We start from the raw sequence: 127,028 nt of genomic DNA, 5'->3' as shown, positions 1-127,028 counted from the left end.
AGGGATGTAAGTAGTTAGATAATCTATACGAACCTGGACAGCTACTTTTGTTACTTAATCTAATTAATGACTACAGCAATTTAATACATATGGAAATTTGACAAAGCAAAATTTTGTTGATATTACTGTGAAAAAACATGCAAAAATAACTTCTCAAACAAGAATGCCCAGATAAAACCCCATGATCAGGTAAAACAAACAATTACAAATTTGAACAATTAACTTTAAAATTATTTCACGCCAACGTTAAACGACTAAACTATAAAAAAGATGTAAAAAACTGAGTGGGAAAAATATACCAATATATCAGTTTGGTTTTAAACCAAAACATTCGACTATTCAGCTACTTTTTGCAATGACAAAGAACCAACAAACAACACATCTGAATTGTAGAAGAGTTCATCTATTTAGAGAAATTTCAATCACTCGATTGGAATATTTCCAATTGTATATTTTTTAATTTTATTATCTTTGCATTTTATAAATCATTATTTTTGCATAAATGTAAGAACATTTGCCACAGGAGCAGAAAAACCAAATTTAATTAATTAATTTGGTCCTTTCTAACAATGTTCAAAAACAAGTAAATGTAGATTTTTAGATTTCTACCATTGGACGATGTTTATTTTTTTAATTTTATTGATCGGTAATGGTTATTCCGTAATAGTTAATTTTGAACATAAAAACTGGAAAACCGCATTTTCAGTTCAGCGAATCAAATTCCGGAAAAATCCGAGGTTTCAAAAATTGGAATTTCATATAATGACACAAATTGGATTGGTAGAATCGAACAATCAGCTGTCCTGAATAATGGACATGGAAGGCTAGTTAAAATCAATTTTCCTCCAACGTATTACCCAAATTAAAAAAATATATAATGCCAATGATTCTGTCTTTATAGGATCATTAGATGAAAAATTACTTAGTAAGATTCTTAATAAGAAGGAATTCCTTATGGAGAATCTGATTTAAAGATTCCGCAAAGCGAAGTATCCAGATCCTTCCAGGACTGCCAATTTGCAAAATTAAAAATAGTCGAAGGCCAAGAGCAAGAAATTAAATTTTCTTATTCAAAGCTCTAAGTCTTCATCATTTTAATTAATATTTCCGTGAGACAGATTAGCGGTTAATCCTAAGCTAATCCGTACAAAGTAAAACAGTTATTTGAATTTCATGAATGCGTTGCAACAACTTCATAGGAAACAATTGCTGAGTTTAAATTGAAGTTGTGAGATAACGTGGACATTCTATATTTGGCTCCATTTTGTTAACTTTAATTAGTATGAAATGTAGAAAACTCATTAGTACCATTTCTACATTGTAATTAAGCCAAATAAAGTAGTGATACTATTAATACAAAATTAGAAATTTCCTGCTAAATTCAACCGGCACAAATTTACAAATTTAATTGCAGCTGTAACCGAAATGATGTGTTCATCAATGTGGGGACGAGATGTCTGCATTGTGGATTTTCAGTTAGGACCATAATTGACATGTTTTTGAAAGGACCAATCAGGCAAACAAAACCCAAAGCAAAAGAGGATAAATAAATGTTTGACAACTTCTATCCACAATCGATCTGGATAATGTTTTAATCAATCCATATAGTTTTTCAAGTTGTAAAATAGGACATTTGAGCTATTTTTGCTATGAGATAAATTATTCTAAAATGAACATTCCTCCAAAATGATTAACAACAGTGATGATCTTTGATTCATCTAGATAAAATTTTAAGGTAGTGAATCAAGACCATTTACCTTACCACTTCATGCTCAAGCATTAATTCGGTAAAACATAAAAAAAACAAATCCGGTGGAAAGAATAATCCTCTTAATATACATAGTATTAGCATACGACAATATTGACTTGGAAATTATAATCTAAAAATACGACGTTATGTTTACTTATAGGGAGTCGATATACTAAAATCTCTTTATAAAGTATTTTTGAAAGTTGATTTAAAAATTCGTAGATACGAATTATTCACACTCTTTTAGAACGGCCAATTTGTAGAGTGGTTATAAGAAGTAAAATCTCACCTTTGTCGCTTCCGTTCCTGTTACGTGAGAAAATCATACTAATCACAAGTCAACCGAAGCAAAATATACCAGTTATCTGAGTTTAATGAAAGCAACAATTAAAGAATTTAATTAGAAGCAGTGAAAGGACATGGAAACTCTACAAGCTTTAATTTTATCTTATGTAATTAATACTGTCTCTGGCTTTGACAGAGAAGGTCGCAATATTGGAATTCTGGGTAATGTTTGCAACACATCAGTTAAAGCCTTAAAGATTGACGTGTCGAAATCGATATTTCCAGCATGTTATTTTTGCATCACTATTATTTGTTAAATTTAAAAAGAATTTTCGTGGTAAATATTTGTCTGTTCCTCAATAGGGTTGATGAAGAGTCTCTCTTCCTATCGTTAATGCCAGATTTTGAAATTTCTTCGCTATCTGTTTGCGGTACTTGATTGGTTAGTTTGGTGAAATCTGTAAAAAAATAATACTTAAACGTTTTTGAGTGCTTTCATAAACATTATTTCTGGAATGTATTTACACACTAAACAGTTAACTGTTCAATAGGGTAAGTTCGCCAAATGAGCAGTTAACCCAACTTCCGTGAATCTACCCTACTCTAAGAAATTAACCGTTTAACAACCATGGCAATGCCTAGCTATTATGAAATATGGGTCCTCCAAGTTGGTTAATAATTCAATCCCTATCGAACTATATAATGATTTAGCTCTTGTCTTAAATGCGCTTCACTTAAACCACACCTAAGAGGAAGCCCGAGAGGTAGAACCATTATATTAGCTTCGCAATCTCTTATCTGGCAACTACAATGAGGAATCATGGTAATTTAGATTTTATTAATGGGCTGTTTAAAATGGATATGTCATGTATTCGGGAATATCGAATTTCTAAACCAAAGTCAGAGTACGAGCTACAGCAGTTTCTACTTATTTGCCTGCACAATATGCATTCGCTGAATTGAATTTCGTCATTTAATGCGGGACGAATCTAGAGAGATTTATAACTTTAAATCAATTCTAACCCATTGGGATTCATGTCTACGTAAAATGTCTAATTCTTGTTCTATTAACATAAGAGTGGCTCGTTCAGATAATATCGTTTTGTTTCAGAGCTTGATAAGTAAGTACCTTCAGGTATCGGACATTTTCTCAATTTCCTTTAAAAAAATACTTAAAAAATTACGAAAATTTGATTAAGTCGTTTATAAAAGAAAATTGATCAGTTATAGAATGTTTTAAAATGATGTTTTTACTGGCGTGAAAGTAGTAGCAGTTAATGCTATTAACTGTTAGTATCTTTTTTCTAGTCAGATGTTGTTTTCAGAAGAGACACCAAAATTAAATAAACAAAAACGATTTCTACTTTAAATTTAAACCTCACTTCACATACTTTAAGTCAATTCGCACTACAACCCAAGATTGAAAATCCCTTTCTCGAAAATTCACGTGTCAAGTATAGGGGATGTAATTGCTCGCACGAGAGCAGTCATGATCACGATCGGTCGTATCAAACCAATCACAATGCCCTCAAAATTATGCATTAATAAAGAATCATACGTTAATGGGGGTGATTAATGAATAATTTTGTATACATCAAAATCAGTCGGCGAAAAAGTATAAAAAGTTAAGATCATTTCAGCCGAGGTGCTAACGGACAAAGATCTCAGAAAAGTAGACCTAAAAGTAATTTTTAATTTTGGCAAATAAAGCAATAGTTCTCTTAATCGAAAACGATGATTAAATGGGTTTTATTTCGCATCTAGTTGCATAATAATAGCAGATACCTTCATTTCATAACTCACTTAACAAATAATAGTGGTTGTGCAAATGTCAGATCTGTGACCAAAAACATCCTTCGGTCTTATTCAACCAATATGAAGAAATTAATTGTGACATGTTTCATATCAGTGAACTTGAATTGACATAGTAATTCCATTTATCAAGAAATATATCTACTTGGATCTTATTTCTGAGGTTGAAACACCTTGCATAAATATAAATATATTATTTTTCTGGGCAAATAATATAGGACAGTGCTTTCCTCTCAAAATTTATAGCCAAAAACTTCATTAACGAAACTGGATCAAGTCGTTTATCAAATCCGAGCAAACATGTCTTTTGCAAGCACTCTCCTGTACTATTTGTAAGAAATTCCTTTTCAGCTTTATTTAGATTAATACACAGAGGATAGATAAAAATTAGGTCAATCTTCATATAAAAGCCAAAAAATTATTCACATTTTTTCCCAGCAATCACTTTGCGGCGCGAAAACCAACAAAGTCCCAATCCCACAGCCCACGAAACCGAATTTGCAAACTTTCCCTCGCTTTAATTCTGAGAATCCTAACTGTGAATTTGAGCAAACACCTTAATCCAAACAAAGGGCTTAAATCGTCATCCAACCAAAATCTGCGTCGCAGGGCTCGTGGAACAAGTTTAAAACGCCACCATTCCTGGAAAGTGGAATTCCTTCCTTAATTAGCATGCTTCAATTCAGAGGGATTATTCTGTGTACTAGTAAGCGTTTTCTACGAGCTGTTAGAGTCAAATAGAAACTTCGCACTAGGTGCTTATTAAACTCCTATTTTACACAGGAAATTAGTCGAACTACAATGTGTAACACCAAAAGCCGTAGGCCTCACTAATTCGTCGAACAGTGAAATGCTGGAATTTTAGTTGTGGTGAATGCCTAACCCTTATAAACACCTTTTGGTGCCTAATGAGGCTTCTTCATTGAAGCTAATTTAAGTCTTTGAAGTAAAAGTTTCAAACCTTCATCAGAGGTGTCTCCGGGCTGTTCTAACTTCACTAACTCCTTTTAATTTATTTTCAGGAAAACTTTTTATGCCACATTCAACTCGACTTCATTAAATTTACTAAACTGTTTTTATATTAATAATGAACATGCTATTTCCAGTTCAAATTCTAGGAAATTCTAAAAAAGTTGCGGCACATTGAAATGAAACAAGTTAAAAAAGCATGATTTTGTAGGCCGTTCGAATATGAACGGCAATTCGGAAATTGGTAATTGGATACGCTTTGGAATGAGAAAAATTGAAGGGGCTTTTGTTAGAAGTCTCAACTTTCTGTACAGGACAAAAATGGTGGTTTTTATTAAAAATTTCTATGACTACAGAGAGCGCCATCTAGGATGCAGGGGCTTAAACTGCACTGATATAGAGAACGATTGCTGTGGATTTTTGATATTTAGATGGATGTTCTGAGGATAGAAAATAGATGGAGAAGTTTGAAATCTTTTAAGGTGAGTTGATGTATAAGAGGATTTAAGACTGGTGCTATAAAAATAAAATATTTTAGTATTTAAGTTGACATTAGTGACAACTTAACTTTCTGATCAATATGTACTAACCGCAGGGCTAAACTTATCAAAATATTATAAGCTTTACAATGAACATGAACGCATTGCTTTATGTCAGTAGAATCTCTATAAAGAATTAAATAATTTCATATCACTTTATTTATTCAATTTTTTCTCTCCAATTAAATCCACGTTCTCCAAATTTAATCTTACCTCGCCAAATCTTAATCTCTTTTACATGCTAGGTGATATTTAAAATTCTGACATGTAAGAAGAATAGTAAAAATGATCAGAAACTAGAGAAATCAATAAACATCAGAATGTCGAAATTGTCATTTAAACGTCAACTGAAGAATGTCAACTCAAATCCAATAACTCCTTCAAATACTGTTAAGATTTATTCTATTAATTCTACTAAAGCAAATGTTTCATTACAGAGTAGTTCATAACAGTATGATCTAATTCAAAGTGATGAATTTATGCATAATGTTAGGCAAAAAAGCTCTTATAAATATATGTTCATAACTGCTCCGTTTCGCTGTTTGTATTCGTGGATTTTTTAAGATATCTTGGTCAAATTTTAAATATAGATTATCTATTATGGCCTACATCGTTAGTTAGGCCAGATAATTGTAATGATCTTCTGTATCCATTTTTTCAAGGGTGAGCCTCACCTTTGCGAAAGGCAGGCTACTACCATTACTAAAAATAAAATTAAATATCCAGTTCAGTTTAAAAATCTTTTTACCCCTTGCATTTTTTTTCGTATCTATGCGTTGTTAAGCAAAATTACAAAATTTATGCTTTGATTTTATAAATTTAACTGCCGAATTTTAAAATGGTCTCGTATGAATAATTCGTGTGAATAATTTGTTTTGATTGTTTTCACAATTCGTAATTGATACCTTAACTTGTGTCTGCCTTGGTATGTGAAAATAACGAATAAAGAGATATAGAAAGATTCTTGAAACTTGAACACCCTGTAGATAGATAATTAAGTATTTACTAACCAATGCGCAATGATCGCTGTTTAAATAAAGGTTCAAATCTGTTATTAGTTATTAAATTAGAGTTATAAGAGATGTTTATTTGAAATATTTGTTTAAAATCATATCTATATTCACCCCCTTAAGTAATATATATAATTAGCGTAGTAATAATATAAGTAGCGTTACGGAACACTCTGTTTCTTCTGCAATCCTTATTAACAACCTTAACTCCCTAAAGTCCTTACATTTAAGTAAAAATACAAAATAATTTATACAAATACTTTATTGAATTATTGTCATTTAACGTACAATTTTATTCATTGAGGTAAAGATATATTTATAGTAATATGGTTTTTTGACAATATACATCAATTTTAGTACATAACAAATTTAATAACAGTTATTTATTTAATTTAGGTTCTACGCTAGTTAAACAATGTATGATTGTGTATAGATTAATTCAGACTTTACTGTAGTTTGTTCCTGGCGATTCTAAAAAATCTACAGTTTTCCCAAAACATACAGTAAATATTCACAAGTTTAATATTTGGTTCAAATGAAAATTAATTTTGATTTGAGCATATTTTGAATATAGTTTGGCACAACGATATTGTGTAGTTTCAAAAAATTCATCAATTGTTTCATAATTACAGCACTTACTTTCCTATGACTCTTAAAATACTGAAAATTAACCCTAATAAATCACAAATACAGTGTTTAAACTTGTTTCGGAAGACTTTTCACGATTTATAACTACCAGCAAACAATTTACTAACAATTCATAGGATACACTGAGAAAAGACAATGTAACAAAGTTGCGGTTTCATTCAGTAAATGAAATCTCCCTAAATCCTGTATGCTTTATTGTCAATATTATATTTAAACTGAAAATTTTTATTTACACTATTTATTTTATTGTCACCTATATTGCCTAACTAATAGCCGCTATTATCCAATATATTTGAAGCTTCTTATGGAAAAAACGTTACACGTGTGTCGTTGTAATTGTAATAACGTATGCAATCGTTTGCCACAAGACTGCAAAATTAGTTTGATGAGGGCAAACAATTGCACTAAAACTATAACAAGTATTACAAAGGATTATGAAGAATTGATGTTTATTATTGTCTATGGTATAGGAATTTCAGTACTTACATTTAAATCGTTCTAAAATAGTTCCTCATGGAATGAAATAAGGAAACTTGGAAATTACCCTGTATATTATACTGTGTTAAGAAACTTGTTGGATACTATTCAGGGTAGAAACTTACTTGACGGAGTAGAAAAATATCTGGGCATGTCTGAGTAAATTTGTTTAGCTACCCTAAATAATACTTTGGAATATACAAAATGAAATTCTGAGATGTTTTTTTAAGTATTACCTATTTGTTTAGTTTAGTCGAAAGCTCTCTTTCTGTGTTACTTTAAGAGTGCTTTCGAGAAGGAGAGGTTTCAAGGTGAAAGCCTCAACAAAAGCAAATGTTGGATATTTAATCTTGTTCCAGAAGTGGCACATCATAATTCAAGGAAGCTAATTTTTAAGTACAATACAGGAATATGTATATTGGATATGCATCTTTAAGGTTGATATGCATATTCTATCAAAACTAGAGTTACAATATATAAATAAGTTTGCATAATATCTTTTAGGGTCTCTGTGGCAAATTATTTATCGTAGCTAAGTCAATTTCAAGAAAGTTCAAATGAATCACTTATTTCAGAAACTCCACAAGAGACAATTTGAGAGCATTCAAGATTTCTATCATTCTGACGAATCATTGCAGCTGGCCCTATTGCCTCACTTACTAAAGATATAGAAAATCTCAAAAACTAAATGGAGGATGATCTAGATGAGGGTATTGCTGTTTTTGAAACCATTTATTCTACAGCTAAGAGGTTTCTGCTATACTATTTAAAAAGTCGAATTGTCGAATCTAGATTTTAAGATTGCAGTCTTATTTCTTTGGTATTAAAGTTGCATTTGTTATACCTCAAGTCTAGGCCAAACAATAAAACACAGTGTCCCCGAAACTGCGGCGGGAAAACTCCATTAACAAATCTGGCTCTTGCCGAGTATGCAGGTTCATAACTAAGGGCCATTTATGCCATAAATTATGGAAGTCCTTGTTTTATCCCTATAGATCTTTAGAGGAAGAGAAATTATCGACTTGAACATGAAATGAGAGAGGACGCTATTTAATAATATCTTAGAGGAGAAGTTATTATGAAAATCCCGAGCCTCAGAAAAGCTTCGAGATGGTATTTGCTTTTGTTCGACTTGAGTACTTACCATAGTATATTATATGTACATTTCCTATATAAGTATTATTTATAAACTATTGTCTAAAATCACCAGATGTGTAAAAATACATCCAATAAAAATATAAACGTATAATATCTTTGATAAATTCATTGCGCCATTTCGCTGCTGCGAAATGACAGAGGGTTCCTGTGTCGTAGATGTAGGAATAGAAATCGAGGGCGTCAAAGGCTTTAATTCTGGGTAGAAGGGGTTAGATAACTCCTTTTCTTCCTTTTTATTATCGTGTTCCTTTTTCCTCGGTTTGCCACTTTTCGGTTTTGTCGGTTTCATTAACGGTTTGTGAGGTTTCGTCACTGTGTACCTCGGAGTAGTCGTCGTTGTTGTCGTTTCAATCATAATCATTTCTGAAACAATATTTAAGAATAATCACAATGTAAAATTGAGTTCAAAAATTCTGTAGGGTACATTCTGAGATATGTTCATAGAAAACGAGAATTTATGCTTGTTTTTGAGATTAAAGACTTTTAAAAACGTTTTTTAATTTAATTCTTTACTTGTCCATGACGTGAAAACATTTGCAAAATATACAAATATTTCACATATTTCAAATTCATATATTCATAAATAAAATATAAAACTGTATCACAGAATATGTCCTTGATAACTCGATTTCCCCTACCTCTTGCCTCGCGCATCCGGTGCAAACCGCGAAAGCAGGAACTCTATTTACTTTGGAGTGCTATCGGATGATAAGAGTGAGCCAAAATAAGCCATGGAATTGTGTGTATTCACAATTCCTCACTTTTTTTGGGTTCTATTGGCGCTGCTTTGCCCTAACTAGATCAAGGTGCCGCGGCTGAGTGAACTTTCTGTGATAAATACATGTTCGTTGACTATGCGTTGTAAATCCGCAAGCCTATAGAAGACTACAATCTGTGTTGAGGATGTTAAAAAAATCTGACCCATCGTACATTTTAAGAATGACTGCTCGATTTAAAGTAATAATTATGAACATTTTAATATAGGATTCAAAAGTAACGTTCATTTTTGTACTGACGATATTCTAGGGAAGAATTGCGCTCAAAAATTTTAATAAATTAATGGTCTCAATGAGTTCTATAAATCTTCGATGGTATGATTATGATGCTTCGCCTAGTTTCCTAGATAGGGGGTTACTATTTTCGTTCGTGTTACTTTGGCAATTTTGAATGAGTTTGCAATATTGCCTCACATTTTAATTTAAAAATTTCAAAGTCAATATAGGATCCACATCGGTTTAAGTAAAAAACAGTGTTTTTAAAACATCGAAGTTTTTGACAATATACAAAGAGGATTAAAAAACTAGTTTACGCATGAATCATTCCTTAGCAATATTTCTGTTTAGCCTTCCTTAAATGAAGTTTAAATTTGGGTAGTTTTAGACTATCGTCACGAACTTGGCTATAAAAGTTGTCCTTATTCCACATACATATGCTACGCGTATCAAATTTAAGGATACCACTCAGATTTCAGAAGTCAGATATCTTAAAATTATAAAGTTAAAAATGAGTTTCTTCGTCTAATTTTTCCTTCAAATTATTTTCCATTTGGAGTGCCACTTTGTATTTAACGTGCTGGGGCTGGGTGCCAAACTTTATTGATTTTGAATTCAAACCATGATAAAAATTGCGAAATATTGAGATAAAACTGTGGTCCACAATACTTATCAAAATTGTAAGGTTATTCCAGATTTTTACCCGATATTCGTCTAAAATTAGAAATAAAAATTAAGATTTGGATTATTCTTTTTGTTTTCCATTAAAGTCCTCTGAATTTTTTTTCACGAAATGCGAATTTTGCTATTTTTCTAAACTTGACCGTTGATATTTCGAAAAATTTCAAGAAAGATAGCTAGCCCTCAAAATATAATTAAATTAATCGTTTCGCCAATACCTATAACTTTCTGCACACAGCTTTCATATACCGGGTGACCCAAACTTCACCAGCGTATTGTATGTTTAAAAATATTTAAAAAACTCTATACAAGATTGGTCGAAAATGCTTCGTAAAGAAAATACAGGGTGTTAATTTTTTTCCTCGATGTACCATTCTCGAGTAAGAAAATAAAAACCATTTAAAGTGCATTTTTTATTATTATCTGATAAACAAAGAAAAATAAACAAACATTAAAAAAATTAAGCATTCCAAATATTTCATAAACAAGATAATACTGAACGTATTTTAAACAAGATGAAAAGTAGCATGATTTTGTTCATTTACTTATTTTTCATATTCCTAGCAACCACTTTTAATTGTAAAATATTTGCGGCTAAATAGTTGTAATAGTCAGTTTAAAAATCTAAATCAAAATGCCATTTTCTTCATAGATGAATGATATACAGATATCCATTTTTATTATGGACGTGCAGCTGAAAACAGAAAAATTGTAGGGAGCAATCATTTTAAAGCACTTCCAGTTAATCAATATTTTTTTAATATTTATGTTTATTTTTCTTTGTTTATCAGACAATAATAAAAAATGTACTTTTAACGGTTTTTATTTTCTTACTCGAGAAGAGTGCATCGAGGAAAAAAATTGACACCCTGTATTTTCTTTGCGAAGCATTTTTTGACCAATGTTATATAGAGTTAAAAAAAAAAAATTAATGTACAATACGCTAGTGAAGATTGGCACTTTAAGTTTGGACCATCCTGAATGTTCTAATCTTTTCTTTAAGTTTTAAGAGGTATCTAAATATGTAAATTGATTGAAGTGTTGAAATTGTGAAAAATATTGGCAGCTCGAAAATTGGAAAATGGTACCATCAGGTAGATATTTCAAAAAGAAGATAGAAATGTAAAAATGGGTTTTGCTCGATCTAAAACCGTTAGGAAGTTACGGTTTTCGATTACAAAAACTGTCCTATTTCAAACTTTAATATCTTAAAACTATCGGAACGATAGTTGACAATAACTTATGTACATATTTAAAATATCGAGGAGAGACTATAAATACAATTCTATTTAACATCGGCAAACTGATATCTATTTTCGATATAATCGGAAGTGCCATCATCGTTAAATTATTGTAGGCGTAGTATAGTAAAATGTCACAATTATCAACTTCATGCAGCATATTTTCAAAAATAATATTGACATAGTAACTTTATATCTTTCGGTCATTAAATTCGCATTTTGTGGATAAATCCTCTTTGTAAACATCATAGTCGCTTTGGTATTTTGAAAATTTTGGTTTCTATAGTAATAAACTGCTAATAAACTGAATAACTTATTAGTCATTTTACCCGCACAGCTGGAGGTAGTTTAAAGCCATACAAGTTAGACTTTCAGGGCGGCAACTAAATTTCTATGCTCCCATATCCGAACTTAAACTCGCCAAAGCCAGACTTTCAATTTCGATTAGACGCTGATTAATAACTTTTCCTTAAGCCTCGCAAATTAAAATAATTTTACGGTGATTAGGTTTCAAAGAGAAACTTCCTTTGGATCTTAAGGGTCATTTGAAACACATTTTGTCATTTTTGCCTATTTGTTTTAATACAATTTGCCCTTTCAGCTTACCTTGCAATCTGACGGTCCCCTCGGCCTTTCCGAGGGCGTTGGACGACGTACATATGTACCCACCAATGTCCCTCTTGTCGATGTTTCGTATTCTTAAATTCATTTGAAGAGAATATTCATTTCTGGGAATCTCCTCCATTATATACTTATCGCTGGGTATTATCTTTTCGCCTGAAATAGTACAGAGAGTCAGAGGATATTATTTTCGACCCTTCATCATTTTGCACAGTAGCGTCGTTACATAATATTAAACACAAGGGTTTTTGTTTTCTGTGCAGAGTTTAAAGGAATTTCGGTTAAGTCCCTTAAAGAAAAACGTCTGTAAAGTGTGTCTTTTTCCCTGCAGAAAGAAGTAATATTTCATAATCACTTTTCATATCCATGAAGTTGCAGCTGCAGCCAAGTAAAGCTATTTTTCAAATATTGACACGCAAATTTCTTATTCCTTCAGAGCTTTCAGCTGGTTTTTCGGGAAGATTTAAATAGGGTTAACTATAACATAATCATTAAGCAACGGATCTCCATGAAGAACGAAATTGCGGTTTTCAAACTTTGATGCCTAGAAGGGTGTACTAATTTCTTACCGCCCTCTTACGAGGGGTTGCTAATAATTACTAGTAATTCCTGTTTCAGTTAAGCTCCCACTTCAATCAAAGTACGTACATCCACGCAGGGGGAATCTTTTTTGTGAGTGGCCCTTTGTGTGCCCAGTGTCGGAGACATCTCAACTATAACACTTCGAAGAATAAATAAACTAAACTTAACAAGTCTGTCTTGAAAATGAAAAAGGGCTAATTTGAAATGTGGATATCGGTGCATGATGGTTCACCCGACACATTAGTTGCCTCTCAATTTCTGGACGATAACTACCCTAACTAAAGTACTGGGTAGAAAAAAGTAAAACTGCTTGCATGGCCTCCCAAATCACCCGATATGGATCCTTTAGATTTTTTTTGAGGATATTTGAAGCTGTAAACTTATAAAAAAGGGGTAGTCCAAAATGAAAAATATCTATTATAATAAACAGGATATTTGAATCTATGTTATTATTAAACCTATAAGAGGTATAATCGAAAGAGTTAACCAATAAATGTTAGGGCGACTTGATTCATATATTGTGGATCGCGGTGCTCATTTCCAACAATTATTGTAAATATTATTAGTCCGTTATTAATAATACTATTTGATTTTGTTATTTTGATAGTTCAGTTATTTGCCAGTAATTATATTGATAGTAAAAGTTCAAATCTTCCTAGTAATTCCTGATTTTCGTTAAATTCCCGCTTCAATCAAAGTAGGTACATCTACGTAGGGTGACTCTTCTTTGTGAGCGGCCCTTTGTGCGCCGAGTGTCGGAGACATTTTGACTACGCCACGTCGCAGAAAAAATAGACTAAACTTAACAAGTCTGTCTCGAAAAGGAAAAGGGGGTAATTTGAAATGTGGGTATCGGACTGAGCTGGATAGCGTAATATATATGAGTTCGTGTCGGTTAAGCCCGACTCAAGGGAAAAGTGCTTACCGGTGTCCCGCATCCAATGGTTCATAGCTTTTGGGGATGCTTGAACCTCGCACTGCATTACTACGTCTCGGGCAATCGGCGATGCCAAGAGTTGATTCGTAACGCTTATAAGAGGGTGGACTGAAATATTAAATAGGTTATTAGAGCCATAAAATTTATATGTGAGTCACTTTAAAAAGGTTAAGCGATGGGGACACACATGGGGGATAATTTAATGTCTCCCGTTTTATGTTATACACTTTTACCCCGATTTTCTGCTTTCTGCTTTTATTAAAACACCACTCACTTTTAAACTTATGGGGATTAATGGCTTGAAAGGAAACCTGTCCAGCTTCCAAACTCTTTTATGTATCAGCGAAAGAATATGAATTTACCTTCATCTAATAGCATCTACCGAACAAAAATTTATTGAGAATGATATAGTTTTATCGGAAATAAATAAAACTTGCTGTATAAGACTTAATTTTCCACCACATTTAACGCTGCAATAACTTGCTGCTCCCAAAATACTTTTAGAACAACTTTCCGGCTATAAGCTTTAGACATAAAACACAGGTAAAATTAATAAATTTTCTATTTTATTTATCTTTAAAAATGTTCTTCAACCTTATGAAATCATTTATGTAAGTTAACTTTATAAGACAGAATCCCGCATAAATAATACAGGATGTTTTAAATTGATTGTGGATGTGTTCGAATTTTCGACGCATTAAGACTGTTTAAACGGGCAGAAATGTAGGCAAGTCTGTTAGTAATGACGAAAGCGGAGTGGTTCTATCTATCCAATATTTAAGGAATTTTGAGAATATTAAAATGATGAATTTTCAAAAACCAATTTCAGGTACACTGTATAAGGTGGATCAGATTTAATAATCAAAACTGCAAAAGGGCAAGTTGAACATTTTCTAATTCTAAAATAAAAAGTTCATATTAATATGAGTCAATAACGACTAATTTCTCGAGATACAGGACATGGGGTAAATAATGAAATAATTTTTTATGAACGATAAAAAAACTTATTCTTCCTTCATTTTAGCAAAGCAGTTATTCGAGAAAAACGGGTTTGAAATTTAAGTTCTTGATATCAACATAACAAGATACATTGTATAATTTACCTCGAAAGCGGTAATAAACAAGAATACGATGCATGCAAAGCCAATCCTGGACAATAATACATATGTTTCGATTGTAGCAAAATCAGAAAATTTGTTGATAATAGATTTTAAAATTCTGAAAATGCTTGTCAAAATCTAAATTTTATGGGTATTTTTTAAAATTCATTAACGTGACTTTTTTAGTAATAAATTATGGGTTGTGCTTAAAATCGTCCGATTTAACAACGCAGAAATAGCGGACATGTATTTTACCTACGGAATGACCCCGATAATGCTCAAACTGCAAGACGAATGTATTAAGCGCGACTGCCCCACCGAATGTCTCCAAACGTCCAAACTTTTATTAATATTTACGCAAGACTTCGCGAAACTGGCAGTTTCAAAAGGACAACACAAAACTCAGGAAAGCCTGCAAGAGTCCAAACAGGAGATGTTGAAAGAGCTGTCATAAATAAAATAGAAGAAGACCTAAAAATTAATACACCAAAAATTGCTAGTGAAATGCATATTACATATGTAACTGCGTGGCAAAAAAAAAACTCAACAAATTTATCCTTATTATATACAACATGCAAGCTCTATTACCTAAGCATTTTCTTCTCAGGGCAGATTTCTGCACTTGGTTACACAGTTAATTAGTAAGAACCTTGAATTTTGTAAGATATACAGAGGTGTACAGAATAAGTATGATTTCATAGGAAATCATTAAATAATTTTTTTTTTTTTATTTTGGTTGAAATCATCGGTGATCATCTTATTAAACCTTGCATTTTTCTACAAAACCTTAATGGCGAACCGTACCGAAGGTTGTTGGAGAACAATGCGAAATTTTGTCAACGTGCTGCGTTATTATAAATTATTTTATATAAATATTAGTATATTATAAATGGTTTAATTTAACTTTTGTTTTGAATATCTTGTATCTCGAGAACTTAGCTGTTGTAGACCTGTGTTAATATGAACTTTTAATCTCAGAATTTTTTAAAGATTTACCTTTTAAAATTTATTTAGCTACTTTTATGTGTTTCGTTTATCCAAGAATGAGTTCAAAGGCATATTTTTTGTTTTTAATAGCACAGTGATATTAAAACTCGCGCCCCTCATCGTTCTAAAGTGTTGAGCAGTTTCATTCCTAATAGTAGCTTAAAACATATTTATTACCACGGGTACATTTTATTTTATTTTCGGTAGAAGCAGTTTCAAAAAAACACATTTTCAAATATGACGTGTTAAGATTAAAAAAAACATAATTTGGGCATATAATTTTCTCGTGTATTATAAATAAGATATAAAAAATGTAGCTAGTTTATTGGTGATTATGCGAACTACAGGTTGCACCGACCTCTATGCAATAATTTAGAATTGTATACCTCTTTTAAATATTATAAGATGGTATTAATTTGACGTTCTTTATATTTCAAACGTAAGGTTTCTCCTTGCAAATACATCAAAATATCCAATACACTACATAAAGCCACATTTAGCTTTAGTGACAATTTACGATATGTTCCGAATAGTAAATGGAAAAAGGGTTTGTTTCTCTCTCTTCCTTGTCCATGCCCAGAATCCCTGATTAAATTAAAGTAAATTTGGAGATAACTGGATTTCGGCACAGTTTCTTCTACAGGGGACCGGCAAATAATGCAGATGGAAATTTCGTGTAGCTCTAGAACTTTTGTTCAGGTGGCAGATTTAAGTCGAATAATATACTTACAGTGAACAATAACCTCAAAGCGCTTGCTGACTAGAGGTGGGACCCCATTTTTCGCAATACATAGGTATATGCCCATATCTGTTCTCTGTACGTTTGTGAGGGTTAGGACTTCTCCATCATAGCTCTTGACAACTAAAACAAGCAATTATATTTTAGCATTAAATACTCTATTATCTAGTCAAAATGTGATAATGAAAGGAATTGTTGTAGATGCCTCTTTTCTTAAGATGAATTTTCAAAGAATTCTTATATTTTTCCTAGAGAGTATCTCAGCGGTTTGTACTCGGTCGATATCGCTTAGCTTGCATTAGAGTTAGAGCAAAAGCTTGAATACGAGAAATGCAGAAAGTAATGCTGCTCATAATTTAAAATTATCTTAAAATATACAGGGTATCTCAAAACCCATCTGGTAAAGAATCAGGAACTTTTTAAGTTTTTTAACAGTAAATTAAATTCACGGCACACTTTTAGGGTTAAACTACTATGAGAAAAGTCCCTATCTTTAGGATTTTACTTATAAAACTTTCAGTAAGGGAAAATTTCCATTGTCAATTATCAATCTATAATAGCCTTTCTCCGAGAAGTTCTGGGGGATCGCACCTTTCCTTGTTTCGGGGTCTAATAAAATTCAAAAATGGTTGTTTCTGAAAAAAAAATTAAGGAGCGTGTTCAACAGGGCTGAATATGAGAAATATTCAAAGTTAATTTTATTTCTTGGACGACATTCCCAAATTATGGTTTTTTATTAATACAATTTATTAATACTATTATCTCGTCTTTATATAGCTGTAAATAATGGTTTATGTTCCCTTTTTTTTTCGTTGGTTCTCATTTTTCATACTACAAGGAAGCTACAAGTAATTTGCAAACTTTCTGAGATATGTAATAATTACGATTTGTGGATGCAGACTTTCAAGTAACTAGAATTTAAAAAATATAATTTTTTTTTTTAATCTTGAAAAATGATTTATCTTCATATTACACATAGAGCACATGAGAATTACTGATGTTTTGATATAAAAAATAAAATTAGAAATGTCGAATGCCATATATTTTCACATATGTAATTTTTAACTTGTTGCTAGCACTTTAATGTTAAAAGAGACATAGACCGAATGCACATTATTGAAGTACAGTATATGATCCACAATGAATTACTTTGACGTGGAAGTAAAGGTTTGTTTTCTGTAATTACATATATTTTTTCGATAAAATCTAACTTTTCTATCCAGGAACCTGTTAGTACAGCCATCTGAATCTTGGGACAAATAAATTTCATTTCTTCAAGATTTATCAATTGGCTCGAAATTCCTCAAAGCTTCAATTTCATCGAAATAAAAAGGAGAAGAGTTTCTGTAATAAATAAGCAAATATTTGCAGATTAAAATCCGGTAGGCAACGAGAGTATAATCACGCCGGAAAAAATGAGAATTCTCCCTGCTTTGATTGTTCAACTCATTAAAAAGTAAACAGTTCAAAAATGAAGCCTATTACTGCCAGAATACTGACGCCCAAAATATTAAATTTTTCCAGTGTAAACAAACCGAATAATTCTTCTGAAAAAGCGGACTCTCGATTTGGGCCCTGTAGGGCTTTCGCGACCACAATTCATTCAATTGGAAGAATAAAGACAAATGTTTAGTTGGGTTTCAAGTGCTGTTGGATATAAATGCCAGTCGCAATGCTTGTTCTATTTGATGAAACATGCACCCTCGGACTGGTGAACAATAATTTCTAATAACTTTTTCGACGTTAAATTTCGACGGTCATACGCTTTCCGTAAAAATTGTTTTTTGCAACATTTAATACGCTTACGTGGTTTGGCTTTATTAAGTCCAGACTTCCATTATGTTAGCCTAATGTTAAAAGTATTTCATTATGTAATTTTTTTTTATCGAGTCTGGAGATATTCACAAATAAGTTTCATTCAATTCCATTCGGCGAGATAATACATCATCGGAAAATTATTTTAAAAAGCGTACTTGTGTCAGATGCCTTTGATTAAAGGCTCATATTTTGAAAGGCGTTTTGAAATCTAAATGCACCTGGATCATCTTTTCTATTCTACTAGGTAATAGGCCATTTGAAATTTAAATGAGCTAGATTTGTCTGTCTCGGTTATAAAATGTATTCTCGTCGCGAAAACTATCGAGACGGATTTGTATTTTTTAAATGCCACCTGTTTATATTGCCGCAGCAAAAATTAAGTTTCTAAATGGTTCCTTGAGCAACAACTTTGTTGCCTTAGAAAAAATATAATTAAAATCTCGCTTCATTTCGTCGCTTTCTAAAGCAAAATTCATTGTTAAAATATTTATTTATTAAAATTCTTCTCCATCTGAAAATTTAGGTTTCACTCCTCTCTGTCAATAATCAGAATGCTCTTAAAAGATGCTTTTTCGGTTTGTTGCCAAGCCGAGCCAATAAACAATGGTTTTCTTTAAATTAATATCGAAGTTTATACGGATTTTCGATAGCGAGTAATAGTAATAAAATAGGACTTGCTTCGAACACCATCAGAAATATGGCCTCGGCTTAGGATTCTAAACTAAGTAAAAGGTTATGGGATTGCATTTTAACAACACTATTTTGCACTTACTTCCTCGCGTTTTATAGCGCTCTATATTTAAATAAAGGTCATAAGAACGAATGGTGCACATACCCTTTTCCCTTCCTCCTTCATGTCTTAAGATGATGTTCCTTCCATCTTGCCTCTTCCAACTCACCGTTGGATCTGGGACACCTACAGCTTTACACCTCAGACGGATGGTCCCACCTTCAATAGCCATTCCAGATCCCTCTGACGATTCGTTGTCTGGAAGAATATCGGGAGGTATCACCACGTTTAGAATTCCCATCTGAAAAGAGAGCATGGCAGTGCAATAAAAGAATTCCTGTGACATTCTTTCATTTGTTTAAACAGAAAGCAAACGTTAGAAAAACCTTATGGAATTTCGTATTAAGCTCAAAGCTTTGTGCGATACGCTTCATGCCACCGCAAAAATTAAGCTCTTTCCAAATTCGAGCAAAAATATTTAAAGGATCCGCAACAATGAAATGTGTATAAAACTCGGAAGCATGAGTTTCATTAAATACCTAAATTCATAATTAAATTTGTGTTCATAAGTCCTTTCGGTTATTGCATATTTTTGCTTAGCGAATTATTCAAATTTTCAAGTTTACCTGACTTCTCATGGGGTCAGTATTAATTTGGCACATATACGTCCCTGCGTCCTCCTTTTGGACATTGTGAACGTTCAATTTCCACGTGTTGTGTCCGTTGTGCGTTACTTCAAGTCTGGAATTTTGAGCCACCATGTGGGTGTGGATAGCTAAGATTGCTTTAGTGTCAGATTTAATCCAAGCCACCTGCAACAAATGAATAAAGAAAATGAGGATTATCCACGTTTTGCCCGCTTCAATATCCTTCCAAGTGCTTTTGCTGTTTATCTTTTCGAATAAAGTTAAACTTACAAAGGGCAGAAAGTGGAAGTGAGGGATAATTCAAACGGTTCTGAATTTAAACGGATTTCAAGCCATTCAGGTAAGTTGGAAGACATCCCTAATTTATCAAGACCATTACACACGGCCCTGTATATTATTAAATTTATATCCATCCCAGTGCGTAAGATATATCGTGGTAGATTTACTCGGAGAGAAGACAAGTGATTAACAGCACATGTGAAGTAGACGTGCGGTAAAATATTTTGGTCTCTGGAGACCTAGAAACAATTCCGCAAAGTCTGTTTCATTAAATTTTAATAAATGATTTAATTAAAACTTTCCTGCTTTTAAAGCCGTTTTCAATTCTCACGGATGTTCTATAGGTTTACTTTTCTTTATTTAAAATACTGCAGATGATGCGGAATTGTTTTGTCTTTCTGTATAATGTAAAATTTTGGTATTCAATTAACTGATCATTACACGTATTTATTTAAATTGCTCCTCCCTAATATTCAGTATAATTTATTTTACTTTGAACGATAAATGGATAAATTAGAAGAATTCATTGCAATTTGATTTTGTATTGAACATTTTTCATTTATACATTGCTTCATTGGTACACGGTGTAATTGAATAAAAGTAATATACAGTTAATAAATGAATGTTTACAGCCAAATCATTTTTATTATTAGAAGAATTAGAATTTTTTAAAATTATTTAACACGGCATTTTTTTATTTACTAAAGTGTTTTTTTCATTATCTGTATCATTTACATGTAAGCTGTATGCAATAAATATATAACACCAGTGTGAATTTTTTTATTAATTTTAAGTTTGATTTTGATTTTTGAAGTTGTCTTGAGACATTTTCAAGGATTATCATTGGATTTTAATTCATATTTTTTAGTTTTTAATATTTAGGCCTTTCTATAAAGAAGAAAATTGACTATTTTAGAAATATTCTTAGATTTGGCAATGTTCATGTAGACCTCTGTTAGTTAAACTAATTTAAAGAGATATTCAATAAATTTCAAATTTTGGATAACTTGCTAATACACGGGGCACTCGTGGAACTGAACTTGTTTTAATTAAAAAAATATGCATTCCCTGTAGCAATTAAACGAACAAAATTTAGTGCAAATATCTTACTCGGGTTCGCTGAAACGTAATATTTATTTGATACAAATATGTAGAGTATTGATACTTCGGAAAAGGGGAAAATTCTTCTTTTGTGAAGCCTTAATTGCCGGTTGAAGTATTTGCCAACCTTTCATATCGCCCTGTACTTTATAATTTTATAGACACTTTTAAATATTTCTTAGTTGTCTAAATTTTTTATTGGTATTTTTCAGTGAAGTGTTTTGGTAATGGTAAAAACTTCGATTTTCGTTTTCTACTTTTTTAAAGATTGTTAAATAAGTGCCTTTTCAAAAAATTTCACTCATATATCAAATTTTTAAGGTAAATTTAAATATTAAATCTAAAACAAGTCAAAATTTCAGAACTTCTTAACATCTATAAAATTAACTATTTTTTAAATTTGAAAAAAGAGTTGTTATATAAAAATGAAAACCGTTTCGCGGTATTTTAATATCTTTAGAAATAGTGGGAAAATGATAGAAATGAGTTGTTAAACTTTAAAATATGTGTCAAATTCAAATATCTTGAAAATAGTTTTAACGAAATATGAAACATTACACTAAAGACGTTTAGAATTACAGTTAATAACAGAATAAATGAATAATTATAGAAAATGAGATTGCCACTTAACAAGTATTTACCTTTGTTAAACTTCTTCAAATTAATTTGGATTGAATATCCTCCACTGATATTCTCATAAAGAGTCGATTTTAAGACTTTCGAAATAGCACAAATAAGCAACTGTTCAATAATTTATATATGTATATAAGTACCTATATAATAGTTATTGAATACGAAGTTACGTGAATACGAAAATATTTAATAAAATATTTAGATAATATGTTTTACTATGTTTTGAAGATATTATAAAATATATCCCTCCTTGCTTCAATGCGTGTAAATTCATGTATCGACGTTGGATTTCAATATCAAATAAATCTCTCACAAACGGTAAATAGATTTTGAGGAATTTTCCCGCTAAAAGAGACCGATAATAGACATTGATTCTAAAGAATGGCCACAATTGGTTTTTCGCCTGATTTTATTTACAAGAAACTTCGTTTGCAAGAAGTAAAATCCAATAAGTGTTTGGTGCAGGCTGATTGGACATCTTTGTGTTACCTCCGGCAAACCCACAATGCAATCAGCGCTATATATAGGTGCTATCGGTGATCTCGGCGGCATCTTTGATAAAATCATTTTATACTTTTCTTTTCCGATATTTCAGGAGCGTGAGAAATTGAAGATATCGACGTATATTGGGAAAATAACTTCGTCACAAAGAGTTCATATTTTGTGGAACCCGTTAGTTTTTGTCTTTTATACGAAAATTCTTCAAATAGTTTAGCTTTCGCTCGAGTAAATTCATATTTTAGCTCACACAAATATTGCACGATTATAGGTTGTTATTGGCATACAAATCCAGTTTAAATGCGAAGGCAAATATGAATATTGCTTAAATTGCGTATGTGAAAGCTGTGAATAAACTTACTACCAATATTCCTTTGTGCGAATTTTAATTACGTTGATTAACAAAGTCTGCTAAACATTTGAATTCGTGTCTGGTAAGTTATAAACAAATCTCCATCATAGGCAGGAGAGCAGTGAACTCGAGTATCTTAAATATTTACCTTGTAAGCCGACAAGTGGTTGACAACGCAAGTAAAGACGATATCCCTGCCTTGAGTGACTGTGTGATTCTCCAAAGGAGCCAGAAATTCAGGCTCGGGCTCTGGCATTTGACCTAAAACACAACAAAAAGATAACTGCAAAGGGTGTAGTAACAGAGGTTGCTTTTACCTAGAGATTTTAATTAAAATTACCACCGGAATGCAGTATTTGAATATTTGAGTAGTATTTTATAATTATCCCTCATACAACTTAAACGATCTTTATAAAGGACACGCTCAAGGCTCCTCTAATCAAACCTTTATTATATTCGTGCAGCAAAGGATGTTTTGGGAGAGAGCGGTTCTGCAGCAATTTTGACCCACCTAAATATCCAAACAGTTTGTTTTTGTCCCCAATTTTAGATAATGGAGAAATGTTGGGCTCGCATTTAAATGTCCGCAACCCGCCACCTGAATTCGAGTAAATATTTAATAAGCAACATTCCAATGTAAATCAGTCTCATTTTCAAGAGTGTGACATTTCGACTATTTAAATTCTTATGTTGGCCCGGCTTCGACTTTGTACACGGGACACGTTCCTGCCTGCTTTCAGCAGATTATACTCTTGAATATCTTCAGTTCGCTTTTTTACTTATCTGGTTGCCAAGTCTATGCAGTTAACCAAGGGATATTTCCGCTTTTATTTAATGGAAAAGCTCATTGAATTTTAGTTCATTTTTAAATATATATATTTAATATTAACGCTAAATACACAGAAAGTGTACGTATCACAGGGATTCTTTCTTTTATTCTTAAATTAATGTGTTTTTTTCCACCAGGTTATATTGGAAAAACAATCACTGTTAAACTTAATTTTTTTTTCATTTTCGAATTTACATAAACCTAAAATAAATTGCAATTACTTTAAGCGAGAGAGAAAGAGAGACAAAGAGGGAGAGAGAAAACCCTCTACATTTTCCTTAAAGTTGGTTTAAGCCAGTTAGTATAAATCGTATTTTTGGCGAAAATAAATCCATAATGCTAACTTACAGAACTGACCTTTTCGGATACCGTTCTTTAAATTTAAAGTCGTTAGTTTAGATTAACATCAGTCTAGATTTAAATCCTGTTTTTGAAATCACTGTAAATTTGAAATAAATTGAGAAAATGAATATCCTTTAAATTTTAATATTCGTTAAAGTCGGTTAAAGCCACTTAACATAAATTCCTTCCTCTGAATACCGGAACTTAGTTTTGTGCCCTTGAAAACCAACATAAAGTTTGATAAATTTCGTCGATGTTAAAGTCAGTCTAGTTGAAATTCCATTTTTGAAATGAATGCGAAACTAGACTGATCTAACATTACTTTAAGATAGATACTTTCCCATCGTTTAAAAAGCCAGTTAACTAAAATTTTATTTTTGACGAAAGTCTCTTAAATTAAAGAAAGTATCGTAATCGAAATCTCGGTTTTGTCATCATAGTGTTAACTAATTGGAACTCAATTTTGAGGCATTGATATTATACTACGTGACAAAGAAAGGTAAACACCCATTAAAAACCATTTTATTTTGATAATTTTTTGCATGTTGACTTATCTTAAAAAAAGAAAGAAATGATCAAAGTTTCAAGTTTATCTGTTAATTTTTTTTTAGTTTCCATGGGTCGTTCCTTAGAAAAATAAAATTTTGTTTAAACATTTTTGTTCACATTTGCATCGCAACTTTTGTGAAGTGTGTTGCAATCGGTCATAATTTTTATTCATTATGCCTAGAATGCGTAGAATTGAACAAATCCGTCAGCTTAGTGACTTTGAGAGGGGGCGGATTGTTGGGTTGCGCGAAGCAGGTCTGTCGGTCAGAGAAGTGTCTAGAAGAACTAACAGATCCTTACGAACCATAGTGCGGTGTTACCAGGCGTGGACTCAGGAAGGCCGTGGGCACAGAGCCAGAGGCACTGGGCGACTCAGAGGAACCATAGAGCGCGAAGATCGTCGATTGCGACTTTTGGCTCTTAGACACCGATTTAGCAGCAGTCGAGCTATTGCAAATCAGTGGTTTGAAGAACATGGGAATAGGGTTGGTATGCGTATAGTATATCGCCGAATACGAAGTTTTGGCCTTTTGTCCTATCGTCCGCATTGGGTGCTGCCTCTCACTCGCGAACATCGATCTAATCGCTTACAATGGTGTAGAAAGAGGATTCAGTGGGACCAAGAATGGGCTCAGGTGATCTTTAGTGATGAATCCCGCTTCTGTCTGGGGATGAACGACGGTCGGGCAAGGGTGAGAAGGCGACGGGGTGAAAGGCGAGATCCACAATTTGACAGAGAGCGTCATGTCCACCGTACTGTAGGCGTTATGGTATGGGGTGCTATCGCATATGGTAGCAGGTCACCCCTAGTTTTCATTAGAGGCAACATGACTGCCCAACGCTATATCCAAGAAGTGTTGGAGCCATATGTGATTCCATATTTTCGAACTATCCCGAACGCTATTTTCCAGCAAGACAATGCTAGACCTCATGTTGCTAGGCAAACAATAAGGTTCATGGATCAACATCAAATCAACCGTTTACCCTGGCCACCTCGATCGCCGGATCTGTCTCCTATTGAACATGTCTGGGACATGATTGGCCGCAGACTGTTGAATTTACAGCACCCTCCACAGACTTTAGCAGCCCTTACTCATGAAGTTCAGATTGTCTGGAATGAAATACCTCAAGAAGACATTGACAATCTTATTAGATCCGAGCCCAGGCGTATCAATGAGTGTATAAGGAACCGTGGATGCTCAACACACTATTGAAAAAAAAAATTAAGTTCTTCCTCTGATCTTGCTGAAAATGTAATCATTGAATAAGTATGTGGTATTGAACACGTACAAAAAAAATTATCGAAGTAAAATGATCTTTAATGGGTGTTTACCTTTCTTTGCCACGCAGTATATAATACAGATCGCTAAAATTAAGTATTGAATTTTCCTTTTGAAATGCGAAAATCTTGAAAAATCTCAAAGGAAAAAGTTGCTCAGTCTTAAATTTACAGCACAATTAATTTAATTGCTCATTAATAGATGTATTAGTTAGAATACTTTTCCCCGTTGCATTGCGAAAAATCCAAAAAGTCTTGTGGAAAAGCATCAGTTCAATCTGGATAGATTTATTTTCTTCTCTACTTCAGGTCAACAATTGCTTTGAACATGAGGCGTGCTGATACGCAAAAAAACAAAAATTCGAACATGAAAAATATACCTCTTTCCTCATTTATTACGTCATATTTCATTACTGGAGCTGTGAAGTAAGTTCGATATATTTACAATATAAAGGCCCTGAATGGTAAATACGTTTTCCGTTCCTTAGAAGCGAGAGTTTAACTAGGAAACTTTGAAACTTAATCAAATAAAAGTAACTTTGAAAAATGATTTAACATTCGTTTAAAATTGTACTTCCTGAACTGAATGTCGGGGAAAGTTAAAGCACTGTCGGATGCCCGAAACGAGGCGGAAAAAATTATTGCTTAGTTGAACATTTTAATAGACCAGTATGTATGTAATCCATCTGTTTTAACATTAAAAAGGTTTTTCCACTGGTAGAGTCTAACAATGGGGGATTTATCTTTTTAAACTAGCCAAACTCAGGCAGCTTTTTAACCTATTGCCCTTTATAATAATTAAACAAAGCTGTCTCATGTAACACAATTTTCAAACAAAAAACAGAAAAAAAACTACCCAAAACGCTTTAAGGAAGGAATTCTCATATGGTAGTTCAAGCTCGAACATGAGGTATTTAAGCAACGCACCATGGCAAATTTGTCGTTTACCATGTATGTTTAACATAACTTTAAGCCTGCTTCGAAACATGGCATTTTACTAGTTAACACTTAATAGATAACAGCCATGTATTGCATGTAGGTCTGGCCTTAACCAGATTTTCCCAAACCAAACTATTGACGCGCACTATATTAGGTTTGTAGAATCTACTGCATATTTTATTACTTTTGTTGCCAAAAACTCTTCCATTTCAACGTATTTTCTGGCTTCTGGATGTGAATTATGACCATTAGATATCACATATTGACCAATACTTGAAATGCATACTGATGCCACTATTATATGCGGCTTTTTGATGTATTTGCACAATAATCAGGAGAATATTGATTTGGAGGCAATTAATGGGTGGGGGCAAAGCTTCTACATTATAACTAAAACATGTAGTTTCCACTAATTTAACATAAATACAAGAAAGGTTCCAGCTGTGCCACCTTTTATATAAAAAAATCTGATAAAGTCGAAATTTTCTTTGTTGCCTTTGTGAATGAGTTTAAGGTGATTTTGAAATTTATTAATTTTCAAAATTGCAAAGTTTCGCCTATGCATCAGTACTTAATTTTGCATGCGTTACTTCCAGCTTTGTCGATATACTGTGTATATTATTTACCCTACATGAATTAATACTACAAAATTATTGATGGCGTTGAAGTTTTAATATTGTGCAATAGACTAAGATGTAAATTCAGACACTAATTAGATAATAAATGGACTACTTTATGTGACTACCTACATATGTATTTATCATTCCGTTATTAATTGAAAGCAAGTAATGCATGAGATTTCAATTTCTTGTAATTGTACCTCTCAATTTTATATGGAAAAATACACAACATACTCGTATGTGTATGCACAATTTCTATTAGCCAATTCATTTTTTATCATTTGCCAAGTAGTAGACCATGGAAATTTGGCTTTCCACATATGTTACCCATCTTCCTGACTGGTGCAAAAAGGTGTAGAGAACAAATAAACTCCGTGATCTATCACTTATAATTAATTTTACATAAATGATAGGTATGTAGGTACAATAGAAAACTATTTTAGCTTTTTTCGCAGAGTTTGATCTGCTATCTGATTACCGCATAAAATATTTTAATTTGTAACATTTAATATACCGTTTAATCAAATTTTGATACAATGATAATTGTTATTAATGGTCAATAATAACGATAGAGGATCGCTTAAGTAAACATCCACATTTGGTTAACCATTAGTTTGGGCAGACGTTAGTGTCAGCAGCAAATATTATTCTCTTTGCACACACACACAGTCTCCCACACAGTAAATACTGTACACAAACTAAATTACAATATTAGCAGTTAACTTAAATGCTTGTAATTGACGGAGCGGATGTATATGCATTAAGTATGGTATCATAACCTATTACTGTTAATTTCCACTTAGGACATAAAGAAGAGCTCTTGCATTATGTCAATCCAAAGTTACAGCTAACACCAAACAATTAAAGCTAATTGCCTATTTGATAGAACGCTATTGCACGAAATATATAACCTAAAGAAGGGAAACGGCTAGTATTGATTACCCCAAGGGTTCTCGAAGGGTAAAAGGGATACTTTAAAAAGTTAACCGACCTTGCACTTATCTGAATAAACATATTTATTTATTATGCGGCTTAATTCGCTACTAAAGAGCAAATTAAAAGCTAACTGCAAGGGCCTGATTTTGGGCTCGACGTGTTTTATCGTCGAGATTATAATTTTAAACCTGACATTTATAGATCTTTAGGAGACAAGAGATCGTTTGGGGAGTACAAGTCTGTCGAAAATGGTATAGACGGCTAGAGTCCATTAAACTTCATTTAAAGGAGTGGAGAGTAAAATTCCAATTAGTTTGTATTTGACTTATAAGCCTTAATTGAAAATCCAAATTTTAGTTTAAAAAATCACAATTAATCCCTTCCTAATAAGATTATTCGATCGTAAAGAAATTGCTTTATATAACATTAAAAAAGTTGCAATCTCATGAAGTTGTATTGGTTTTCCTGAGCGAAACATCTTCATTAGAGGTAAAATTGGAATCGTACCTGCATTTCGCGGCAAAAATCTGCTCTAGACTTCGATACATTTCGCAGATTGTTTTTAGCAGGCAATTTATCACTGACATCCGAATGTTCGATACAGAGCGAATCGCAAATTTATTAATTGCCAAGAATCGCAGACAAATTACATGCGATTTAGCCCCATACGCGTACGAATATAAAAATAAGTTTACGTATTCCTCCAATATGGACGTTTTGATTTGATTTCTTGCTATTCCAATGTCAGAACAGATTTACGACGGTTTTAAAGGATATTTTTATATTTGATAAAAATGCTGCTTTAGTTCACACGAGGAGGAATGAGGGTGCCTCCCGTACCGCCTCTTTACCTGAGCGTTCGAATTTGAAGATAAATTGACTTTTATGTCTTTTAAATCTTGTTTGATGGCAGCTCCGCATGGGAAGCAAAGAATAAGATGAGGGGTATCTTTCTTAAAATGGTTTTCATATTTAGATATAAGAATACGTTTAAAATAGACTTCACTCAAGTCAGATAAATAAACTTACAAAGTGGGAAACAAATAAAATGGTTACCAAAGTGTGTGCTTAGCTTAAACGTAGTGTGAGACAAAATAAGATAACACAACACAACAGAACAACCAGAGTTACTCGAGATGAAAATCTTGCACACAAACTTCAGTGTAATTCTAAGCTAAATTAATAGAAATCCCGAAATTTCTTAGTTTACGTTGGTTTCATTTTCAACAGATTCCATTCCGGGGCGAAAATAATTTCACTGTAATTCGCACAACGTTAGAATGCGTTTACTGAATTAAAGGGTGCGCTGGATTACCACGATTCAACACCTATTTCAACAATTTGCTGCATTATTGGCATTTATGCAACTGTTGTGATTCGCTTTTAATATTCTCACAACACTAAAATGCACTTCAAATATTTTAGTATCAAGCTTTAAACAGGGAAAAATTCCATTTTAGTGTGTTTAATTTTATGCCGCAATGTTATTTACTGAAAATACTAAGTCTGGTTTTAGAAAAATATCTATATCACGAAATTGGAACATGACACCTTTTCAGCTTTTCACATCTCATCTTGTTGAAATAAAATTTTCAGATTACCTCTGTAGGTATTCAACATATAACTGTAATTACTTTATAGCGCTCCCAACCAGTTTAATCGGAAATGGCATTAAATAAATGAACTTTAAATGGGGCCCTCTCCAAGTGATATTTCGATTCTAGAGGGTGAGTATTTTTTTATGGTTAGACAAAGGAAACTATTACAAAGTTGCTTAAATGGGGAAAGAATTGCAATTTAGGAGACCAATTAAAGGCAACTTTCGTTTCTTTGAAAAAGTTTATGGCCAACTTTTAATCGACGCTATTATAATTGGTTTTAAATCAATTATGTAAATATGAATGTTGTGGAGAATTTCACCCTAACGACCTAATAAATATATTAAATCAGGTTCATTGTGTCTATTATTATTTTTGATTTTTTAACTTTCACATTTAGATTATTTACTAGACTGTGAACAAAGAAACAGCTTTGTTTTTTTTGTTCATAGTCTAGTTAATCATGAATAAAAAAGACGATACCTGCCTTGAGTGGGTCTCGTCTATCAACTGTCAAATTATCTTCCTATTCCGCAACCATTTCGCAATTCTGATAATTTCTAAGATCCTTTCACTAACCATAAAATTGTAGCTTATTTACTATAGCTGCACACCGAACGATCCATAGGGAATATCAAAGATCCAGTATGGCTAAATTATAGGCAGGGTAAATCTAAATGACTACATTTTTTAGTCAACAGTGTTGTTTTCAATCTAAAGAAATCTATGCCTTTGTTTGTATTACTACTAAACGATAATTACAGGCTTCACGAAATAAATTTGTGGTTGTTGTCCTGTAAAAAATTCATTGGCATTTCAGATTAATTACCATTTAAAATTTATTTATTGAGTTCGACAGTCAGACATTATAATGGCAACTTTTATGAACTAAGTTTAATTAACGTCTTCTATTCCGAATTTCATTGGCATATTAAATGATTTTCTAATTCTATTCAACTTTTTTTTAGAACCAGAGGTAAGTTACGGCCCTGATTTTTCACACTCAGACCCAGTGGTACACTTGTGGTTGAAAAGTCGTTTTAGCTCAATTAGGACTGGTACTTGAACCACCTCGCAAATAAAGATAACTCGAAAGCAATGCTATTGTTGTAAGCTGGTCTAGGTAAATGTCACTTATGATTCAATTCAAGCGATTTTTGGAATCATGATTATATACTAGGTTTCCGCGAAACAAGAGATGCAGTATTTGAAAAATAAACATTTTCTAAAAATTAATTTGAAAAAGAAATAAATAGTCAATATACAGGGTGTCCATTTAACAGTTTCTCGAACTCCTATGAGTTTATTTGTGAGTTCACAAAAAAATCAATTATGGGAATGTATATGAGGCTAATGAAGGTAAATTTTAAATTTAGTGACGACCCTACAGAATGTCCCAAAAAAGTGAGGCGTCATAAACTGCGAATTTTTTAAATAGGATCACCAGCATTTTTTGCACGTAATAGGAATTCACTCTTGATTTTATGTTAGTTTTTAGATTTTTTTTCTCGTGCTATAAAGTGACTTGAAGCTATAACATTTTAAAGGAAATTTTAGACATTTGCAGTGTCTCATAAAAAAATTAATATCGTCGTCAGCTTAAGTTAGTTTTTAATAATTTTAGATTGGATTCTCACCTAACATCATCATAGCAGGCACGAATACTTCTTTAGCCAAAAATACATATAGGGTGCTTATAATAGTAACTTTAATTTTCTCCTTTCCAACTTCAATTTTCTTGATTTTTTTCAAATAGGATGGTATGTTTTTTTATGCCGTAGGGCGAAAGCAAATTCAATTTTCTTCATTCTAGTATAAAATAATGTCTATTTATCTTAAATGTCTATGGAATTATTAAAGATTTCAGAAAAACCTGCATTCATGGTCATGTGCCTGAATGGGTGTTTAGCGTACGTTGCCAAGGTTTCGATATTTTTTTGTTTTAAGCTTTGACAGCTTATTTACTGTTTTCTGATACTTCGAAATCCGCTTATTTTAAAACTGATTATCAAAATGAGGTATACTCAACAAAAACTTATTAGAATGATTTATGTAATTAGTTTTTGTGATGGAAATTATTTATTAACATCTCGGCTCGATTTCTAATAGATAACATTCTAATATAAGGAGCCTAGAAAGGCTAAAGGAGTGTTTTGCATGGACAGAAAGTGTTAATTATGAAAAAAAAGTCGAAAAAAGAGGGTCTTAAGAGAGAAAAATGAATGTCACTTTATCAGTAGTAGAATACCTAAGCATAAGCGTAAGAAAAATTAGTCAGAAGGTCAATAATCTGTCAAAATTTAAAACCAATAACATCGAAACCATGTCAACTTATACTGAACACTCAGGCACATGGCAACGAATGCCGGTTTTCCTGAAATAATTAATAATTCCGCTAACATTTAAGAAAAAATGACATTGTTTTATACCAAAATCAAAAAAATTTATTTGCCTTTGGTTCTACGTTATAAAAAATATACTATGTTATTTGAAAAAACCAAGAAAATTGAACATGAAAAGGCGAAAATTAAAGTTATTATTGTGAACACTTTGGGTATATTTTTGGCTAAATGAGTATTCGTTCCTGCTAAAGTGATCTTATGTGAGAACCTATCCTAAAATTATCAAATCTAACTTAAGCTAACTGTGATTTAATTTTTTATGAGGTACTGTAAATATCTAAAATTTCTCTTAAAACGTCATAGCTTCGAGTCACTGCACCCCAGGGCAAAAAAAAATCCAGGAACTAACACGGGATCAAGAGAAGATTTTATCACATGAAAAAAAATCAGGTGGTCCCATTTAATAATATGACACTTTATAATGCCCCGCTTTTTGGATTAATCTGTAGGGTAGTCACTAATTTTAAAATTTATCTCCATTAGCATAATATGCACCCCATAATTGACTTTTTATAAAATCACAAATCAACTCATAGACGTCCGAGGGGCTGTTAAATGGACACTCTGTATATGATTATTATGCATTCTTATTAGCGTTTCAAATCAGCAGCCATTTTTCAGCCAAAACAAATAATATTTTTTGCATTCAAAGTGAATAAATTTTATCAGAGTGTCCTCAGCTCGAGTGAACAAACGTCTCTAAAACTTCAACTTTCCAAGCGATATTGTTGTATCTAGAATTATATATGTTCTAGCTTAAAACTTTCTTGCCACTGACAGATCCTAGCGAAGAGAGAAACAGCGGCAGGATAATTCAAATCTTTCGCGCGTGTATAAGAAAGTTTCCGGCTTAAATTGTTTTGAATTATCTACGAGGCTCAAACGGTTTCACTTTTCTCCTGAGTGTAAAAAGAGGTATGTGGCAACCTTCGATGTGATGTTGCTGGGATCGTGTGTACAAGGGACCAGCAACGAAACAATAGTTGAAGGGAACAATTGTATCCTTTCGATGTCTGCGCCATTAAAATTAAACCGCAAACCTATCTGTCTCTCCAAACACTCATCACACCCTCATATTCGACACCCTTCACTCGCCTTTGCACGTCATTCAAGGCACAGCGCGTCATTTTTGGTACAATAAATCTGGAAATCGTTCGACTGAAGGGTTTGTGAAAAGCGATGGTTACGTCCCGTTAAAAGTTCGATATGCCACAACAATATGCCAAATACGGCGCTATTTTGTAATTACAAAAATTCGACAACGTGGATGTGTCTGTCTTTTTGCATATGTTTCATTTTTATTGTACCGATCGGGTCTGAAATTACGAAATGTTTATGCGTTGGGATATTTCATGCCAGTAAGAGAGGTGATGGAGTCAGAAAGGGTTTATGAAAATCTGCTTTTGCAAAAAATTAATGCACCACCAAAATTGGTTTTTTGAACTGTTCGTTCGCATTGAATTATAATTGTTTTTAATTGTAGGGCTATTTTCTGATGGTGCGTTAATTTATTGGAGTAGCGAATTTTAGAACATGGTGGTCTCATATAGTTAAGTAATGCGAATGTTTAAATCCATACTTAGAAAGTTTAAAAGGGGCAACTCCAAGTACAATAGAGCGCTCTGTATAACCGTGAAACAAATAAACTGAGAAGGAATTCCTTTACAATTGGCGGAATTCAGAACGGTTGTGTTTCACCGATAAGAGCATTTCATATATTCGTCCTTTAGAAATGCGTTTAGTTTGAGTTAGAACTGGATGGATTTATTTAGGTTGTATAGTGATGTTTAATAAGCCGGACTTTGAAGTCTCGCCATGGTAAACGAGTTGTTATTTGTCATTAAAGTAAAATATAGTTAAACAGCAAACAAAATAATTAAAAGCCTATTCTACACCGCGAGAGGTTGGTGGGGATTAAAAACTTTTCACTTTATTATTAAAATCCATTTATAACAGAAGTGATGGCCGCCAAGTTAGGAAAATGTTAATTATATTGGTTTTATTATAAAACTTTTCTGGGCAGCATCGAACAATTTCGAAATTACGAGGAAACTGTTTAAATGTGTGTAGATGCAGTAAAGTTTCCCGCCTCTATAGATAAAATTAATTTAGGAAAATAGTTTGCCGGTTGCTTTTTTGTTGGAATATGGAAGCCACAAGTTCTCCACACGTCGTAAACTTATGCTAACTGGTTTAATAAACTCTTAGTACAAGCAATAGGGAAGGGAAAGTTTAAGGTGGTTTTAAATGTCATTAAACAATTACAAAATAAACACGACGTGTTTTTGCTCCCAAAAGCGGATTAGGTACGAAATCCCTAACCTTTACTTACACAAGGCTGATTTGGGTGATTTTGCCAAATAAGGTAATTCGAGGCTTATCTTTAAGCAGCCATGTCTAGCAAGTACAATAAGATTTCTTGAAACTTGATATGTTTAGAGTAATTAGGACTGTTGCAGTTCGTGTAATGCCACTATGACAACTGCTCCTAATTTATCAGGCCTGTCGTGCACGTCTTATTTTTAACAAACAAAATTGTCGCCTGAAGTAAGGGAGAGTTCAAACTTGAGGGGGTTTGATATTTCTCCCCTCAAAGACACACACAATATTTCAGAATTTTATGAACGCTCTGCCTCTTGGCGTTGGCTGGGGCTAATACATTAAAATCTGACATGAAATGGCATGCTTCAACGCCCACCCTACGCAAACAAGCATCAAGTAGCAGCAGAAGTGCTGTATTCAGCAAAACTAAAATTTCCGTCTTCTTGTTTCCCTTATATATTTTCAGAATATGTAGGCACAATAATTTTAAGGAAAGATTTGAAAAATAAATTTTACCTCATACACAATGCCTCTTCGTTGAAATGTTTATGTAAATACATAAAAATATATGTACGACGAATTATATGTTTCAAAATAATTATTAAAAATTTTCCTCAAACATGTCAAACTCAAACAAGTCTTAAAAGATCGTAAAAAGGACTAAAGTAGCCCAAATCTGCCTAACCATTGAACGACAAATGTTTTTTTTTTTCATTTAGAGATTCCTTTAGACGATCTGTATTTTCAAAATATATATGTTCAGAAACACGGTATTTGATAAAGTTAATGTAATATAATGTTTATAATGTAATATGTAAGTACATTGTTGCATTATTTATATTGAGTAACTAAAGTATGATCGTTTCTGTGCATTGAGCTGTTATAGATGCGGTATCTTCCAAACGGTTTAAGTCAGAACTAATCCGTTTTTTAATTCCTATTTCACATTTCACTGTCACTGTTTTTCCATAATATACAGTGATATCTAGTGATACATAGTGACTCATTCTTTGAAACGAATATTCTGTAAGGTAGCCTTCAGCCAAATTCTTAAAATGTTGATTGGATTTTGGTTATCAATTTAATCAGGTTTAATTGTCTTGTTAATTAACTTTCTGCAAGATTCAGTAAAGACATTTCGAGATCTTTGCACATTACAAATCTCGTTGCAAAGTTCTTGAAATTTCCGTCTTAAATTTTTATTTAGAAAGATAATTAAACTTGATAAAATGACAACCAAATTGTTTCGATATTTCAAGAATTGGATTGGTTCTACCATTTTCTGTGTAAGGTAACCTTACAAAGTATTCATAAAGAGAGAAGAAAGGAATTAGGCTTACCTTACAAAATATTCGTAGAACAACTAAAATAATTAATAAGTAATAACAAATTACTAATCATTATTTAATTACATCTATTATCAATAGACTTATTGAATTTTCCTCAATTTTTGAAAATGTAATAAAACAATTAAAAATAACGAAAATCGCATCGACAATATAAATAAAACAAATATAATCAAAAATTTGGTACTTTAAAATCGGTGATAAAAAGTGGAATGTATTAAAAGATTTGCGACTTATTCAATTATCGTTATTTGACTAAACATATTGAAAATTGAACTTACACTAAAAATCCATTTTTTTTAAAATACTTCAACGAAATGTATTGATAAACCGACCATCTCCTTATGCCTATTGATTTTAGAGTTGGCTGAAAAGAAATCCCTATTATTTCCTTAACTGTATCATCGTTCTTTCTCAATAGCGGAGCACTCAACTACTTTATTCTTCAGAGTCGACAAGTTGAAAATCTCCAATGAATTTGAATACTACATCAAGTTCTCGCGCATAGGCCATACGGCTGTTTCTGTAATGGAATTAGCAGCGTTAACCTTTTTACAGCAATATTACTCATCACATTCCTGGAATTGTCCACATTAATTGTTCGCAAGATATTACCTAGGCTGAAACCTGTTTGAAAGCATGACCTGAACCTGAGATCATTTGTCTTGGTTTATCACGAAAATAACATACCTTTTAACCCCAATAAAATATCACTTTGTTAGAAAGGACTAAAAGTAAAAAGAATTCAAATTTTGAGGGGCAAATGAGAAAAAAACATTTGTCTCCAAAGTTAGAGATCTCCAATAAATCAAAACACTTTTCCAGACAATAAAAAAAGCAAAACAAGCATTTTTGTGTGGTCTAAAAACATTCTGTCACTTTTGTTAACTAATAATTAAAAGTTGAGCAAGTATCTTTTATAAATGCTTTGTGTATCAGGTTTTAAAAGTTTACAGATTTATAACAAAAAGCAGATTCTACAAAACCGGCTTCAACGATAATTAATCAGAGCGAAATTTTCATTAATTACAAAAAGTTTATTAGCTTTGAATTTATGTAATTATGCCTAACATGCAACTTTTGCAAATGTTCACAATTTTGTAATTATTAAAAAACGTATATTACCTATCAGGTTTATGGTAATCAGTATTAGCTCAACTGCTGGAAATTTGAAGCCCATAACGAACATCTGTAACTAATATGTGAATTAAATATTTACATTTTGTTTTATAGACTGTGTGTATTTTGTATTATGTTGCTGTGAAATGAAACCTTGAAAAAAATAAAGTTTTAAGGCTATGTATCTTAGTTCCTTATCACCTTAAAACAAGATTTTTAATGACCATTCCTGGATTGTTGATATTAAAACCTGATAAAATATGTATAAACCACGGAATAATTTTTTTAACGTCGAAAATTCATTAATGAAGAACAAGGTGTGGTGCACGTAATTTAGTTCAGGTGCTAATTGTTAGTACCTGTTTTACGTTATTAATAATTAGTTCATTATAGGTGTATTATAATCTGGTTGTTGTCATAGGTAGGTCTGGCAAACCACCAATTATTATTATTTTTTAGAGTATTTTGTGAATAGTTACTTTTTGTCAAATTAGTTTATTTAAGTAGTTGTCAAGATTAAAATAAAAGAGTTCCTTACAACATTCGCGATCATTAACATCTTTTAACCACACAAGGACAATTGGTGACCCCGATTCCGAACTCAACGCATCAACCCTCTAGAACACAAGCTATCTCATCCAATCATGCCACGTTCTAGAACCATTCAGCCAGAAGCTAACATCATCGAACCCTCTGTAGACCAAGAAGCTCGAATCTTCATTAAAGCTCCACCATTTAGTAGAACAGATCCAGAATTGTGGTTTTCTCAATTGGAATCACAATTTTTTATCAATGGAGTGACTTCAGACGACTTGAAATTCCACACTACTATCGGAATTATGGACACAGAAAGTTTGATTTGTGTTAGAGATCTAATTATTAAACCTCCCATGAACAACAAGTTCCAAACCCTTCGTCAAAAGGTATTGGATGCCCTCGTAGAATCACAAGAAAAAAAGTATAAGAAACTTTTTTCGCAACTTCAACTTGGAGACAAAAAGCCTTCCATACTTCTATCTGAAATGAACAGTTTGGGAGGCTCTTCACTTCAAGAAGAGATGTTGAAAACCCTTTGGATGCAGAGATTACCTCCTCCTTAACCACACAAGGACAAAGGTATTTTTTTGTCATCGCGGACTGTAATTAAAATTAAAGCGGTGGACTTTTTCTTTAACTTTAATTACTGTCCACTATGACAAAAATACCTTGCCCTTCAGCCTGTCTAAATGTTAAATTAATTAAAAAACATTTAGGTTCTTTAAATTAAAATCTTTAGGCTGATACTGAAGATAAAAAATATAAACGAACAATAAAAGCTCCATAGATTTGGGCTGACTGCTGCGTATCTCAACTGTCGACTCAACACTTTCAAAAAACCATCTGGTAGTTAAAAAGGACTGACCCAAGAATTTTAATTTAAGTATGTATACATTTAATTAGCAATAATGTAATTTTAAACTGCAAGGGTCAAATTAATACATATTTGTAATGAAGTAAACCGAGGCCAGGGACATACATACGTATATAGGTCACGTAATCACGAAGATCATTTATAAGGAATTAGGCAAGACGGTAAATGATTTGGCGGCCACTGGCTTTAATAATCGTTGGATAGTTGAGACCGTCTCCATAGCTGTGGTCTGGACCAAAGCTCTGGCTAATCCCAGATTAGCGATGTTGGCGTAACTACAATACTAATTTGTTGATTCTGCTACAACGACGTTGAGTTATTGCTGGAAGCTCCCACATATGCCATGAACGCATAGTTAACAATATTGAGCATTGAATCAGTCTAGTGTCGAGAAATACGGCTGCCATGTTTGTTGAGCAATGTTTTACAGAATTTTGTTCAAACGCCGCTGATGCTGGTTGAATTTATGGCTCTTGCTTGTTGCTAAATGAGATAATCGATTGTTCGCGACTTTCAGTTAATATTATTTATGTGGTATTTCCTAAAGTGGCGCGTGATAAAGCATTATTAAATATTTAAGTCGTATATGAGCCAACAACACAACGTAGCCATTAAGCCGAGTAAACATAAATAAATATGAAAAATTGATCATTAGAGATGTAATAGCTCGAAAACAGGGGAATTGCGTTAAAGTTATTTATTTGTTCTTTAATGTTCGGTCGGCATCAGCGCTGAGAAATCGATTTTAAATAACCGAGTTTGTGAGTAACTCACCACCAACTAATTACTTACATTGGAAGAACGTATCTTCAAAACTTTACTGAACTGTAACGGACTCCACTTTTACAAACCTACATGGGAAATTCAATTTCAAGCAGCTTTTCGTCAGGTTTATACATATGCATCGAACTATAAAACTGTGTTTTACTACCCCGAAGAAGTTAACTCGGTTCGGTTTGCCCAAACAGCGGTTTTGATTGTACATTTTAGTACCCTTTATTTGTTTAATTCCGCAGTTAGATATTTGTCTAGCAATTCGAGTTAATTCAAAAACAGCTATTATCTGAGCTTTGTAGCTTCTGCGCTCAGCGTTGAAGTTTAATGATGCGAAACAATGACATAGTTTTCGTTTATTAAGAACCGTTACACCGCTTGTTCAAAAGGGGTTACTAAATTTCCGCGAGTGTCTTAATCCTCCACTAAATTGAGTTGGGATTTAGTTTCGGCTACTGATTGAAATATCGTTTGCTGTCCTCCCTCGTCATGACTTTAGAAACCTTACTACCTGATGAATTAAATACATTTCATATGTCTTTCGATAGTTCTTTAAGTACTGAAAATAACTGACAATCAAAAATGTGTATCATATATGATGTTAATGATTATGAACCTGCCTCTTGTTGATTGTTCTGTTTTAATTAAATTTGCCAGATTCAAAATAATTCTGAAGTTACTCGTCATTCTCTTTAGTTGCTCCAAAATAATCGTAATCGCATTACCTTTAACGTAAAATAATATTTCTATTGAGTTTATAATATTACTCTTATTATTTCTACTGTTGTTAATGTTGCTGCTGCTTTTATCTAGTTTCCTCTAATTGGCAATAAGTCATTTTATGACCATTACTTATATCAACATCCTATCAACACTTCAAATTATTTATTTTTTGGGTTGAATAAAGACTACGTAAAAGGAAATGATGAAAATTAGTAAAGCAACTAAATAAGCAAATTTTGCAATTTATGCGACATGTAATTTACAATTACAATAATGCCTGTACCAAAATATAGGTTAGACTAATTTTCAACTGAATTTTTTGGGAGAGAATAGAATAATATCCATCTAGGCAATAAACCAGGTTAAACAAAAAACCACCTATTCTTCTTGAAATATTGAACCCATTAATCCAGAACAGAACACTGAATGTAAGCTGTATATTTATTTCAAATATTGTCTATCTTCGGCACGTTGAATTTGACAAATTGATAACCATTTGCAAGCGAAATAGAAATTTGAGGGAAAGTGATTCCAATGAAGCTTGATGCATTATCCGAAGCTAGAACACCTTCCACCTCTATTTCCACTTAATCAGCATCATATAGCTGTTATTTGAAAGAGAGCAAATAAGCCACTTTCATCACCTGAAGCGAAAATGGACGGAGTATACAGGGTCAAATTTCGGCCCCAAAAAATACACAATTATCGTAAAGGGGCGAGAAATTCGCAAATTTAATCAAATAGCGCTCCCGCTAAGTGTAACCCATCTCCACTAACCAAATTAAAATTCTCCGCTGTGCACTAAAAGCAACTTTACATTGCAGCAGAGCTTTCTTTATTCTAGATCTAGCTTAGTTCCCTTCGGGTGGGATGTTTAAACTTCATAAAAGCATATTCTGTTTTTCATTTCATTCTTTAAATATTCTTTGTGTTTTTAAGGGCACAGTTTATTTGAGACCCATTTTAAAAACACCACAAAAGCCATCGAAGTGTTTTAACAGCAGTTTGCTAAAAGTCGAAAGTTTCATTTATAATGACGAAAGTAAACAGAGAAAAAATATTTCTTGATATTATATTATACAGTGCATATGACACGCCTATGGAATATCTTGAGAACTCCATTTTTCAATTTATGAGCGTTTTTTCGTATTGATAAAAAATTATGACCCATTGAATGACGAGTTCTACATTGTCGTCACGCATTTTTAACAGAATTTATTGCATTTTTTAATTCTTTGACAAACTTTAAACACTTTTCTTTAAAATATGGATCTGGATCCTTAAAAATGGTACTTCCAAAGAATTTTCAGAGGATTTAGTACTCTAAAATTTCTAATAGATTTTTTCTGATCATCAAAAGTCAGATTGTACATTGATTTCACAAGATGGATTCTAAGTTCATGGTTTTTAAGCACTACCAACACGAATTCAACACTCAGACATGGGTATAATGAATATAAAATAAGTAATCAAATTATAAAATGACAAAAACTAAATGAAGAGTGTGAAAATTACAAAATGATCATTTGCACGGAAATGTGCTTGGCGGTCATTCCATTGATTATGATAAAAAAATAGGAAAGAAAAGAATTTGAGTAAACAAACAGAAACAACTATTTTGAGTGCTAATCCCCTACCGACATTGAACTACCTTGTTTGTCTCACAATTTACAAATCAGGCATTATATCTTAAGAGTAGTTAAAAGAAGATATATTTTCTGCCATAAATAGTTTGAGTTGGGAATTTTCAGCGTTTATGCAGAAGTAGCTTTAATGAATATGAAGTAAGTAATAAATATTAATTTTTACTTCCTTCATATTCATTTCTGTCCTATATTTTCTAACATTATTTTTATGACAACTTTGAGAGTTTAAAAGATTAATCCAAATATAATTTAAAAATTTGTTATTCACATTTAGTTAGAGAAATGATATTAAAAAAGCAGGTACATCTAAACACTTTCAGAAATAAATTATGCAATCATTCACTCCAAAAATAGGTAAGTTTTTTATCAATTTATTCCATATGTTGACTTTAAATCAATTTAATCCTCTATCTATATGTAATCATTTTTAAATTTCGAGGCAAATGTACAAGGATATTCAGTAGACAGATTTTTCCCTTTTTTACTTATTGCAGAATATTGTAGTTCAGAGGTCACTCAAACAGGTACTAATTTAATAAAAAGTAACTTAAAACAAATGGAAAAGTTGTCTTTCTAGTGGAATAATTTTAAAACTGCCGCTATTTAAATAAATTCGACATAGTATAATATGTTTCATATTTGCCAGCGGACAGCAAATCTAGTCACGTATTCAGATTTTCCAGAAAATTTTTATTTAGATCAACTGTTTAGATCTTTCAAATTGTAACTGTACTTATAAAATACGGATACTCCGTAAGTATAATAAGTATAGTAACATTTATCAGGTATATTAAATTTTTATAAAATAATTGCTAATGTGTTAAATCGAACTGTCCGCAGTGTATATTATCCATACATTCAAGGAGATTGACCCTTAAACCCAGTAAATCCTGAGTGATAGCTATTAGTTAGATGTGACGTAGCATTTATTAAATAGTTGGATCTCCGGGCAAGAACCAATTCGACTGGACCCTTCCCAGCCCGTCTTCAATATATTAGTTGACCGCAACTATTTTAAAGGTCCTTCTATTTAAGTAAATGAAATTTAATTAAGCCCGGAATGTTTTATATTAATAAAATATCGGCATCTGATGACATATTTTCCAGAGTTAATAGTGAATTCCTGAAATATCGTTCTATAGCCTCGAGAAGGATTTTAACGGGATTTATAATGGTCCGTGTTTTAAAAAAGTTTATAGTTTCGGCTACTCCCGCTTCTGGTACTAATTATGTCATCGATGAAAAGATGGAGCATTCCAGAGGGCTCTCCTTAATTACGTTTTAAATTTTAATAGAAACTGCTCCCTAGCTTGCACGGTGATTTAGAATCAAAATGATTTATATTGGTGCCAGTGTTGTTTCTTAGTAAACCATAATAATTTCCTCAATGCCAGTGAAGGGCTGAACCGAGTTAAGACAAATTAAACTTACATAATCTCAAAGTTTATCTGTCCCCTGTCAAATTATTTCGAAATAAATTTATTTCCTTAATCCGCCATTATAGAAAGATTAAAGTAAGTTGAAAACTTCCTCTATATATTAAATACTTAATAAGAAGCCCGAATAAAACCAATTTTACTGCGATCGATAGTTTTTGATTAACCGTCGAAGTTCAATGCTGATTTCAACAAGTGTTTTAGTGCTCAGTCAATTTAAGCACAATAGAGCGGGAAGTAATAAATCATTTTCCAACAATAGGAAAACACATGTATTAATGAAAGAACCGAATCTGATCTGTATGTTTTTAATATAATCGAAAGTAAGCAGTTTTGGACAAAGGCTTCTTTTCATCACAATCCGCCGAGAAAGCTTATCTTTCCATTATTCACTTTTTACAGATTTCTGGCGAAAGACCCATTGTATAGTTCTAGAAGGGTAGAAAGTAAGGCCACATTCGACCGTCAGACTTTCAACCCCCAGTGAAAATATTTTTGTTTAAAACCTTCTCTAATAAGCAAGTTCGCAGGGCAAATTATTATCCTTTCCCCAACGTCCTTTAATTAGATTAGTCTGTGGTCGTTCAATGAAAATCTATCGAATTACAATAATGTTTATCTAATAAGCCCCCTATCGCGGTTTCGTTAGTGTGCAGTAAACATACGCAGCCTTTATGGCAAACACATTTCATTATAACTTTGTTTTAAGGTCCCTTTTTACTTTTCTACCTTCAACATTCACCTTTAATAAAACTTTAATATCTCCCGAATGTCCAAAATCCCCATGAAAAAAAAAATACGAGTCAGGATCCGTATATTAAAACAGATCATAGTTTTTGGTCAACGAGTAATAATTCCAACATGGTGCACGTTATTCGGCTCGATTTTTTATTGGGATCCCGAAGACAATATCGAAACGAAATCATTCTCAATATGTAGAGGAAACATTTATGAGCTTTACCTTCGGTAAAAATGGGCTGCAATAGAGTGCAAAAAAGGAAGAATGCTTGCGTCGCTGTCATATCGGGGAGCTGAAGGGAACAGTGTCTATTTAAGGCTGCCATCTTTGATTCCGATAAGCGGTGTGCGTCTTTGTACCATTCCTGAAAGAAATAAAATAACTGTTTGTAAAATGCGGAATGTTGGATTAGGTCGCCTTACAGAAACATGAATATGCATTTTAGGTGAGCGGCAACATGGAAAAGTTAAACGACTACATGCGAGCCGTAATGGACAATGCAATTTTGCGTCACTTCGCATCTTCGTGGAGCAATAGCAATAGTAATTTTCACCGAGGAAAAAAAATTAAAACCTAAAATTATCAAATATGACAATATTTTCTTTAATAATTTGTGCTGTAATTTCTCTTACTGGTATTATACACATATTCAGTTTTATATCAAATACACTGACTTTCAAAAAAACCGCAACACCAAGAAGAACACATCGTACACGTTTGAAATTCTGGCATGACGTTGGGTCGGGTAATAGATAAAAACGATCAAAATATCAATAGAAAATTATTGTGAATAAGTGAAAAAAATTAATAATAATTTAATAATGGGTGGTATCTCCTCTTAAATTAATAAATTCCTGTAAGCGACGTGGCATGCTTAAAATTAAATTGTCAATATCTTCCTGTGGTATTGTATCCCAGGCAATCTGCACCTGCTCGCGGAGTTCATCTATGGTCTCTGGAGGGCGAGCTAAACGTTGAAGTCTCCGACCTATTATATCCCATACATGCTCTATTGGGGACAAATCTGGAGACCGAGCTGGCCAAGGCAAAGTATCCAAATTTTCAGCTTTCAAATACCTCAAAGTATCGTTGGCTACATGTGGTCGCGCATTATCCTGTTGAAATGTGCTTCCAGGATGGTCGTGCATATATGGTACAAGAACCGGTTCTAAGACACTATTAATGTACCTCTTAGCATTTAATCTATCATAAATGAAAACAAGAGGAGACCGACTACCATACTGGATGGCACCCCAAACCATGACACCTGGTGTTAAACCAGAATGACGCCTTTCCAAAAAATCCAAATTTAATCGCTCTCCTCTGCGCCTTCTAACACGTAACCGTCCATCAGATCGTCATAAGCAAGATCGGCTCTCATCACTGAACACCATTCTTCTCCACTCATCCACCCATTGCACTTTCAGACGACACCACTCCAGTCGGGCCACCCTGTGGTTTCGTGATAATGGAAGCCGACGCATAGGACGATATGAATTTAGTCCAAAACTTCGAATTCTGCGATACATCGTACTAAGGGAGACCCTTCGATTTAGTGTGGCTACCCAGTTAGCACCAAGAGACGCAATTGTTTCAAACGGGGCGCCTGTCGCTGAACGACGAAGTCGCCGGTCTTCGCGTTGGTTCGTCATTCTTGGACGGCTATTACCACGATGACGATTTACTGACCCTTCGTTAGACCAATCTCTCCAAGCTCTTAGCACTGTTGATGCGTTTCGATCCAATCTATGTGCAATTTCGCGGAAAGGTAAACCTGCCTCATGCATACCAACAGTTCTTCCCCTTTCAAAGGGAGTTAACTTCCGATAAACTGCATTTTGGCGTACACGAGGCATTTTGCACTACCACACATTTAATATGGTACTAACAATAATACCTTTATCGCTATCCGCCTGTAAAAAAATTTGCAAAAAGAACGATCGTCACAGATAAAAAAGTAAAGAAAAACTTCATATCGCATTAAAATACGAACTTGAAATTTTTATCATTTTTTTCTCTTTACAAGTCTACAATCATACCAGAATTTCAAATACATACAATGCGTTCTTCTTGGTGTTGCGGTTTTTTTGAAAGTCAGTGTATATTCATTCATCTAACCTAATAGAGGTTTAATAATATTTATGGCCATAAAATGATAAATTAACACTGAGAAATTACCAGATTTTGAAACACAATGAACTTTTACATCTCCATTTGCATCTAACATAAAATCTACTCGTTCTAAGTGGTGTCTCAAAACTAAAGTGGAGGAAGAAGTAGTAGTGGGGAAACGCAAAGGCAAAGTGATGAAATTAAATGAAATTAAGAAGGAATTATTTCAAGAAAAGTTATAAAAAAATATGCAGATAGTTAAAAAGAGGAAGGACGATAAAAATAATTCAGAACCGTTCAAAATGAGCTTAAGGCATTTGCGATCATTAAAGAATTTGAAGCACCCGAGATTCACCCTGAAAAACCAATGAAATAGTTTTCAGGGGAGAACTTCGTAAAGAAATTTAAACTGAAGCAAACAGGAAACTTGGACTGATAGTTATCGTGGAGGAGTAGCAAAAAAGCTCAGACTTTTGACACTTTCGAATAAATTGATATACCTAAGGATGTTACTGAAAGTATGGTAATCGTATATGTATGTGTAAAAAGAATAGTCCTAGAAAAGTAATAATGCAAGCAGCTAAGAAATTTGTTAAGACAAAAATCGTTAAAAAACGTAGGGAAGTCAAAGAAAACAATCCCTTTTATCTGAAGAAGTAGAAGAATGGACTGTAATGGCACCTCCGGCTTATGAATCTTAGGTAAGCCAGAGTATCTCCTATTTATATTCATAAAGAACCTGAAGTCTTTATGAATATAAATGGCGTCTACAAGCGCATTCCCACTTTTGAAACATTACCACTTTTGAAAAGATAGAAATACCGACCTATTTATCAGTAAAGTATTGCTCGCATATGGAGTTTTATTTTTCATTTTTATTCGTATATTCGACGTTTAGTTTGAGCTTTGCTACTAAAGAGTTCCCGACGACAATCTCAGGCTGCAAAACCCCAGTTAAAGTGAACATTTTTGCAATATACAAGCCGATATTATACGTCCTGAATGTGGGCGTTGTTTTATAACATCAGGCAAACGGAATTTGATCTGATATTTGGGATATTCGGATTATGCGCTTGAGCTTACTCTTATACAAATCCCTCGATATTTTTCGCTTAGATTTCAGTCTTAGAAATTATTGCGTTCCTCGCAAAATACGCGGAATATGCCTTTGAGATCCGCGGTAGGTCATATTTCTGGCATAAAAGGAATGTTTGATTTTGATGAAAAATTTAACCAACCCGATGCTACTGCGAATACCGGGACACCTGCTGACGTAAATTGGAGAATGAAATATGGAAAACATATATTAACATGGACGCATAAAAATATTACATATCGGCTGCAGACGTTTAATATTAATCATTTATTACACAAATATGTGGCGAAAAATCAGCAGTGGGTTTCAAAATACATGATTTGTGTGCACCGCGGATATTTTATTTATAACGTATATTTGGCAACATGTTTTTATTAAAACCAACCACTTGAAATATATTTTTTAATCACCGATTTTAATCGTATATTCAACGAAATAAAATTAAAGGACTAAACTATCACAAATTTCATCCTAAAGCGCAGCAAAAAGAAACAATTTCAATGCGCAGCGCTATAAGCGTGCAGTGAGTGCGTCATACCAACTATATTTACAATTAATTTTGATGGTTACCATAAACATCAAAGTAATTGTTAATTGTGGCGACAACGCGATAAATCAGGTTTTCACATGCTGTTGATGCAGGACCTGTCATTTAGGCCTCCTCATAAATGATGAACAGTAAAACAGATTTATGGTACATTCTCGAAAACATCCGCAAACACAGTATCGTACTGCGCAGAATTATTTCGGTCTGATGTCCATTAAAGTGTGGCGACCTCTACACTGAGGTGACCGAATAAATAAACCTAAATTCGAGGAACGCATTTGAGTGCAAGAGCATGAAAGAACACAATAAGCCGATGATATCGTATGGCCATAACTTATAATGGATATAGACACATACAATGGAAGCTCGAAGAGAACCGATAAAATTATTGATCAAAATAAAGATGTAAATAATGAAGAGGGGAAGGGTCGAAGGTTATTCAAATGATTTTCGGATACTGAAAGTTAATTCAGCGATGGGCAAACAATTTTTATGCCAGATAAAGCGGAAAGATATTGTTTGCAGATCCGGTCTGAATGGAGGACGTTTGGGTCAAGTTGGTTCTTAAGAGACTATACATATACAATGTTCAATAAACAATGGTATAATTGAAATGGTCCAGTTAACGGGCAATAATTAACATATAATGAAACCCTATTCACGGTAGTTTGTATATTGGAAATGTTTGTTGATAATGAAAATATCAAAGTGCAAACTTGTTTTCAAAGTCATTAATTTAAACGGTAAATTATGTCCTGATGTGCTAACATAAACGAACAATGTTCTTCAACAATTTAAAACAACGATAAAAAGACTGAAAGAGATTTATTAATGATTTTTGCCATTTTTTTATGAAGTGAAAATTAGTGCTATCGTAAAATAAATTTGATTTAAAGTCTTCGGAAAGTTTATGATTATCAGTGGTTTACTATTAAATTCCTCGTGAAATGTCCTGAAAAATTTTCTGTTTCCGAAGTTATTTACGTGGTTCCGGCAGCAAAGTTTTGATTAACCCCAAATAGTTTATTGAGTTCGGATATAGTACATAAATGCGAGGCCACTCTGCCAAAGGCTCCACATTCTTAATAATATTCATCTTTGGTATATCACATGTTTAGAACATCTGCTTTGCATTTTTAGTGTTTTAAAAATTTCCCCATTATGGGAGGTAATAACGGTATACACTTTCCGGCGAATATGGAACGTATCATCTCAGTGATCAAATTGTTATATACGCAGCTCTTGCTCTGTAACCCATAAATGCCAAGAGAATGAATTATAGTTGAGATAAAAGACTAAAAAGGCAGTTAATTCAGGCTTAGAGATCGCGTGATAACTTGATGATCGAGTGCATTGTGAAAACGGTGCAAAAATTTACTTACGATATTTTCGCTTTTTGTGCAGCATTCAGAAAGTACCACAAAATACGTAGTTTATAGCCGCAAAAATCGAACAAATCAAAACACAATTTCGCTCAGATATACATCATATTTATCAGTTACAGAACCCTGTATTTCAACGGTTAGATAAAAATGACGCGCTTAATTTTATCACGGCACAGCTGCAATGAGTAGGCAAATGAAATTTGCCACGAAGTGCAAAGCTATAAAATAACCGTAATTCCTGATACGCTGTTCAAATTTACTGGTGCTGCAATTCTGGGAGCGTTTTGTTTTAAATAAACCCCCCGCACATTCGTATTCATATTGCGTAAATTACTAAGAATGTACACCAGAAAGTTTGCAATGTGCCGCGTGGAATATACAGCAAATCTGAATTACGTAAAGCTTTTCTGGATTTACGTTTACGTGTACAACCTTTGATTGAAACACCGCGGCTGCCACCTGGGGCACACGTTCATTGTCAATTCACTGTTAGGGCGGAGCTTTGTACTCCGTTGTGTACAGGGCGGTTGATTATAACTTTCACGAGTTGTCTAGTTCCTTTTAGAGCCCGATTGAGGTAGAAGGTTGCTGCCAGTGATAGTCCATAATGATCACTATTGATTAAGTGCTCATAATCTATAAGTATTGTCTTGCTCATAGTTTAACTCTAAACGTATATAGTGCTTTAATAAAGTAACGTATATAGTCGCGCATTAGATCTACCATATCTCGGAAAAAATTGTTTTTGAGTAAGTGTGCGTCAACCGAAAACAAAATTTTTAATAGACAAGAATGATGATGGAACTGTTTTATTCTCTACACTGATGAGGGGCACGAGTTTTTATATTTTAAATATATTCAGTATATACAAGATATGTAAGTCCATTATGAGGATCTTATAGACAGTAATAGATAGACTTTAGTGAAGTTAAGTCTGTGATTTTCTACAGGTCATGTGTCTTCCTCAACTTCATTGCATTCTTACTTATTTAACTGAATCTCAAGAGCGGACTACACGCGGTTAAAACATTGAAACTTTTCAAAACGTGTTGAATTGTGTCCACTTAATTCTAAGGTATTTCATTCCTGTTTTTACAAGAAATAATGCAAAACTTTAATTGAACAAAATAGGGGACTTCAACTTGTACTGCTCTTCTATTTGCATCTACCACGAATAGGAGTTTTATAATTTACAATATTTGTAAAATGTAATCAAATTAGGAGAAAATGGATTATTTGAGTATAGATCAATAATTAGTGTCTTTAGTATTTAGAGCGATGAAAGAACGCGAGTTCTTTAATTGGAAATTGCAAATTGGATTAAAATAAATTTAGTTTCAACTTTTTAGCTTTATACATTTTTTATATTTAAATTTGAGACAAGAATTTTCGGTCTTCTATCTATCAATATACTGATATAATTAAGGTGTAAACTGAGATTTAAAAGAAACCTTTACGGTAACTTTCCTAGATATACACGCCGTTGCAGGGCCTGGTTAACTGTGTTCAGTCACTGAAAACTAGGAATCAAACATTTTTATAATAGTTCGTTGGAAATATGTATTTTCAAATAATGTACCAGTCAACCGAATTGCTTTTGCTCTCCATTAGTTCTCAACAACCTAGTTTAGCATAAGAACTTCTAAAGAGGAACTAAATTGGAAATTAAGTGGTAGATCCTTGGACTTTGGACGTAGATTTTGTAAGAAACGAAAGGAATATCTCAGTTGCTTCAGATAAGTTTATAGTATAAAAAGAGTGTAAATTATAAGGGTATAGAGTAGCTACCTCGACAGAAAAAAAGGGTGGACTGAAACAGGTTTTTTCAACTAAATTAGATGTTTCTGTCAAATAAAAGGAACTGAAGAAAAAACGTTAGTTAAGTTTAAGTGGAAAGTATTAATTTTCAGAATAAGAATCCCCATGATTCTACGTTGAAAGTTTTTTCCCTGAAATCTAGAAAATAAGTCTAGTTTGTTAATTATTAAAAAGTTATTGAAAAATATTAAAGAAGACTCTGGATTAGCAGAAAACCTCATGATTAGATATTAAATTTACAAAACTTAAATTTTTAAAGCTTTCTGAAACATAAAGTGAAATAAAATTATAAATAGAAACAATAATTTTCTTAAATTTCCTGAAGTTTTCTTTATAAAACTCTACATTTACTTTCTGCTGAGGTTGAAAAATAATTTGAACTGAAACCACTGGTTTTTGAATTCCTCGAAACTCGGTGAAAACTTCATCGCTGGTAAATTCCTTGAAAATTCCAATGAAAGCTATGAAATGATGAAAATCAATATGATGTGAAACGAAACTGCATACAGACTGTTCACAAGTCCATAAGATTCTGAAAATGAGGGCGATCCCCCAACGCGATCGAAGTTCGGATATGGAAGTATTCAGCATATGACACCGTCTCACTTAAACTCATTAAAAATGAAAGACTACTTGATGATAATTGCCTACTTCAAGCTTCCTCATATCTGAAAATTGGTACAACGGATTCACAAACATGTTATGATAAGCTGTACTTCATCCATACTATGATCATTCACATACTGTCTGAAACTGCAGTTTCTTGATCATGAATTATTTAGTGAATTGGATGAATAGCTGTAATTTAGTAAATCCGAAATCATTGGAAAAAAATCTAGATCAACTAGACTCAAATTACAGCCAAACTAGAAGGTCGTTTCTGAATGTGGCCCTTAATTTATATTTACTAGATCGAGAGAGCTTCGATTGGTTTGCTCTTTAGACTAATGAGTAACATAAATTTTTCAACATTGAAGATTTCAAGGATAAGTCCATCTAAATCGCCTTAAACGTAATTTTAAATCGATAAACTTTAATTTCTGGACTGATAGCTATACAAATATTTATCAATTCATATTCAATTCAAATATAATACTTTATATTTTAACATAAATTTTTGATACGCATAGATCTTCCGCCAAATAAAAAGGTTCGTAAGTTCTTTTATTAAAATTTTGATCACGGAACAGTCAAACTGCGAAAATCCCCCATTCCCAAGGGACAAGGCCTGCCTTTTTACCGCGAAAAGTCGAAGAAATTTATTGGATTAACAGACAGGGACTATTTCACTTTACATTCGAAAGAAATTCAATATATACCATTTGCCTGACACATTTTCTATTTTCTTGACAATACAACCTCCATGAATGTTAAAATGAGAGAAAAAGAAATATTCAGGGAAATCCATTAAATTTCATTTCGTCGGTGTCTTTTAGTGAAAATAACAACACACTGCTGTTGATATTAACTCCTTCACTCTTCTGTGAGCAGTTTTTTAAGAGAGAAAGGGAGAGAGCCGGTACACCGTTAAAACTTTATATTACCTATTTAAAGTCGTTTAGCCTTTAAATCGTCTTAAACAGCTCAGTTTGCTTCTTAACTGCAATGTAAGTAGGTGGAGGCAAGTGTTCTTACTTACTGGCGATTATTTCAATGGTTTCTAAAATAGATTTCCGTCTGGAAGTGGTGCTACTGATCGTTTAATAGCTTCCAGACAAGATCCGGAAAAATATTTCCCTCTTATCGATCTAATAATGTTAAAATAAACACACTCCTCAAGCAAAATATAATAAATGTCAGCCGAAAATAAATTGAGCAACATCTTATGTTCGACGTCAAACTCGAAAAATGTTTGTGACATTATTAAGTCAAAAAGCTCGAGTGAGAAAGGCGTTTTTCGTCCGATTTCGTTAACAAGGAAGACCTAAACTTTAAGGTGGTTTAAATTACTTATCCTCTGACATGCCCAAAAATTTATAAAAAGGGTATGCGGAACAACGGAAGCTTACTTTAGAGCGTCTATTATTATCATTCTGCTTTACTCCAGATATTCTCTGATATCGTGATTTCTAGCAAAAACTGAATTTTCGCGCCAGTATCTTTTGCCTCTAGTCTAGACCAATAACTATAATTATGCCGCTCTTTTCAGAAACAACTACGGTATTAATCAATACAAAGGTCGACCTCCACCCCCAACTTTCCAATCTGCTTTATCTCTCTTTGACACATAATATCAGTTATGTTATTGCTAGACTCCCCAATAATTTAACCCGACGTGGAAACCTGTATCTGAACTATTCGCCCCTAAGATATCAAAAGCCGTGGACAGAGCCGATTAAGCTACGTTGTGGCTCCATTAGCCTGATACTATGATTAATGGTTAACAAAGACCGCTTAAGGACCGTCCCTTACAATGAACTGTCTATCAGGTTAGAGCCCCCTTTCCCTTCTTATCTAGTTAATTTTGCATCTATATTTTGACCTACATTGGATATTAATTTGCTTAATGCATACCTGAACTTCAATTATAAGGAGGAGATGCAATTTAATGCAAAATAACATAAAATGAAAATCAATGTTTCTGATACTGCAATAAATGCTACTATTGATAATGATGAGATTAAATACATTTTCGTACTACCGATCGTTTGCGTTAATTTTGTACCCATATCTTTACCTATGTTAGAAACTGTTTTTTTTTTCAGTTACGTGACAAATTTTTACTTTTCAATTATCTTCTAATAATTGCTACAATTCTTAATTTAAAAAATATGCATACATTCACTTTGTTTTATATTTAGACACAACCTAAATGGGCTCTTTTATAATATCTCTTTTGGGTTTTTAATAAAGAGAGTCCTCATGTGCGCCATTGCATGGAGCGAATGAAGCCTCGAAGACAGTAAACAATAAAGGCGTCGTAGAAGATCTGAAAATTGCAATTTCGTCATTGTAGCTGCACCAGACGAATATAGGTATTGGTAAGGTACAGTGCAGTGGAGACAAATCACAGGGATTTTATTCTGGAAAGTTTCGACCAAATTTTGTCTATAAATCCTCCTTTAAAGTGACTTGTAATTTATTCGATTATTTATTTCCTTATTTATCAGCACAAACTTCTGAACAGTTTAGATAGATGAATGATTTTAGGTTCAGCGTAATTAGTCAGTTTAAGCTAAAATTGAAATCGCCTATGAAGGAGTTTAAATGTGTAATTTACGCCGCTACTGAAAGTGCAGAATTTTAAAACCTCGAAAGAGTGGATCGGAGCATTTAAGTAGCTTTTACCTTAGGCCATAATCTTATCACTTTCTTTATTCGACGGAAACCAGAGCATTTAAATGCTCTATTTTAAATATCCTTCTGAATATTTCTGTTCTCGCCCTTATCAGGTTAGCAGCGTCCTTATCGAGAAAAGTAATGCGAGGAGACTAGGATTGTTTTATATTTAACAAGGTTGTATCCTATTTTTGAATTAGCATTTTTATGTCTCTGCCATTTCCATAAAGTACTTAAATATTTAAAACAAATGAATTTAAATCAATTCAATTACAAAATCCGTTGTCGAAAAGTTAATTATTTAAATTGAAAATAATGATGTTGGAAATTAGGCCATGATGTGAACAGTTAAAATTATTCCAACATAACGGATATAAAGCTATTACGCGTTTAACATATTTTCCTTATTATGTTAATAAATTAAATTTTGCAGCTGCCTTACATAGCATGTATAAAAAATATTCGCTACATTGGATACTAATCGACAATAAATTAATTAACTCCATATTACAACTTTAAAGTGAATTTTAACTGCGAACTCTATAGCATCATTCAATTACCATAAACAAGAATTAGAAGTCCTGGAGAGTGGCCCATTTAAGTTTCCGTTAATACGAATTTTTATCGCCCTGAAACTATTTTATCCCAAAAACGGCTGTAACCACAATAAAGTTTTAATTGGCTCCAACTTTAACTATTTTTTAATTGTTCTTCACTAATCAATTCGGCTTATTAATGTCTTAGCTTCCTTAATTTAGTTCGCAATGTGCTGTCTTTTATATTTTTTAAAATAAGTTATTTAATGTTGCTGATGCTGCTGTCGTTTGCGATAAGACACGTGAAAGAGCGCAAAGCGAGGAGATGCTAAAATAGTACGTAATACTATATTTCTTACTTTTACTGTGATGTTGCTCCTGATTGTAATGAGGACAATAATAGTGCGGATGATTATTCAATTGCTCTTTTTGAATTTTTGAGATATTCTAAATATAAATTATAGGATGGAATTATATTATAGAATATATAGCTGCTATTTACTGCTAGGAATAGAATAAATACCAGTGCGGAAAAAAATAGGTTTTATATTTGAAACCCAGCCCATTGGGGTTTATTGGATAATATTAAAATTGTATATATTTTATCAAATTGAACTGTCCATTAAAACTCTGTAATATTTTAAATATCTGCAAATCAAATATTATAAATCAGTATTTAAAAAGTAAAATATACGCATATCTATGTTGTCTCGAACCTCGAAAAAAGAATTCTAGTAGTATGTACTACGTGGAAATTTCAAAAGGTGCCGATATTTCGGAAATCCGTGTAGAAATTTTATCTTAAAAAATGAATCAAATCTATCGTCTTGCCAAGCCGTGTAGGCTTTCACAAACGAGATTTCGATTCTCCTTTATTTTTTACAATTTTTTTTCCAATACCGCCAGCTTCTAATCAAGTTTATCCACTTCTTCCAATGTGGTGTGTCTTATTACCAATCCTACTCCTGATACTATCGTATTATTTAATGATATTCTGTTTTGGCACCAACATTTCGACCTTAATTCTTTAAATACGCATGTTTCATTAGGCTCCTGTTAATAAAAGTATTTCAAGGGAGGTATTAAGCTCGAATTGTTTTTTTTCACTCATATTACGATCCTAATTGCGCAACACTTCCTACAAGCGACATGTCAACATAATTTTTTTAAAATTAAATTTCTTCTACTTATATTGACATACATATATTGACGCTTTTGAATTTGTAGGATAAATCCCATGTTTGTTCCACAGTATTCCATTAGGCGCATGTTGGCACAATTATTCTTTTGAAGAAGAACATTCAATATTTTTTTAAATAATTTCCACCTCGATATTCGGTTTTCTGATTTTTTTCCAATGTTGCGTGCCTCCCATCGGATTATCCCTTCAGAGCCCATTTCGAGCACAGCTTCAAAGCACATTCGATTGGGCGCATGTCGGCAGAACTTTTTTAAAGAGAGATGTTATTTTTCTTCCTTTTTTTTCAAATATTTTGTACTAAAAATAATAGTTTTCTATTTTTATCCAATATTGCGTGCCGTCCATCGTATTGTCCTATTTAACACATACATTATGATTGAGCATATTAGAGTCAAAGCATATTAGATTGGTCTCGTACCGATACAATTTCAGTACCCCATCGGAAGCATTGACTATAAACAATTGTTTTCTCCCACTAAAGATTTTCTGCAGTATTTATGTCTTTTTAGGGATTTTTGTATTTTTGCACGTGCCTTTGGAGTATATTTACAAAACATGTTCCGTTTTGATGCTAAAAACAAAAAGAAGAACACGCTCACAACGGACATTATCAATCTTAAAGTAGACATTATTAACCTAAAGCAGCGAAATTCTACGCCAAATGAGCAGGGTAATAGGAACCCTAAGAAGGCTAACAAAAGATACGCCCAACTATCCTATATGCCTAATAGTTAATAATTTTGTGTCACCTAGTTTTATAGTGATAAAAGGGGTTACGGCGAAGAGTAGAATAAGCAAACTCTCCTATATTTACAACTTTAAATTATGATTCACTCTGTAACCCAAAACTCTCTAAAAGACAAGTTTACGAAAAGTTTTTCTATATAAACTCCACTATCCCAAAACTTTTGAAATAAATAATCTTTCATATAACATAGGACACCCTGTACATAGTTGCAAAATTCTCCCACAATCCAGTCCGATCGTTGATGGATATTCCGGTCCCGGTAATCAGGCCCAAAATTCCTATCTGTTACAGCCGTATTTTTAACTATACAAATATGTGCTGCCATCGAGTTTAATTATGTTCAATGACACATAATTAGAATAGAGTTTTGAGTGCTTTTTGAGTATCGTGAAATATTTATCCACCATATCAGGGCTAAGATGTGCACTATTAATATCAATTTTACGTGAAATGCCTGGTCGTGAAAGTGGGTAATTTCGCTGCAAGCGCACAGCCACCCAGCTAACCGTACGAGGCGAAAATAAAATCAACTGTCAATCCTTTTAATTATATTTCGTCTAAAAGTATATAAACGATGAACCCAAACGTCAGACCAGAAACAGAGGGTTGTCAGTCGGGGCTTGTCGGTCAGCCTCTCTCGCACCAATTCATTTTCGTTGTGTCGTGTTCTATCTCAGTGCCATCTCCAGACAACAGTCAGCATTACACCACAAAAACACCCCAATATGTAGCTTTTAAATTAATGATCCCGGCAATTGCTTCCTGCCTGTCTCGCCTTCCCTCCAACTAATATTCAACGCTACTCGGCCATTTATATTTATTTTGAAATTTGCTTTAAAGTGACCGCAAAACCACGATATGCCCACTGTCACGTCGACTTATCGTTCTATTTTCCTCGCCACGCTATTTATTTAAGCGACCGCTTAAATTTGGCCAGTTTTATTTGAACTAAAAAAGTACGTGCCCTAACAAAAACCATCTGTGTTCGGGGTGAATTTGACTTAATGACCGTCACCGTTTAATCAGTAATTTATTCTCTTTTATCTCAACTTTCCACGGTTTATACATGCAACATCCCAGTCTGGCTACTATATACATTCCAACGTATATAACATAAATAATAAAACATTTCACGCTCACAAAAAATTATTCAGTGGGTCATCAGCTCTACCAATATATGTATGTTACAAGTTGCATAAAAACACCGCTTACGGTAACACAGTCGAAAATTTTCCATTGCAGGGAAGAAGAAATTCAGGCCAAACTTTAAATAAGAGTTCCTAACCTTATGGTAAGGTATAAGACACATATTCAAATTTCAAAAACTCTTCATAACAGAGCAATTGGAGCAAAGAGTTGTCGAATACCACTAAATAGCCAGTAGTACAGTTTGCTCACTTTGTGCCGGGTTGGCTTTCCCATCCAGGAATCATCAACCGACTAAACCCACTATGTAGACTTATGACCTGGACTAACCTGATCTAACCTGAACTATTCGATAAATGAATAATCAAGAATCAACCGATATTTATAAATTTATTTTGAGAGTTAAAAAAAAATCTAAAGACGATATAGGGGGAGATTTAAGCCACAATTTATTTACGACATTATAATGACCCCAGTAAGCTAAAGTTTCGTCGAGTCATCGTTGAACAAACCTGACATATAGGTATAAAATCTAATCGTTTTGGTGTCTCTACATGTGAATTTTTTTCTAAACTTTTAAAGGGGAATTGAAAAATGTTATATTATAGTTGCCATTTGAGGAGAAAAGTGTCCATTGTTGTTAATTGCAATATAATTATTTACTTTCGAGTACATATCAATTTAAACTATTTTGTTTGACTTCTAAATTCTGAAAATCGGGCAAGAAATTGAGTTTTTCATACAGCTTCCGACTCCAAATTCAGAGAGTACCGAAACTAGAGAATTGTAGCGTGGAAATTGCAATTATTCGAGTTAAGCAAAGTAGATTCATTGTGTAAGAAATTTCAGTCCGTGTATGCATATGAAATAAATGTGTTTCCTTGGTAATACCCACAGAGTGTAGCTCCTAAAATTAGTTGCACAATTAAAATGTGCTCTATGAGAGCTCTATGGATATTAATTCCCCTTTCTCAGAAATAATTATTTAGGTAACTGTATATTCATGCTTGGAAAACTTCACTAGAATTGAATTAGATGTTGCAGTTACAGAGCAGAGTCTGTTTTAAATTTCTCTGGAATGGTTAATCCTACTTAGCTGTGGCGCAAAAGATTTTAAGTTATCAATTTTTCTCGGGAGTGATTTCCTGCTACTTCTGGAATTAATATAATTCTGAAGCTGAAAGCCATAAAAGTAGAATTGTGCAGATGCTATCGATGAAAGAAATGAGAAAAGTGTAATAAAACAAAATCAATCAATCAGTCAAATAACAAACCCACTTCCCTGATTTGCGGATGACTGTAGAAAAACGATTATAAATGATGTCTGGCAAAAACTTTAAAGAAATTCGTTTCGATACTTGATCACAATGTATTATTACTAAAATGCCGCATAAATGATAAGATCATTAGTGCTTCTTCCAGTTTTTGTTCTATTGTATTTAAGCAGAGAACTCTGAAAGCCATGAACTAATGAGGAGACTCTGGCTTTATAACAAATTACAGGAAGTTGAATTAATATTTATGCGGAATTCCAAATGTGTGAATCTTAATCGGAACTAGTTCATTCTAGGTCACTGAAACAGATTATTGCGATGGGATCCATTTGTTATCGGATATTGTAATCAATTAAGGGTCAATAATCTTTACACCCTAGTTCTGAGCATCAACAACATTAACAAATTGTGGACAATGTCAACATAGGGATCGTGCTAATGTTGCGGTCGTCGCAAGCCAACATATGAACAATCGTTTCAATCTCCATTGATAAAATCATATTCTCATTGGTTTGCATAATATTAGAACCTTGGGTTATTTCAGCAGTAACAAAACAAAAAAAAATCCCTTTCGTAAAATGGCGACGTTGAAGGTTCGAACTTTAAATCACAATGCCAGGGCAACTTTTTGTCTCCGGATCCAGTTTTCTGAAGTTCTTCAACCACTCCTTCCTTTTTAAAATCGTCCGCGGTCGCGAAAATTGCACAACTAATATCTCGCAAATAAAGTTGGCCTCATAAAATAAAACTTTTGTTTGTTAAAAAGTTTCAAATCCAAAGCTGGCCGAGTATTTGCATTGGGGATTTTATTTTTGATGGAATCGATTTTGATCATCGACAGGTAAACCGCACGTAAAAACTAGTCAACCGTTAAAATACTTGAATTATGTTGGTCCCTTCTAAACTAAAGCAGCAAGGGTAATTATCCATTAACAAGTTTTGGTTACTACAAGTTCTGTCGGTTGACTATTGTGTAGGAAGTTTTATTCATTGTTCATATCGCGAATATATGTACGTGGGGATGCAGAATTCAGGCCGCAAATGTTGTTCCGCAGTTTCGGATTTACAGTTGTAAGCCCTCACTAAACAATCGCCCTTTCAAGGAGCACTTTTTCCGACTTCGCCCTAGCTTTTTATGAAATTAATCCCAAATAATTCGACCCTAAGGCAGCGATATGTATTCAGCATGCCTAGTTAAACTAGCTATGCTCAAGTGGTCGGAAAGAAAGTCGTATTCTCCGCTAAGCATCTTTTTCAGTAGTTCGAACATGGGTTAAGCCCTACTCCCTTTAGAAATCGAGGAGCTCCAGGCATATAAAAGAACCATTGAATCTTTATTACTCCTTGCAGTACATTAGTCCCTAGACATTGAAAAACAAAGCTGGTAGTTACTCCAGGATCGAACTCGAAAGATGTTTTAGTCTTACACATAACTTAGGACTCCACTCTACTCAATATTTGGTATCACTTTACCTAATCTCTTAAAGTGCCTTTAAAATAAACGTGCCTCAAACATTGAACGCCAATATCTTTATCCAAAAGTCAAAAATCGCCACTCGCAGTAAAGGAAAACTCTAGAGACTTAAAATATGCGAAAAGCCTCCTTTCTATTTCGTGTATTTCGCAATCAAGTTGACAGCTTCACCACAATGTTATGACCTCAAGACAGTGTAGAAATGAAGCTCTTGCTGTAACGTCTTTTTGATGTCTTCTCATTGACGTTGCTTAAGCAAATACCAATATAAACCTTTTGCTTAAAAGACGTAGGAACGGAAAATATTGACTCTGTTGGATTCGCTAACTTTATAACGGCGTCTCTTTAATTGATAATTTAGTTATTATTTTTAATTTGCATTTTTAATTTGTATTTTTAATTTATTCGTATTTTCAATTAAATATATCTGGCGTTAACGCCAAATGACGCCTGCTGGACTTTTTCAGCTCAACCTACCTTCGCAATAATGCGTTCAATAAAAATAGAACGAACAGATTAGACAACTCAGTGACATATGTTCTTTCTTATTCGCCTCATCAAGCGTGTATGAGTACAAATTAGTTCCACACACATCATGCGGCGCATGTCCGAGGAAGACCTATGCACATGCATCCTAGCAAAGACCCAACGAAATAAAGTTAGCTAACTTTTCCTTATATTTATGTTCAACCGCACAAAAAATTTCAATTTTTGAAGTTTCCTGGCTAGGAAAACATCTGAACGGCAGATATCCATGACGAAGTTACCGCGAATATCCTGAACTCTTTCCCGAAAGTTGGAAAACTGGATGTCTCCGCAAAAACCTGATCTGATACCTCTCTGTGGTTCCCTTCTTTTTTCCTTCCACCCTATTCAGGCTGGACCCGCATGTGTATATGTCTTGGGACATGCGCAATATGTGTATACCTACTTTATACTCATACATGCCTGTTGTAGTCAGTAATTAAAAACCTATTATTTAAACTTGAGCCCTAGACTTCTGTTGCAGACTTATCAGTAACTTTTCCTTCTACTATGGAGTAAGTTTCAATAAATAAATGGTTGACAAATTCTTACTTCTCCGTTCCTGTAGGTATAACTGGCTGACACAAGGCGTCGCCGAAGTCGAACTTTTATTGGGCTATTAATAAATTATAGCAACAGGCGAACCAAGCCAGAATGCCTATTGTTCATGCATTAACTCAAGTAGCATCTTGGCTTGACATAATAATGAGATTCGGGCTGATATGGCAATAGGATTTGGCTAAATAGAGGTGATCAATCACAGGCACGCCGTGTCACTGCATCGACTGCGGGAGTGCGGATCCGAGAGCCGTTCCGAATCAGCCACAGCACCTGAGCCTTTATTCGAGAAACATTCAAAGAAAAGTTCTTATCTTGCTGTTAAAATTTTTAATCAAACTCTCCCTTGTGGGGCCCACGGAAAGCTAGGCAAACACATAACCCGAGAAATAAAAGGAGTGTTATTCCCCGTATAAATAAGTCGTCTCTGCTTTTCAATAAAATAGGGTCATTAAACAAAGGTTGGAGTGCCCTAAATCACCACAGATAGATTTTCCCTAAAAAATCCCGGGGCTTGCTTTTCTTTATCGTTACTCTTTTTTATTTTATTTTGTCTCCTAACAGAACTTCATTGTGAAAGGATGAGTGTGTACGACTGGATTTGTAAAGAAATTAAAGTCTCTTTATCTTCTTTAATTAATTTCCTTTTTTAATCACATTAATTTTATTACCAGCAGTCTTGCGCACAATTTTATTCTCTTGTCTTTCATTTAATTAGCTTCAGTAAGTTGAGATAAGCCTCGAGTGCTGTACATAAGGCCCTGATCGGGCAACTATAGATTTTTCATCCCTTTTTAATTTCCGGCTTTGTAGTAATTTTACGAAGCTGATTATGTTTTCATTCTCGTTCTAAAAATTAAAGGAATAACCTCTTTGATGTTTTTGGATCTGCCCTAATAGCAGAAACAAGACAAGGCTTTACTCGGAAGAAAGTTATAAATTAATGCCACACAGAGTCAACGAATGTACTATAAAATCCAAAGTAAAAAAAATTAATGTGTTTTCTGTGTATTTAAAGCTTCAATTATTGTGAGATATGAGTGTGCGGCAAAATAGAGCTAGTTTCGCCGCCTAACTAATGGAAAGAGCTTCGAGATGATATAAATTTGAGATTGAAAAATCCGGATAGAGTAATGTCGCAAGTATTCAGTATTAATTAAAGTTCGCTAACGGTTGAGTGGAGAAACCAAGCCGGTAAAAAATTATGTGTTTAGTTGGCATTTGGCTGAAATTCGTGTGATTAAAAGATGGTATTTGTTGAATGATGGCTATTTATCTGTGTCAGCTCGAAGGTTTAGAACTGGTTGCTTCTCGCGCCAGCCTTCCCTCGCCTGTCCGTTGTTATTTGGACGTCATTCATTCAATTCAATTGAATAAAAATATTTAGTCTGACAGGGGATCCCAATTCACGACTCTCACTTTATAATTTAAACGTCGAGGGGATAATAACAACCGAAATATTATTTACAATAATTTCTTATTGTTTCAAAATTGAATATTAAAAAGCAGAGAGTTGAATTTATTGTTAAAAATAAAATATTTCAACAAACAAAATATTAAATTTAGCTAAATTTAGCTATTTATTCATTAAGCCGCCTTATCGGTTCGGCAAGGTAAAACTTAATGAAATATTAAAGCGTGAAGGGCCCCGTGTACCAATTTAATTAAAATTAAGAAGCTCTATAATCAACTCTATAATCAGCATATTAATTGCTTAATATCTCTTTAAAATTCGAAGAAAGAAGGGAAGTAATAGTAAAACCCCAAAAGCGAATTAAAAACTTTTATTCCCCTAACGAGATAAATGTTTTATTGATTTGTGTATTCAATTTATTTTTTTTTTTGGCGGAGAAAGTTATGCCTCGAATTTATTTTCTCTCCGTTATATTCCTGGGTAACATATTTCGTTGTCTCTTTTAGGCGTTTATTACATTTTTAACACCCTTCCTTTCCTCTTGGAATTAGGCCCAATTTACAAAGGGCACATTCGACACGCTTTTCAACAGAAGCTTTCGAAACATGTTCGAGACGTATTACTTGCCGTTTAAAGCTTAAAACATATTTAGGGCACGTTTACTTTGAGACTCAAAATTAATAATATATCATCACAGCTGCTCACTGCCTCAAAAAGGTATTGTATTCAAAGTATACTGCACTCGAGGGAGTCCATTCTGCAAACTGCCCGAATGTTATCATCAAAAGTTTATTTGGTTTTTAGTAGAGAATTTCAATGGGACTGCCGGATAGTTTGTTTATAAATACTTCCAAGTAAGATACTATTCAAATATCCACCAATAGTGAATAGGATACGATGTTTGTGACTTCTTTTATTTGGCTACCTCGTTGTATTTGCTTGAAATTTATTTTCTTAGGGGACAAGTCCATTCTTCGATATTCTCAACACCTGCAAAATCGCGACTCCTGAAAATGTTAATACATTAATTAGAAGGTTTTTAATTAAATGAAGATGGGCGTGATAGTTTCAACAAAATCGCAATATCTACTTCGTAATTTAGACCATCTCTACTACGAGAAGTTAATTTTGTCAACGAATAGACTGAAATCTGCACCTAGAGGCTTGGAATTTATTGATGACGTTATTTATGAAGACTCTGTTGCTCAGCTGTTGGCATTTTAAATATTTTATTTCAGAATTTAAGACCTTAAAATGTTCGTAATTAAATGAATCTCATCTCTAACGGTCTTAGCAACTTTTTACGGATATATAGTTTTTCAGTACATTCGGGAGAAATTTTTTTTTAGAGATTATTGTTATAAAATCCTAAACTGAATATATATTTTAATTATAACTCATTATTATACGTTCTATAATTACGATGAAAATTGACAACGTCAAACATTCTAAGTTTCGATTTATCAAGAAAGATTTTCTTACATTATAATTAACATTTACCTACTTCAACAAAGCAAACTTCATCGATAACGTAATATCATCGGATATCATAATGTACACAAGCGTATGAAATTATACAAACCTAACAGAACGCTTTAATACGGAAAGTTTCGTACGGATGAAAAAAAATATATAGAAAAGTTCGTGAGATGTCAGCAAAACGAATCTAGCGTTCAAGTAGAAAAGGAAGAGGATCTTGGGTCTACTCAGCAAAATGTGTTTCTACTTATTGGCTTCATCAGGTATGTGTGTGTACAAAAAAAGTACACATACATCAAGAAGTGCGTGTCCCAAAACATACACACTAGGCGCATACGGGTGTAATCTAGAAAGGATGGGCGGAAAAAGTGAGACACCTCAAGAAGGTATCACCTGAGTCCTTTCTGGAAGCAACCAACATTTCCCTTACTCACTTTATACATATACATGCCTGATGAAGCCAATAAGTAGAAACACGTTTCGTTGGGTTACCCAACATTGTGTTTCTATTTCTATTTGAACGCTAGATTCCTTTTATGGAGATGCCACGAACTTTTCATTACATTTGTGTTCATCCGCACGAAACTTTCCATGTTACGTTTTTAGCATTCTTGGCTGGGAAAATCACAGCTTCCATGGCCAATCCATAGCAAAGCTGCCGTGTATACTTAGAATGCATCCCCGAAATTGGGGAAATTTTGGATGTTTCCACAAAATGCTCAGTTGATGTCTATTTGTGGTTCTCTTTTTCTTTTTTTTTAAATCTTTCGAGACTACACCCACATAAGTATATGTCTTCATGCACAACATAATGCTTGTGTATGCCATGAACATTTTCTTACAGCATGCTTCAATATTCTAAAATTCAGATGCTTGATAAAACCATTTATCGTTTGCTTGTTCTGAAAATCTTAACTTTGGATGTATCCAAAAAATATATAGAGTCGAATCTTCATAACTCGAACCTCTATAACTCGAAATTTATTATTGTCGTGTATGTTTTGTTTAATTGCCATGTATTTTAATTTTTTTAACTCGAATTTTCCTAACTAGGAACTCTCTGTAACTTGAAGCCTAGGAATCGAAAAAATTATCCAGGAACCACAAATGACCTCGAATATTGAAGATATGTTTAATTGATGTGTAGAATTATGCAACGTAGATCACGCGACATCCATGGATAAGTTTTTGAATGTTAATGATGACCTTATTACCAGCGAGATTTCTACAGATGAAGAAATTGTTGCTAGTATTAGTAACCAAGATGAGCATCAAGAAATATCCGATGAAAGCGACACTGATGATATTCCGAGGAAGAAATCTTTCCGTCACGAAATGTCAAATGCATTTGAAACATTCCAACTTTTTTTAGAATGAATGAAAATACGATAGATGATATATTTCCTTCACTTGGTAAACTATAGAAATTTGATAAGGTAGATTGTGAGGAGAACGCAGTACACCAAAACTTAATAACCGATTACTTTAAAAAGTGATCACATAATGTGTAATTACATATATATGTACATAATACACATTTTTTGTGAACACACATATGAAAATACATATCTATAGATTTACATGTGGGATTCGCTTGTCAGACCGCTTAGTTGTACATAGTTTGTAAATATTATTTTGTAAGTTAAAATTAAGGAATGGGGCACGAGGGCGATTTACCCTTAAGGTACACCCATGGTTGACATTACCCGATACCCTGGGTTTTTTCCACGACGCTTTGTTGGCATGGGAAGTGCAATGCTGGTTCCCTTTGGCGAGGTCTTCGCTAAGGGCTGGGTGCCAGATGTGGACGTAGCGGTTCCATGCGGAGGGCTGTCCTGATGCCTTTAAGTATTGTCTAGACATGCTTTGCCCATGGTTTACGACTATGGATGTTAATACTTAAAGCTAGGGAGAAAGTGGATCGCTCTCTTTTTCCTGACTTCCTTGTGGACTGAAAACTCAGGGGTCATGCCCGCGCTTTTTAAATTTGTGCTAAGTTTTATCTAATATATTCATATCGTTAAGTTAACGCGCCTATCATTGAAAGGCCCCTAACTATCCCTAACATACAATTACCGAAGCTCTCCAATTCATAAACCCCTAGACAACGGAGAAAAATCTATATACATGTTTTATTTAGTGCAATGTGTTATATATTTTTTAAATCACATATTTGCATGTGCAATAAATGTTATCTGTTTTATTATCCACTCTTTTCTCTTTAATTCGAAATCTCCTTAAGTCGAAGTAATTTTGCGATCCCTTAAAATTCGAATAATGGAGGTTCGATTGTAGTTTAAAACTATTATTAACACTAAGACGAATTGTCAATAGGACATTTTACGATCATTACTATACGAGATTAGGTACACCTGCATTTTAGAAAACAGTATCCTAATTGAATATTTAGTAATTTTTTATAGAAAGCATTTTTGAAGTCAGCAGTGAAATATTTAGATCGACGATTCTAAAAAAATTCTTCTAAAAAATGTACCTATATCAGAATGAGCGAAATTAAAAGAACCTAACAGAGTGTTTTAAGTCTGAACCTTCAGTTGCTCAGCAAAGCCGTTGGGTGGTACTAAAATTTACTTATTCAGAAGAAGGTACATATATTTTTAAACTTTTTTTGACAGTACATCTGTTTTTGAAAACAAGATAAAAATATTTTTCCTGTACCTAATAATCTAATTATTAGGTACAGGATATTTCATAGGTTTCTTCTGGTAATTTTTTAAAGTTGAGATATTAGTTAAAAGACAATATATTTTTTAATTAATAAATTCATATTTAAAGTTTGATTTGAAACAGCAAGAGTGAAATGAATGAATTGTGTGATGTCATTATAGTTTCCAATTAAAAGTCAGACGACAAAGTAATAATGACAAAACAACCAAAAGATTTTCGTTAGTTAATAAACTAATTAAAAGATGCTTCATTGCCTGTGAAAGTCGATGATGTAATATGCTAATGCTACGTGTTATTTCTCCGTGAATTTTACGATAAAAGGAAAATGATAATTAAGATAGGTTAAAAGCCGTTCCGTGAGGCTGGCGCAGACAGAAAACGTTTCTCACAAGAAAGACATCGGGTTATTAGTTGTATAGGTATCCAGCCATTGTGTCAAAGTCAATTCGGTTAAGCAAAGTTAATGTACTTCAAGGGCTGCTTTAGAGCAAAAGCCAAGCTACAAAATACGATTAGAGTTCGAGCGCAGGTGTACTTAAATTTATATACTCTATGCAATTGCCTCTGAGGATGAAACCTTTGATGGTTCAGTTTTTAGTTCGATCCATCGGAACAATTGCTCAAAGCTTTGAGAAAATATTAACTTAAATTTGAATTTAGTCGGATATTGAGTTGCAATTAGGGCAATATAAATTGAGGAATAAATATTTCCTCTGGCGGACGATACCTCTAACCACAAATATCTACTAGCGGGAAAGCTGAACACATTTTAATTTAAAACTGGTACAAGTTTATTCCCCCTTTTATTGGTACACGGAATTTTTGTATAAATATTCATAAGAAACGTGCTGCAAAGTTTTACATCCCCTTTAATTATAATACCGGTTATTTTTGCACACGTCTCTCTTGGATTCCGATCGTTATGGAATGAAACTTACATAATACAATACGCCTAAAATCTTTCCGATACATAATATAAAACTATATAAATTTTCATTTTGGTCTATCCTTTCTTGCTAATAGAGTATCTGTTAGATTATATATATATAACATTCTGGGACCCTATAAACGGTAAATGGTAGAGAAACAGGGTCAGTTACTATTTATATTGTAGGTGTCCAAATCAGGCTTGGGGAATTGCGGCAAATCGAATATATAAAACAGATGGTTTTATTTCCTAACAAGGTAAGCCCTCCAAACGTTTAATGTCATTTAGTTTCGCTTTGGATTTATTTACCTCCGTTCGCTGTTCTTGCTGAGTAATTTTTTACTTGATAAATCACTGGCCAATAGGGTTGCCGCTTATTTCCGGAGTTTCAAACCATTTCAGGTCAATTCAGGAAGTTTTGAAAAAGAAGCTTGCAAATAACGTTAACATGCCCGCTGAAAAACTGGGGGAAAGTTTCACTATTTTCCTTTAAGATTAGAAAGTTGAAAAGTTTGTCGGACAGAATTTATCTCTGCTAGACGAGACGAGATTTCCTTCTCAAATTAGGACTATGAAATCCAAAAATTAACTTTCCAGAGTTTTTATTTTTGCGCTAATGAGATTTACAAAAAATGTTTTATCTTGAAATTAACTTATACCTAAGTATTGAAATATCTGAAACGTGTCCTGGATGTGATGTGATGTGTCTTTAAATCTATATGTACACTGTTTTTCATTTTAAAGTCATATTTTTTTCTGGATTCGCATATGCAATATGAGCCAGTTTTTACTAGCAGGATAAACGGTTCATCCTCTGGTATTTAACTGAACCTTTTTTAAGCCCATTATTTCATATTATACGCATATCATACAATGTTAATACACAATTTTCAAATAAATATCAATTTTGAGATTAAAATTTTTCCCCTTTACAATACATCTAATGCAGGTACGATCACGTTGGTTAATTATACTGCACCAACATGGATCGCTGATTTTTTAGATATGAAAAATAACTAGTATTAAAGAAAAAAGTTGCCTGAAACTTGTTTCATAATCCATTAAGGTAAATCTGAGGCTTAAAAATAATAATTTAATGTGTGGGAGCATTTAGGCGGTTAATCGAGTAAGAAAATTATGACAGTCATTACAAAGTGTGTTCTGCGGGCAAGCTAATTAAAAAGAGAATTCGAGATTATAGTAAAGATATAATACATAATTTAGGGAAACTGTGGAATTTCCTTGTGTTTCGCGAATACCGCAAAAATTTCATTTAACTGTGGAGGCCAAATTAGGGAATTACACATTCTTGATTTAGCCGAGCGTGAATTCCATATACATTCCATAATTACCGAGTGACTTAGAGCCTGTGATTTATATTTTTTGGAGCTTTATAACAATTACGTTCGTAATTAAATTTACAGGCTGCGGATAAAACATAATGTCGCTAAAAGCTTTACAAATGCATTCTCTTGCGGAACAAATAAAATTTTTACATTTTTCTCTGTCTATATATACTCCATTTTATGCCCGCGTTAAGAGCGTTTAATGTTCGAAATGAGGAATGTGTATATAGATTTGGAAAATGCTGAAAAGTGAAGTTTTTTCCAGTTGATAGCGACAGCTGTAAATGCTTCCAATAAAAAAATCGTATTACGATCATTAAAGGATTTTTGTCAATTTCGAAAATATTTTGCGGTATTGGGAATTAAAGTGGATACTTTTTAACGCTATTTTTCAGCCGTTTATTTGTTCGCAAACCGACCGAAACCGTTTTCGGTGATCGTTCATTTTTTGATAGATTATTAGTTGTATTGGTCGACTTTGCTTTTAAAATAAGTGAAATGGGCCTCTATTTCGATTTAACCAATGTTTAAATCTGGTTTCAGTTATGAATATTTGAATAGCGCTTGAACGAATTTGTTGCATTGTTTGGCTTTCCCCTGTTAATGCTTCATGTTAGACAGATCTCAAGTGGTGGAAGCCAAACCCTCAAAACTTCCTAACAACCATAGAAGCAAATTAAATAACTAAGGGAACTCATGAGCGAAAAATATTGCGAATATATGTCGTTGGCTACTGATTCCTGTTAGTATATCTGTTGATGGCAGATTTTCATAAATGTAGCCAAAGCTACATGTTCATATACGCAAGTAATTGATTAGAGTAGGCAGGAAATGACGGGGGCTTGTAGGTGATACATCACTAGCATATGTGTGTGGTCAGTGCATGCATATTCATGTGGGGCCACCACGGACGTTCCAACGAGAGACAGCCCGATGCCACGATAGGGCATTCACACGCCTATCTATTTCATATATTGCGGTGCATTTCGTAATATTTTTTAAATTTAGTTTGACCCAACGAGATATATTTTAAAGAAGAAATAGTCCAAATTGAATGTGTCGGGGCTATTGAACCAATTAATTTGCTTTCCAGGCAGTTCGGAGGTAATAGCGCTCTTTCTTTCTTTTAATTTATTGTTCTTAATAACAAACCTACGAAATAGATTTAAAAACAAAGAATCAGGCCCATTTCTCGGATAATATTTACAAAATTATACTTATATCAATATTCCTTTACTTGTTTTGTTTATTTCTTATTTTCAGCTTTTTTAGTAAAACCGCCAATCTTAAATCAGCCAATAAAAAGACAGATCACACAGAAGACGGACAACCCAACAAATTCACGAAACAGTGTTCCTGCAGATAATGGCCTGTTCTATCAGGAATTACTTCACTTTAATTGAGTACAAACCAACATGGAGGTTAACTTTTATTTAGAGAATCAAGAGAAATGATGCGCCATTTATACTTCTTGCTCTAGTTCTAAACTCCAGGCTAAGAAACTGCTTTCAGATAGGGCATTCAAGCGGTAAGTTAGCGATTTTTTCCTTGTCAACGGGTTAGAAATGTTGGAGAGGAGTTGGTCGTGTAGCACAAATAGATTTGCCAATAAAAAACAGCTGCTTGGAAAACTCGTAACCTCAATCCCTGTGCAGGTTGAGTATTTTCTTCAATTACGCTTTCAGATAGTTAACTAGAAATAGTTTGTTTTCGGTACTGTAGAAACGAATGAGATCTGTCAATTAGAAGACAGATTGGTTGTTACAAGCTTGGAAAAATAGAGAGATGACTAAACTAATTACAACAATAGTTCGAGAGCAAAGCGAATTTTACGCCGCTTCTCGGATTCGTACAAAATTCCAAACCAATTTATATCATTTACTCCAGTTCCAGGGCACGGCCCAAGGATTTGCTTTCTGATAGGGCATTCATGCAGTAAGTTGGCGATTTCTTCCTTATCAATGAACACGAGGGCCTCGGACTTAAACTCTACCACGCCAACCGGTGTGGCATTGCATTTTCCCAAAATCATAAGTATGCACATGCAGTTTAATCGGAATAAGTATTAGGGGCCAGTTTTTCGATCGATTTTTAAAGTAACTTCCATAGTAAACTCAAATTTGTAGTATCCTTTAAGCCTAGAAAGGATGATCTAAATAACTACCTTTAGATAGGATCTCAGTGCCCCACAGCAATCATTAGAAGGCGGATTATACAAAATTAGATTGAGAGGACTCACAGCTGAGCCCTTAATTATTCCTTTAAGATTTCTAAAGTACAGGGGATGCAAAAATCTTATCCAGATTTGCATTATAGAAGTTTTGTTCAAATGTATAACGTAGTCTCAGAATTGCAGGTCCAACGTAAATGAAATATGTTAATGTTTTACCTGGAATGGCATCACTATATTTATATTTATTCTAAATCAATATTTTAGCTTGAAATTCTGCAGCATAAAATCTTATAGAATATGAACTAATTAGCAGACTTGATATGAAACATTCGCTCTCAATCTGTTAATTGCAGGATTAAAACAGCTTAACTTGATGGTATATGCCTCAGATTACTTAGGGCTGATGTTTGCACTATTAAAATATAAGCTAAAGTGGAGCTTAAAAATATCCCCATGTAAAATGTGTTCCTGTCAGACAAATTGTCACTGAACGTTTTTTGACATTAAAAGTTTTCTAAGGGAATTTTAAGCTCCACTTTAGCTTGAATTTCAAACCGAAAGGGTGCAATTTTTACCAGATTGAATAAGAAAAAAAGCGCAATTATTAAAATATTAGTAAACTTACAATGCAAATACTTTTCAGGAGAAATTTTCAATAGAGAATTTTTTAAAATCGATACCAACACTTATAAAATTTAAGCAGCTTTTAACAGTACATAAGAACATAAAAGAATTTCTAAAATACTGAAAACAAGTACTGGTATCAAACCAATTCATCTAGTTGAGATCGATTCTATTCAAGACCAGAAATTTGAAGATATCTGAAAATTGCTTCAGATCCTCACATTCTCCCAACCTTAAAACAACTGCATTTTCTAGTACATCCAGATCCTCTGGATACCTTTTCGGCTTAAGAGTACAAACGTTATTCCTTCTAAAATTAATTAAATTGTCTCCAAGCCCATGTTGATTGTATAAGCTTATCACTAACAAGGGTTGAAACTCGCTACATGAGTGCAGGAACCGAAATAAACAAGTTTCTAAAATACTGAAAACAAATCAACATACCAGAAGCTACACTAAAATAATTTTGCTGATTTTCAGATACCTGAATTTTTGATAAAAATATTAAAATTTAAGAATATATTTTCTTCAAAAGTCTCAATTACTTTCAACATTAAAAAAGTCAACAACAGATTTCTCTATAACATTCAAATATTCTGGATATCCTATGCGCGTATGAGCACAATGTATAATTTATTTAAAAGTCAATTTAATTGTCTACAATCTCATTCTGGCAATCAACTAATATATTAGTTATGAGATTAACACTACTGCATGATAACAAAAATTGAAGTTGAAGTATATAATTACAACATCATCTAAGGTCCATCTAAACTAATTCATAAACCTACCTAGATTTTAGGATAATATAACAAGTCCAGGTAAAGTCATAAATAGAATAATTTTCATAGAAGCTGTTAAATAAAGACAGTTAATTCTCTCTTTTTTAAATTTCGCATAAATTGGTTTTCAGCTTCAGTTTGATCTATTGGCTCTTAGAAACTTCATATTTCCTCTATAGCGAGGAATGCAAAACTTTTAGGGCTCTATCTTAGTTCATGTAAGACTGTATTCTTGAATCATCTTAAATTATATGGTGACTAGGTACATGAGTGCTCCAAAGGAATTTCCATTTGAGGTTGGGAGCTCTGCTCTGCAGAGAGATTGAGATTATTACTTTCTGGAGAGTAACTGACTTTCTGGATTTAATATGTAGCTGAATTGCCGGATTCGGTCAATTATCTCCGATCGTTTGTTATTCAGCCAATTGTCTTACAGCCATTTTGCGAAGGTTGAGAGATTAAGTGTGACCGCTGTATCGAAGGGCTTTCTGAAGTTCGAATTGGAATTTGACCTTTTCCTTAATGCTTGATTGTTGAATAATTTGGCTTAATTATAGAGAGTCTGAAGAGAATTCGGTGAGTGTGAGTGTTTAAAACTGCGCAAAGTGTTTAAAAAGTTTCTAGGGGAACAAAACTACAGGCTCGGCGTGTGCTCAAGACACTTATTCTATACACGCTTTATTTATATTTTATAGTGCAACCGTGGTCTTATGCAGTTCAACGTCGATTTGAAAGTTCCCGTACAAACTCAGACAAAAGACTCTATAAAGTTTTGAAAAAGTTCGCAAAACTGCATAGATCCACTCGGAAGGCTTTTAAAAAAGAACAAGCAACTTACCGGCCACTTCTGAAGCAGAATTCTCCAGCACCCACAAACCAAAAAGTTAACCAACAAAAATGTGTTTCCGATACGACAGAGAGAAAGAGAGAGGAAGAGTTTCTACCGAGAGATGTACAGAACTTGGCCGTTCGCGGACTTGCTTGAAAATGTGGCTGTAACGGCTTAACCCGTCGCACAGTCGCGTGCGAATGGTGGCAAGCGTGCGCTTTCTATGACCCCTTCCGACCTTTCAAATCCTGTTGCTTCTTTTCACTTAAGTGTTTCATCTGAAACCCTCCTCTCTAAAATCAAAAGTATTTCTAATAGACTCAATAAAATATTATCTTTAATTACGTTTCCTTTTACCGCCACCCTAACGAATTACTTGAAAAAGTTCATCTGCTACGAATAAATTGCCTATCACATTCTCTGAGATTATGAAAATTTTAACAAAAAATATCTAGCGGGACGATTGAAGAACGAATGATTAACATTTTCCTATTGTATTGCCACTAGTGCATTGTCATTCGGATAAACTCAATGCTGATATTATTTGCTGTATAGATAAATATTGCAAATTTATTTCAGTTAAATTTTAGTATTTGTGTTTAAAAATACCACATGATTAAACTATTTAGTTTCCTCATGTAAAGATGATTCCATCTCGAACGAATTCCTTCTTACCTTACTACAACTTAGGTAGATAGATAATTTTTTTATGGGTGTCTTAACAAAATATTGTTTTACGTAAGTTATCAATATAAGTACATTCTAAAATTCATAAAAAGTAAAATATAAATTAACAATATTGCCCAATAAACATTCAATATAATTTTTCACTTTAATTTAGTGGAAATTTTCATTTCAATTCAGTGACCAAAGCAATCCAAAGTTTGTAAAGTAGCAACCTCAATAGATGTTAATTTAAATTAAATGTGTTGGCTCTCAGATATTATAATTAACAAAATAATAGGCATTTCTCATTAACCATTTTTTAATTCTCAATGTAAATGTCACGAGGGTAGTATCCTCACCAAATGTGGTAACTTGTTATAAAACAGAGGTGCACGAGAATGGAATAGCTCAAAAGAAAAGTGCTTGTGTAAAATTTATGAAAAATGTAAACGGTAAATTAGTACTATAGATAACACTAAAAAATCCTCGATCACTTTATTATTTAAATGCTCGTTACTAAATATCTCCAAAACTACTATTTCAAAGCATAAAAATAGAGGTTTCGTGCACCCTCCTGATTGCCTGGGTTATATGGAATATACACTGAAATATATTTTATCTGTATCCATAACTCAAAGATACGTGTGTATAGTAACGCTACAGCCTAATTATCATAATGTTTTTCTGGCTCTCTGAGACGATTTATGAGAGTTTCTTGAAAGCTAATTTATCAATATTACCGTCTAATATCTTTGCTTTTTTCTTGCTGAAATTTTAATAAGAAAACCGCTCAATTAATTAAAAGGGACACCTTAGACAGCGAAGCCAAAATGTCAATAACAGGATCGGTCAGTCTGGATATGTTCTATAACTGCCTGTTAGAACTTGCAAGCAGAAGGGGAATATTGTTTGTGGTTAACTAGAAAACTTACTGTATAAAGTCAAATATTGGTAGACGTAAACCGGGACAAAGCTAGGTTATATTTGGCCCATGGCACTTAAGGAAACCAAATAGAAACTCTTGTGTGCTCTATGAGCTGGAGGACGAACTCTGACGTCAATATAAAATTAATTTTAACGTTTCATATTTGGGTTTCTTTGAACCACATCAGACGTTTAGATCAACATGCACTAGAAGCAATTTTGCCTCTACTATTTATGACATGCTTCCTACCAACTTTGTATGACTTGATATGATATTCACTTATTTATCTTTGAGGAAGTGTAATGCAATAGTTACTAAATAGCTCCATTAAAATTGGAAATTGTGCCTTAATTTGCAGTACGTTCAATTTCCCAGAAATTCAACAGTTTGGAAGTATAAAATAAAAATTTAGAACACCATAAAACAGTTTTGGACTTTAATATTTTCATCAAGACTTAATAGCCGAATCTCAACCCTGTTGGAACTACATGGAAATACACTGAAACTGAGCAACCAGTAATTAATTATATTGTCGATTCTAGAAAGAACTACCCACCCTTAACTATTTGTAATGTTTACGTTAGAGTAAAGTAGAGCAGTTAATTAAACGAAGACGTAGAATCCCTGATCCAGGCAGTAAATTTTCATTGCTTCTTTTTTAGGATAAAAAATATCAGCGAATTTATATTGGTTAGAGGCCGAAGTGTTGTTTCCCAAGTAATGAGCTCCCCGTACTTAATAGACAACTTCGAAGCTGCAGTAAGTGATTGATGAAGTCCGTAAATGTAGACTTGGCACTGTGTGCCTGCCGGCTAACGGTTTAGAGCCTGCAAAAGTAGACCCCTTCACTGGCTCAACAGGCACTTTGTGCCCTAAAAAACAAAATAAAACTAAGAGAGATTTATTGCTCTTGTATATTTTTATCGTTAGTTTTAATTCTCTCCATACACCAAGCTCACTCCTGGCTTAGATTACTCAAACCCGGTTGTGATATCTCTTTTACGCAGTCACTTTGACACCTATTTTTTCCATATTGAAAAGACCTATCGCGAAATGAATTTAGAGAACTGAGGAAAAGATTAATCCTCATCAATTGCATTAAGAAGAAAATGGTTCGAAAAAAATCGGAATTTACTAGAAAATGCCAAAGTGTAGTCCTAGAATTCTACGATCCTAAAATCATGGGAGATTTTTTAATATTTCGAAAATTTTCCTCCATATTTCTTACTGAGGAAGTACTTTTTTTTTTTTTATTTGGAAAAATTTTAGCTAAGTTATATAAGCTTGTAATTCAAAAATTCAGAAATGCCTGTAATTTATTTTCTGAGTTATTAGCATTCAATTGAAGTATCAGGGGTTCAGATAAAGCTCTAATCGATTGATTTGATCAAAAATCCAGGATTTTTCCTGGAAACTTTCAAAGGAGGAAACCCAATCTAATCTGATTTTCTCCGTTTTTCAAATTTACATAATCGTCCGGACAAACTCTGCAAGCTCTCGCAAACGAGGTTCTGATATCTTTTCTAATTTCCGAGATACTACCCTGAACTCCTAGCCCTTTTTTGAGGATTCCTGGCATCGTTATAAAACCCTAAAAATGTAGATGTGTGTACAGCAAAGAAGAAATGAGAGGAAAAAATCTTCGAAACTTCATTTATCAATATCTCAAGAACCCGTAGAGTATAAGGTTCTCTATTGGGTAAAACAAATTACCAACATTCAAAAGCAAATTTCAAACTATTGCCCTAAGTTAAACTTATTCGACTAATGCCACCCTAACGTAGCCAATTCTTTTATAGGAAAAGGGTGCCAGGTGCAGATTTTAAAGCGAAGAAAATAAATTTCAATGTATTTTACTTCCCTGGGTGTAGTCCGCAAATTTTAAAAACGATTTTGCTAATTTTTTCCTGCATCCCAGTCCTAGTTCCCTGCAATTTTTAGATAACGAGATGGAACGCTAAAGTAACGAATCGGGAATATATGTAAATTAAAATTTTAATCAATTTCAGTCATATGTGAATATTTTATGCAGACCACTAGTGAATAATATGCCTGCAGGAGCCCTCTCCTGCGGAAACAAAGAAGACATTGCGACGAAACAATAGTAAAACCAGATAGCTAATAAAAGTGTTGTTACAAACCCATCTGGAGAAAATGGAATAGCTAACTAAAAGGTATTTCAAAACAGCAGTTACCGCAGGAAATTGGAAAAGCGATCGGATATTGTAAAGGGAAGTTATCGAGATAGATTGATTCAGAACAACCTGTAGCTTAGCACTAAAAGCCTTGAAAAAATCTGTCCTGAGAACGTACCAATGTTCATCGATTCACTAGGTAAGGAAGTGACTAGGACAAATAAAAATGTATTTGATAACAATATCAAACTCATGGCAATTCAATTTCATTACCGTCGGTTATCAATAAATTACGAAACATATTCATAAAATTCCAATAGATGATGAGCCTTAAACTAATGGCAATATTTAAATTTCTCCATGACCGTTCAGGGCTAGTTGATGGATGAAAAAGTAAACAAAACTGGACCTATCCTTCTGCCATTAGGCGGCAAAAGTAAATATGCATATGTTGGCCTTGTGGAACATTACATGTAGCTAGTTTAGTAACCTATATTCTGGGCCTTATGCTGAAATATGTTCACAGATAAGCGATATTCTATGAGCTTATAGCATCCATGTAAAATGTGGGTGACTGGACAGAGCATTTTTTTTTTATTAAAGACTGCTTTTACATCATCGGATACCTATCGAATAGGTAAGCTTATAAAGTATTAACTAGTACTGTCAAAACCATAGGTCAATGTGGAGAATAACCATATAGCAAGGAATATATGTGATTTCTTCATTCCACAAATATCGAACATATGTATATTGAAAATTACACTCGTTTAATTTTTTTAATGAAGCGTGACTCAACAGGTTTTTTCGGCTCAGAAGTTGAACTACAATGAATTTTTTACTCGAATGCGCAGCTTTTTCCCAGGATTATTTGAATTTATGTTATAACATTTTTCTTTTTTGGCCCCTAACTTAAAAAACAAGTATTGAAATTTTTATTTATTATCGCGAATTTTAATCCCATAATTTTGGTTATATCTAGATTTTTTGTTTTGCGTGTTGTTGGCATCAAGTTAGAAGGCCAAAATTTAGAAACTTCTAATATTTCTCCTGAAATGTTTTATATTAAAACAAACCTATTCTTTTAAACCAATATTTTTTGCCTCCAGTTAATTCACGGCGTACCTGCCGTAGGTTTCAAGATGTTAAAATTAGAATTTGAAACACCCTATATACTAGAATATTGCTCCCCATCCATTTTAAGCAAGAACGTGATTCTCACAGGAGCAGATTTAAAGAAGGGCAAAGGGGATGCTTCCCCTCAGCAACTTCCCAAGCGAGCATTGATCAAGGTTTTGGCTTCGCCACAATTTAAATTAAGTTGTTTGTTACCCAGGGATAAATTAGGTGCATTTTCTCAATAGTTCCATATTAAAACATGTCAGGGTTAATTTATTGAACATCAAAGTTTCGCTAATAATAACTCGGGAAAACTTGCAGCAATGCTGCTAGTTGTTTACTGATGAGCCAGGCCATCCTGAGCTGAAGTCTATTAATCTGGCTGACTGAATTTTGCAGGACCTGATGTGAATAATAGATTGTCGCAAACAAAGAATAATTGTAGAGTGGAGTCTTGGAGAGAAAGAAATAGCTGGAATTGTGACGATTACGTCGTAAAAGTATCATCTTCAAGTACGTCTGGGAGTCTGGAAACTCCCAACTTTCACTGTACAGGGGCCATAAAACTTAAAGCAATAGATAAATCCCGCAAAGGGGCATTTTATTGATCAAGTTGAGATTGCTCACCAGGATTTTTTGCTTTGTCAGATTTGTTTTGAATGAGTCCCTTTATCTCATTTCAAGACACACAGGCCGAGAGGTAGCAAAAAAAAGCAAAATAAATAAGTCCTCACATCAAGGAAAGGTCCTTCATTAGAGGAGTAGAGCAACTTAGAAACAAGAGCAATCCAGGACACAAACATTAGCCAAAAGTCATTCCTATTGTTCAATGAAGTGATCTAATCATTTTATTATACGAGAGTAGAGCTGTAGGACTGAGGGATTTCACGTCTAGCGTAAGGATCAGAGAGTGCCATTGGCGCGGACATAGGGATACGGTGGGATTAAGGACCTTAAAGGATCTCGAATGGATTGTTTGTCCTTTGCAGAGGTCAAATATACTTACACATGTGAATGTACCTCTCGATAAAAATGCCTAATACTAAAACTAAACAGCAATAAGCCTTTAAGAGCGCGCCATTGGCGTGCAAAAATATGAAGGGTGTAGTTACAGCCTTGATTTGCTGCCATCAAAAGAGCTTGATTGAGAACTCGACGTAGCGAGCAAATACGACTGGAGTGGGATTTTCCATTCTGAGTCGCTTTTGGTACATTTTAACTTCTTTTCTTCTAGTTTTGCCTAGATGACATCTTTAAGGTCCTTTAAGCTTGTCCAGCTACACGTCAAGACTGAAAGTTGTTGCTGGTAAGTTTAAACCCTCGGCAGGTCTGTCAATAAATTGTCGGATGAGTATATTAACGGGTCACGATTTCTAGCTGTCAGCCTAGTTTTAACTTACTCAGGGGACGCAAATATTGGCTCTATTGTTCCAGAGCTTAATAAATGAGGAGATCAATAAGGTTTTTAACAAAAAAAATTAATCTCGCATCCCCCTCACCAGACTGAAACTAGTTTTTTGAAAGAGTGAAACAATTAAGCCTTGCTTTCTCAATTTTAAGATGATACAAATATCTTATATTAAATGTGAGATATTTAGCAAAGCAAAAAGCTCTTTAAGACGCCGGGTTCTTTATACCAGATTGACTTTCTCGGAAACCCTTTAAAACTCGATAGAGTTTAATTTAGCGCCATAACTTCTGCGACAGATGCGAATTAAAACATTTTGAAAAGGGAATTAATCAGTTATAATAGCACAATAAAACCGAAGCCAAAAGCAAATTATTTTGTTATAAATTTATAGATTGTTTTCTTTGCAGCTTATTAAATTACACTAATTTGTTTTGAGGGTTTAATAAACTAAATTTACCGAACCTCAATCTGGATATTAATAATTTTCAACTTTCTCGGGAATTACGGTCGCCTTTGCCCAAGACTTTACTCTACTTTGACAAATTCCCAAAATTCCAACTTTGACATTGAAAACAACATCCCCTGGCAGTAAGCAATGTAAAAGTAAACTGTGGCATATAGGGATGCTAAGCCTTTAGTGTGGAATACTGTTATGACATTCCGTAGAGTGTGCGGCATTCGAAAACTATGCCTTAAGTTCAGATGAAAAGCATTCCTGGGGGACCATATGATAGATAAATAAGCAGACGGTTCAGGACGAGAAACACTGCCATCAGCTTATCTTACTTTAAAGAGGCTTATACTCCTGCAAAAGTGTATTTTGCTGCAGGGAGGGATTCTAATTGTACAGCCTTCAGTTTTAAAAGGAGTGGATGTCATTTCAAACATTGTTTCTTCCAATAATCCTCGGAGCGTTTGCCTAAATATCCAGTACAAACCAATTGTAATGGGCAAGGGATGACTGTTTTTTCCCGTGCGAACGCCTACGAATTTTCCTATTTTTGTTAAATAATTTACTGTTTTAAATCTAACTTTGAAGAAGGAAAAAAAGTAATTTGCAACAAAATTATGAGGTTTTTTGACTTTGTCCTTTATTTTGCACTGAGTCCCTAGTTAATCTGGAATTTAGGGAAATAAATGAGATGACTGAATCAAAAAGGGCTTTAATAAAATCCCAATAGGGCTTGTACCCATGTGCTCTTCTTGTTTTCAGTGAGCATGAAGGAATTAAAAGGGCATCTAAGATATAATGAGAATATTTGTTTTAGAATCCTAAGACCCTACAGTGTATCCCATTCTCTTGTTCATACCCAAAGTTTTGTTTTTACCGGAGATGAAGCGTTGGTTAAGTAGAAAAGTTTCAGGGAATCATATGAATAATTTAAATTGCTTGGCCATTCTAAAAAATTTTCGAGCTTCAAGTAATTTTCGGCAGAATCGAAGGTGAATAAATTCAGTTTTGATGCTTTTGTGAATATACCAATTACCTACAACATCTGATTAAAACGACTATTTTCCGACGTTTCGGACTTGTCTATCTATCGTCAGGATCAAAGTAAAGCAAAATTTAAACAATTTTTTTTTAATTACGCTTTGGCTTACAACATTACAAATCCCATTTCCGTAAAAATAACCTGACTTGCTAAACAGAAGTAGCGGCCAGAGCATGAAATAACCTGCAAGATAACAGTTTACAACTAAACGCACTCTAAATCACTAATGAGTTTATATGTAAGTGAAACAACCTAGCACGAAACACTTAAATAAAGTTTTGGAAAATTATCTTGATGGCAAAGTTTTAGGAGCTCCAGTTTAGTTCCACCTAAGAGATTTAATGAAACTATACGGACTTGGTGGCGTACAGCTGAGCCCTTGAAACAACAATTCCAGTCGAGGTATATGGCCTGGAAAACATTGATGTTGTCCCTCTTATCTCAGATAATACGTTTCAATTTAATACGTTTCAATTATGGCCAACACTCAACTGATCCAAGTTATTCTCAAGGATAATTGGATTATGTCCTTCCCAATGGAGTTGTCTAATGGCTCTAAAAATCCTTTGGCGATACATCACTCAAATGTATAACACAGCAAATCAAATATATATGTTACTGTCTAGGAGCCAAAGGATTTTTAAAGCCATTAGATAATTCCATCTACTCTGTATGTATATATACCGAGTGAAAGTTTTGGATGGAACAGTCCATATAACTAAGATGTCGAACATATGCAGCTAAAATCTTCGGACACGTCGATTTTTATTTTTTCTTGCGGTTTTTTTAATGGTAAATTCATGTATAGAAGATAATCCAAAAATCAGGTACAATCACCAACTTTGTTTTTCAAATAGAAACATCTATTTTTTATTTCATTTTTGAATTCTATGCAATATTCTAAGTATGTTTCATGTACCATATCCTATACCTAAACACAACACATCTCAAGGAAATAAAAAATAGATGTTTCCATTTGAAAAAACAAAGTTGGAAGTCGTACCTGATTTTTGGACTACCATGTATACGTGAATTTACCATTAAAAAAAACCGCAAAAAAAATAAAAATCGACGTGTCCGAGGATTTTCACCGCATATGTTCGGCATCTTAGTTATATGGACTGTTCCATCCAAAACTTCCACATTGTATATGTGGGATCCGTTAGTCAGATCGCTTTAATTCTTCTGTATATATGTAAAAAACTTCCCTATTTTCCAAGATCGAGGCACGATCGAAAAGTAGCAAAGTTGTACATAGTGACAGCGCTAATATTGTTAGTTAAATATTTAGCGGAATGGTAGTCAAGTTATCTATTAGTTGAAAAGGTAAAAGAAATGTGAGGGGGTTACTGTACCCTTATAGGACGCCCATGTATGTCGCAACCTGATTAGAAGTATTCTCATCAATTAAGAGGGTTTTGCAATCGTTATCTTTATGTAATATTTACATTTGGTGATTGATGTCTAGCCGCCCTTTGTCGGCACTGGTAGGAAAGTGTGGTCGCACTTTGTGGCACCCGCTCTTTGTCGGCATTAATAAGAAAGTACCGACCAAGTACTATCAGAAATACTGTAATGCCGCAAGTGGTATCATAAATCAATAATTTCTCTCTAGCCAGGGTACGACACTATTTTATTACCTTTAAATTTAGTATTTAAGATCACCGCGAACCTGAGAAGTTCTCTTTCTTTTACGTGGCTCATCTGTACCTATTATCCGTGGAGCAGAGATCAAAATAGTGTATCCATCATTGGAACAAAACCCTAGATAACGATAGCAAAAACTTACATATACGTATATACACATATACATATATACACACACATATATATATATATATATGTCCTTGTGTGGTTAAAAGATGTTGATGATCGCGAATGTTGTAAGGAACTGTTTTATTTTAATCTTGACAACTACTTAAATAAACTAATTTGACAAAAAGTAACTATTCACAAAATACTCTAAAAAATAATAATAATTGGTGGTTTGCCAGACCTATCTATGACAACAACCAGATTATAATACACCTATAAATAAACTAATTATTAATAACGTAAAACAGGTACTAACAATTAGCACCTGAACTAAATTACGTGCACCACAATACTCCCCCCCCAATAACGGAGGTATAATGTTAAGGGTATTAATCGTTACAATATAAAAATATAATTTAATTATGATTAATAATTTATACATTAGCAAAACGTACGGTTTTATCTTTCTTTTTTGTATGGTGATGGATGATTGGTTGGTTGATAAGAGAATCGATTTGATTATTAATTTTTGGATCTTGTGAGATTAAAAATGCAGGTTTTAACCTATCCATGGAAATATTCACTTCCTTATCTCTGACAACAATTGTAAAATATTTGTCTTCACGTTTTTTAACAAGAAAGGGACCTTCATACGGAGGTTGAAGAGATCTCTTTATGGTATCATTCCGAAGAAAAACATGTGTACAAGTGTTTAATTCAGGAGTTATAAAAATTTTTCTGTTAGAATGATGAGTAGTTGGAACTGGTTGAAGAGATTGCATTTTTTGTTTGAGGGTTTGTATAAAAGAAGAAGGATGGTCAACGATATTGCTGTCTTGAAAAAATTCACCTGGTAGTCTTAACGTTGTACCGTACAACATTTCAGCAGGAGAAACTCCTATCTCTTCTCGTAAGGTAGAACGTAATCCGAGTAAGATAGTAGGTAAGATTTCTGTCCAGCGTTCAGTTGCATAAGCTTTGATAGCTGCTTTTAATGTTCGATGCCATCTCTCTACTTTGCCATTTGTATTCGGATGGTAAGGAGAAGAACGGGCACGTTTACAGCCTAAAATTTGGGTTAAGGATTGGAAAAGAGAGCTTTCGAATTGACGACCTTGATCTGTAAAAATTTTAATAGGGGTGCCAAAACGACAAATCCAATTGCTATAAAAGCAATTGGCAACGGTTTCTGATGATATATTGGTCATGGGATAAGCCTCTGCCCAACAAGAAAATCTATCAATAATTGTGAGACAATAAGTGAAACCGTTTGAGGGAGGTAAAGGACCTATTATATCAATGTGAATATCATGGAATCTGGAATCCGGAATTTGAATTTGTTTGAATGGGGTAACAGTGTGTTTATGAATTTTGGCTTTTTGACAGTTAATACAACAACGAGTCCATTCTCGGATATTTTTATTCATTGAAGGCCAAACAAAACGGGATGAAATAAGTTTTGTTGTACCTTTAATACCTGGATGAGAAAGATTATGAAATTTATTAAATATAGCTTGTCGAAAATGTTTCGGTATGAATGGGCGAATTCTAGAGTTACTATCGTCGCAGTAAATCAAATTTTGTGTATTAGGAACTTGAAATTGTTTTAAGGTAAGTGATGTAAGTTGAGGATTTCTAAAAATGTGTTGAAATTCTGGGTCTGTTGTTTGAGCTTTTGCTATTTCATCGTAATCTATGGAATTCGGAAAAGAAATGGTTTGAATTCTAGATAGAGTATCTGCTACAATGTTGTTTTTGCCACTTATGTGAAGTATGTTGGTTGAGAATTGTGAAATGAAATCTAAATGTCTCATTTGTCTAGGAGATGCTTTATCAGATTTTTGAATGAATGCATAAATGAGTGGTTTGTGGTCTGTGTAAATTGTGAAAGGTCTTCCTTCAAGAAAATGACGAAAATATTTGATTGCTGAATACAGTGCAAGTAATTCGCGATCGTAAGTACTGTAATTACATTGAGTTTTTGAAAATTTCTTGGAGAAGAAGCTTAAGGGTTTCCATGAGGAATTTACCATTTGTTCTACAACTGCTCCCATAGCAAAATCTGATGCATCCACTGTTAAAGAAAGTGGGGCTGATGAACTGGGGTGATTTAATGTAGCAGCGTTTGCTAAGTCGTGTTTACATTCATTGAAAGCATTCACAGTTTCGTCAGTCCACTTGATTGGTGTTTTGTCATTTTTCTTACAATTTTTGTGTAAGTCATGAAGAACACTTTGGTGATGTGCAGCGTGAGGTAAACATTTACGATAAAAATTGAGCATTCCTAGAAAACGTCTGAGATCTGAAATTGATTTAGGAAGAGGATAGTTTGAAATGGTGGATACCTTTTCGGGAAGAGGAGAAGAACCTTTTTCAGAAACTTGGTATCCGAGAAATTGAACTTGATGTTCGCCAAAAACACATTTGTTTAGGTTTATTGTCAACCCATATTGGTGGAGACGTTCGAAAATTGTTTTGAGATGCTCTTTGTGCTGAGCTTCGTTTGTTGATGCAATTAGGATATCATCTATATAAGAAAAACAAAAATCCAAATCTCCAAGTACTTCATTGATGAAGCGTTGGAATGATTGTGCTGCGTTTTTCAATCCAAATTGCATCCTTGTAAATTCGAACAATCCAAAAGGTGTGATTATGGCTGTTTTTGGAATGGATTCCTCTTCAACTGGGATTTGATGATAAGCTCTGATGAGGTCAATCGTGGAAAAAATTGTTTTTCCTTCGAGAAAATAAGAAAAGTCATGTAAATTGGGGACTGGGTATTTGTCTACCACAGTAATTGAATTGAGTCTGCGATAGTCTCCAACCGGTCGCCAATCGGAAGAGTTTTTCTTGGGAACCATATGTAGAGGGCTGGCCCAAGGACTATTTGAAGGACGACAAATACCTAAGTTAATGAGGTGTTGAATTTCTTGTTTTGCCAATTTAAGCTTTTCTGCTGAAAGGCGTCTAGGTTTGGAAGAAATAGGAAAACCTTCTGTGAAAATAGTGTGAGAGGTGCTATGTTTTAGTGATAAGGGAGTAGATGAGAATTTTGTAATTTCTGGAAATTGAACCAAAATGTCAAAATATTTGCATGAAGAAGGAATTGCATGAACTGATGATGTAGAAAGACAAGAAATTTTACCATTGTTTGTCAGATTAGTTGTGCTGTCGATAATTCGTTTACTGCCCAAATCTAGTATTATGTTAAAATAGTGAAGAAAATCAATTCCAATAATCGCATGATTTGTTTGTGCCACAATAAAATTCCATGTAAACGTTCTTCGGAGACCTAAACTAACTGTAAGAGTCTTGGTTCCGAAGGTGGAAATACATGTGTTGTTGGCCGCAAATAAGGTGTATTGAGATTGATTTTGTTGTATTTGAAAAGATTTGGGTAACAACGAAACATCAGAACCAGTATCTATAAGGAAATGAATACCAGTTAAAGGGTCTTTGATAACTAACCTGTGACTAATTATATTAATGTTTTTTTGTCTATCTTCGTTGGTGTTCGTGGAGATCTTCACTTGGCAGTCCTTTGTACCCGCGCCGTCTGCTGCCCACGACGACGCGATCGTTAGTTTTCCTTCTTGTAGTCACAAGGAGACACACACTTGCGAGCTTTTTCTTGGTAATTTTGATGGTACCAGCACCATGAAGAATTTTGACGATCTCTGCTGGGTGAATTGCGTCGAAATTTAGAAGATCTTAATTTCGAATGGGATCTGATTTGCCTCTCTAATTTATCCAAACGTTTAGTGATGTGTTTGAATTCTTCTGAAGATGTATTTTTGTTGATTTCATTGGGACTGCTTGTGCATACCTCTGACTTGATTTGAGAAACTTGGGAAAACTTTATATCAGCAATTTTATCGGCTATATTCGCCACTTCTGATAATGGCAAGGAACATGCCGTTAAAATGGTCTGCATATTGTGAGGTAATCTCTGCATCCAAAGGGTTTTCAACATCTCTTCTTGAAGTGAAGAGCCTCCCAAACTGTTCATTTCAGATAGAAGTATGGAAGGCTTTTTGTCTCCAAGTTGAAGTTGCGAAAAAAGTTTCTTATACTTTTTTTCTTGTGATTCTACGAGGGCATCCAATACCTTTTGACGAAGGGTTTGGAACTTGTTGTTCATGGGAGGTTTAATAATTAGATCTCTAACACAAATCAAACTTTCTGTGTCCATAATTCCGATAGTAGTGTGGAATTTCAAGTCGTCTGAAGTCACTCCATTGATAAAAAATTGTGATTCCAATTGAGAAAACCACAATTCTGGATCTGTTCTACTAAATGGTGGAGCTTTAATGAAGATTCTAGCTTCTTGATCCATAGAGGGCTCGATGACGTTAGCTTCTGGCTGGATGGTTCTAGAACGTGGCATGATTGGATGAGATAGCTTGTGTTCTAGAGGGTTGATGCGTTGAGTTCGGAATCGGGTTCACCAATTGTCCTTGTGTGGTTAAAAGATGTTGATGATCGCGAATGTTGTAAGGAACTGTTTTATTTTAATCTTGACAACTACTTAAATAAACTAATTTGACAAAAAGTAACTATTCACAAAATACTCTAAAAAATAATAATAATTGGTGGTTTGCCAGACCTATCTATGACAACAACCAGATTATAATACACCTATAAATAAACTAATTATTAATAACGTAAAACAGGTACTAACAATTAGCACCTGAACTAAATTACGTGCACCACATATATATATATATACATATATGAGAAACAGGAGGCCGAGATTGGCTGTCAATAATCACTGAACCGTGTCATTTTCGGATATTTGAAGGATCGAGCCTTCTACTTAAATCTGCTTAAGGATTTCCGAAGGATGAACTGAATCTTTAGGCCGATTCCGAAGGACCCTAGTTCGGTTATAAATTTGTTTAGTTAAGAGTATTTTCATTAAAAATCTTCAATGCTCTCAGTTTATACTCATCCAATACAAAGACCGAATAGATTTATTCACTAATTAAAGTCTAGATAAATTAATACTGCATTATGGAATATCAACAGTGACATCTCTCATAATCATGTACATATATACTTGCCCAATCAATAGGTTAATCTTGGGGGAAATTTATGGATTTTGCTTGTCTGCAGCGACATTTCAAGGATATAGACGATCAATACCCTCGAATTCAGCACCATCTGTGAAGCAATCTATTGAATAAATTGTTGATTTCTTCTAGTAGAATTCGTTTAGTAACTGCCAATGAATTCAACTGAATTTTGTTTATAAATAAATAAACTAGGCTGCTACTACAAATTTATTCCGACCTAAATTTTGCAGATGACTAGATTTGTAACGCATTTTATTAAACTAGTAAGGCAAGTATATCATTTAGCGATAGATTTTGGCTAAAATAAGTCGAATTTAGTCAATTGTATTTTTTTGTTTCAAATGTTTATATAGGGTGGTCCTCGCCTAACAAGCACGCCTTAATTCACATATTCTTTATGAAAAAATGTACAATTTAGAAAAATTTTTATTACACGAAAGTTGAGAGTTTTCGATAAAACAAAAATTAAAATTTCTTTAATTTATAATTTATAAATTAAAATTTCTTTAATTTTTGTCAATTTGGCCTCTAGTTCTAGCAGGTATTAAAATATTTAATTCAAATTTTAATAATTTTGATTCAAGTTCACTCAGTTAGAGGACGTCAATTAGAGGAAGTAATGATTAAACTCTCTTTAACCCCTTGGGATACTCCACACATTTCTTTCTGAACAATCAAACTCACTGTCTAACTCAAAACTTTATCATTCTCTTCACTTTACCGTATAACCTGATACAGTTTCAGAATTATTATTTACAAAAACATGGAACGGAACACCCTGTTTTTACTCTAATATTTCAAGATTTAGTTCTTACCAAAGCATGTAGAAACCAAACATTATATGAATAGAAATATATGCCGGTTATATTTCCAAATATTTTAAAATCATGTCTCACATAAAGTAACATGAAGACTTTGAGGAAGTTTCTAAATTGAACAGAGGCATATTACAATAGAGCTATGGGAGGTAAAAGGATATATCTGACCCCGTGAAAAGTATCATTATACAGGGTGGTCTACTTTTTTGTAGCAGGACATTAACAATTGATAGAAAAGCTTATTTTAAAAAGAAAATTTCATATCAACATAAACCCATACATGTTTCGTTTTAAAAATGCCAGGCGTTGAAAATAAAAAAATATATATATATTTTTCTAATAATCCAACCTCTGGAGATATTTGAACTAAATTTGATGTACAGCATTACATTGTATGCTGCCATATTCAGTAATAATATCAGGGTCCACGAGCTACCAGTGCCGGAGTTGTGAAGTTTTACTGCCATAAAATTCAATAAATTGCTAATACGGTCGTGTCTAAAATCAAATTTTATTATTTATTATTGTTAATGATACGTATTGCATAATTAAAAGTGAAAAACAGCTACAAAAATTCACTTAATTTAAAGTAGGTGTTCAAAATATGAACTATTTTATTGCACACGGACGTCTAATGGATCGGAGAACACCAATTAGATTATGATTCCTAAATTCAGTGCATGCATCTCTAATGCAACCAATCAGCCAATAAATTCTTCTCTTATTTCCACAGAAATTGCATATACTTATTCTTTTAAAAATCTCCAAACAAAAAAGTCCAACGGGGTTAAGTTGGGAGAATTTGTTAATTTAAGTTTTTTTAATTGAATTTGTTACGCAACCGAGCCATATACGAAAAAATGTCAAGAGACATTTTTTGTAGAGAATGAATTACTCATTTAGAAAAAATAATTGCAATTTGATTTGATGTAGAACCGTATTAGTAATTTATTGAATTTTATGGTAGTAAAACCCCACAACTCCGGCACTAGTTGCTCATGGGCCATGATTTTATTACTGAATATGGCAGCATACAATGTGATGCTGTACACCAAATTTGGTATAAATATCTCCAGAAGTTGGAGTATTATAAAAAGTAATCGAATTTTATTTTTAAGTTTTCATCGCCCGCTATCTTTAAAATGAAGTGTTTATAGGCCTATGTTGATATGAAATTTTCTTCTTAAAATAAGTTTTTCTATCGATTGTTAAAGTCCTGCTACAAAAAAATGGACCACCCTGTATAGGAACTCGAGCCCCGAAGTCGAAACCTGAAGTCAGAAGCTGAACTCGGAACACGAGCTCAAAACCCAAACTTGAACACCGATGTCGGAACCAAAAGTCGGAACACGAACTCGAAACCCGAATTCGAGCACTAAAATCAGAACTCTGACACGTCGATCGTTACAAACCGACATTACTCTTTTCTGCCTGTCAAAGTCATATGAGCACGATTTCCCGAAATTGGAGTTATTTGAAGCCCAAATTGGCAGAGTTAGGCGAATTAGCAAAATTTCACTTTATTCTCATGATTACAAGCAAATCTGCATTATATGGTAGCTTATCAGTATTTTACGTTCAAATTGAACGATTCGTACCGTTTAAAGGTTATTTTGGCGAAATGGGTAGTTTTAAACAAATTTTGTAAGAAATTGATCAGTTTTGACCAAAATTAATCTTTCCTGCCTGTTTAAGTAATGTTTGCACGTTTTCTCGAAATTGGAGTTGTTTGATACAGAAATTGATAGATTTGGCTGAAATAGCAAAGTTTTGCCTTATTTTCATAATATACAACAAGCAGAAAAGAGTGAAATCGGTCGAAATAGATTATTTCGTCATGAAATTTGTTCAAATCGTCGCATTTTGTCAAAATAAGCAAGAAACGGTGGGAAACGTTCAATATATCCTAAAAATGCGTTAAAGTGACCAAATAATGCGGATTTGTCCGGAATCATGAAAATAAGGCAATATTTTGCTAATTCAGCCGAATCTGTCAATTTGGGCTTCAATTAACTTCAATTTCGGTAAAACGTGCTAGTATGGCTAAAACAGACAGAAAAGAGCGAGATCGGTCGAATAAACCCATTTTGTTTAAAAATATAAAAAATGCCGCCGAGGGATGACAAGTATAATATACTCAAGAAACATTTTCCTACAGCTCATCTTCCCACATCTCACACAACTCCACACAGACATGGTACTGATGAAGGACTCAGCGCGCGACCTTGGCGCGCTAAGAGACAGCAATCGCACCACCGAATCACGCTAACGCTATTGGCTGTTGATGCGCCGTGTATACCACAGAAAGAGAGTTATCACATGACCGAACCAGTTTATTACGTTAACGACGCAATTAAGAGTAATTGCGGAATTTTCTTTGTATATCTGTTTATTGCAATAAAAATGTTACAATCTTCAATTCCGCCAAATACTTTTTGTGAAAAGTATTTGGTGGTTTTCTTCGTAAAACCATACTTAGCCGTGCTTTAAAAAGGTGTACTATTTACTGTAGAGCATCCATAGACTTCTATGCTTACAGCTCGATCTATATTTAAAGGAATCCCTGGATTGTCAAAAGCGGATGCAATCCCACGGAAACGGCGACTTTTTAATCTTGTTTAGAGCAAAAAGAGTCATGTTCAATAATTGAAGAACATTTGCAAACAACGAGTTAATAACTTGAAGGCCCTTTTCAACTTGACTGATTGAAAAGTGGTTGGCAACTTCTTCTCTGGAATGAGTGGATTTCCTAATTTCACAGCTATATTGCTGCAAAAGGAATCCAAAAGGCCGCCGCTGGACAACTTAAAAAAAATCATAACTCTTGCACTGCTAAAAAAAGGTCCTCGCTGCTATAATTTGTTTCGAAAGATTGTATCCATGCCATCAAAAAGAACATTATTGGTAATATTACCAAAAGGTCCATTCTATGCTAGAATCAATTCACATATTTTCAAATATATCCGAAGTTGTTTGTCACGAACTGAAGATAGAATTTTTTTGCTTACCTTTGATGAAATTGATATTAATGAATACCTTAAATATAGCAAGCATGAAGACAAAATAAAAGGATTTGAAGAATTAGGCTCTAACTATAACTCTACAAAGTGAGAAAATCATGCCCTTATTTTCATGTTGCAAGGACTAGCACGAAAATAGAGGCAACCAGTCATATATTATTTTTCAATTAATAGATTCTCAGTAAACGTTCTGCAGGACTGTATTAAGCAAGTTATTGAGGATGCAGAAAAAGATGGATTGTATATAGAAGTAATTATTTATGACATGGGTTTCGTTGATGTCCAAATGTTAAAAAAATTAGGATCATCTGTGAAATCCCTTTATGTCGACTATAATGGACAGAGAATCTGCACTTTATATGATCCGCCTCATCTATACATATATAAATGCACAGCTTCGCTATTTCGGCAACATAACGTCAAATTGTCAATTGCAGGTCAATTAATGAACCATTCGGTTGTTGCTTATTATATATTCATTACTTACTAGAGGTAAATTGAGTTGCCAATGTTCTTCATGGACTTGATGTATTGAATGCTACGCCATTTCAGGCGTTTTAGATTCATAAGCGGTAACAACTGCAAAATGTATACAACAAATTGATGACTTGTTTGATAGCTTCAAAAATAATAAGCAAAAAAGCAAAATAATATAAATGTGTAATTGAAAAATCGGACCATGTAGAATATTAGAAGAAAGCCTTCTAATGCCTCAAATGTTGGAAATATCTGAAACATAACAAAGGGGGCAATATACGAGCTAGACCGGTGTCGCAATCTGGATGGATGGCAACCATTAAAGGTGCCACAAGATTGTGGAGTTACCTATATAATCACTATCACTTTGAGACATTGCGGCCCCGTTCATCAAACCAAGTTCCTTTGGAAAATTTGTTTGGATACATCAGATGTGGGTGTGGCTGTGAAGACAACTCAACCGTTTTGCAATTTGTGGCCCGTTTGAAAATGCAAATGCTCCATTCTCTGACCAACATTCTGTCCGGTGGAAATTGTGAAGAGGATAATCACGAGCTGCTTTAATGTCGAAGCTGTGGAAACAAAAACGTCCACCGCCGCAAGAACATCGCAAACCTCTCAAATACAACTTATATTAGACAACTTAAGAGAAACAGTGGCCAGTGGGTCTTCAAAAATATTGTCTGTAGCTTGTGTGGGTGGTTTAATTGCAAAATGTGTACATAATAGCCTTAACTGTAAGGAACGCTAAAAGGTTTTGACATCTACGTCGCTGGACCTACATAATTTGTTTATCTCTAATAAGGAATGAGCGGAAGTAGAACGACGGCATTATCCTTTGAAACAGCTAATGGTTACGGTAGGACATCGGATCACACTCTTGGAAGCACGGCTTGACAGTTCACCTGCAGATCATGAAATTTCCATTAAAGTTTGTGTTGAATTGCTAAATTTCTTGGGAACTAAAAAGGTGTCGTGTCCTCAGCATGTTGCTTCAGTTGCACAAGACAATTCGCAAAGAATTTATAGCATTGGTATTCCATAGTGCAAAAGAAGGAATACGGAACGTCGTGAAGACAGGAAAGATGCTAGGGCTACAAAGTATAAAGTTTCCAAGTTTCAACATTGAAATTAACTTTATACAGGGTGTTTCAGAGTTAACTGTACATACGCCATCGGGGGCTAGAATACTTCACCGTGATTCAAATTCTCCCAAATATCATAGGTAAATCTCGATTCATTCTCGAGATACAGGGCGTTTTCCCTTTTTTTACTCAATGACTTGATAATCATAACTTTTGACCAACTCGTTATAACTAATTCAAATTTCGTGAGTAGTCACATCTCAATGTACACTATAAGATACCATTAACGGAGTTTGTAAATTGCAGGTCAGGACTAGGAAAAAATCTTTTTAGAATCTTTTTGGAATTTGAACACCCCGTATATTATTTTCTTTAAAACTCTATGGAGCCTTCAATACAGCGTTAGAAGCTGTCTTTACCACATTAATTTCATAATTCCCACACGGAGCATTCTATATTATATTCTTGCTCTTAACGAAAGTTGTTGAGTTCCTCTCTTGTGTTTGTCTCTCGTAAACCGGATTTTAAATCATTCTCATCAATCATCATCATTTTCGAGATATAGATTATTTTTTTAAATAGATTTAAGTTTACTATTCAAGTAGGCTTTTCCTGGTTGCTAGGTAACATGAGGTCTATGACAAACTTATTAATAATTTTGTTTTCTGAAAATCATTCTTAGTTACTTCTTTTGATCTTACGTTTGAATTTTTTGATAATCAATTATTTTATCGTGTCATAATGCCAGATTTATTTACAACTCAAGAATATGCCGATATAATCTTTGTGTATGGCTGTTGCAACGGCAATGGAAGAGCAGCAGTTCGTGAATATGAAATACGTTTTCCCAATCGTAGATTGCCCAATTATCAAACGTTTGGAAAAGTATTTAGCTACTTACGAGAATACGGCTGTTTTCCCACAGCTAAAAATAATGAACATACTGGCCATAATGAAAAGGTTCAGTTAAATGAAAACATACTTGATATGGCAGAAAACCATCCAGAAATAAGCACCAAAGAAATAAGTCAAGCAGTTGGTGTGACTCATGTTAAGGCTTGGCGTACTTTAAACAGGACAGGTTTATAACCATTTCATGTGCAGCAAGTCCAGAAACTTGAGCCTGTGGATGAAGTAAATCGAGTAGCATTTAGCCGGTGGATCATACAAAATCAGAGAATTCATTACAGAATTCTCTTTACAGATGAAGCTTTATTCACCAGGGACAGCATCGTTAACTTGAGAAATTATTACAGATGGGCTTTACACAATCCACACGCAGTAAGGCAAATGAATTCCCAATACAGGTTTAGTGTGAATGTTTGGTGTGGATTGATAAACAATCATCTAATATGCTCATATTTTTTCCTGGAACCCTGACTAGCGCGATTTATTTGGACTTTCTACAAAACGCATTACATCTTTTTCTCGAAAATATTAATATCCAAGGTATGTGGTTCCAACACGATGGAGCGCCGCCCCATTCTACACGAGCAAATACAGAATATTTGAATGCTCATTACGAAAACCGATGGATTGGACGTCGTGGTCCACATACATGGCCTGCTAGATCGCCAGATTTTAATCCATTGGATTATTTTCTTCTGGGGGCATTTAAAATCTCAAGTTTATAAACGAGAGATAAACACAAGAGAGGAGCTCCTTCAAAGAATACACGACTGTTGTGCGACAATTAGAAATAATCCTGACATCATACGAAAGACAATAAGGCAACTTTCGTTAAGTGCAAGAAAATGTATACAAGCAAGTGGCAGTCACTTTGAACAGCTCTTGTAACTGTTTTTTATTTTGTTGTGTTGTAATTGTTATTATTTAATTTAATTCTTCGTTATTACAATACAAAGATGTCGTCTAATTCGAACAGTTATTAAATATTAAAATGTTTTTCAAAAAATGTCTTGTTATTGAGATAGAATGCTACGTGTGGGAATTATGAAATTAATGTGATAAAGACAGCTTCTAACGCTGTATTGAAGGCTCCATAGAGTTTTAAAGAAAATAATATACAGGGTGTTCAAATTTCAAAAAGATTCTAAAAAGATTTTTTCCTAGTCCTGACCTGCAATTTACAAACTCCGTTAACGGTATCTTATAGTGTATGTAATGTACCTATCTTATGAATTAGGATAAATTAACTGATATTCGAGCTTATTTGTATTTCTCATGAAGAATAGTATTTGTTCTGTACTAACTCGGCCTTTGACCCAACCAATAATACTAACTTAACCTTGGCCCCACAGATAAAGTAATTAAGCCAAGGTCCGGAGTTTTTCCAATAGACATTACATAGTAATTAGTTTTGTAATCACCCCTCTATTTGATTAGATATATACATAAATACAGCTTGGGGGTAAAAAACAGAGACTCTTCCCAATAGACTCTCGACCAGAATAGTTGATTATAGTAGTGACTAGTAGAACCAACGCGTTTTTGTTGTCAAAACCTATCTCCCTGCATCGGGGTACATAACATGTATATTGAGACGTGACTACCCACGAAATTTGAATTAGTTATAACGAGTTGGTCAAAAGTTATGATTATCAAGTCATTGAGTAAAAAAAAAGAAAACGCCCTGTATCTCGAGAATGAATCGAGATTTACCTATGATATTTGGGAGAATTTGAATCACGGTGAAGTATTCTAGCCCCCGATGGCGTATGTACAGTTAACTCCGAAACACCCTGTATTTTGTGTTGGTAAGTTTTTATGGGCGTATTTTTATTTTTTATTATATTAAGAATATTTTTCTCCACGGTTTTCATCAACCTCAAAATGACAGAAAATTTAAAAGAAATTTGAATTTTATCGTTTATAGTTGGTAATCATTTTGAAATGTAAATTATTATTATTTTTATTATTATTACGATTATTTATTTATCTATTCATGGGTCAATTTTTAAAACTATAAAATATTTTGATCATCTCTATATTTTTTATATACGTATTTAGGAAAAAAAACAATTTCAATATGTACTATCATCTAACCAGACGGCTTATGGTTACCAGAGTAATAGTACTGACAAATTATCCAACATTAGCAGATCCATTTATAAACGAAAATTCCATCATTAGATGTCTTGGGAAAATACCCAACATCTTCACCCAGTAATAAATTTTTTTCTTTGCCAACGTAAACCCTTTTTAATCACTCTTAAGGACAGTGTTTACATTATCGAAATGCAGACACATTCCACACTCTTCCCACGCTCATAACTCTTCTCACCCATCATTTTTCTCACACCTTCATGGCACCGTATTGATAAGCAATCCTTATTCCCCTGCACTAATAATTCACACTAATTGGTATGACTATGAGGTGGTAAAAATATATATGAATAAGATGAGGTTCACATTCGGTGGGAAAATTAAGTTTTTCAGTCAGTCTCATAGTCTTTCACACAACACGCAACGCCTCTTCAACATTTCTCTAATTCTCTTTTTATATTCCTACAGCCTTAGTAGGATGCCAATACTGCTCTCAGTTCACACATAACATTTGCCCTGTTCCAAAAAACTCCCGATAGTTAAAAATTCTTGATAATCGGTGGTCGTTTGTGATTCTCTAGTTTACCCTAATTTTATACTTTGTTATGACTTTTGTCACTTGTGCAGTAGTGTTGGACATTTAGTTAAATAAAAATAAGTACTTTGTTATCAAGTGTGTTTGTTCTGCATTGGTTCAGCGCCAAATAAGCTGTGGTCCTTCGAACAAAAATAAAATCTACACAAAAGAGATACAGTTTACTTCAGCACTGCCAACCAACTGTACCCCCTTTGTGTCTGGGGTGAGACAGCAAGCAAAATGCAAACTTGCCCCGTTCAAGATGATCAAACAACAGAATTAGATTTATTCACCTATTCCATATTTTATTATGCACTAGTTTTAGCAAAATAAATCAACTATATGGTATTTTACCTAAATGGGTTTTATTTTGCCAATAAAATAGAAAAACAAAGTAATACAAATGTCTCTACGCGCGCATTTTTAAATCGCTGCTCCGCTAACACTGCCCTCTTCGCCCAGGGTCCAAGAGCAGTGAACCAATGGAGTAGTGCGAATTCCCATTTTAATACTTAATTGCTCGTCTTGTGCTGTCTCCGCAAGTAGTACGCCTTACGGTCTTGCCACACGTTAAGGTCTGTCAAGGACCGGGTGCGAGATGAGTGCTCGTCGGACCATCCACAATACCCTTTCAAAAAGAATACAGACAACTTCCACTATTTTTAGGAGCTTGTATTACACAATGCTTCCAATCTAACGAACCGATACAGTTAGGAAATTGCCACATTTTCCAGAATTTCTTGCAATTGCATTACATTTATTCTCTATAAGCACCGGTATAACCTTTTTGAGAAGAACGTCAACACTCACTGAATAGGTTTTATGAAAAATACTTTAAATCTTTGATCGATTCAATCTAAACCTAAAAGATATTGTTTTAACACGATGATTGCCAAATTGAAAATATCATGTGGTGGCCCAAATTATTTTTTCTTTTATTTAGTATTTATTTTGTTCAACATAAGTTAGTATATTATCTATATATTTTCATTGTTATGTAAGTAGAATGTAATGTACTCTAAATATTACCACGCAATATCACGTGATTCGCCATACATAATGCAAAAATCAAAATGTATAGGAACTTAGTAATTTGGCTTTGTTGAACTAATTGGTTTTGTAATTGTATATACTAGTATAATAACAACTAAAAAATTTTTGCTACGAATGAATTTCCGTTAAATTGTAAATAACTTACATATTTAAAAAAGAAAAATATAAAAAACCCAAAAAAGCAAAAAATATACAGGGTGAGTTTTTTTCGATGATAGTGAAGGGATCTTGGAAACTAGCGGAGTTACGAAATCAGTTAAATAGGGAAAGAATTGCAGTGTTAGGAGACCAATTTAAAGCCACTTTTAGTTTTTTGAAAAAGTCCATGGCTTGCTAGATATTTAGCAAAAACCAAATTTTGTCGATTTCTTTTAATCGATCTTGTCATCTAAATAGTGGTTCTAGAGTGATTGTGTAAATACGAACATTGTAAAAATGTCATTTTGAAAAATAACTTTCTGCTTATTGGTATCATTTTAAAGTATGAAAAAATACCTTTTTAAATAACTCATTACCTACTATGCTTTCCATTTAAAAAAAAGCAAGTTTATGCCATATCTCAAAAATGACAGCTGTCAAAAAAAATCTAGATAGTTTATCTTTTTCAGGGCAAAATTATTTACAATGTTCGTATTTACACAATCACTCTAGAACCACTATTTAGACGACAAGATCGATTAAAAGAAATCGACAAAATTTGGTTTTTGCTAAATATCTAGCAAGCCATGGATTTTTCAAAAAACTAAAAGTGGCTTTAAATTGGTCTCCTAAAACTGCAATTCTTTCCCTATTTAACTGATTTCGTAACTCAGCTAGTTTCCAAGATCCCTTCACTAATCATCGAAAAAAACTCACCCTGTATATCAAATTTTCACATACCAATGCAAAGTTTTCTTTTCACTTGAATAATAACTAAGCATTTGATCCTATAGATCAATGCCCGACATGTTTGTATTATAATTTATAATATCTGCAGGTTTCATTGCAACATTGTCGCGTCTAGTGGTCAATTCTTTCATTTCGTTAGGAAATTCAAAAATGATGTAACTTGTCTCCCTTTCGTCCTTCCATATCCATATATGGACACCGTTACAACATTGTGATATATTTTCGCCTTTTTTAAGTTTTTTGTTTTGTAATTATGCTAGGTGGATTTTCTTTTCGTTTCTTTTTCAATGTGCCGGTGCAATACGTATTTTGCTCCAGTAATTTCACAACTTAACCATAGCTATTATAAAAAATTGTCCATGAACACTGCACGGCTAGCATAAAATTTTCTCTTCAATAACTTTTGCACATTTTTTTCTGTGTGACCTTTTCCAGCAGTGTCATGTAACGTATTGGCAAAAACATTAACTTTTAAAATGGTACCATTTGATTCCGCTAGTATATACAACTTGACTCCATATTTTTATCTCTTTCCCTTGATATATTAGTGGAAAATAAGTTGACCACGCCATAAAATCATCATTTCGTCTACAAGTACTTACACCAATAGTAAATACATTCCATAGTATTGTTGAAGTTGTCTATTATTAACTTACATTTATTCATTCGAACAAATTTTTTGGTTCATCAACAAAATGAAGACATCTTAGAATAAGTTGAAACCTATCTCTCGACATATTATATTGAAAGAAAACTAATTTGAATAACCGGTGAGCTTCCCAGTAATGAACAAGGCGAATCATTTTTGCTGTACCAATATGCAACAGTAATCCAACAAAGATTTTCAATTCTTCTACGATGCGTGGCTTTCATTAGAAATTTCAAAACTGAACTTTATGAGATGAATTTTTCAAATTTTTTGCCTCTCTGAACAATTGACTATTTTTTGCAATAATCTTCATTGAGAAATAAATCAAAATAATTAGTAGGATTATTCGCTACTAACGTTAGAAGTGCATTTATCCGAGAGAAAGGAATTTTCTTCATGGAGCTAAAGTCGATCCAATGTGTCGTCGAAGCTTCGCGCGATGGTTAGTTAGACAGACATTGTGGTAGTAAAATTTCGTCTTTTTTAGATTCCGAGCTAGTTTCGCTAACATCAAAATTGTACTCCATATCATCGACATCCCTCTCTGCATAAATGTCATCGTCCGAATCCAGAAATAACTCTTCCATATCCGTACTTTTTAGTCGTTTTTTCTACGACCAGGCATGGAACTGACTCCTTTCAAGGGTCTTCGTTTGTTACTCATAGTAAAAACAAAAAATTATATTCAAAATAAATAAAACCAAACTTCACCTCAAGAGAGTTCAGGGCAGAAAGAAATTTTTAAGTGGTTGTTTTCCCTTTTAAAGGCTAACAATCCTTTCTGTTCGTCCGGCACTGTCACCCTTCAACTAAGACTTTCCTGATAGTGTCATTTGCCGGAGCAGGTTCTCAGAATGGACGATCTCTCGAGTGGTGCTCCACATGCACTAGTCACATCATATTCATATTCGGAAGGGTTTAAGTCACTGTGACGTCACTTTCCCCTCTTCACTAACCAGAAAAATGCAAGTGTGAAGGAGCGCCCCCTTCTAACAATCAATTCTGGCGTAGGTTCCGAATGCATCTAATGATTGTGCAGTGTTGCCAAATCTGATAATCAATAGCTGTCATCCCATCAATTTTACATTTTCTTCGTTATCGCTATACAGGGTTATTCACGCTATACGGCGCGGAATATTGTGGCTAAAGTACGAGGCTTTCAAAAAGTTTCACTTTTGGGCTATATGGGGATCTATTATGGCTACTTTTTAAAATTATTTTCATATTATACAGGGTGTCCCAAAAGCCCTAAAAGTATCAAAGTTGTGTTTTTTTAATGGAACCCTCTGTATATTATTGCATGTTTGGATTCTCTGATCAAAATAAGTGTCTGTTTTAATAAGGTTTACTATACCTAAAACTTAAGGTTTTTTAAATAATTTGAATTTTATCAAAATTTGACCTAATTTTCATGTTTCAAACACTTAAGAACTATTTAAGTTATGCAAGTGTAGTGTAACAATAGATCATATTTTATATCCCAATCATGATAAACTTGTCATTTTATACAGGATGTGCAAAAATTAAAACTAATCAAATAAGAATTTTAAGTGGCTATAACTTGATTAATTTAAATACAACGCTATATTTTTTAACTTACCAGAATATGTAATTTTTAATTACCTATCGAATGGTATTAGGGTATTCATAGCTAAGTTTTCGCGTTTTTACAGAATACGCTAAATAATTGTTCTTAGCGCCATTTGGTGTTATTTAATTCAAAGTTCTAAATCACATATCAACTATAATATAAAACAGAAACAAAATATTTATAATAGATGTTCGAAATGTCTACCATCCATTTCTAGGCACTTATAAATTCTTTTTTTAAAACCACTACTAACTCTGGAATGCATTTGCGGAGTAATAGTTTCAAACGCGCTTCTTATACGTGTTTTCATATCTTGTGAAGTTGTCGGAGGCGTATTGTAGACAATTCCTTTTATGTATCCTCACAAAAAGAAATCTAATGGACTTAAATCCGGGGATCTGGGGGGCCAATTTTGAAATCCATTTCTTCCAATCCAACTTTTTTTAAAGTTGGTATTTAAAAATTACCGAACCTCGTGATGATAATAAGGCGGAGCTCCATCCAATTGAAGCCACATGGTGGTTCTAATAGTTAAAGGAATTTTTTCCAATAATACTGAAAGTTAGTGTAAAAGGAAATTTAGAAACATTACACCATTTAAAGGTCCTTCAAAAAAATACGGTCTAATTAAATATGGGCCCAGTATTCCACCCCATACATTAACGAACCACCTATTCTGATTTCTCATGACTCTGTATTCATAAGGATTCAAATCAGAATAGTAATAAAAGTTGTGTCTATTTACAAGACCATTGTTATGGAAAGTACATTCATCACTAAATAGAACTTCATTGAAAAAATTTTCATTTTCTGCCACTTTACTTAACACCCACATGCAAAATTCAGTTCGATTGTCAAAATCATATTCATAAAGTTCTTGGCAAAGCTGGATTTTATAAGGATGAAAACTATGTTTTTTAAGAATTCTTGAAACACCTGCTTGACTAATGTTCGTAACTTCGGATATCAAATTTTGACTAATATTGGGATTTTCGATAACTGAATCAACTACCATGTTAGGACCGTTACTGAGCGTGGATCTCGCGCTCTCTCGTTCACGGTACACTCGCCACTCGGACGGTCTCTCTCTCTACCACCGTCTAGACCTTCCCGTGTTCTCCGGCGAACTCTGGAACGTACCTTTCTAAAAGGACTGCCGAGAGACATAAAAGGTCGTCGTGACGCGACACAGGGGGAGTTTTACCTAGTATCGTGCATCGAGACAAAGCATAGTAAAAGACAGTTCTAGTGCAGTGTAGTGTTGTTTAGTAATTAGTGTATAGACCTAGTATAATTTGTGTGTTTAATAAATATCCTCTATATACAGGGTGTTCCGTGAAGAAAGCGCCAAAAAGGAATCTTATAATCTAGACATTAAAATAATAAGATTTAACCCAACTTGCCTCATGAAAATGTTATTCGTTTAGGATATACAGGGCGTTAAAGTTAATTTTTGTATTTGAATTTCTTTAAGTAAATCGAATAGTTTTGAAGATATCTTGTTCAAATTTTGAATCTATGTTTTTTTTAAGACCGGTAAAATGAATATTTCATGAAATTTGGGTTTCGAAAAAGAGGGCGCTAGTTGCAGCCTATAGGGCGCACATTTATGTCCATTTTTTTTTACAAATGCAATAATTGTGATTTTAAGAGGTATTTTTGATAGATCTATCATTTCTAAAGATAAAAGGTATACCTCATTTATTTCGCTAATCCAAGCCATTTTCGAAATATGGCGAATTTAAATTTCCATAACGTGTCTAAGTAAGTGCTCGATATTAAGTAAAAACAATTTATTAATAACAATTATTAATTTATTGAAACAGTATATTTTATTTTAGCAAGTGTGAAAAATGTCCACCATTTACTTGAATGCATTTTCGTACTCCTTTTATTAAGTGTTGTCTTATTCTAAATAAATAACCGTCACTATTTTTAATCGCTGTGGCGGCATCCTGGATGCGTTGAAATAATTGGTCACGCGTATTTATCTCTGTATCATAAACTAAGGATTTCATGTATCCCCATAACGAGAAATCCATTGGGTTGAGGTCGGGACTACGAGCTGGCCAAGGTACATCACTTCCTCGTCCAAACCATCCATTAGGAAATTGTCTATTCAAAAAATTACGAACTACAATGGGGTAATGTGGAGGAGCGCCATCATGCATAAAGATGATATTTTGTCTTAACTTCAGCGGTACGTCTTCAAGTAAATTTCCTAATTCAGTTCTTAAAAACTCTAAATATTGAGTTTTATTTATTATTCAATTGTTAGTTCGCGTTGCAGAAAACCCCCAAAAAATCACTTTCAATATGAATTTTCTATTAATATGTGGTGTGGAATTTTGGACGATTTCATAATTGGACCTGTTCAATTACCTGCAAGGCTTAATGCAGAACAATATTTAGAGTTTTTAAGAACTGAATTAGGAAATTTACTTGAAGACGTACCGCTGAAGTTAAGACAAAATATCATCTTTATGCATGATGGCGCTCCTCCACATTACCCCATTGTAGTTCGTAATTTTTTGAATAGACAATTTCCTAATGGATGGTTTGGACGAGGAAGTGATGTACCTTGGCCAGCTCGTAGTCCCGACCTCAACCCAATGGATTTCTCGTTATGGGGATACATGAAATCCTTAGTTTATGATACAGAGATAAATACGCGTGACCAATTATTTCAACGCATCCAGGATGCCGCCACAGCGATTAAAAATAGTGACGGTTATTTATTTAGAATAAGACAACACTTAATAAAAGGAGTACGAAAATGCATTCAAGTAAATGGTGGACATTTTTCACACTTGCTAAAATAAAATATACTGTTTCAATAAATTAATAATTGTTATTAATAAATTGTTTTTACTTAATATCGAGCACTTACTTAGACACGTTATGGAAATTTAAATTCGCCATATTTCGAAAATGGCTTGGATTAGCGAAATAAATGAGGTATACCTTTTATCTTTAGAAATGATAGATCTATCAAAAATACCTCTTAAAATCACAATTATTGCATTTGTAAAAAAAAATGGACATAAATGTGCGCCCTATAGGCTGCAACTAGCGCCCTCTTTTTCGAAACCCAAATTTCATGAAATATTCATTTTACCGGTCTTAAAAAAAACATAGATTCAAAATTTGAACAAGATATCTTCAAAACTATTCGATTTACTTAAAGAAATTCAAATACAAAAATTAACTTTAACGCCCTGTATATCCTAAACGAATAACATTTTCATGAGGCAAGTTGGGTTAAATCTTATTATTTTAATGTCTAGATTATAAGATTCCTTTTTGGCGCATTCTTCACGGAACGCCCTGTATATACACATATATAGTATATCCATACGGCTCCCAGTACCCAACATACCATATAAACATTTTCGTTATCTTCAGTGACAGATTTCCTTGTAATTAGTTTCTTGTAACTGACACTTCCTGTCTCTTGAAACTGGTGCAATAATATTTCAAAAACGGTTGGCTTAGGATGTTTTCTTTCGGGAAACCTTTGAGCATAAACTCGAGAAGCCAATAAACAATTCTTATGACATTCTCCAAGAATAAAAATCATGTCAATACGCTCTTCTTTTGGATAAATCTTCATTTTGACTATGTAACTCCACAACAATATTTCAAATAACAAACGATCTAAGCCTCCAAAATTAGGAAAAATAATACCATTATAGCAAAAACGAAAAACAAACTTCGCAGACTAAACTGACAGATTAAATAAATTATCTGACATTTTGAAATATCATAGGAAACTAGATATTATACATTGGAGCTTTGAACTAAAGAACACCAAATGGCGCAAAGAACAATTATTTAGCGTATTCTGTAAAAACGCGAAAACTTAGCTATGAACACGATAATACCATTCGATAGGTAATTAAAAATTACATATCCTGGTAAGTTAAAAAATATAGCGTTGTATTTAAATTAATCAAGTTATAGCCACTTAAAGTTCTTATTTGATTAGTTTTAATTTTTGCACATCCTGTATAAAATGGCAAGTTTATCATGATTGGGATATAAAATATGATCTATTGTTACACTACATTGTAAATTACACTTGCATAACTTAAATAGTTCTTAAGTGTTTAAAACATGAAAATTAGGTCAAATTTTGATAAAATTCAAATTATTTAAAAAACCTTAAGTTTTAGGTATAGTAAACCTTATTAAAACAGACACTTATTTTGATCAGAGAATCCAAACATGCAATAATATACAGAGGGTTCCATTAAAAAAACACAACTTTGATACTTTTAGGGCTTTTGGGACACCCTGTATAATATGAAAATAATTTTAAAAAGTAGCCATAATAGATCCCCATATAGCCCAAAAGTGAAACTTTTTGAAAGCCTCGTACTTTAGCCACAATATTCCGCACCGTATAGCGTGAATAACCCTGTATAATTGTTAAGAGAATACCGTTGTCATATAATTTGTTTAAATAAATTAAAAGGGTTAACAATATCCGTGTTTATTCAATAATAAATCAATATCTCCACACTCCATTATTTTTACAACGTAAATATTTGCTCCTAATTTTAATTTCACTTGGCAACACTGCAAAGCAGCTGACTGCTCAGGAACTTTCGGATTTTCTTCCACGTGGGGATCACACTCAAGTCATGTTTTATTCTACGATCGTATAATGATAATTTAGCCTTAATCGCTTCTCCCTAATTCTAAAAAACTAACTGAAAAAAATTCAATTATATGTGTAAAAAGTTCTTCCATCTTACCTCCAGAGATAATCTCAAAAAGGTAAATTTATAATGTTAATAATCATATTCTATAATAATCGATTTGTATAATCCTTAACTTAGAACTTAATATTGGATAATGTTTATTCTATGTGCTTTGTACGCGTTGTGTTAAAAGTTTTTCACTAAATAAGATATTATTCAGTAGGGTTGATGAAGTTCCCTTTGCAAGTCCCTTCCAAATAAAAATGATAGAAGTGAAGTAGTTCTGTAACAGCATTATTAACATTCAGTTGTTCTTTCTCAGGTATGGATGGCACAACAAAAGGCTGAAGCCTACAAGAAAAACCAAGAAGAATTGTGATAGCAATATGAAAAAGAACAGGACTTGCACGACAATAAGGCTATGCTTGGCAAAGAGAGCAAGGACAAATTTGCAGGCAGTTTCATATATGAGCCGTCAGCAGGTAAATTTCAATTCTATAAATTAAAAAAAATTATAAATGAAAATATTTTTAAATTTAATTTGCTAAGATTTCATTTTCTAACCAATTGCATTTTAGACGTCCGTAAAGAAAGAGAGAAAGAAGATGATGAACCTGGTTGTTTAACTTCAGAGAAACCTTGCCTGTAGGATCGAAGGACTGTAGAAAAAAAACGTTTCTCCTTGCACTTCAGGATGATATATTGGGTACACTTTTTGAACAATAAGTATTGGTGATTCAGGGATAGTTGCCGTGTGGTCAAATCGTAGAGAGAGAGAGACCAAAAAAACTCCCTTTGGAACCTTAAATACTACCTTCAGGGATCGGCACCCATAGGCGTACTCCAGGAGAACCCTTGTAGACAAAGAGGGTTCTCTTAATTGCCGCCGCTAGAAACGTGGTGCTATGGCAAAACAAAGCTACTTGAGAGAAGGTTGTCCCGTTCGAGGAACCATCATTATTAGGACAAAGGATTCCCCACATCTGGGCCTTCTGAAATGGTGCCAATTTCTTAACGTTCATAGGCGGCACCTCTGGGTGCGCGATCAAATATGATACCCTAAATTAAAGCTACTAGGTTGCGATGCAACCAGCAGTACTAATTCGACTTATGCTAAAGTGCTTATCTAACCACCATGTACAACCTTAACTCAGTCCTGAACACTGGTTTTTGAGGAAATTTGAATGGCAGAGAAAATATAATGCTTCCAGAGAGAGCTATTGTAAATGGGACTGAGAAAATCAAAGGTCAACCATTTAGAATTCAAGTAAAAAATGTCAAATGTATAAAATGCTCAAGTCGGTCCACATTAACCCTGACAAGGAATGCCCTACGTATAGTCTGTGTGAATGCTGCCAAGTAAGTTCAATATCCAAAAATTGGCCATCCCCATTGTTTTTTTTATTATGCTCATAATTTAGTGTTGTGAATTTTTCTATAATGAGTTTTCACATTTTTTAGATCTTTGGAAGGTTTTGAATTATTGATGAGAAATCCCTGGTGGCTCAAATGCTTGAAAATGGTTTGGCATTGCAAAAACAACATGTCAATACTGTGCTTACTAATAAATGTTTATTGGCTAATAATCATTTATTGGCAAGTGAAGATGAAGAAGAGAATGATAAAACCAAGTTCTTCAAGTCATTGAATAGAAAACAAAAAAAAGCTCTGTTGAAGTAAGTATTTTTTAAATTTATTATTCAAGCATCATCATTCAAATTAAACTAACTCTTTTATTTGATGTTACAGGAAACTTGAAAAAATAGAGAAACAAGATTGAAAAGCTGAGAAGGGGGAAGGTAAAAAGAGGAAAGTGAGTAACAGAGATGAAGAGATCAAAGATGAAAATTTGAGGATTAAATCTAAGAAGCATCAGATATGAAGTGTTGACTGTGAAATATTTGATGTATGAGACATTTGTAAAATATGTTTATTATTATTATTTAGAATAAATTGTCATTTTTATGTATATAAATTTCAAGATGGATTAGCTTCAGTGTGTGTTGTATGAAATAAAGGATAGACAATCACCAGTCTTTCATTAAAAAAAAAAAAAAATTAGGAGAGCTTTATAGTAATTGAACCAATTCTATTTACTTATATTGTATCTTTATTACAATAATTAAATACTTAAATGTGTGAAAATGTAAGCAAATTACAATGTGATCTTCCAATACACACTACCACACTTAGGTTATAAAATATATATTAAAATTTTACTGAATTACAAATTATAATCTAACTGGTATCACAAGTATTGATTCTTCGGATCGTTTGCTATTCTGGGGTAACCAGCCATTAGGACGTCTTGTCCACCAATGTATATTGAGTAATATTTTATTTCATTCTCCAAATTTGCTAATAAATCAATAAGTGTTCCATAGAAGTATGCTATGAAAATAAAAAAGCATGCGTTGTTGTAGTTGCCAGCTGTCAATAATAATTAGGCAGTTTGTATTATTAGTTAAGCAAAGTAATGAGTTGAAAAAATGTCATATTCTTTACAAGAAAAAATAGAAATAATACGATTAGCGAATGATGGAACGGAAAATAGACAATATTTAGGTTAAAAAGAATATTTTTTATTAAGGAGTTGATATTTGTATAAAATTCATATGCATATATTCACATTGATTTGCCACGTTGGAAAAAAAAATTTTTGCGCATCGTATAATTCTAAAACAACAAAATTTGGTACAGACAAGTTTTGGGCGATCCTAAAAAAGAATCCGTCGTTATTTTTTTTCTAAAAAAATCCCTAATACCATTTTCTCAAACTTGACACCCTATAATGGAATGTAGTAGGCGAAGCTTACTACCGAAGAACGAAAGTAACTCAATTTTGAATGCGCATTTTGACCTTTTTTGACCTTTCGACCAAAGAACAAATTATTAAAATCCGTTAATAAATAAAGATTGTACAAGTGTTTATGGTGGACACCCTGTATATGGTAAAAAAAATATACATATAGCTTAAACAAGTTAAATGTTTATGAAAATAAGCTTAGCCGTATAATTTAAATAGAATTAGGGCTAATTTAAAATAAAATGATACAGGTGTTAAAATTATGATTATTCAAAAATATCTTGCAGTAGGTATTGGATACGGATTCGCACATTATTGAAGTGTTTAGAGGTTAAATCTATTTTCGAATTAATTTCTCGTACGGGGTCGTAGTTTAATCAAGGGCGAAGTTGAAGATGATAATCATTCTGACAATTGGTGCGCGGTGTAATCCTATGCTTCTAAGTACCGCAGTCGAAGTCGTTATATATAGTGATTAGTGACCTCTTATTTCTCATTGTGTTTGATAATACAGATATTTGGTAATCCGCAATAGCCTGGGTTTTTGGGGAAGAATTTTTCAATTACTGGCAGCCAGGAACATTTGCAGCAATTACATAACAAGAGAATTATTGCTATGGTTACAATTATCACTCCTACCGTGATAGACAACCCAGACATATTCTTGGAAAGACTTGATTGAGACGTATTTTCTCGTAACGGGTTATCGAGATGTTCAAGTTTCTGGTTTGAATGATATAGATCATTTAAACTCAGTTTGTGAAATTTCATCATTTCCATTTCCACTGGAGCCCGTTTGAGGATTTTTGAATACTGGTACAGCAGTCGTCCGTGAAGTTAATAGAGGGGATAAAATTGCTGTAGTTTACAGTACTGTTAAACTTGGCATAAAGTATTGTTGAAAGTGTATAACATTTACATCCTGCTGCCAATTCGAAGATACCTGTGTCTTGAAGTTTTACATCGAAAATGTAGGAATTTCTTTGGTTGCAAGTAATAGAAGCACTCGTGTCGTATGTCATAAAGTAAACGAGTTATTGTCCTGGAAGACTTGTTTCAGACACTTTTGTCTTTGCGTTTGCGAAGTAGGTTGTACCATCTGAACAAATGTAGTCTTCTTCCGTTATTTTCTGGCAGGTGGACAGATCCTTCATGCGACTATAGTGTACATTGGTTATACTAAGTAACAAGTAAGGGAAAGATGAATTAATATATGAGTATACAGTCTGTCCCAGATAAGGATGAACAGCATGGGGATTTCGGAAACGGTAATAGATACAAAATAGTTTAAATTGGGAAAAAGTTGAGCAATTTAAAGCAAATTCATATTCTGTTTTTATACCGGCTAAATTCCGAATGGTTACGAAGATATCCGGAAAAAAAAGGAATTTGGCAGTTTTCGTTTTTGGCAAATAACTCTTATACGGTTATAGTTAGAGAAATTAAAGTTTTACATTATTAAAGTACTTTTTTGACAACTGTTTAGCAATGTTGCCAGTTTTCTTATTAAATAATTACTTTCGGAGAAAAATTAGTAAACTTTTGATTTTCATATGGGCGTGATATCGATTATTTATATTTTCAAAATTGTCATAAAATTCCCTTTTCAGCCATGTATTACATTTAGTATTTTTCTTAAAAACTCTATGAGTTATAGCCATTAAAGCATTTTTTGATAAGTCGGCCATGATTTTGACTTATAGTAATGGTACATATTAAATAAATAAATGCTGTGGAAAAGTATACACTCAAAATTTTAAAAACGAAGAAGAATTACAAATATGTGTAAGAGAGGCATTCAATATGATTACCTCAGAAATGTTAAACAGAGTTTTAGATTCGACGGTGAAAAGAGTTTGGGTATTGAATCGGCAATAAAATTAAATTATATAATTGAAATTGGTTACCATTTACTAATGGTATTTTGATTACGTAGATTGATATGATATGGTCATAATGGAAAACAGTCAGTTTGCAAATAGAGTAATATTTATGAATATCGTTAATATCGTCGAGTTGTATTGGAAACTCAACATTCGAATGTAATTTAAAGTATTGTAACTCTTTGCGAAAACTGAGAGGGTTAATGACAAAAGGGTGAATGACATTTCGTTTTGCAAATAGAATGGCGGATATCTGATCGTCACATTGCTCATTAAACTAAGAAATCATTTGTAACAAAAGATTAATTTGGAGAAGTATTGCCTGTTTTAATTCTAATACAGTCAATTCTGTAGCAGTAGTTCCGCTAAAATGATTAAATTTTTGAAAATTTGATCGTAAGATCTATCCGTTTCTTTTAAGCATCTGAGGAGATGCGATGTAATTGTTTATAGTGTCAGAGATAACGTGAATTTGTTGGTGCATTAGAGCTTGAACGTCGTGATTCTGTTGAACTAGATTTTTAATTGAGTCTGAATAAAATTTTGCATCGGAAGCGTCCGGAGTTCCGAACAACCAATTAAATGCGTAAGATACTCTATTAAGCAGACCTCGGCGATTACGTTTTGTGTCGTGACGTCCTGCAAGATGCTTCATGCTTTCAAATTTTGATTCAAGGTATGGAAAGTTCGAAATTTATTATTTTCAAAGAATCATGACAAGAAGCTATGTTCGTGTCTTTCGAACAGAAATTAGAGACCATGTCGAATGTTGATTTAATAAACAATAGTTGTTTGTATAAAAGAGATACAGTATCAGTCATAAGTAAACCAACAAATAAAAATTATAGGTTCCTAGAAAATCGGCAGTCTTCTTAGGAATGATATACATATATTTTGATTCTACACTTGTAAATATACTAAATAATGAACAAAAACCCAGTTGATTTTGCTTACCTGTCCGATAATGTTTTACATTCCTTTTAAGACATTCCAAAAGTAAAGCAACAAAATCGTATTTTAACACTCTATTGATAGTGCATTTCTGAACCTGCATCTTGGTTATTTTTGTTTAATTTAACGGTACATAATGCTTTCTGGTCGCAGTTTGTCAATAGATATCCGAAGTTTGATACGTTGAACGTATTTCAAAGTGGCGGCCGGGTATGAAATAAATAACCATTGCAAACCAATTGCAACTGAATCGAAGTATTGTTTCTGGTACAATCAAACATTTTTCAATTCGAGGAATTGTTGCGAATAGACCAAAATCTGGACGGCCAAGAAAAACCAGCCAAAAAATGGACCAAAGAATTGAAAGTGTGTCCCGGGAAGATCCGTTTCGCTCTGCAATGGATATAAAAAAAAGTTGGAGCTTGCTGATGTTTCTGTTAGTACTATTCGAAGACGTCTGACAGAACGCAAATTATTTGGAAGAAAACCGACCAAAAAAACATTTATTTCTGCGAAAAATAGACAACTTCGGCTGAAATTCGCTAAAAAGCACATTAATTGGACAGTGGAAAAATGAAAAACAGTGCTTTTTTCGGACGAAAGCAAATTTAACTTGCATCCAAGTGATGGTATTTGCTGGATACGTCGTCCTGTTAACAAGAAGTTTAATCCAAAATACATTCGTGGCACCATAAAATATGGAGGAGGAAATGTGATGGTGTGAGGATGTTTGTCGGGAACTGGAGTGGGTTCACTGATTAAAATTGATGGGATAATGGACTGATTTCAATATTTACGAATTATAAGAGACACAATGGTGCCATTCACCGATGAAAATTTGCCATTGTCGTGGGAATTTCAGCACGACAACGGCCCTAAGCATACTGCTAAGATGATAAAACAATTTTTTGCGGACCGTAGCATTCGTGTAATGAAATAGCCTGCCCAAAGCCCAGATATATACCCCATAGAGAACCTCCGGTGACCATAAAGTAATTAAAATTAATTAAAATTAAATTTAAAAAATAAAGAGACCTCTCATTGATCATAAAGTAAGACAGGAAAACCCAAAAAAATATCAAAATTGTGACCAGCTTTTTGACGTCATTATTCGAGTTTGGAATTCCATATCAGAATCAACTCTTATGACATTATTGGAATCTATGAGTCGTAGATGTGCTGAAGTGATAAAGACTAAAGGCTATGCTACAAAATATTAAATATAATCTAAATATAAATGCATTTAGTTATATATTCCTCTACTTTTGAAACCTTTGTAAGAAATATTTTGTAATTTAAACTAGAACTGTTATTTTTTTTTAAATTTTGATTATTACTATTATTGGTTAATAAATTCATTCAACTTAGTAATAAAATTTTGAGAACCATTTAACCTCTTTTAAAGATATTAATATAATTTAATTTGTTGCTTTACTTTTGACTGATACTGTATATTTGATAAGGATAGTAGAGAAAAGAGGCCATTTGATATCTTTGCTACCTTTAGATTGTGATAAAAAAAGCCTGAAGTTTTGTTTAATTTATTGAATTTGAAAGGCAATTTAGATTAATTATTTATGTGTTGCGAAAATGTTATTGGTAGTAAGGACAAGGATAGCAGTAAGGCGATGGATGCATTATAATGTTTCATCGTCTTCTGAAACAAAAGGTTTCAACAATAAGTTGATGCGATATATTTTACGTTGTATTATAGTCAATTAGTAGTTCGACGATATTATTCCCATAAACTTTTAATATTTTATAGGGCCCTTTGTATGTAGTTAAGGCTTAATTTCTTGCTAAGTTCTGGTTTAGTAACCTTATTTAAAATGCACACAAAATCATTGATTTTAAATTCATGTTCACAACTGTTTCGGTCGTAATACGTTTTAAATTTAATTTTTGAAGATATTAGATTCTTTTGTGCAATATCTTTATTTAATTTAAATTTTAAGTGTTATAATTGTCATATGAGTAGCGAAATTCTGATTTGTCCGAAATGGTTTTAGAAATGTATGCTTTATGTCCGAAAACTAGTTCAAATGGTGTTAAGTTGGTTGGTTGATTTGTGTATGGGTGTGTTGTATGTAAACATTGCTATTTGTACGTATTCGTCCCAGTTGGTTTGGTTTTCGTTAATATAATGTTTTAAATATTTTTTTAACGTTTGATGACTTCGTTCTACAGCTCCATTGGTTTGTGGATGGTATAGACTTGACAGGTTGTGTTTGATTTTGAACAATGCATTCAGTTTTTAAGCGTGTTTGAACAAAAGTCCTATCCTTGCTCTGTTTAAATAGTTTCTGGTATACCAAATGTAATGATTAGTTCAAAAAAGATCATAGTGGCTTCGTGATCTGGAATGGCTTTGGCTTGGGACAATCTAGTCAAGTCGTCTTGTGTCGTTAGTGTGAATTTGTTTCCGTTTTCTGTGAGGGTAAGTAGACCAACGGTGTCCAAGACGAACTTTTGAAACGGGTGACTATTCGTTGTTATTTTTAAAGGGACTATTGGTTTATAATTTGTTTTATTTATTTGGTAAGACTGACATTTATTTATGAAAATTTTAATATTGTTTTACATTCCAGGCCATTTATAATTCTCGTTAACATGTTTATACGTGTGTATACAGGGTGTCCCATAACTATAAGGATACAGAGCGGGTGGAGATAGTACATGTAAAAATGAGACATTTGGCATCAACTTGCCTGTATCAAATATTGCTAGTTAAGAAAATATAAGGTGCATAAAAAAAATTTTTTTTCAGACATAAATTATTTGAAAACCATTTAAGATAAATTATTGAAATTTTGTGGACTTCGATATTTTTATACTATACACAAGATTTAATCATCGGTTTTGATGTAGCGTTAAGGGGGCTCCAGCTACATGTAACATGTCACATAAATGTTAACATAATGTTTAGTAGAAAGTTTTCTTGTAATTTTTTATTGAAAATTACGAAAGCTTAAATATTTTTACATAAAAAAAATTATTTTAGTAAATAAATTAAGCAAAAAAACTTACACTTTTATTTAAATTTTAACTAAAAATAACAAAATAGTGATAAACAAATCGAATAACAAAACTTCAAACGAATTACTTATTTCAAAAGATGTTGGAAGTCACCTCCATTAACTTCAATACATTTTTGTTGAGCTTTATTCAAATACTGCCTTATTCTGTTAAAAATACCCGGTCAATTAAAATACCTCGTATTTTCTTAATTATCAATATTTGATACAGACAAGTTGATACCAAATGTCTTATTTTTACATGTACTATCTCCACCCGCTCTGTGTTCTTATAGTTATAGGACACCTTGTATAACCGGAATGTATAATTATCTTTTAATATACGTTTAATTTCTTCTTTTCATGTGGAAATAATTTTTGCTTTATCAACAAGAATTACTTTTATTTTTCTAAATAAGAATTGAATAATTTCGTTTATCATATCTTGCTTTAATTTATTATTTATTTCAACAGGACTTTTCACGGAGATTCTGTAGACAATAAAATACATTCTTATATTTCAAATTATCAATATGATTTAATTTTCCCATATATAAGAATGTACATCGATCATTTTCACCTTTTAACAATACGATGTCATAAAGATTTAGGTCATCTGGAATTGTATTTAGGTGGTGTTTTTTTAATCCTTCGTAACACATGTTGTTTTCGTTTGTCTTTAGAAAATATTAGAGCATTAGGGAATTTAGTAAATATATCTTCTTTTATGAATTTGACATTCGGAACTTCGGAATTATTATAATGAAATTTTATGAAGTCATCGTAAGTTTTTGTTTTACTGACTGTTTCCGAATTTATGGCTAATATTGTGTTACATAATAATGTAACTGCGATTGAATTTATCCTATCAGGTTTGTATTTTATTTGGTAAGTATATTCCTCTAATTTTAATTTACAATGTATTAGTCGACTAGAAGGATCTTTACAATTAGAAAGCCACGTTAACGGGCGGTGATCCGTCAAAATTGTAAATTTCCTGCTGTAAAGGAAAAGGCGAAACTGGTTAGTTGCCTAAACTATTGCTAATGCTTTTTTTTCAATTGTACATTCGGTTTTAACCAGAGTATGGGAAGTACATATATGCGATTGGTATATTTTTACCGATGTCCCCTTGTGATAGTACTGCTCCTAGGCGTAATCTGAGGTGTCCATAGTTAGTAAAAATTGTTTGTCGAGTCCGGATATTAAAGAATTGGCTTTGTAGTAAGAATAGTTTTAAAAGTTTCGAACGCTTCTTGAGCTTTAGGTTATGTAGCAAAATGGCACGTCTCTCTTTAAAAGTTATGTTAAAATTTTGGCGATTGTTGGAAAGTCTTTTATGAATCGTTTGTAATATTTATATATTCAGTTCATTCCAAGAATTGTTTTATTTCCTCAGGATTTTTTGGCACTGGGTAGCTAGATACGGCTTTGATTTTTCCGAGTTTGGAGATATTCCTTTGTCATTTATAAAGTTATATATAAATATAACATTTACGTGCGCATAAATTCGCATTTATCTGGTTGTAATGGTAATCTATTTGCGCGTAATTGATCGAAGATGGACCTCACTTTTTGAGAATATTCGTTTAGTGAGCTTACGGTATCATTAAGGTACCCCAAACACTGCAACTCTTCCAATCCTGTGAGACCCGTGTTCATCAATCGCTGAAGCTATGTGAATTGCGTAATCTAAACGGTATTCTTGTAAACTCGTAATGTCTGAAGGGTGTTGAAAACATAGTTTTGCATACGTCTTCATCTTGATCTAATGAAATCTACTGGCTAGATCCAGGGTTGTAAAATATTGCAAATGTCCTAACTAGTCTAATATTTATTCAACATTGAGGAGAGAAAATAAATCACCGATAGTGACGTGACTTAGTTTCCTTTAATCGACCACAAATCTCCACTTCTTTTCGCCAGATACGTCTATCTTTTTTGGTACAATTGAAAGAGGACTACAATAGGGTAAAGCAGAGAGTCGGATGATACACTGTTTTAGCATTTTCTTTATTTGCTTGTGAACTTCTTGTTTATGGATTTCAGGGAAACGGTACAGTTTTGTGTTAACAGGTATGGGGCCAGTGACATTGATTTCATGTTGTACCGCTTTAGTAAAAGTTAATTGGTCATCGGGTAAATAAATGATGTCGTTAAACTCGAAACAAATATGTAAGAATTTAAATGTGCCGATCGCGAATGTAGGTTAAGAGATTAAATCGTACCCTAAGTTATATTACCATATGTGAAAAGCCTTCTGCATCATTATAAGGCCATATGCATCTTCATGTGATCATCTGCATTGTTTCTTATTTTCTCTTACCCCATATATTTACATACATGTGGACGTCCGGCGCCAATGACCACCAGAGCCTATAAGGACCCAGGGACGAAGGATAATATATAACCACCCTTCACTAAAGGACATTCACCATAATTTTCTGTTAAGTAGCTATGTTATTAGTCTGAACATTTGTGTACTATTTTTTAAAATTAAATAAAATGGTTATTTTAAAAACCCAGTGTTTAAGAAAAGGAACTTAATTCCTATTGTGATATTTTGCGTCGGTCATCGAGTTTATATTTAAAATTACTGAATTGTTTTATTGAAAGGCTTCGAGTACTAATTTGATATGGTCAAAGGCAGTGTAAGGTTAAGGGGTCAATTCGGCCCCCACAGGCGATCGATCTGAAATTTTTACCAATTGTCCCTATCACTCAAAGGACTTACCACATAAAATTTCAACTTCCTAAGTCTCACTATTTAAGGGTAAGACGGGGTTGAGGGTGAAAACTTTAAAACGCCATATCTCGGGAACTATTCATCATACAGCGTGGGGCAAAATGGTGTGTCCTTCAGTAATCACCTTTTTATTTTCATATACTTATAGATTTATCGGTTGATGCCAAAGGGCCGAAATCTCAAAAAAAAAAATTAGGTGATTTTAGAGGAGTTCGCACTTTGGTACACTAACCATTTTTGCACACTGTGTAGAGGGCCTCTCAAAGTATCTACCCACGTTGAATCAGATTTGTACCAAATTCAGTATTTGAGATATAACGATTCAAAATATACGTAGACCACGATGCAAAAAAACAGTATTTATCGCAATAAATTATTTTTTCTCACTTATGGCCTTAGTATACCTGTACCATAGCAATAAACTATTGTGCCTAGTGGTGTGTAGCTGGTGTGTATATTTACTTGGCAATTTTCGATTAGTTTTTTGCAGTTTTTTAAAACTTGTTATTATTTATGTGGAATTCTAAGGTCAAATAGATCTAACCCTTTCGCATATATATAAAAACTTCTCTATTTTTACGACAAAGTCGAGGCACGATCAGGAAATCTTTGAGTTGTATATAGTGATAGTGCTAATATTGTTAATTAGGTTAAACCTGTTAGTTTAAGATGAAAGAGTTTTGAGGGGGCTGATGTTGCTCCTATAGGACGCCTATGTATGTCGCAACCTAGTTAGAAGTATTTTCGTCAATTAAGAAGGTTTCGCAATCGTTATCTTCATGCGATTCTGATATTTTATGATTAACGTCTAACAACTTTATCGGTACTTGTGGGAAAGGATAGCCGCCCTTTGTCGGCATTTATGGAAATGTACCGACCAAGTGTTATCAGTACCACGGTAACGTCGCAGGTGGCGTCATAAGTCGGTAATTGCTTTGTAGCCAGGATACGACATTGTTTAATTACCCTTAGTTTAGTATTTAAGAGCGCCCCGAAGTTAGAGAGCTCTATCTTTCTTTCGAGTGGCTCACCAGAACTATTATCCGCAAGTAGAATTCAAAGTGTATCCGTTAATATCAATAAACCCTATTGTTAAAACCCTAGACAACGTTAGAAAAACCTACATTTATTTTAAATTATGGAATCTAATGATTCATTACCTTCCACATCAGCGTCGCTGAATGTTAAGTGTGTGATTTATTCACGTGCCTGGAAAGGCAAAATGTATCAACACTCCTGAAAACGTTCGTTTATATTCAAAAGTATTCTGTGTTGCAGTTCAACAGAATCGCACCGTGTGTGGATATTGTCGCATTTGCTTTTATAAAAAGCAAAAAATGCTGGTCCCAATTCAGCAAAACGCTGGACTTCCTAATGACATCTCTAAAAATCCCGTGGTGGAAGAGTCGATTTGGATTAATATGAACAAGAATAGCTATGATTCCGATACAGACGATACACGTGATCCTGAAGTTAAATATAATTTAATATCTAATGAACAGGCCGAAGAATTAGTTAGTCTGGAAATCGATCGCACCGTTGCAACTCACAAAAATTGCATCATTTGTGGTGGTAATATAACTTCCAATTTAATGTTGATTCCCGAGAAGGCTCGTTGCCAGAGTTACGCGAAGAGAAAACTGTTTATTCCAATTGGCGATAGATGCTGTAGAAGTCACATCATTTTCGACTCATTTTTTGAGGAAGATTTAATGAAGATCAAAGGTATATTTAAATATTTCTGAAATCACATCGAAAGAGCTCTCTTGCATGATGGAAAACTTAGCGATTAGTTGTGATAAAAGTTTGTTTGATCAAGTCTCGGATTTTTCTATGCCCGAAACACAATTAAGACTTTTCACAAGCTTGACTTGGGAGAATTTATTGCAGTTAAAAGAAATGCTAACGTCTCTTAGAAATTCTTGTAACAGAACCACCACACAGGCCATCGTTACCTTTTTATTCAAACTTAAAACCGGTAATTCACATGAACTAATTGCTTCCATTCTTCATTTACCCAATAAAGGGGTCGTCTCGGAGTATCTTAAATCAGTGAGATGTGCTTTTGTCCAAGATATTCTAGCTAAACACTTTGGATGTCAAAATACGACTAGGGAAAAAATTATATATGAAACTAGTCCAATTGCTCGAACAGTACTTAAAGCTGATAATGAGGATTTAATTCTTATATGTGATGGCACTTATGCTCGACATCAGAAAAGCACGAACAATGAATATCAAAGGAGATCGTTTTCTGGTCAAAAGAAAATACCTTTATGTAAACCATTCACGATATGTACCACTAGTGGTTTTATTGTCGACATGCTTGGACCGTTCGGCGCAAACGAAAATGATGCGCGAATTTTAAGAACAATTTTGGAAGTTGAGAATACGGGATTATCCGATTTACTGGAGGCAAGGGATATTTTTGTACTGGACAGAGGATTTCGGGACGTAATAGAATATTTAAATAGTAAAGGATACAAAACAGCCATACCAGCTCTCAGAAGCAAACGCAAACAGTTAGAGAGTTTAGAAGCCAATCGCTCGAGAATTATAATAAAAGTCCGATGGGTCGTTGAAGCTGTTCACGGTATTTTGAAACAAAAATATCAATTATTTGACCGGAAAATAGATAATAAGATCATCCCGACAATAGGCGAGTATTTTAGAATCGCGGCTTTTTTACAAAATCAATTTGGGCAACGATTAACTTCCGATAAAGACGCTGGAGAAGAAATCATCGCAAGGATGCAAGCGCTAGTAGATACACCGAATTACTTGGCGGAAGAAGTAGAAACAGGAAAATGGGCGCGTAAGAAAGTTATTTTCAGACGGATTACTTCAAATGCGATAAAGGATTTCCTTCAATTAACAGAAGCTCAATGAATATTACTTTTCACAGGTACTTATCAATTGGGCCAAGCTAAATCGTATTTAGCAAAGATAACGAACGAGGATGGTTCCCTGAATGTTGACTACTTGAAAGAGAATGCAACTATTTTGAGAATACAATCTCGTTCTAGGCATTGTAATCGGAAAACCTACACCTCTTTCATCGATTATACGCTAAAACGAAATGATGTAGCAGGTATATGCCGCTATTGCTGTGATTGCGCGAATGGAAAGCGTACTGTCGGTTGTTGTTCTCATGTGGCTGTAATTATTTATTATTTATCACATGCTCGTTACTTAGCCCGAATTATCAACCCGGCCGAGATTTTAACCAACATGTTTAAGAACACTGGTTTCGTAGGTGTCCAAGAAGACAGTGATACGGATGAAGACGCTGACGTCACCACCCTACCTGATTAATAACCAGTCTTCTCAAAAACATTGAATTTCTTCCCTTCTTATTGGGTACATAATTATACTTACTTGCCCATCACTTTAAAGGGCAGCTCTAGGGGCTCTATGCCGTATATATTGTATAATGAAGTCATTTGGTGTTGATGCTGTTTTCTGCCGTGTTAGTTATATGAATTATATGGATTTAGACTTATAAGTTATTGATATTTATATACCTATATTTTCAATAGTTATATCCCAAATACTGAATTTGGTACAAATTTGATTCAACGTGGGTAGATACTTTGAGAGGCCCTCTATACAGTGTGCAAAAATGGTTAGTGTACCAAAGTGCCAACTCCTCTAAAATCACCAAAATTTTTTTTTTTTTTTAGATTTCGGCCCTTTGGCATTAACCGATAAATCTATAAGTATACGAAAATAAGAAGGTGGTTACTGAAGGACGCACCATTTTGCCCCACGCTGTACGATGAATAGTTTCCGAGATATGGCGTTTTAAATTTTTCACCCTCAACCCCGTCCTACCCTTAAATGGTGAGACTTAGGAAGTTGAAATTTTATGTGGTAAGTCCTTTGAGTGGTAGGGACAATTGGTAAAAATTTCAGATCGATCGCCCGTGGGGGCCGAATTGACCCCTTAACCATACACGGCCTTTGCAGATTTTCGAGACAAACTACTAACTGCATGTTATACGTTAAGCCTCTTAAAAATATTTTAATTACAAATTATTCACAATGTTCTATTTTTATTGCTTTGCTAGTGGAATTTTCATTTGTACCATTTAGCTTTGCAGAAAACAAACTTCTGGAGTCTTGAATTCTCATAAAGAAATTTATTGGATGTTCGTTTTTGAGTGGTTTTAAGATAATGAGGTCTTGAATAAAAAAATCAATGGATCTTTGATCAGCAAAAGTAGTTATGAAAGCAGTTTTAATTAAATTTCAGGAATTAATTCGCTTTTTGAAGCTATAAGTTCAGCAGCTCTACCTATTAACGTACTTAGAATGGTTAGAATGGGCAAATATTGATCGAGTCGTTTAAATTTGAAACATTTTGGAAAGCTTTTAATAAGTTTTATGATACCGTTACAAAAATTTGCAATTTTAGATTGTCGTCATATCGTGGTAAGTTATCGGCTTGATAACGTAATAAGGTATAATTTACTGAATCTGTCATGGCAATAGATAATAATCTTGTCAATTCTAATAAAAAATCGATATTTTGTTTTTTAATTATGAACAATTATTATGCACATTTAAGAAACTACAATAGACTTATTCAGTTAATAAAAGTAAATTTTCGTTTTACGTTAAAAAAATTAATTTACAGTACTGCTAATATTAAGATGATTTTCATTTCCTTGGTTAACAATGTTACGGTACGTAATCTAAGTTGTCTCGGTTCGATGATGAGTGTCCTTTCCAGTCCTTAATGTAAGTTGTGCTGATTTGGCGACGTTTATCCTCTCCAGGTGGCTCTGGGAATCCGCTGGTATATAATTCCAACAGACTCTTAAAACTTTGGCTTTTCGGTTCTCTTATAATTTTCAAATGTTTCGTAAGATGGATTCGATGGATGCATTTTTAACAAAAATCGTATTTAAATTTGCCCTTTGATACGTCTCTTTGAAATTGTATCTTATCAACTGCGCCAGTAAAATTCTATTAGACAAACTGTAAAGAAAAAAAAACATCCAAAACTTAAACAAATTTATTTGTTAGTAACTTTATGGAAATTATTAGACCGTTCCTGTACAGTAACAAGCACAAAACAACAAGAGCATGAGTTACATTGCATCTCCGTATTTATACTATGCTTGTTACGTGGTCATCATGTTTCTTCATATAACTCACATACTGGGGCTGAAAAATCGGGCACCTTGTATATTTGGTGCTTTTTTTTCGCATCCTATAGAATTGTTTTTTAATTTTTTCAATATTTGCTTTGATTCTGTGTCAGAAATGATTATTTTCATGATTACTATTTGTAGTTAAATAATAAAAAAAAAATAAAATGGTGCTGTATTCATTCACGAATAGTACTTATTACAATATAGTTTTTTATTTACTCGAAAACGGTGCGTCCTACGAAAAAAAGTCAAGAGACCTTTTTTCTTTCAAATCGAACACATAATTAAAAAAGGAACAACATATTGGAAAAGAACAGTGGCGTACCACATTTTTCCTTTAAAATATCCAGCAATTATCCTGCCCGCACGCCACTGGTTACACAACAGCCACTGTTTTTAGCGTAAAATACGCACCGTTGCAATTCTCAAACCCTGCAAAATTTCATTAAAATGTCTCAAGTAGTTTCGGAAATATTTAAAAAATTGTAATTTTTTAAAGAAACTTTAATACCCTGTATTTTCGCAACGAAGCATTTTTGGGATATAGTTTATATAACAAAATTATAATACCTTTATTTTAGCTGTAGAATACGCTCCCGAAGTTATGTATCATATGTAGAAAACACCCTGTATTTAGCCATTGAACGCATACAAAAGAATAATTTTTTATACTTCCTTATAACTATAACAGTGAAAATGATAGTACTTATTTTTCAAAATAAATTATTTATTAATATAACAAAAAGTAGTTTTTTATTATAAAATCCAAAAAATAAATTAAACATAACTCTTTATAACAAACTAAATCACTTTTTTTTCACAATTATAATTAGATTTGGTTCACCACAAACTGAATTTAATCGTTTCATCTTAAGTAGAAATACAGTCTGAACACATTCCTTTTAAATGTTCTAGACATACAAATCTTTTGCATCCTTCACATCTCAATCTGGATTTTCGGCTCTTTTTAGAATCATATAGATAGCACCTTCCATGAGATGGTCCCGATTCTGGTTTTGATTCATTTGCAACTTCTTGTCCAGTTATTTCATGAAGACGGAGATGTACAGCATGCGGAAGTTGCATAATGCGTGTTCGTCTTTGAAAATGGTTTTGTAGAAGTTCTTGACCCAGCATTTGTAAAAAAAATCTACGTCGAATATTGCTGTTATTGTTACATTTATAAATAATGAAGGAATTTATGCCTGTCACATTCAAAAGTTGATAAAATATTACCATCGGCCATCTATGTGTCGGTCGTACACAATTGTACGATGCGGACATTTGATCGACCACATCTACTCCTCTCTTTGTTTTGTTATAATTCATTATAATGATTGGTTTTCCTGTTTGTGGGTCAATCTCATCATCAAATCGTATTGTAGAAAGTAAGATGACGTTCTTCCTTTTTCGTGGTATATAAGACATCATTGTACATTTATCATCAAATGCAAACATAGAGGTAAAATCTGGTCTCCACACCAAATACAAAGCAGGAGCTTAGAACCATGGATATTCCGCTTTGCCACTGACATTGATGGTTGGCCGGGTTTAACCCACGATTTTTTGCGCTTCGGATTGTTGTAATAGATCCATTTTTCATCACCAATGACAATTCAGTGCAAAAAAACATTTCTTTTTCCCGTTGAAAGAGCAGTTCGCACATCAAAAAACCTCTCAATGTTCATTGGTTTCAGTTCATATGGGACCTTATGTCCTTCTTTTTGGATCATGTCCAAAGTTTTAAGACGTTTTCCTACTGTTGATAAGTCAACTTCCAATGATGTAGACAATTTTTGAAGTGTTTCACATAGGTCTCCATTGAGTAATTCGTCCAAATCATTATCATCAAATTTTTTTTGTTGGTCAGGTCGTCCTTTGCCATCCAAGTTGAAATCACCAGCTTTAAAACGTGCAAACCATTTCCGGCACGTTTCCTCAGCAAGAGCATGCTTATCATACATTTCCACTAAAATACGATAAGCTTCGGCAGTACTTTTGTTCATATTAAAGTAATGAAGTAAAACTCCCCGCAAAAATACTTTATTCGGCATAAAATTTGACATATTGAATAAATTATAAAGTGTTTTTATGTATTATTAAAAAGAGGTTCTGTGAAGCAAACGACGTTCAGTGATAGCTGTTTCACGATAAATACATTATTGTAGATAAAAACGAAATACTGCACTATCTATGCAGTTTTTTGTAAAACGCTACGAATTAATTCCAATACCTAATATAATTATGATTTTTCTAGATTTTTCAATGACAGACATGCCTGGGTTGTTTACCGAGACAGAGTAAGATAAATGCGTCGAAATATTCAAATTAAGATTCGAGATTTACTTAATTACGTCTTCAATGTTGGACGTAAAGGAATCAAATTCAGTTATACAACTAACAGGCCAATCCTGATCATTCTATAAGATACTGCTTCGGATATCTTCTTCAAGCGTTTCCTTGCGTTGCTCAGCGATGCGGTCTCAGCAACCAGAGTTTCGTTGGTTCAGAGCAATTTGACAGTTCTTCGATAGAGGAGAATTTTCAATTTTCAGAAAGTTCACTTTGTTTGTTAAGCACATGTACCGATGTTACAATACAGGTTCCTTCTCGGTTAATTGTTGAAACGAAAAAGGTTCAATACGATTGACTCGCATTGGGTCTCCCGAAAAGAATTAAAACGTCTGCGCCACTTAACTTACGGGATCAGCGAAAGGCCTTTTTAAAAAATTTAATTTATTTACCAACTACAATGTCTTTACTATTCGAAAGTTACAATAATAATAATAATTTTCCAACTTCCGGTGCATTCTTTTTTAATTGTCATGTTCTGTTTGGTCAGCTTCTTTTTTATTTGTCCTACATCTGGTCATTCCATAACTCCTGTTTAACTCATATCAGTACGTTTTCACACAATTCAAGTTATTTGAAATCCAAATTCACAGATTTAGCTAATTTAGACAAATTTCGATTAATTTTCTTGATTCTAGGTAAATCAGCGTTATTTGGTAACTTTAAAGCATTTTACGTGAGTTATATCTTTTATAAGTCAAGGTAGGGTTTTTGAAAAGAAATAATTTATTACAACATAAAAATACACTAGTTTCACAAAAACTAATACTTTAAAACAGATTATAATTGCTTTAAGCCTGCTTACAACTGAAATTCAATTGACTAACTACAAAGGGACTCTACAGTTATTTACGATAGGTTTATTATCGACTCAGCACAAAATGTTTTTATATTGCTCGTTGTTGTGAGGTAACTCCTTACTACTGAGTTCCAATTTCCAGGCTCGTCATGGGAGTTGGATAGCTTCCATCGGGATATCCTTTGTCTGTCATGGGTTTTTACTCTGGGTTTTCGATTCGATAAAAGTATTTTCTTCCAAATTACGGTACAGCAGCCGCTTATTATTAGGATGTACACGAATAAGGTCCATATACTTGGGGCTGTGGAAATGTCTCCTAGTGATATAAGGGGTTGCTCTTGCATTTGGACGACTTCTTGATTAACATTCACAACACACACTTATATTTTGTTACAGCAAGACATACACAGAGGTGTTTTTATTCTATATAACATAAAAAGAAAATTAACCAATCATATACCACTTCGGATTATTCTAAGATGATTATACCATTATATTTAGAATAAAATTCAAGATTTAAAAACAATATAATGATTATTATTAAATTATTACAACAAAAACAAACATGTATTCTGTAATGGTATTTTATATATAACAAAAAAATAAAAATACTTTACTAAAGTAACGTACAAAAAAAAAACAAATTAATTACTAAGTAAAACTCTTGCATGGTACATTTCAATGTTCATTGCAAATGGGAACATGACATTGGGAACACGCTTGTTTGGTTTTACGATCTTTAGATCTTGGACAGAAGCCATACCGTACACTTGTTTGCATAAGAAGAACTTCGCGAGGATTTTCCTTGATATCTAGAATACTTGTAATAAGATTTTTAAATCCTTTCCTCAACAAGGTAATCTCCAATTTGGTTTTCAAATGAGGCTCTATCAAACAAAAGGCTAATTCGTTGAAGTTTAGGATTAGCCGAAATGCAGCTGTACAAAACCATTGAATTTATTCTTGCGTGATCTAACATTCCATAAAAAAAACTGCATTCGTCATCTTCTACTGTACCTTAACGTTATATAAGAATTGAATAGCTTATCGAAAGTGTCGGTATTCCCTTTAGTACTATTATACTCTAAAACTATTAGGGTTTTTTTTATACCCTCATCAACAATATCTGAGTGATGTATGGTAGATAATAATAGTACTACCTTGTTTTTCTTTTAGAGCGAATGAAATCAAAGTTTTATTGTGATCAAATGCAATCTTGCATTCTACCTCCTCCTTTCCATTCAAAAATTCAAATCGAATCTACCTTTTATTTTTTCTTAGTGTGCCTATGATTGTTAGCTTTTTTTCAGT

General features: G+C 33.5%; 1 protein-coding gene and 1 long non-coding RNA gene across 2 annotated transcripts; one reads left to right on the top strand and one right to left on the bottom strand.

The window, feature by feature from the left end:
* Positions 1 to 6,609: 6,609 nt before the first annotated feature.
* On the bottom strand, positions 6,610 to 73,724 carry LOC136417255 (lachesin-like). The gene is made up of 9 exons (XM_066402859.1): positions 73,568 to 73,724; positions 43,819 to 43,960; positions 22,735 to 22,847; positions 19,703 to 19,888; positions 19,182 to 19,377; positions 16,520 to 16,651; positions 13,691 to 13,810; positions 12,169 to 12,339; positions 6,610 to 9,011 (listed from the first exon to the last, which is right to left on the bottom strand). The coding sequence occupies exons 2-9, from the start codon at positions 43,919 to 43,921 to the stop codon at positions 8,674 to 8,676; spliced, it is 1,359 nt and encodes a 452-aa protein (XP_066258956.1). The 5' UTR covers positions 43,922 to 43,960; positions 73,568 to 73,724; the 3' UTR covers positions 6,610 to 8,673.
* A 32,225-nt stretch (positions 73,725 to 105,949) lies between these two features.
* On the top strand, positions 105,950 to 107,900 carry LOC136417222 (uncharacterized). Its single transcript, XR_010752782.1, has 5 exons — positions 105,950 to 106,083; positions 106,330 to 106,489; positions 106,586 to 107,366; positions 107,469 to 107,683; positions 107,757 to 107,900. It is a non-coding gene; the product is annotated as an uncharacterized lncRNA (long non-coding RNA).
* Positions 107,901 to 127,028: the final 19,128 nt, after the last annotated feature.

Source organism: Euwallacea similis, chromosome 27 (genome assembly GCF_039881205.1).
Source record: "Euwallacea similis isolate ESF13 chromosome 27, ESF131.1, whole genome shotgun sequence".
Lineage (NCBI taxonomy): Eukaryota > Metazoa > Arthropoda > Insecta > Coleoptera > Curculionidae > Euwallacea > Euwallacea similis.
The sequence above is the reverse complement of the archived record's forward strand: the minus strand, read 5'-3'. Positions and strand labels throughout refer to the sequence as shown.

Bases quoted from the DNA above. Each gene is read 5' to 3' on its own strand.
- LOC136417255 (XM_066402859.1), bottom strand. From the start codon at position 43,921: ATGGCAGCCTTAAATAGACACTGTTCCCTTCAGCTCCCCGATATGACA. The intron at 19,889-22,734 runs GTAAATATTTAA...CATTTGTTGCAG, and splicing joins ACCACTTGTCGGCTTACAAG to GTGGCTTGGATTAAATCTGA. The intron at 12,340-13,690 runs GTAAGCACTTTT...GTACTATTTCAG, and splicing joins CCATTGGATGCGGGACACCG to GCGAAAAGATAATACCCAGC.